Source organism: Quercus lobata, chromosome 8 (assembly GCF_001633185.2).
Source record: "Quercus lobata isolate SW786 chromosome 8, ValleyOak3.0 Primary Assembly, whole genome shotgun sequence".
In the NCBI taxonomy this organism is placed as follows: Eukaryota; Viridiplantae; Streptophyta; class Magnoliopsida; order Fagales; family Fagaceae; genus Quercus; species Quercus lobata.
The window spans coordinates 56,597,712-56,704,182 of record NC_044911.1 but is presented as its reverse complement, the minus strand read 5'-3'; the positions used below and the strand labels follow the sequence as shown (position 1 = coordinate 56,704,182).

General features: G+C 36.1%; 10 protein-coding genes and 1 non-coding gene across 15 annotated transcripts; 8 read left to right on the top strand and 3 right to left on the bottom strand.

Moving 5' to 3' along the window:
• Positions 1 to 2,711: 2,711 nt before the first annotated feature.
• LOC115958388 lies at positions 2,712 to 5,489 on the bottom strand. The gene is made up of 5 exons (XM_031076803.1): positions 5,262 to 5,489; positions 4,351 to 4,504; positions 4,081 to 4,262; positions 3,825 to 3,950; positions 2,712 to 3,714 (listed from the first exon to the last, which is right to left on the bottom strand). The coding sequence occupies exons 2-5, from the start codon at positions 4,448 to 4,450 to the stop codon at positions 2,746 to 2,748; spliced, it is 1,377 nt and encodes a 458-aa protein (XP_030932663.1). The 5' UTR covers positions 4,451 to 4,504; positions 5,262 to 5,489; the 3' UTR covers positions 2,712 to 2,745.
• Positions 5,490 to 13,738: 8,249 nt separating this feature from the next.
• LOC115955901 (nucleolar complex protein 2 homolog) lies at positions 13,739 to 21,817 on the top strand. 2 transcript variants are annotated; one of them, XM_031074294.1, is made up of 14 exons: positions 13,739 to 13,856; positions 13,945 to 14,072; positions 14,677 to 14,737; positions 14,964 to 15,072; positions 15,175 to 15,226; positions 15,340 to 15,434; positions 16,366 to 16,431; positions 17,081 to 17,587; positions 18,643 to 18,942; positions 19,111 to 19,434; positions 19,614 to 19,820; positions 20,175 to 20,264; positions 20,346 to 20,438; positions 21,266 to 21,817. In XM_031074294.1, exons 2-14 carry the CDS (start codon positions 13,964 to 13,966, stop codon positions 21,407 to 21,409), a joined length of 2,157 nt encoding a protein of 718 aa, XP_030930154.1. In that variant the 5' UTR covers positions 13,739 to 13,856; positions 13,945 to 13,963; the 3' UTR covers positions 21,410 to 21,817. The 2 variants fall into 2 exon arrangements, with proteins under 2 accessions (XP_030930154.1, XP_030930155.1); XM_031074295.1 differs by having other exon boundaries at positions 13,751 to 13,856; positions 13,940 to 14,072.
• A 2,155-nt stretch (positions 21,818 to 23,972) lies between these two features.
• LOC115955902 lies at positions 23,973 to 25,156 on the bottom strand. The gene has a single exon (XM_031074296.1). It carries the CDS (start codon positions 25,073 to 25,075, stop codon positions 24,203 to 24,205), a length of 873 nt encoding a protein of 290 aa, XP_030930156.1. The 5' UTR covers positions 25,076 to 25,156; the 3' UTR covers positions 23,973 to 24,202.
• A 14,208-nt stretch (positions 25,157 to 39,364) lies between these two features.
• LOC115958273 (elongation factor 1-alpha-like) lies at positions 39,365 to 42,339 on the top strand. The gene is made up of 3 exons (XM_031076681.1): positions 39,365 to 39,472; positions 40,519 to 40,990; positions 41,082 to 42,339. Exons 2-3 carry the CDS (start codon positions 40,529 to 40,531, stop codon positions 41,961 to 41,963), a joined length of 1,344 nt encoding a protein of 447 aa, XP_030932541.1. The 5' UTR covers positions 39,365 to 39,472; positions 40,519 to 40,528; the 3' UTR covers positions 41,964 to 42,339.
• Positions 42,340 to 43,089: 750 nt separating this feature from the next.
• On the bottom strand, positions 43,090 to 47,288 carry LOC115958276. The gene is made up of 2 exons (XM_031076685.1): positions 47,108 to 47,288; positions 43,090 to 43,924 (listed from the first exon to the last, which is right to left on the bottom strand). The coding sequence occupies exons 1-2, from the start codon at positions 47,184 to 47,186 to the stop codon at positions 43,290 to 43,292; spliced, it is 714 nt and encodes a 237-aa protein (XP_030932545.1). The 5' UTR covers positions 47,187 to 47,288; the 3' UTR covers positions 43,090 to 43,289.
• A 108-nt stretch (positions 47,289 to 47,396) lies between these two features.
• Positions 47,397 to 47,468, top strand: TRNAP-AGG. Its single transcript has one exon. It is a non-coding gene; the product is annotated as a tRNA-Pro (tRNA).
• A 1,057-nt stretch (positions 47,469 to 48,525) lies between these two features.
• Positions 48,526 to 49,528, top strand: LOC115958277. The gene has a single exon (XM_031076686.1). It carries the CDS (start codon positions 48,795 to 48,797, stop codon positions 49,446 to 49,448), a length of 654 nt encoding a protein of 217 aa, XP_030932546.1. The 5' UTR covers positions 48,526 to 48,794; the 3' UTR covers positions 49,449 to 49,528.
• Positions 49,529 to 51,278: 1,750 nt separating this feature from the next.
• LOC115958274 (transcription factor GTE6) lies at positions 51,279 to 57,725 on the top strand. Of its 2 annotated transcripts, none has more exons than XM_031076682.1 (9): positions 51,279 to 51,484; positions 51,826 to 51,945; positions 53,062 to 53,277; positions 54,248 to 54,325; positions 54,743 to 54,970; positions 55,083 to 55,181; positions 55,394 to 55,452; positions 56,927 to 57,077; positions 57,191 to 57,725. In XM_031076682.1, the coding sequence occupies exons 2-9, from the start codon at positions 51,826 to 51,828 to the stop codon at positions 57,398 to 57,400; spliced, it is 1,161 nt and encodes a 386-aa protein (XP_030932542.1). In that variant the 5' UTR covers positions 51,279 to 51,484; the 3' UTR covers positions 57,401 to 57,725. The 2 variants fall into 2 exon arrangements, with proteins under 2 accessions (XP_030932542.1, XP_030932543.1); XM_031076683.1 differs by having other exon boundaries at positions 51,284 to 51,484; positions 51,823 to 51,945.
• Positions 57,726 to 58,790: 1,065 nt separating this feature from the next.
• LOC115958275 (mediator of RNA polymerase II transcription subunit 6) lies at positions 58,791 to 62,947 on the top strand. The gene is made up of 5 exons (XM_031076684.1): positions 58,791 to 59,152; positions 59,965 to 60,139; positions 60,660 to 60,729; positions 62,264 to 62,370; positions 62,573 to 62,947. The coding sequence occupies exons 1-5, from the start codon at positions 58,908 to 58,910 to the stop codon at positions 62,732 to 62,734; spliced, it is 759 nt and encodes a 252-aa protein (XP_030932544.1). The 5' UTR covers positions 58,791 to 58,907; the 3' UTR covers positions 62,735 to 62,947.
• A 2,801-nt stretch (positions 62,948 to 65,748) lies between these two features.
• On the top strand, positions 65,749 to 68,726 carry LOC115958272 (elongation factor 1-alpha). Its single transcript, XM_031076680.1, has 3 exons — positions 65,749 to 65,853; positions 66,849 to 67,320; positions 67,408 to 68,726. Exons 2-3 carry the CDS (start codon positions 66,859 to 66,861, stop codon positions 68,287 to 68,289), a joined length of 1,344 nt encoding a protein of 447 aa, XP_030932540.1. The 5' UTR covers positions 65,749 to 65,853; positions 66,849 to 66,858; the 3' UTR covers positions 68,290 to 68,726.
• Positions 68,727 to 71,416: 2,690 nt separating this feature from the next.
• Positions 71,417 to 104,569, top strand: LOC115955814 (E3 SUMO-protein ligase SIZ1-like). Of its 3 annotated transcripts, XM_031074172.1 has the most exons (19): positions 71,417 to 71,853; positions 72,027 to 72,080; positions 72,335 to 72,415; positions 73,066 to 73,108; positions 73,372 to 73,450; positions 73,699 to 73,837; positions 76,689 to 76,816; positions 83,419 to 83,487; positions 92,817 to 92,895; positions 93,176 to 93,251; positions 94,547 to 94,620; positions 94,747 to 94,848; positions 96,030 to 96,191; positions 97,287 to 97,391; positions 97,480 to 97,560; positions 97,661 to 98,339; positions 98,436 to 98,792; positions 100,065 to 100,454; positions 103,860 to 104,569. In XM_031074172.1, the coding sequence occupies exons 2-18, from the start codon at positions 72,045 to 72,047 to the stop codon at positions 100,202 to 100,204; spliced, it is 2,430 nt and encodes an 809-aa protein (XP_030930032.1). In that variant the 5' UTR covers positions 71,417 to 71,853; positions 72,027 to 72,044; the 3' UTR covers positions 100,205 to 100,454; positions 103,860 to 104,569. The 3 variants fall into 3 exon arrangements, with proteins under 3 accessions (XP_030930032.1, XP_030930031.1, XP_030930033.1); XM_031074171.1 differs by having other exon boundaries at positions 97,661 to 98,792; XM_031074173.1 differs by lacking the exons at positions 71,417 to 71,853; positions 72,027 to 72,080; positions 72,335 to 72,415; positions 73,066 to 73,108; positions 73,372 to 73,450 and having other exon boundaries at positions 73,748 to 73,837; positions 76,689 to 76,827; positions 97,661 to 98,792.
• The last annotated feature ends 1,902 nt before the right edge of the window (positions 104,570 to 106,471 follow it).

The following is a 106,471-nucleotide window of genomic DNA, read 5'->3' as shown; positions in this document are numbered from 1 at the left end:
TTGACCATAGTTACGATGATCAGGTAGTCAATACAATTTTCCTTGCAAGTATTATTAAATTTAAAAACCTTATTATAATATTTCTTATGTAAAATTTGACCACCAGAGGCAATCATAATAACTTCAAGTCATTGAGTCAAAGTGATTCATAAAAAAAATAAAAAATAAAAGTCATGGGGTCAAAGTGTGATATCAGGGGCAGATCAAAGAGCAAAATATACCCCTATATCAATATACAAGCTGAACAGGACAAAGCACTTCATTTTGATCATATTTTTAAAATACTCATACAGTCATACTATTAAGGGTATGCTATACGTATGTATTATCTTTTTTAAAGAACTCTAATTTACTGTTTTAAATAAGAATACTCTGAAAAAAGACTTTTTTTATAATTAAAAGTATTTACATATTAAATGTTTCCCGTATTATACTAGTACAAGAATACTTCAATTTGACTAAGCTTTAACACTCTTATTGGCACATAAATAAAGTGAGTAAGATTGAGGGAGAAAAGAATAGGAAAGTTAAGAATCCCCAGTGTCTGAGAGTTTCTGTATTGAAGTACATCTATGACCGCTAGTTTGAAGTATCAGTGCTTCTTAGCAAACCTCAAATCAAAATCCAGGAAAAATACACAAATTCAAAACCCAATCTTAAAATATGAATATGAATACACTTAAAATAACAATGACAAGAGATAAATGTGATAAGTAAAACTATGGACTTCTAAATAAGCTGCCAATATGAAGTGACAACTGCAAAAGATAAAACAAGTACCTTTAACATCTCTACCTCCTTGACAGTCCATGGAACCTTTTTTGCCTTAGCTCAAGAGGACTTACTGGGTATGTACTACAAATTCGAGGGTCATTATCAATAAGGACAGTCAATGCAATGCAATGCTAAAATGCCACTCATAACCAGAGTGCATGGGGGGTAGTAGGCAAGAAAGAATGATTTTAAGACAAAATCTGGTTACGAGAAGAACATTACAGATTTTTAAGGCAGCTTCTGATCATGCAGGGTAGAAATACCTAATACCTAGAATGACATGAAGGGAATATGATAATTGTATAGAAAAGACTTGATATGAACAAATTACTGATGCCTCTCTCCCCTTTGGAATCTTATTGAATAATTAAAAATGATAGACTTATTAATTTCATCTCTAGAAGCTCCTTCTCCATCATATCAAGTGCCCAAACAGGTTCCTGTAGCGGATCAGCAATCTGTTCCCTGAAACTTCCTATTGAATTCCCTCTTCCACCTGTCTTTGATAGACAGGAATAATATCTGTGTTTTCACTGGAAAAATTATCACCACCCTCATCGTCAGCTGGTTCTTGGTTGTGTCCTTTGAGCGCTATTATAGTTAAGCACTCTTGGATCACCTTTTCTTCTGCTATTTTCCCTTTAGTCAATTCATTTACATTCTGTTTGTTTCAATGTAAAATATTTTTAGGAAAATATTTTCCAATTTTACGATGTTTGTTTTGCAGTAAAATATTTAGTCAAAAGTAAAATATTTTCAGTCAACCAAATCAACTTAGGCAAATTTATGTAAAATATTTTACACTTAAAATTTTGGTAAAACATTTTACATTTGCTTGCTCTCTCGTACCCTGACACATATCACTCCATTTACTCCCATAGTCACTTTACGTTCAAACACTCCCAACTCAGATTTCTCTCCAAAAAAAACCAGCCACCTCCGGTCTCCTCTCCCATCAATCCCAGGCTCCAGGTCTGTAGCACCACCGGCCAGCTCCAGCTTCCACCGGCACTGCCCATCGCCAACGATAACTCTCCCTTTCACTCTCAAGTTCTGTCTTCCCACAAACCAGAGCCACCAAGCCACCAAGGAGCTCATCACTCTCAGGTTCGTCGGGGCTCTTGCCATTCTCTCTTACCCATCTCGAACAGACAAAGAAAGTCACAAAGAGGCTTCTTGAGAGGTGTGATGCTAGTGGTGGTCAAGGTAGCCTTTCGGCATGATTTGGTAGCGATGGTCAAAGGAGGTGTTGCGGTGGAGATATGGGTCTTTGCAGGTTGGTTGGTTGGTTGGTTGGTTGGATTTTTTTTTTTTTTTTTTTTTCCTGAAATAGAGATCCGATGACTGAGTTTGGGTTTGTTTCGTCAGTCTTGGGTGTTTGGGTTGTTGATGACGGTGGCCGATTGGATGAGATAATAGTGGGTAGGTGGATGATGGTGGCCGATTAGATGAGATTATGGTGGGTAGGTGGATGACGGTGAGTGTGGTGGCTGGATTTGGGGTGGTTGGTGGCTGCTAGCTTCGCAATGGTTGGTGGATGAGGGTAACTGTGTTGGTTGGGCTAGTGGCGGCTGGGTTTGTGCTTTGCAATGGTTAGTGGTCGTTGGTTTATGTTTGCATTTTCAAATGTTTAGGATACATCAAACACTTCCAAACACTTGAAAATGAAAATATTTTACAATAAAATATTTACATGTAAAATATTTTACATTTGAAAATATATTACTTCAAAACAAACGGAACGTTAGTGTCCCAGTAGTTACAATTGCCTCTTCCTCTCTAAGAGGTGAATTGACATAATCACAAGATGCAGAAGGTTCTGCCTGTTACATATCATCCATGCTTTTCCGACAATGAAGGTTATTGACTTCATTTACATGTTCACTGACATGATCTGCTCGACCACCTTCTCTTTCCATATGCCCATTTTTGACAAGAAGATCCTCATTTCCTTTGTCCAGGAAGAAAATGCTATTCTCTATGCAACCTCTCGATGACTTCCTTTGGCTGATGCTTCAAACCCATTTGAAATAATTTAGCTAGTTCTTTCCTTGCATAGGACACCTTTTTCTTAGCTTCAAGGTACTCTGAAATAGCAAGGGAATATGCACAGTAGGGGCAGTAAAAGTTGCCATTGTTGTCAAATCTGGGTGAGAAACCCAAGCAGTTCTCATGAACCATCACCGGACAATTACTTGTGTTACAAACTAACAATTGACCCCCTTCATTACACCTCATGCACAACTTTTGGTCTGTAGAACCAGCTGATGCTAAGGAATCATGACTATACATGCATTGAGAGCGCATCATCGTGGCACTATCAGGAGGCTTTGACTGATTATGATGGAATTCATCCTCACTGTTATGCCCACATCTCACTAAGGCAGTATGCTCATCTTGACCATCCTCTAGAACCCTGCCTTCTTTCAGATTTCCTATCTGATCTTTTGCCAAGTCACAAACTTGTCTTTCAATAACTGGCATAACTCTTGCAGAAGAATCTTCTAATAGTTCTGTTGGATGTAGTGGTACTGGATTCTCTTCTATGGAATGAATTCCAGATGAGTCACATTGCTTCTGCTTTTTGGCAGTTAAGTGGAGATCGTCACAATCATTTAAAATATTTTGGTTTTCATGGAAGTCTCTAACTATATTTTCAGTAGCTGATTCATTCCTTCCCCTCTTGGAAAGTAATAAATTTCCATTACATGGATCTTTTTCCAATAGCTTATTCTCATTCTCAAGCATTCTAGGTATCAAGTTCCCTTTTACTCCCATTTGTTGTGCATTGAGGAAGCTCCCATCAACTCCATGTGTAAGTGCATTGTGACTGCCATTATTCACAGGAATTCCACCACCTGCACTTGTAAATTCCAGTCCACTCCTGTCCTTCAGGGAATCAGCATTTGGATGAATACCTTTGAGAATTAAATCTTTCAGCTGTTGATAAAGAAGCACACAAAACCAAATAATTAATAGTGAATGACAATAGATGAAACAAAGGAAAGTTCATAAGAGAGGAAGAGAGGGGGGAAAAACCCCCCCTTTACCTGTTGTAAGGCTAGTTTAGGCATACAAGCTCTTTTACGAATAATAAAGGGGCGAAGATCCCTTTTTACGCGAATATCCCTTTTTACGAGCTCCGGTTTGAGCATTTCAAGATCTGATAATGAATTCTGACAAAATAAATGTTTATGTTCAACATCAAAATGGAAATTCAAACTCCTAAAATTTGGAAGCAGATGATTAAATACACAAGCAATATTACATACAAAGCAAGAGTTGAAATTAGAGAAAAAAAATTACCTCGTGCATTATGTGTTGGAGAACATCTTCACAACTTTCTGAAAAATCAAACCCGACTTTTGAATGACCCTTATTGACTTCATTAGTGGGACCACATAAAGACTCCAAACATCTCAAAGCCAACATTTCCCTCATGTTTTTCCCTAAATCATCATCTAAGTCTGGAGCCAATTCAATCAAATCTGAAACAAAGAAACCAAGATTGATTAAAAAGATTATTAAAGATATATACTATAGGGAATTGTTTTTGTTTTATTAGATTCAAACTACCATGTAAAGCAGAAACGTCCACTTGCTTAAGGCTCGCAAGAACTTCAATGGCCCAAATCCATGGAAAGCTTGAAGCACGATTGGATGCGTCTCCATCCATGAGAGAGAAAAAATTTATCGACCACACCCCACGTGCGAGTGCAAGAGCTTTAAGCTTCGATGGATGAGGACGAAAGGAGGGATGAAATCAATGAGACCAAAATTGAGATCCTAAAGACGAAATGGTCGGCAATTATTATTTATAAAGACTGAAGCATATTTATAGGCTTCAATACATTCATTTTGCTATAGCATTCATTGGGTTTTCCATGTAAAAGTAAAACACAAACCAAGAAAGCATAGACACTTCATTTAGGGTGCCGTACCCGTGTCATTCCGGTATCATACCAGCTGTTTCATATTATAATTTTTTTAAAATTGCTCGAGTCACTGTGTCGTACCCATGTCCGTGCTACCTAGACACAAACTATAACCATGTTTGCATCGTGTATTGAATCCTATGGCACGTTTTACATGTTTGCCATATAGCATTAGTTGGGTTTTCAATTTGGGAATTGGATGGTATCAAAGGCTTTCTATTACCAAATTCAGATATCATTAAACCCCTAGTTTATTTGAGAAAGTATAAAGCTTAAAAAAGCACAAATTATATACATTTTATGAAACACATAGCGTATATATAAGAAACCCAGAATCAGACATTGATATCTTTACTCAATGCTACTAGAAAGAAACAACAACAACAACCCAAGAGAGAGAAAATTTATTAGTGTGAGAGTTACCCACAGGGTGTGAGGTTTTGGAATAATGACCTATACATACATACATACATATATATATATATATATATAAATATATATATATATGGGTCACAACAAACCCCCAAAATCCGCTAAAAGAGAAGAAACTACCTTTACCCACAACCGCAACGCAAGTTCATCCACTGCCACCGGAGTGCGAAGACTGATGAGACCGGAGAGGGCTTCCTTCGCCTTGGAGCAGCCGTTGAGAAAAAGAGAGAGAGAGAGAGAGGTGGAGGGATTAGCGTTTTGTTGTTTGCCTTTCCCATTAGTTTGAGAAGGAAAATATAAAGAGAAAAAGGCTAGAGACACATGTTTTGGCACCAGGTGAAACCTTGCCGATATTTTGAAAAAAAGTAATCAACATTTTGGTGTACCTACAAATAAAAAAATAAAAAAAGGTGTGGTATTTTTATAAAATGTCTTGTTAATTGGTTGGTGTGCTTAAGATATTTGTTAATTAACCATTTTATTGAAATTTTGATACCACTTTATGAAAAATATAATAATAATAATAATAATAAAAACTGTTAAAAAATCAGCTTTTTATTTTTTCTTTCCCATAAAAATTGTCTACAAGTATTTCCTTAACAAATGCTTGTAGTGCATCTATTAATAGAATCCGATTTTTTTTCCTTCTCCAAATACTGTTGATGCATCCATTAAGAAAATCTTTTTATAAAAGCGTAGAGGATAGTTTTTCAACCTATAGTTGTATGGTAACTGCTCTATGATGATTGTTTTTTTATCATCAAGCCAATATACTGATTGGTTTTTTTGTGTAGATGTAAATCACATGATTCAAAACCATATATTTCTTATTCAATGATAATACACTTTACCAATTAAACTAATTGAAATATACTAACTGAAATCTACTAAAAATCATATACAAAAGAGCGAGACGAGACTTAAGCTATGATGACAGTGAGTTGGTGACAATGACAATAGGGACAATTAGGATTTGAACTTTGAACACTATGGATTGGAGAGATAGAAAGGGGAGGGGGGGGGGGAGGGAACTTGGGAACCTAAAATTAAAAACTACGGAGTATTATTTATTTTATATTCGATAGGTTTCATTTCAAGGGGTTAAGAATCAATGGACCCAAGACTCAAACCGAAACCAAATTTTCATTTAATGTTCAATAGTTCAAGACCTAGTATTGATGGTCCATGCATTCAAAGCTAATTGTGGGTTGTTAGTCAGTTCAGATCAACCAATTGGGTTAGGTTTGGCAGGTTTGTGGACAATCAAAGCATAAATAAGGGCTTATTAAATGTACGTTTAGGAATAACTTATTTAACTTTTTGGTAACAACTTTTTGCTGAAAGTGTGTTAAAGTATACTTATACTTTTTGAAAAAGTGAGAAATTTTTTTTTTTTTAAAACTGCGTATAAAAACTGAAAGCTAGAAGGTGTGCAAAACAGACACTGATAAGTACAAATTATTCCAAGTTAGTTTACTTAACCAACATAAAAAAAACTTTTAAAGTAATGCAACACTTTTAAAAGATTATTCATTAAAAAAATAGTCTACAAAGATTAATTAATCATGAAATATAAAACTTTTAAAGTTAGAAATTTGATGCTCGCTAATAATCTTTATGTACTTACAAAGATTAACACTTACCATAAATTTCAATAGGTAAAGCTTAACATACCCTTAATATCTTTATTTCTCAAGGCATTGTACTTATAGTAGTCGGTTAAACTTAAAATAAATTTTTTTTTTTAATACTTAGGGCCTGTTTGGATAGGCTGTTTATAAAGATGCGTTTTAAAAACGAGCGTTTTTAAAATGTGCATTTTGAAAACATCATTTTTAAAACCACAGATAAGCGTTTAGTAAAAATGTAAAAATATGCATTTTTTATTTTTAAAGCTACATTAAGCGTTTGGATAAGCTGTTTTAAAAATGGTTGTTTAGAGTACAAATTCCAAAAAAGGACTTAACTATTTTGTCAAGGTTATTTTGTCATTTTTCCTTTAATCAGTGTTTTTTTTAAACTACTATTGAAAATATGTAATTAAGCCTGACAATTACATTAATAATAACAATAATGATGTTGTTGTTGTTGGAATCATGGAGAGAAATTTATATAATTTAAAATTGAAAAAAAAAAAAACCTTCAAGAGGAAGATATTAAAATGATTAGGAAAATAATTATATTAAAATAATGACAAAAAAAAAAAAAAAAAAAAAAACAGAGCTAATTGGTATAACTCAAGGGAATCAAACAAGTATTAAAGTAAATTTAAGATCATGAAATAAGTAGAGCTCATCAAAGTCATTGACAAAGTGTTGAAACTTGAAAGTGGAAGTAGATAATTTTGTCATTAAGTAATCCATTTTTTTTTAAGATAAACAAGTTTTGGCCCAAGGAAGAGGAACAGTAATGACCTCCACTTCATGAGGTAAAGGACCCTAACTAATTATGCTGCTCCCTTCAGGTTTATATTAAGTCATCCATATAATTTCAAAAAAATGAGTATTCAAGTTTGGCATTTTTTTATATCAACCTCATCAAAGAATCTATACTTCTACCAACAATGGTAAAGTTTTTTTCCCAAAATCTCTTTAGCAGCAATGAGCCAATCAGCCAATAATGATCATTGTTAACAAATATCTGATACTGTTTAACTAATGTATAGAAGTTTCTCAAAAAAACTAATGTATAGAATGTATAGTTTATTATAATTTTTTTTTTTTTTGATAACTAGTATATATATATATACTATTGTACTTTTTTCTTTGAGTTAAAGAGTAGTAGTACTATAACACAGTTAAAGGGAATAAAAAATACACCATCTATAGGCCACGTGAGTGACATGACCATTTGGATGGGTAAAGAGTGAACTTGAAGACTTGTCTTTCTCACTTCCCATCACTGACCACAAGTTTCAAAATTTTGCATTGAGATTCACAGCCGGATAAAACAAAGAAAAAGAAAAAGTGGGGGAGAAGGAACTTGCTAGAAGTAAAAGAAGAAGAAGAAGTTCATGAGGTAGCATCAAGGAAATGAGAAGAAGCAGCAGCTTGATTGATCTGCAACGACAGGTGAATTTTTTTTTTCAAAGATTCATAAAAGCCTCAACTGCTTCTTCGATTTTTATTCTTCTTCAAAGACCTTCAATTTCTTAGAAATCCGGTATCCAAAATTCGGTATTCGCTCCGGTGTTGCCGGAATGACTCCGGTACGGCCGTTATTTAAACCGAAACGAAATACTAGCATTCCTGTACCGGCCAAGGTTCCGGTACAGTGTACATAGGGGAAGGGATAAAGCTGGTATTTCCTATCGTATTGGCTCTATTTTTATTTTCTGAAGAAAAAAATAGCGGTTAGCCCATCTGCGTCTCTGAAGAAGCAAAGCTTTGCAGTGTTTTGTAAACGTGAAAAATCTGGATTTTGAAAACGCAAACGTGCTGATTTTGTGGAGCCAAACGATTTGGCAAATCACGTTTTGTCTAAAACGCGCGTTAAGGTTTTGTGAACAGCCTATCCAAATGGGCTCTTAATGTCTTATTTTCCCACAATACCAAACTCCTAATGCCTCAAGTTTGAAATTTTAACTTTTTCCCTTCAATATTTTGACTCTTTCTCAGTTTCAAATTATGGGTTTTTGCTATAAACTCAAATTTTAAATAATTAAAATAATATTGAAAAAAAGTTGAATTATACAGAATTTTTTTAAAAAAGCAATTAAAGAAGTGAGGTAATATGTAATATTCCAAGTATATTGCTATACCTTCAACACTTTAAAATTAATTAATTTTATTGCTTTATTTTAAGTAATCAAATCACATGTTTATAATTTTTTTATGTTGAATTGGGATCTTTACTTTACTGCTCCAAATTATGAGCTGCAAATTTCGCATCGTGTCTTTGTCTCCTTGATGGGTTTTAAGCTCCAATCTGGCTCCAGGGTCCAGTTGTAAAATCTCCTTTAACTTATGCGTACTAAGCACTTGAGCTTACACCTTTAACTTCTATTATTTACTTTTTTTATCGTCGGCTATTCGCAAGACACCTCTGAATTGGGCCAATGTTTGAGGGTCGGTCAGTATAACCACACTGGGCCCATAAATAAAGGGCCCATTGTAGCATGCTTCAAATTCAACCCATAAGATATTCTTCCAGTCCCACATAAGCATATTCTCATAACAGTATAACACTAATCCATCACTCCCGCGCGCTAAGGGTATAATAGTTAAAACGTAACCTACTATTTATTTTTTTTTATTTTTTTATATTTGTTCTCAATTATCGATTGCCGCCTCAATCAGGCTACTGAAGTATAACATGAGTTTGTTGGAAAACCCAATAAGCTCATGGGCCCATAAAATTACGAAGAGGCTCCAAACAGTGATTTTTCTACCCAATCTACGAAATCCCCATTGCCAATTAGGGTTTATTCATTTACGTAATAGAGTGTTTGAAACATTTTGGGACTAAGACTTTACTTTTCTTCCCACTTTTGTTGGTGTTTGTTTCTCACTCATTTAATTTCTGTGGGCTTGTTGCATTGATTCACTTGCTGTAGGAGATCGGCATAATGCTGCTGAAGATGAAGACAAGGTAGATATAGAGCTGTCTAATGGAAGGTAAAAAAGGTGAAATTGATGCATACCAGCCATAAAATGCTTTTAAAGAAACTAAAATTTAAAATTAGCATGACACTCGTGTTGTCCTCTAAGACATTATTTGGTGTGTATTTGTTTAAAATTTAAATGCTATGCCAATTAAATGCTAAGGAGAGTTATTATGAGGAATACCCATACCTGAATTCTGAGTCAGTTGTTGAAAATGTCCCTTTTTTTCCCCCTGCAGAAACCCTGAAGCTGGAGATATTGAAGACATTTCTCTTGATGCGGTATTTAGTGGAGACGATAGTGATGTGACAAGAGATGATTCTGAGAGTGACAATTTGCCTCTGTCTCTAATGCGTATATTATTGTTCCCATTATTCATTTTAAGTGTGTAATGTATGTTGTGTTTATATAGGAAATCATTGGTTTACATGTTTATGGTATAGGCCTTGTTGAAGTTGAACCCTTTTTTTTTTTAATAAGTAATAAGACTTTTATTGAAGAAAATTGAACATCATGTTCACGATGGTGAACACTTTGAACAATGAAATAAATACAAGAACATCAAGAGCTAAAGGAAATAGAAACTAAAAAATCAGCTACAGTAGCAGTTCGTACACCCCCAAATACGAGCCCAAAGAAACAGAGTACGAAAAAGTAAACATTTTAAATGTTCCAAAGTTCTCGCCTTGTCCTCAAAAACGCGGGCATTACGTTCCTACCAGACTAACCACATTAAACATGTCGGGACCATATTCCAAATGATGGAAAGATGGTTTCCAAACCAGTTTCTCCAATTAAAGAAAAAAGATTTCACTAACCTTAGCTTTAGCCATTGAATCTCAAACACTGTAAAAACTTCACACCATAAGGTATGAGAGAACTTACAATAAAGAAGAAGGTGGTCCACTGATTCCCCATCGCAACAAAACAAACGACACATATTAACCAAAAACTGACCTTTCTTAATAAGGTTATCAATGGTGAGTATCCCATCATTAGTTGCTATCCATAAGAAGAAAGACACCCGTCTAGGCACCTTAGTATGCCATATACCCTCCCAAGGAAATGCATCAGTGGTAGGACTAGCTAATAGCTTATAAAAAGAGCACACATCAAAAATACCAGATGTAGTAAATCTCCAGACCAACTGATCATCCCCCTCACCCCTCGGCATAGACGAATAAATAAACTCAAAGAATGAGTAGACAGTGGTTGCCTACCAATCCTGAGGACCATGACGAAACAATAAATTCCAGCTCCTACCTCCTTCTGAATTTGAAACAACCAAGTCAAAGACCCATGCTTCTTTAGAAACACAGCAATCATACATGGAAGGGAAAAGTTCCTTCAAAGGAGTAGGCTTACACCATGGATCATGCCAAAAACTAACATGGTTACCCTCCCCCACATTGTACAAAATTTGGCTAAAGAACTTCTCTTTTCCTTCTTTAATACTCCTCCACATCCCACACCCGTGAGCACCTCTTACCTCTCTAGTGCACCAGCCACCTCTTGCCTCTCTATATTTGTCTGCTATAACCTGATGCCATAATCTATGATTTTCTTTCCCAAACCGCCACAACCACTTCCCAAGCACAGCCTTGTTAAACAGCCTAACTCTTCGGATTCCCAAACCCCCACACTCAACTGGTAAGCATACCTTATCCCAAGCAACTAAGGGATATTTAAAAACATCCTCTGAGGTCCCCTAGAGGAAATTCCTCTGAATTGTTTCAATTCTTGCAGCCACAGCCCGAGGGATAGTAAACAACGATAAAAAGTAGGTGGGAAGACTCGATAGGGTACTTTTTAACAAAATAAGCCTACCTCCTTTCGATAAATACTGTCTTTTCCATCCAGCCAGCTGTTTCTCCATCTTTTCAATAATAGGATTCCAAATTGATGAATCCTTATAGTGTGCCCCAAGAGGCATGCCCAAATATCTCATAGGCAGAGTGCCCACCTTGCAACAAAGGATACGAGCCAAACCATTCAAATCCTCGACGTCACCAACAGGAACAATCTCACTCTTGCCTACATTAACTTTCAGGCTTGTAACTACTATTTTTGAGGATTTTGATTTTTGTTTTGTTTTCTTATGTTTATGTTATAATTTTTTTCGTTTAGCTGATTAGTGCTCTAGTTTGGCTTGGTAATTTTATCATTCATTTCAAGCCCATTTGTGTAACTGTGCTATTTAGTTTCAAGCTTGGTTGAATTTATTAACTAATTGGTTAATGTGTTATAAGCCTTTACTTTTAACTCCATTGTGCTCAGTGTCATATACTTTGTTCATGACTAGTCTGAACCTGAAAAAAAGCGTGGGTTGTGATAGGTCTCAGCGTAAAATTTAGTCACTTTATTATGAATTTATTCACTAGCCGACCCTAAGATTTTGGGACTAAGACTTCACTTTTCTTCCTGCTTTTTTTAGTGTTTGTTTCTCACTCATTTAATTTCTATGGGCTTGTTGCATTGATTCACTTGCTGTAGGAGAGAGAGAGAGACAGAGAGAGAGAGAGTGTGGTGGAGGGATTAACGTTTTGTTGTTTGCCTTTCCCATTAGTTTGAGAAGGAAAATATAAAGAGAAAAAAACTAGAGTCACAAATGTTTTGGCAACCGGTGAAACGTTGCCGATATTGTGAAAAAATTTTATCAAATTTTGGTGTACATAGCATTACTCGATATACAAATTTAAAAAGGAAAAAAAAAAGGAAAAAAGAAAAAAAATGTGTGGTCCTTTTATAAATTATATCGTTAACTAATGTGCTCTGGATATTTGTTAATTAAGTATTTATTGAAATTTTGATACCACTTTATGAAAAATATATTAATAATAAAAACTAATAAAAAATCAGTTTTTTTTTTCCCATAAAAATTGTCTACAAGTATTTCCTAAACGAATGCTTGTAGTGCATTTGTTAATAGAGTTCGGTTTTTTTTTTTTTTTCCTTTTCCAAATACTCTTGATGCTTCTATTAAGAAAATCTTTTTATAAGAGCGTAGAGGATAGTTTTTCAACCTATAGTTGTGTGTTAACTACTCTATGGTGTTTGTTTTTTTATCATCAAGCCAATACACCGATTGGTTTTTTGTGTAGACGTAAATCACTTGATTCAAAACCATATATCTCTTATTCAATGATAATACAGTTCAACAATTGAGCTAATTAAAATATACCAATTGAAACCTACTAAAAATCATATACAAAAGAGCGAGACAAAACTTAAGCCATGATGACAGTGAGTTGGTGACAATGACAATAGGAACAACTAGGGTTTGAACTTTGAACACTATGGATTGGAGAGAGAGAAAGGGGGGGGGGGGAACTTGGGATCCTAAATTTAAAAACTACATAGTATTATTTATTTTATATTCGATAGGTTTCATTTCAAGGGGTTAAGAATGAATTGACCCAAGACTCAAACCAAAACCAAATTTTCATTTAATGTTCAACAGTTCAAGACCCAGTATTGATAGTCCATACATTCGAAGCTAATTGTGGGTCGCCAGTCAGTTCAGATTGGCCAATTGGGTTAGGTTTGGCAAGTTTGTGGACAATCAAAGTATAAATAAGGGCTCATCAAATGTACGTTTGATAATAACTTATTTAGCTTTTTGGTGAAAACTTTTTCCTGAAAGTGTGCTAAAGCATACTTATACTTTTTGAAAAAATGAGAAAAAAGAAGAAAGGAAAAGTGAAGTTTTAAAAAACTACATATTAAAACTGAAAGCTAAAAGGTGTGCCAAACAGACGCTAATAAGTACAAATTATTCCAAGTTAGTTTACTTAACCATTTAATCAAGCTACTGTAGTGCAACATTACTGTGATGGAAAACCCGGCCCATAAAAATACAAATGACTGTGTTGGAAAACCCGGCCCATATAAATACAATGGGGGCTCAATGACAGTCATTTTTCTACCCAATTTTTCTACTGAAGTACAACATGACAGTGTTGGAAAACCCGGCCCATAATTCTTTTACCCAATTTAAAAAAACCCCCATTGCCAGTTAGGGTTTATTCATCTACGTAAGTGTGTGAAAACCGAAGCAACGGCTCCTTCTTCGACTCCTGCAAATCCGGAGAGCTCAATCACACACTCAAAGGTAATCTTCGAACCCATTGATACGAATATATATATATATATAAGGTTACTATTCTGCATATATGAATTTGAGTATTTGTTTAGAGCAGAGTTTGATATTTTCAAGGAATGGGGAAGCTGGGGAAGAAGGCAAGGAAGTTCTCAAAGAAGAATCTTCAGTCTGTGCTCAAAAGAAAGAGGCAGCTCAAGTCTCTGTTCAAAAGGAGAGCTTCTAAAAGTAAAGCTTTTTTCAGTTATACTATTTAAGCAATTTGCCATTGTCTGTGTATGTTATTGTTCCCATTATTCATTTTAAGTGTGTAATGTATGCTGTTTGTATATGTGAAATCATTGGTTTACATGTTTATGGTATAGGCCTTGTTGAAGTTGAACCCAGTGGAGTAAAAAAGAGTAACTACTATTTTTGAGGATTTTATTTTATTTTTTTATGTTCATGTTTTAATTTTTTCGTTTCGCGGATTAGTGATGTAGTTTGGCGTGGTAATTTTACCATTCATTTCAAGCCCATTTGTGTAACTGTGCTATTTAGTTTCAAGCTTGGTTGAATTTATTAATTAATTGATTAATGTGTTATAAGCCTTTACTTTTTACTCCATTGTGCTTAGTGTCATATATTTTGTTTGCAACTAGTTCAAAGCCCGAAATAAGGGAGTGTTGTGATAGGTGTCAGTGTAAAATTTAGTCACTCTATTATGAATTTATCCACTAGTCGACCGCAACATTTTGGGACTAAGACTTTACTTTTCTTCCCGCTTTTGTTAGTGTTTGTTTCTCACTCATTTAATTTCTGTGGGCTTGTTGCATTGATTCACTTGCTGTAGGAGATCGGCATAATGCTGCTGAAGATGAAGACGAGGTAGATATAGAGCTGTCTAATGGAAGGTAAAAAAGGTGAAATTGATGCATACCAGCCATAAAATGCTTTTAAAGAAACTAAAATTTGCAATTAACATAACACTCATGTTGTCCTCTAAGACATTATTTGGTGTGTATTTGTTTAAAATTTAAATGCTATGCCAATTAAATGCTAAGGAGAGTTATTATGAGGAATACCCATACCTGAATTCTGAGTCGGTTGTTGAAAATGTCTCTTTTTTTCCCCCTGCAGAAACCCTGAAGCTGGAGATATTGAAGACATTTCTCTTGATGCGGTATTTAGTGAAGACGATAGTGATGTGACAGGAGATGATTCTGAGAGTGATGGATATCTCTCAGAGGTTGTGGAATATACTATCATTGCTTAAAATGTTGTTTATAATTTTTTTTTTCTTGGTTCTTTACTCGGCTTCATGTGATTGACTATTGTTATGGGCCATCAGGACTCAAGTTGTGCACATGTTGCTGAAAGTGGAAGTGAGGATTATCTTAAAGGTAAGGACAGTATTACCTGATTTATATATATATATATATATATATATATATATCCTGTACCAATTTTGTCTCTCCCTTCCCCATCTTTATGTTCTGATGGAATACATATGCAGACAGCAGTGGAGGTAGTGCTTTATCAGTGCAAAACAACAAAATTCATTTAGATCTTGTACAGAAGAAAAAAAAATTGAACAGGTTGCAGGAAAAGGTAACTGTGTTGTTAAGATATTCATACTTTAATCATTTTTATAATTGTTGAATAATTTGTTTATGTTTTCAGTTAATTTTATATTTGTTGGATATTTTTGTCACAGTGAGAACTTTCTTGATTTTTGTGAATGTATAATAAGGAAGAATTTATAAACAATTGTAAAGAAGGAAGTACTAATTTTCTTAGGAACAATTTAAAGTTTCATTTTGCTGGTATGGGCTAATTTTTTTTTTTTCAATCCCTCCCCATCACTGTTCTGAAATTTGAGCAGTGATTTTGTTGGGCTTTAAGCATATGTGTGAACTTTATTTAATTGAATCAACACCCAACAGTATAGTATTCATATTATTGTTTCTGTGTCTATTGCTTATGCTGGTGTTGGCATGGATGATGGGCCTTACTCTTCATATGAGAGGAAATAATTACATAGCCACTGGTTTTTCTTTTTAGCTGTCCTGGTAAGTCAGTTTGTATGTGATATTTTAAGCAGAATAATGAGCATGATGAATTCAATTAAATGTTTTTCTGAATGATCAATTATAGCTGGGGTTTTGGAGCATGAAATTTGAGTTTAACAAATTCGTTGCATTAACTTTGAGCTTTCTGCATGTACCATGTTACACTATTAAGCATTAGGGTTCCGGCTTACATCTGATGGTATGTATTCTGCATGAATCCTGGTCAGGTTTCATGCCTAACTGGAAATGGGTAAACCAATGTTTTTAGCTTATTATGTACTGTATTTGTTTTTCTTATGTTTTCTGCATGTGATGTTTGTGAAACATGTGCTCTATGCCTTGGACAGTTCTGCTGTTCTCTTTTGTTATTACATTTCTCTCTCTACTCCATGACTGTTAATTTTTCTGTTTTCTAATTACTATTTGTTTATTCATCTACTTAATGAAGCATTAACTTGAAACTTTTCCAGGATCCAGAATTTGCTAAGTTTTTGGAAAGCTATGATAAAGGCCAACCTTTCAGAAACGAAGAAACTGTAAGTTGTTTAATACATATGGTATTAAGGAAATTAGTGTGCACATTTTGAGGGTGATTACAGGTTTATTTGGGATGTACTTTTGCAAAGAAATAACTCGTGTCAGAGGGAATGAAAAGAAGAATTGAAATCTCACATTCAACAAGCATCCTTAAGTTGATAAGATCATGATTTTTCCTTTTTCCAGGGTTGTATTAGATTAATTTCTTAAGTTCAATGTTTCAAGGAAATTTGCTCTTTCATAGTACCATAGTGTGGCTATTGTAATTTGCTTTTGTGTTATATATTTGCAGAAGCATAGAAATGTAGTTTTTTAATAATTTCCTGTAACACAATTTCTCTCCCCCCCCCCACCCCTTTTTTCCCCTTTTTTTCCACCTGAAATTGTTTGCCACAAACTGACACCTAATATATCTACCATGTTTAACATTTAATACAATATAGATTTTTTTAATTTGAATTACAGAGAAGAATCTACTTAGAGTACCTTGGTTGGTTAGGAATGAGTATTTATGTAGATGACTGATAAGTGAAAAATATCTGCTCAGAAATCAGCATTTGGAATCTCGCATTGATCATTACACTAATGTATGTTGTTATCTGGTTTTTCCATTTCAACGTCTCTTAAGTGTGTTTTTGCTTGTAACAGTATTCTGATGAGGATGAGATAAGTAATGAAGGCATGGCCTCAAATGAGGGCAAGTTCTTGACTAGCTCTGCTGTTAAAAGTTGGTGTCAGCTAGTGAAGGAGCAGCACAGTGTGCCTGCCTTAACTAGTCTCTTAAATGGATATCGGGCTGCATGCCACTATGGAACCAAGTCAAGTGGTGTCCTTGATGCTGAATCATGGAGTAGAATTCAGAACAGTGAAACTTTCTGTGAGATATTGATGTTCGTACTTCATGAGGCTGATAATATATTTCGAGGGCTACTGGAAATATCGAGTTCTAATTGCAAGAAGGAAGCAATTTTGGGGTTAAAGAATACTTCAAAATGGAAAACTCTGAGGCCACTAATTAAATCTTATTTGAGGAGTACCCTGTTTCTCCTGAGTCAAGTTACCGACTATGAGATATTGGCCTTTGCCCTAGCAAGACTCAGAAATTCAATTTTATATTTTGCTGCTTTTCCTTCTTTACTGCGCAGATTGATCAAGGTATTTACCAAAAGCTCATGATACAAATTTGTTTGTCATTGATGCAGTTGAAACATTGTTATCAATGTTTATATTATGATGGGTATTGAGAATTTTATCGTTTTATATTGTTAATAATACATCAATAATTTTTTTCATATTCAGTACAGTGTACTGGCGGATGCTTTAGAATCTAAAGGCTTCCAGTTAAATAGCATTAAAATAGAGTATATGGAATGTAGGTTTAGTAAAGGCAGAAACAAATATGAATGGGTTGTGAGACTTGATGGTTAAGAGATATGAAACAACTAGAGCTTTTGATATCTTGGATCATTAATTCATAAAGGTGGAGAAATTGAAAATGATGTGAGTTATAAAATAAGAGCAAGGTGAGTGAAGTGGAGAAGTGAATTGGGAATATTGTGTGATTATAGAATACCTATTAAGTTAAAATGAATTTTTTTTAAAGATTGCTATGGGAACAGCTATTCTCAATGGTATTGACTGTTAGGCTATTAAGAAGCAACATATTTATAAAATGAGAATGTGAAGATGGATAAATGGAAATACAAGGTAAGATATGATTCAAACAGTGAAATTTGGTTAAAGATAGGGGTGACTGCTATTGATGAAAAGATGGAGAGTCACTTGAGATGGTTTGGTCATTGTTTTGAGAAGAGCAATTATTGCACTAGTGAGAAAGAGTGAGTTGATTCAAGTTGAGGGAATGAAAAAAAGATAGATGAATACCTAAGGAAATAACATAAAGTACTGTTTAATATAGATTAGAGTGACAAAAAAAACCATATGGCTGATCCTGACTAGCCTATTGATGGTTCATAGTGTACCCCAGAATTTTGGGACTAGGGCTTGGTGGTGGCGTTGGTTGTAGTACAGGGGTGCAGACAAAGAAAAAGGTGCATTATACCTTGAACTAATGGACCCTGCAAATATGAAAAACCTTAAGAGTGCTAGTTATATCCATGCTATTATAATGTAAGTTAAAGGTTTTTTGTTGTATGTAAATCACATACTATGCGAGATTGTTTCTTATTATCTTTCAAATATTAATGCAGATTGCAGTTCATTTGTGGGCAACAGGTGGAGGAGCCCTATCATCACATTCCTTTCTCATCATAAAAGATGTGGCGTCTGTGTTTAGCTCCAATTGTTTTGACACCTGCTTTGTTAAAACTTACAAGGCCTTCATTGGTCACTGCCAGTTTTTGGAGTCAGCTGTATTTAAACATATGCAATTTCTGAGGAATTCCTTGGTTGAGCTTTGCTCTCTAGATATGCAGAAATCATCTAGGAAAGCAATGGTTTCTATCAAGCAACTTGCAAAGACACTGCAGCAGGGTCTACAAATGAAGAAGGTATGGAAAGAACATGCTCTTTCTTCGGTGCTTGTTTTATTGGACACAGACATATTTGCTTGTTGCTCTTCTGTATAGATGCTCATGAGTGTCTAGTTTATCATGAGCCATGATATAAAATGTGGTGGGACTTTTTCTGATGCTTTGCTTTTAATTGTTTATTTCCAGGAAGCGCTAAAGAAAATATGCAGTTGGCAATACGTTAATTGCATTGATATTTGGGTAACGTTTATAGCAGCAAATATACGTGATTATGATCTTCAACCACTGCTTTTTATGATCATTCAGATTATAAATGGAGTGGCTGTCCTGTTTAGTGGACCAAGATATTTACCCTTAAGACTTAAATGCATCCAATGGCTGAACCATCTCTCCAGTTCTAGTGGGATTTTCATCCCTGTTGCATCATTGGTGTTGGATGTTTTAGAATATAATATTAGTAAGGAGGGCAGGAGCAACGAAAAGGCTGTCAACCTTTCATCTGCTGTTAAGGTCAGAAAGTAGTAATGTGTACTGATGTAATTCTATCCATACATTCTCTCTTGCTTATATAGTTAAAAAATTTTCACCATTGAACTTGATGCACAGCAGTTGGTTGCTGAAATCCATATTTTTCTAGAATAATACCTACTGTATTTTCCTGTAATTGATATAAGATACCATTGTTACAGTTGCCAAAACACTGGTTAAAATCACGAAATTTCCAAGAAGAGTGTGTTTCATCTGTCATTGAACTGCTTGCAGAGCATTTTGCTCAATGGAGCTACCACATATCTTTTCCTGAACTGGCAACTATTCCTCTCGTCCGGCTCAAGAAGTTTATTGAGATAACTAGTATCGAGAGTTTTAGACGTGTGGTGAAGCGTTTTATTGATCAGGTACGAGCTCTGATTAAAGAATTACTTGAATCTCTTATTGACTAAGAAATTTAGCTACTAAGTAGCTGTCTACCAGCCAAATCCTGAACCCCATCCAATATGTGGTTGCATTTTCTCACCATTTATGATGGCCCTGGCAATCACCTTAAGATTGGATAATGGCTCAATCTGATTTATGATTGATTTGTTGGTTTTTGTAATTTCATGACCATAACATTAATTGATTGGACTGGACTGCTTTCATGACTAATAATATAACAGATGGGCAAGAGTTCTAAGTTTTGAAATTTGGTACACCAACTTCTGGTCATAAACAATTTTTTTTATTTATAACTCTTTTTTCTGGCACCATAGGTGGAGCACAACATAGAGTTTGTCCAGAAGAAAAGAGATGAGGTGGCTTTTTCACCCAAAGATCTGCAATCTGTTGAATCATTTCTCCAGGTTTGCTTTTGCAATGTCAATTATACTTTTGTATGGATTATATAAATCTTTTTCTTAGTTCGGACAATGGTTAATGTGCAGCTGGAGAAGCATAGTGGCAAGTTCCCATTTACACAGTATTACAGAAGCATCATGGAGAAGGCTGCTTCTAGAAATCTGGTTTTGAATGAAAAGGTGCCATAAACCTCCCTTTTTTTAATGTTCGCTTTGCTGGGTCTGGTATGTTTCCTTTTAATATGGATTTGAATGGTTGCATAGACCCATGTAGGCAAGCAAGAACAGAAGGTGAACTTTAGGCAAATAACAGGCATTTTCCTTCCGGTCATGAGGATAAATTGCTTAGCCCGTTAGGGGTGAAAAGCCCCTAGATTACCCGGCAACTGGTTATGGCGGGTGGGGTAAGATGCCTGTTGGAATTTGATTAACAATAAAAATTGTTGTACAGTATGCTTTGCAACATGCAACTAAATTGAGTGAAGTTCTCCTACGTCATAATTAAAAATAAAATAAAATAAAAAAGGGCATGATTTTTCTGCCACCCTCTGATTCCCCCCTTTTGTTCATGGTGTCTGGGTTTATCTAATTTTCCTAGCTAGCCATGGTTTGGATTTTAAAGGCTAACCATGATGTGGTTCTAGTTTTATGTTGATATGACATAACAACACCCTAGGTTATACTATATCAGGCAACAAGTCATTATACTCTTGTGCTTCTCTTAGTAATGTAGATTGCCCACCAGTGAACATGCCATCTATTTTTGCACATTTTTGTGTATTAGATTGATGCACATTCTATTGATCCATTATGCTGAGTCATGTCAAGAGCATTAGTTTCTTCCCTGGTAAAGCGTACAGGTGATTACCTACTGGATTACTTGACAATTTTAATGTCACCAACTGAATAGGAAGAAAATAGTTTTCATTAAAAAATAAAATAAAAGCTCATTACTACTCGCATATTCATTCTGACATTTCTGTGCTTGGCAACAATACTCACTGCAGTTTGCTGGAGCAGAGAAAATCATAAAGAATATACAACAGCATCCATCTGACATGGTAGATGTGGGTGGTAAAGGCAAAGGACATTCAGTGAAAAGAAAAACACTTTCTCGTGAGAGAAAGAATGGAAAGAAAATTAAAGTGTGAACATAAATGTTTTCTCATGAGTCATGACCAGGTTTTGATCCTATATCAAACTCAGAGGAGAGATATCATTCTATGATTTATGATATGTTACAATTATTTGATATACACCAAATTTAGACTTAAAAACTAAAAAAAGAAATGATTCAAACCTAACTTAGGCTTCTAGAAATTTTTATTGTAAGACCAAGATGCAAAGCTTAAGGTTGTTTAGATTTGCAGATAGGCTAGACTTGAGTAATGAGTTTTGTTTCTAATATTTGAAAGTGATGTTCAGTTTTGATTCTTTTGAACCATTTTTGGTGAATATGTTCCATACCATATACCATTCATATATTCAGGTATGGTAGTATGTAGTAATCAGCTGAATTACAAAACACAAAAAAACAAAAGAAGTGAGCAATTGCATTACGTTTAGCCTTCTGGCTTTTATTACTATAAAAATGTTAGCCGCACAATGTTGTGGTTTCAGCTCAAAATAAAAAGGGCTGGAGTTTGTCTTTTAATTTGAATTAGTATTGTGCCCATGACATGGAATCGCTAATTAATCTCATTGGCGAATTATCAAATTTAGTATAAATGGCTGTGTTTAGCGCAAGATCTATTTTAATATATAAAAGCTAGCACTAAGCACGATGATATATTCTAAGACAATTTCATCAAATAGGGCAGTATTTCACGATCTATATAATGTGCCATTAACTTAGGTACCAGAAAACTCATGCTTGAGATAATTCTGCTTAGTGGAATAGTGTTAGCATTGCCATAAGTTTTTTAAAACCTTACTTTTTTTTTTTTTTCTCACTTTTGTAAAGTACAAGTGCATACTTCCAACAAAAAATTTTAGCGAAAAGGTAGATAAATTATTCCCAAATGGATAAATTTCATAAAACCCAGCTCTCATCAAAAGTCGTGTAGCTCAAAGCCTTGTTATAAATATAATGAGAATTTTCTTTATTATTATTTTATATTCCTTGGCAGGCAGAGTCCACGCCGTCTCATGTGATTTATCAGGTCCTCATCGCCATGCTTTTGACCAGTTTTTCGACTGATTTTCTTCAAGTCTTGCTTATCAAGCCTATGCCGTAGACTAGAAGAAATATGTTTGATTTTATTTAACAAGCTGTACTATTTTATAGGAGTTGTTCAAACTTATGTAAGGTATAATATATAAATTTAAATTTTCTTTAAAAAATAATAATAAATAAATTCAAATACGCTACTTGGATTTGGGTTCAGTTGCAAAAACATCTCATGGAGTTCCAATTTTTTCTTATAACTTCCTAAAATTTATTTATCTGCCAAATTAACTCTTGAGACTAACTTTCATGAGCTTTTATGGATGGAAAAATTATGTGACCATCGTGTGATCAGTGACACAAATTGGTTGGTAGGTCTTTTTAATGCGATAATGTGATGGTCACTTCATTTATCCACCATAAAATCTAACGAAATTAATTACGTCTCATATACTTATGAAAATTGATATGGAATTGGTTCTGATCCTAGATTTTTTCAAAAAAACACCAGATCTCTTGGGTGGATTTTGGAACATAATTATATTAGAGCAAAGTTCAAAAATTTTTAATGCCTTATATGTATTTTTATTCGAAATAAAACTTTTTAGAAATTTCACCCCTAATAAGATTACAATTATGTTATACAAATCTTATAACAGTCATACTCTTTTTTTTTTCTTTTTTTTTGAGAAACCAATAACAGTCATACTGAATTCATTGTTTTGTGAAATTTAATAATGTAGAACAATTCTTTAATGCCATTTATGCAATTATGTTTAGGGTATGTTGTTAAATAAAATTCATCATAAAATACCTATTTCATAGACTTTTTCCTCAAATATTTTGTCAAGCCCCAAAATTAAATACCATTCCATTCGTTAGCATAAATAAGATCATTACTTTCTAAACTTCTTCCCTTTGAATTAACTCATGCTTGTGATAATTCTGCTTAGTAGAATAGTGCTAGGCTGCTAGCATTGTCATACTTGTAACAATGCTTAATCGAAATATCATAAAACTCAATTCTGGCCAAAAGTCTTGTAGTTCAATAACATTGCAAGCCTTGATTATAAAGAAAATTCTCTCCTCTCCACTAATTGTAATAATTATTAAAATAAAAAATAAAAAACAAAACAAGCTTTGTGGTACTTCTCATAATTGAGTTATTCTACATGGAACTTTTGAGTTGAGCCTTGATTACTAGTTGGATAGCTCTCCGAAGAATTTTCCTACCTAGCTTGAAAGCTATGACTGGGAAATGTAGGTGAGGAAGTAAGCTTGCAACTGGTAAAGGGTAAAAGGGCTTGTTTATCTATTAGACCATTACCGTTGCTCCATTTAATACCATTAAGAAGATGAGTTACTTTCATCACGGATTCTCGATCCAAATTTTCATATAAACTAACCGGTAGATTGTGAAATCATTAGTAATTACTAATTATTATCTAATAATTGCTTTTGACTGCTTCAATGCCAAACTACCACGTCGCAGAAATGTAAACTCAAACAATCAATAATAAACATAATCACCGATTACCAAACCCAATTTTATATGTTATTATAGCTATTGCCACAAAATATTTGACTTTCCCAGAATACAAAACATTGATGGCCCAGTCAAGAATGTCCCCTATCATACACTAACTAGTACCTACCAACTCTGTTCTTGGCTAGCTCTTGCCTCTCTCATTCAAAATTCAGACCCTTATTGCATGGCACATGAACAACACAGTCAATCTTGGCTTGTTGGGGCACACATACTAGCACTAGCACCACCCTATGTCACACGTGTGGATGGAATGCAACCAAAGGAAGCTTTTACGACAGCGTTTAGATGCTGGCTCCTGGACCCCAAAATCTTTAGTAGCCTCCACAACCCTTTCCTTCTACTTCTCTCATTGCTTTTAACCATGTTATCACATTCAACAGACCTAAACATCATTGATGGGCTCTTTTTACGACTCTGCCTCATCTTAATATCACGCAGCTCCATCTCTGTTGGAAATCTAGTCATCCCAAACATGAACAAATACCACCTTGATTTTGTTGGAGATGTTAACATTGTCACTTTTCCAACTGATAAATCACACTTGCTAGTTGCATAAACATGGCTTTTTGATGCAGGTAAGGCTGAGGCAATGGAACCCTTTGAGCTATTCTTGTCATTATAAACTTTTTTGCCTTTGGACCCTTTTGATGACGAGCTTCTTGTCTTGTTGAAAGAGAGTGACTTCCATCGAAAAAGCTTTGAACCTTTTGAAGAAGAGCTTCTTGTCTTGTTGAAAGAGAGTGATTTCCATCGGAAAACCCCTTTCTTGCGTGTGTGGTTTTGTTTTTCTTGGTTCTGATGAGGTTTCTCGGGGTGGTCAGGTAGTTCTTCTTTGTAGGGAATGAGTTTGCCACAAAAGATGATGCTTTTGTTTGCTGCTGTTGTTGAACAAGTAGAGGCAGTGAAGTCCTCGCTGAAGAACTCAAAGAAGTCATTACTGTCTGAGGACAAGCTTTGGTCTCCTTTGGAGTAGTCATCCCAGTTGGATGCATCACTGTAGCTAGGAAGATCACAAAGAGAGAGTGTTTCTTCTCCCTCATATGGATCTTCAAAGTCAGTGTTTTCCTCAACTGGGTCTACATATTGTTCTTGAGCTACCATACTTGAGCTCAAAGAATGATAGGATAAGCAAAATGAGTGAAATTGAAGAGGTAATAAGAGTAATGAAGAAACAGTTTTTGCTTATTGGGTATCTTCTGGTTTGTTGAATAAAGGGGATTGGCCTTGTATATATATATATATATAGAAAGAATGATTAACAGAAAGCTCCAAAAAAGGAAGTGAGAGAGAACCTCGGGGCGGTTGATGGGGATGGCTTCTAGAGGATAAGGAATAAAAGATTGTGAATTAAATTTAAATGGTAGTAGTAGTACTATATGGTTGGTCTTCTAGAAAAGCAGGCTTAGACTTTAAAAGGTGGACTAAAACAAAAACAAAAACAAAAACTGAAATAATTCAAATGGTACTTTACTTTCTCTTTGTGTGTCTTGCTAGTCTAAAAGCTGGTCATACATGGACAATGTGCTTTCTACTTCTTCTAGATGGACTCTTTTTCTTACTTTCTTTCTTTTTAATTTTTGGATGTTTCTTATTTTTTTGGGTTGCTTGTTTGTTAGGGATTGCACTGTTTATCTCCACGTGGTTGTCTTCTACTCTACTATGTGTCATTCTTGTAAGGGATGAGATTAAATAGTTTAATAAACTCTCAGAGTAATGTTCAGGACACATAAAAATTTATAATTTTGTGTTATAACTTGTCATGTGATGAGTTGAGATTTTCTTAAAAAATAACTATAAATCCGAAACTATATTATTAGTTAGGCAACGTTTCAAACTATTTTTGTTTCTAACAATTCGAATCTAGAGGACTCGATTTTGTCATTTGAAAATGCACTTGGAAATCGAGTGTGAGAAACTCGAGTTTGAAAATCGAGTGTCTTACACTCGATTTTCAAATGCATTTTCAAATGGCAAAATCGAGTCATTTGGACTCGAATTGTTAGAAACGAAAATAGTTTGAAACATTACCTTACTAATAAAATAGTTTGAGGGGTTTTGTTTTTTTTTTTAAATCTAATGAGTTGTGATTGGTGTAAGTGTGATGGTGGATTATATGATAACACACTTATACCAATAACAACTCACCATTTCATGGATTGTGGCACAAAACTGTACTTCTCTTTTCTTTCTTTCTTTCTTTTTTTTTTTTTTCCTAAGCATTACTCAAACTTTAAACATAGAGGTAGGTTTTGTCCTGTAGTTCTTGTTAGGGTCCCACCTTGACGACAATCAAATTTTGAGAAAATTGGCACTTAGTGTGGGACCCGAAATGCCGCGTTGGGTTTTTCCTTTTGTAGTTTTTCTTCGTCTTTACGGTGTATGATAAGTCCTATTACACAAAAAAATTTCACCCCCTTTTTTTTCGCAACGAATAGGGGAAATATGTTGTGATTTCATTGTTGCACCAATTATGATTTATTATCTCAACGAGATACACAATGAACTCTTAAAAAATGAAAAAAAAGTGTGCTTATTTGCCTCTAATTTCACAATTTGTCAATGTTGTAAGTTGAAATTGATGAGTTAAAAGTTTATGCTAATGGTAGATATGCATGAAAGTAAAGTAGGTGTAAGATGTGTGACTACATTTTTCATTGTGTTTAAAAGCATTTACATCAAATGTGCTAAAAATATATATATAATTTTTAGCACCTCAAAAAGTTATTTTATTTATTTTTACTCTTCACTTTATAATTCACTATATATAAAATTATTTATTTTTTATATATTAACCTTTAAAATAATATAAATAAACAACCCAACATATTAATTTCTTTGTAACCTCTCTCTCTTATTTCCTCTCCAATCCATGAAAATAAATGAATTAAACAATAATAACAACATGCTATAGTAGTTTGCTATTAGTAGCATATCACTGTATTTAGCATCTTTAATATAGCATATATCTTAGTGTTTGAAGTGCTAAAAATAGTTTTTTAATGGGTTTTTACTTTTTACCACCATCATTACTGTGAAGGCTCTAAGATAGGTTTGTGCCTATGACGAAGGTGTTTATTAATATAAAATTTATGCAGCGATAAGCACAGTTTACCTCCCTTTGTTTAGGAGACAGTAGTACTACTTGATCTTTTTAGTATCTTTCTTAAGAAAAAGCTGAAAAGTTTACTAGCTACTTTAATTAAAGTTAAGATAAAGTACCAAAATAATAAAGTGAATTCGGCTTCAACACTTCTGTTAAAAATAAAATAAAAATTGGGCAGCAGCATAGACTGTCTTTATTATTCTTTAGAAACTCACTTTTGTAATAGTCTAGTCTAGTCGGTGGCTATTGCTAATTTTTCTTTTTTTCTTTTTTTTTAGAATCGATTACTAACCAATATATGTGTCGAGGGAAATGAAATGTGTTGAGGCAGTACATAATCAAAGTTGGTTCTCTTTTTCTTTTTCTTTTTTGGAGAATCAGTTGGTTCTCTTTTTGGTTATTGAGGTCGACTATTTAAGATCGAGTTTCATAAACTTAATTTGTTTAGTATTAACGAGTTCAATTGAACATCTTAATGAATTAAACTCAGTAGCTCACAAGCAGCTTTGCTTAGTTTATAATCCTATTTTCTTTAATATGGGAACACAATCATTAAGGAAATAGTTTATTTCGTATAAATAACTAAAAACTAATGAGTTATGACTTAATTGACATAACTAACATTAAAGAAATAGTTTTTTTCGTATAAATAATTAATATATAAAGACTAATGAGTTATGACTTAATTGTCACTTATTTTTCTCGTGAAAATAAGATGAAGAGTGATGTCATGAACTCAAGACACATTCAACGAAAGTATGTAACTTACAACATAGAAATTAGAAGCAAACATAGCATTCAAACTTCAAACGCTTGTTTGATAAACCGTAGACTAGTAATAGTATATTAAACCGTGGAAGCTGAAGACCACCATTCATTTTTTGCACTTGAGAGTAGAGACCAAATTGAGGAGCAAAATTAACTACATATCAGATTCAACAGGTTAGGCTCATCAAAAAAAAAAAAAAAAAAAAAAAAAAAAAAAAAAAGATTCAACAGGTTAGGTAACAACTTCGAAATTTAGTCAAGCTCAGTACTGTAGCAGATACAAACTTTTAGATAAACTATTCAACAAGTCTTTAACTGTTTTCAAAGGAAGTTTCTTTGCTTGCTATTGTCTGTCGTAATTTTCTTTTTCTTTTTTTTTTTTTTTAACTTGTTTACTGGGTTCCAAGACTAAAGGCAATATTTGACAGCTAAGTCTTTAGCTGTTTTGAAAGGAACTTAATTTGCTTACTATTTTTCCTCGTCTCTTTTAACTTGTTTACTGGGTCACAACTTACGAGTACTAATGCAATATTTCAGAGCCATCTGTCTCCGATGTGTAAAGAATATCGGTCCTTGCTGACAAAGTTGCCACCACCATCTCAGAAAATGGGCTACAAATTTGAAATTCCCCATGTTTTGAAATTTGATAACCTCAATTTAAATTCTTCATCACTTCGCGTCAATTTGGATTAATTTTTTTCTTTGATTGTTTTTTTAAATTTTTTGTTAATGCATTGTTTTTTAAAAGCCTCATTTTTCAAAATACAATTGTATTTTTAACAAATAATAAAAAAATTTCATAAAATTGCTAATCAAAATACTCACAGACCCTTTTGATCGGGTCCCAAATTCCAGCTATAAGATAAATAGAAAGAACTATTCTGCATGTAAATTAATGCACTGCAATATTTTTATTCATAATTTTTTGTTCCCTTTTATTTATTTATTTATTTTTTTCTTGGATAGATATGGACCATACATTGAAATTGTATAATGTAATATTAGCTTCATAAGAATTGCTCTTTACAAAAAACACTTTACCTATTGAAGTGTTAGAGCTAATTGGAACCAGCTCGTTCCCTTTTAATTTAACAGTTTTAACCACTTCTTTTCCTTTCTGTTTTATTATAAATTTATAATGTTAGTTATGAAAGTCCAATTAGTTAAAGAGATTGTTTTGGTATATGGAAAAACACGACTCTCTGAATATGCAGCTTAAAATACCAAAATGTAACTCAGAAAAAGAATTAAGAACTTAAGTGCCTTTTTTCTAACCTTTTATTTATCCCCACACACACCAAAAACGAAAAAAAAAAAAAAACAAAAAAAAAACAAAACAAAAAAGCCTTCAGTGCCTTTACTTCCTGTCATAGGCTATGGCACAATTTTTGTTTTAATAATAAATTTTGGGTCCAATATACAGTACTTGTAATTTGTACTGCAGTTTTTCTCCAATAAAATTATTAAAAAAAAAAGTAATTTGTACTGCAGTGTAAGTATTACAAACTATACAACATTTTTTCCCCATATAACTTGTTGTAAGTACATTCAAATTAATAACAAATTAAAGTTACTGTTCAAAAAAATTATAAACGTAATTTATTTTAATTGGAATTCTATTATTACCAAATATTTAATGAAGTTGAAATACTATGTGGATTAAAGTTTAAAACTCAATTTTCAAAGGTTTCAAAAAATGTTTTTAAAAAAAGAGTTTCATTATTTATTTTAAAATAAGTAATGTTTCATAAAAATTTTCTCTTATATTTTATTTATTTTTAATATCTTTATTAATTAATTTTAAATACATTATTGAAATATTTTTCATTTATTTAACTTGATTAGGTATGGGTATTATACTATAGATGTATTTTAATTTTAGTCTTTAGACCCATGCAACAACTTCTAGAGTGAGTAGATATTCCTTGGCTGGCAAAGTCCACGCCGTCTCGAGTCATGTGTTTCATCGCCATGCCTATGACCAGTTTTTCGTCTGATTTTCTTCATTTCTTGCTTAGTAAGTCTATGCCGTAAACTAGTAGAAATATGTTTGATTTTTTTAACAAGCTGTACTATATTATAGGAGTTATTCAAACTTATGAAAGGTATACATGTAAATTTAAAATTTTGTTTAAAAAAAAAATCTAAATTAAAAAACACTACTTTTTTTTTTTGGTTTGGGTCAGTTGCAAAAACACATCATGAGCTTATTCAATTTTTTCTTAGAACTCTATAAGGTTTCTATATCTGCCAAATTTAATTCCTGGGACTAACTTTCATTAACTTTTATGGATGAAAAAATCATGTGATCATCACATGACTAGTTTCACATATCGGTTGGTGAGTTTTTTTTTTTTTTAACGTGATTAGTTGATGGTCACTTCATTTTTCTATTCTTAAAATCTAACGAAATTTAAGTTTCAAATAGTTGTGAAAATGAGTATGGAATTGGTTGTAATCCTATAATTTTTCATAAAACCACCAAATCTCTTTTGGGTGGGTTCTAGAACATAATTAATAATTAGAGCAAAGCTCAAAATTTTTTACGCCTTATATGTATTATTATTCGAAATAAAGTTTTTTAGTAACTTCACCCCTAATCAAATATGAATTTGCTCCCCCTAAAAGAAAAACAATCATTTAAGGAACTTAAAATAAGTTTTAAACAATATATTAGTATCTTGTTTAAATAAGAAGATTACAATCATGTTATACAAATCTTATCACAGTCATACTCAAATTCATTATTTTGTGAAATTTAATAATACATGAAAATTCATTAATGCATTTTATACAATTATGTTTAGGGTATGTTGTTAAATAAAATTCATCATAAAATACCTGTAAGGACACAGTTCTCTGGCGGCCCAATAAAGATTTTGGGCTCGCGCATGAACGATCCTTCACAATATGATTTGTAGAGAGTGGGCTTGAAAAGCTAGCCGTTGGTCACGGGGCGGCGCCCGGTTCTGGTTTTAGAGGAATTCGTGTAGAAAAAGGATTTGGGCTTGAACGTTTAAGCCCTACGGCATCGCATCCTATGGGATGGGCCTCCTCGGACTTGATCCGAGGATCATTAAAGTCTTACCCCGGTTACCCGACGATGGGTTTTTTCTGTAATCTCAGGTGTTGTTGAGATGTTCTCACCCAGGTCGTCTCCCTTTTTTGGAGGTGGAATGGGAGTCCCCCCCTTCGATTTACTTACTTTCTTCTTTTATACTCGTCTGCGTTAACTGTCCTTCGTCCACGTGTAGGGTCAATCTTTACAGGACTGATATTTGTCCCATCAGTCTAATCCCAGAATTGTTGGGGATGGTTGATAAGGCTGCAGAGTACGGCTCTGTCAGGTGCAAAGTCTTATCTGGAAGGGTAGTAAGGATAATTTCCTCCAAGATATTTTGGATCTCCTTACAAATTCGTTCCTATACCAGTTTTACCCCTTTATTCCGGTGGGATTCTGGATCTGCTGAGGACTGAACTGTCCTCGACTGCCTCCCAAAACTGTTTTGTGCTCTGTATTGTAGAGCTTGGGTCACAGCTCTCCTCGGCTTGGGCCTTCGGATTTTCCAAGAGCAACTGGGTCTGGCCCTTAAATTATTGGGCCCCACAATAGCCCCTCAAAACCCTGCTACCCGACTTCTTGGTTGGAAATGAGGGTTTTGGTAAACCCGGGCCTTCAGTATGGTTTTATTTAATTCAGCCCTGCATTTAATGTGGGCGGTTTTCCACCTGTCCAGGAAACTCGCCGGTTTATCAGGTATTCCCTTTAATCCGTTCGTAATCTACTCCTGCCGTTTGACTGTCCAAGATGCGTCTTTAATGACTTCCCTTTACGAGGCTAATTTGCGTTCGGCGACTCATCTGATAAGGTGGGGAAGTGGAACGGACACACCTTTATTCTTCAGATTCCTTTTGGAAACCTGAATGAATTTAATTCCCTTCGTTTTGCCCTTCCTATAAGTAGGCAAGCAGGAGGCCATCACTTTCGTGCAGACCCCTTTCCATCCTTCTGAGATCTGAAACCCATAGCCTCCTTTAGCATTTGCTTAACCCGATTGTTATACACCATATCATTATACGTCTACCATAACGAATGATGAAGGAACCATGCCCCTCCTCAAAACACCATGTTCTGATAAAGCTTGAAATGGCTCGGTCAGGGCAAGGATGGCGCAGACTTAAGATATGTCCCGCCTCTCTTTCAGCCAAAATTCGAAGCAGGGACTCATCACGTCCAACTTTCGGCGTGATTGAGTCGAGAACTCCCATCATCATAACCAACCGCTCTCTTATGAGCTCACCTAGTATGGCCCCAGCGTGTCAGGAGTCAGGACCGAGGCAGGGACCAAGTGTCTCTACTTCTTCCTTTCTTCGTTCACTGGTGGCCCTCTCCGCCTTCCTTCCCTAGTCTTCCCAGCACCAGATCCATTCTGGTACTTTCTCTTCTCCCTCTTTTGCTCCCTTTCTTTCTTTTCATCTCTTCTCTCTTCTTCTTCTCCTTCCTTACTCATGTCCTCCATCTTCTTCATTCATCTCCTCCATCTTCTTCATTGATTTCTTCCTTACTATTTCCTTCTTCATTTTTTCTCAAAGAAGGTTCTTATCGTAATATGAGCAGTATTGAGACAGAGATTGGAGAGACTCTGAAGACGAGTTTAAAAGACACCTGACTGTTTACATATCTGTACTACGGATGTTATTGTTGCTTAGGTAGTTCACATTTTGTATAGGCTTGTTTGAGCTCCTCTTTGTACGTTGTAATAATTTTTCGTATTAATAAAAATTTGTTGTTATTTCATTTCACATATTCTGTCTCTTTATTTTTATAAATTTGCAAGTGCTGCTCGGCTCAATAATATCGCATCTAAATCAATGATGACTAAGACCGAAATACTTGATAATAAAAAGATGTCGCCATAACTTTAATAGAATTGTTTGACATAGCAATTCGTACCTGTAAATAGCGATACTTGCCCGAAACAAAACTGAGATTAGAACTGGATGTTCTATGTGGTGTAGGAAGTAATTATTTGAAGGCATATCACCCGCAAAAGTGAACAGCCCCCTTAGGCTGCCGAAATAGTGGAGCGTCCCGCCATCATCCGAACACTCTTATTGGCCTTAACACTTTACAGTAGTTGAGCCGAGGACTTTCCCTATCCGAGCAGTTGGTTTCCCCATAGGCTTGAGTCCGAGGACCACGCAAGGCCTTGGTTCTGTCCAAAACTTGTGAGCTTTCTTTTTTGTACTTGGTTTCCCCATAGGCTTGAGTCCGAGGACCATGCAAGGCCTTGGTTCTGTCCAAAATTTGTAATATTGTACTTGGTTTCCCCATAGGCTTGAGTCCGAGGACCATGCAAGGCCTTGGTTCTGTCCAAAACCTCTTTTGTATAGGCTTGAGTCCGAGGACCATGCAAGGCCTTGGTTCTGTCCAAAACTTATAATATTTCTCTTTTGTACTTGGTTTCCCCGTAGGCTTGAGTCCGAGGACCATGCAAGGCCTTGGTTCTGTCCATGGGCCCCCGTGCTGAACGGGCCTGGGCCGCAAATTTACTGGGCCCATAAATTGGGGGGTATTTCCGTAGTCTTAGGTCACGCGGTGCTTTTTGGGCATCCCAGTGTTCGAGGTGTGCCTTCACGAGGCTCCTTTAATCTCAGGGTTGCAGACGGCATTGGAAATCGAGCCGGAGACATTTTGTCTGTAGCATTCCTTGGGACGCTGCGTGAATTAAATGCCATCACCTCATCTTTTAAATAAATAGGAGAGAAAGTTGCTTTACCTTCGCACAAATCCTTCAGTCTCCTCTCCTAGTACATCATGTTTGAGGCGAGGGTTGGGGCAAAGGAGCTCTCTCCGCCACAAAGGCGCCGTGTCTTCCTGAGACTCCAGATAGTGAGGTACAAGCAAAGGAGGCATAGACTCAAGAGAATATTCCAGTTCGAGAAAGGGGAAAGGATGTTTCTCCCTCTTTTAGTCAAAATCCGAAGCAGGTTCTGGTCATGCCAGATTTTTGGTATGTCCGAAGAAGGAATGTCCGCCATCAGCGCCGTCTGCCTTATAGCAGGCAAATTTTTGCGGGGGCTTCCCAACTTCCGGCTCCCTGCACCTTTTCTGTAGATGGTGTTAGCCTGAGGTCAGGTTCTTTGGCTGCCTGAGTTATGGGCATGTAGAAGCGTCGAGGAATAGTTTCCTTAGACGACATCTTGGAACAGTAGCCAATCTCTCCTCTGAGCTATCTCCTCGGCATCATCTTCACTCTTTTGTACTTTTCTTTTGCTTACGCAGTTAACTCTAATGTAAGCTTGTTTCAGCTTTTATTGTACACTGTACTGTTCTTTTGTCTTAATAAAAGATATGTTTATTTCTTTATACATACTTTTTTTTTTGCAACAACCACTTTGGGCCTGAATATTAAGTCTAAGCCTGCCTTTAACAATATTCTGGGCAGAAGAATACTTTAACACAAATCCTTATTAGTTTAAACTCGCAAATATTATCAAGTATAACAATGGTAATCCTCAATAGATTAAATTCATGGAACTAACCGAGATAGCTGTTGAGTGCTGCGCGATGCACGCTAGACCAATTCCCGAGAACGATAAACTCTAAACAATTCGTCCGAGATGATAGTTGAGTAGCGAAGGACTTTGTGCTTTCGGGTAATATGCTGTACCGTAGCGCATCATTCCCTTTGGCACGGGGGATCCGAGGGTAGACCGGGGAACCCGTGCAATTAAGGGATTGACCCAACTGTTAACGAGGAGTTCTCTTCGGATGGATCTTGAGGTTTATGTGCCATAGTACTTGGTTTCTCCATAGGCTTGAGTCCGAGGACCATGCAAGGCCTTGGTTCTATCCAAAACTTGTAAAATTTCTTTTATGTACTTGGTTTCCCCATAGGCTTGAGTCCGAGGACCATGCAAGGCCTTGGTTCTGTCCAAAACTTGTAAAATTTCTTTTTTGTACTTGGTTTCCCCATAGGCTTGAGTCCGAGGACCATGCAAGGCCTTGGTTCTGTCCAAAACTTGTAAAATTTCTTTTATTCGGTTTACTTTTCGACCATAAGCCCCTATACCAGGGCGGAGAAAGTTGGCTTGAGGCCGGAAGCCCCTAGAGATGCCTGCGCCCTTGGCACTGTAAGGCGTAGCCCCTAGCAGAAGCTTATGCCGGAGCAACAACTGTATATCGCCGGAGTCGGCGGAAGCCCCAGGAATTTCTGCTTGCTAGAGGGCTGACTCCACCGCCACCTGCGCCAACGCGCAAGCTTTCCCACAGACGGCGCCAATTGTAAGGACACAGTTCTCTGGCGGCCCAATAAGGATGTTGGGCTCGCGCATGAACGATCCCTCACAATATGATTTGTAGAGAGTGGGCTTGAAAAGCTAGCCGTTGGTCACGGGGCGGCTCCCGGTTCTGGTTTTAGAGGAATTCGTGTAGAAAAAGGATTTGGGCTTGAATGTTTAAGCCCTACGGCGTCGCATCCTATGGGATGGGCCTCCTCGGACTTGATCCGAGGATCATTAGAGTCTTACCCCGGTTACCCGACGATGGGTTTTTTCTGTAATCTCAGGTGTTGTTGAGATGTTCTCACCCAGGTCGTCTCCCTTTTTTGGAGGTGGAATGGGAGTCCCCCCCCTTCGATTTACTTACTTTCTTCTTTTATACTCGTCTGCGTTAACTGTCCTTCGTCCACGTGTAGGGTCAATCTTTACAGGACTGATATTTGTCCCATCAGTCTAATCCCAGAATTGTTGGGGATGGTTGATAAGGCTGCAGAGTACGGCTCTGTCAGGTGCAGAGTCTTATCTGGAAGGGTAGTAAGGATAATTTCCCCCAAGATATTTTGGATCTCCTTACAAATTCGTTCCTATACCAGTTTTACCCCTTTATTCCGATGGGATTCTGGATTTGCCGAGGACTGAACTGTCCTCGGCTGCCTCCCAAAACTGTTTTGTGCTCTGTATTGTAGAGCTTGGGCCACAGCTCTCCTCGGCTTGGGCCTTCGGATTTTCCAAGAGCAACTGGGCCTGGCCCTTAAATTATTGGGCCCCACAATACCTATTTCATAGACTTTTTCCTCAAATATTTTGTCAAGCCCCAAAATTAAGTACCATTCCATTCGTTAGCATAAATAAAATCGTAACTTTCTAAATTGATGATCTACTTCTTCCTTTAAAATTTATTTGTAACCAAATAAAATAACCTGAGTCTAATAAAAGTTAGAAATTTCAAGTTTTTATGAATCTGTACCACTGAACAAATCCTATTAATCGAGTCTGCTTCCAAACAAATTTGAATTTCACATAAACCAATTGGATTTAGGTTATCTCCACTTCAATTTATGAAGCGCATTATTCTTCTATATTTTCCTCTAACTAGAAAGGTATCATTATCTAGTATATCTTTTTTCTTTTCTTTTTTTCCTTGGATTGATGAAAATGTTTGCACATGACTAACATTTAAATTAGCCTCAACTTGTTTTGTCTTCGTATGCACAAAACGGGCTAAGGTTCTTTTTTGATTATTAAGCCGAAAGGCCCAACAAACCATATGCAACATTAATATAACCTCTGGGCTCTATTGGGTTTGAGTTGTTGAGGTTTATGATTATCTTTTAGCTTTCTTAAGCCCAAACACAAATCTCTCTCCCTCCCAAAGTCCTTTTAGTACCGTGTATGTTTTTTTAACGAAACCCCATGTGTGTATTAAACTTTTCTTGGTAGTTAAGATAGAATTTGCAACAGTATTGGGATTGTGTTGTTGAGGTTTATGATTATCTTTTAGCTTTCTTAAGCCCAAATACAAATCTCTCTCCCTCCCAAAGTCCTACTAGTGCCGTGTGTGTGTGTGTATTAAACTTTTCTTGATAGTTAAGAACTTGGGGTAGAATTTGCATCCGATATTCCCATCAGAACTAGAAGTCATCTTGCTAAGGATTCATGTGATTTAATCATTCCTTCCTCCTAGAGTCTTAGTTGACCTTATGAAGATTCCGCAATAGTATAAATCTCATGGGAATATAGCCATATAGGGCATTTCTACATTGTTTGCGTGTGCCGATCAAAGTCCTCTTCCAAAGGCATTAATAATGTTTTCCATTCCAAAGAAAACAAAAGTAAAATAGTATAGATAATATAATGACTATATTGAACAAAATTATTGTGAATATTACATTACATAACATAAAAACCAAACTCAAATAATTATTTTGTTCGATATAAAAATAAATAAATAAACAAACTTGGGGCAAGGTTGGGATGAAAAACCAAGAATCACTAATGTTTGATAAACCCATAAAAATATATATATATATATATATATATTAGACCAATCCATAAAAACCTACAAATATTTAGCTTAAAAAACCCGAATCAAAGAGGCTTGAAACAAAGAAATCACATGTTAGATCAACTTACTTGAGAGAAATTGTTGGACCAAAAGAGTTGTGGGGCCAAGAAAGCTTGAGTGAGGTCGAGAGAGCTGCGAGAGCTTGAGTGACGCTGAGGGTTCCAGAGAGAACCAAAGCAAGTGTGTGTCCAAGTGTAGTTGAGAGAAAGAGTGTAGTAAATGTGAGTTCAAGAAGAAAGAAAGAGCCATTTAACTCGAGTGAGACAACACTAACTTGTTGGTCCTAGCAAAATGTGTTTTATTACAACTATGACATTTAACTCAATTTTCTATAGTTTGAAAACTCCCCATTTTTGTTATTCCTATTCATTCTCACATTTTTGAATGATGAGTTTTAAAAATTGAGAACAAAAATCAAACCAAACAAGAGAAGAGATGGTGGTGCTGACATATTTTGAGTGATAGAAAATTAGAAATTGAGTAAACCAAACATTGCCTAAGACATTGACCTAGAGATTGAGTTTGATTCGACTAGCCCAAACCTAGTCCACAATGGCAAGTTGATTAGTAGGTCTTGGATCCACAAATATGGGTAGATCCACACCATGACCCATTGATGTGGTGGCCTAGACAAAAACCACCACAAATATGGGCATTTTTATGTTTTTTTTTTTTTTTTTAAATATAATAAAGAATTTCTTTATTTTGACTTGTTGTTGGGTTTTCTTTGTTGGATTGCTGTGAAATTCGAGTGGGTATGATTGATTTGTTGTTGGAGTTGTGGTAGATTTATTGTTGGTTGGTTGTTTTGTGGAAATGTGTCTAAGAAAAACAGTTTTGCTTGTTTGGAAAACAAATTTTAAGAATAAATTCTCAAACATATATATATATTTGGGTTAGTTTTAAAAACACAGAACCAATAACTGTTTCCACTATCCCACACATTCTAGTGCAAGATAGATTTAAATACCCATAATCCTTTTATATAGCTGACATAAATTGTTTGTCGACTATCTTTAATGTGGTAAAGTTTCAAAGCCAGCAAAGATAAACAATATTATTAAAGTTAAAGCTTTTATTATCAGTGCTAACTGCTAACCATCCTCATTTATATTCGCTGCAAATAAGTCAGTTTGTAGTTACCAAATTTGATTCTTCACAACCCTTCGTACTTGATATTGATGGTCGAGTAAATACACAAAACTTTTTTTTATAACATTTTTATAAAGTATAAATAGATAAATTTTTACTGATTCTTATCTAGGTCTAATATTAACATCACTTTCTTACTTATCAATAACAACTCACCATAGTTGGTAAAAAGAAAAGGGTTATATTAGGAAAATTTTGACATAATTTTTATAGGAAATATAAAAACTGTTAACAAAATTAATTATTTTATCATTTTCCCATAAAATGTTTATAAAAATAGTTGCTAAACCAATGCTCTTAGAGTATTCGTTAACATTTTCCAAAAGAGAAAGTCTAGGAACACAACATCTTTCACAACTGTGACATGACAAAATGTGATTAGTGAAGGAAAAATAGTGGATCTATGCGTAAATAATGGTTAATCGCTCACAATCTGCCATGTCAGAATTGTGGAATAATTTGTGATTTTAGAACACTCTCATAAAAACTATTGTATACAAATTTTATAATTCTAGCATTTTCCTTAATTGTAACGCAATGGTATGTCATATATGGAAACAAACCAAAATAAAATTAGAATGTTTTGAAGTCTGTCATCCGTATCAAAAATCATAATAAAAATTGTAGTTCTTGAACACATTAACAATTGGGCTTCTTAGAAGTCCAGTGGGCTTTTCCATTCATCCAAAGCCCATGGGCTTTCAGTTTTATCGTCGTCTTTTAAAAAAAACCAGCATCCCCAAGTAACGGGGAACCACAATTTTACACGCGAATTCGTAGAGCGTGTAAGACAAACTCCAGTACAGTTCACACTTCACAACCAACCAAGTAGTCAACTCCTGTGTAATAATAAAGAAAAAAACACGCGCGCGTTTAATAAAATCACGGTCCCGAACTTGAGCAACAAGGAAAGAAGGATACGCCGGTCATTCTAGGTCTCTTCCAAGGGTATTTTCGTAAACTCGACACAACCAGATGTGGTATAATTAGCACACAAACCCTACCTCATGTTTCTCACAACTCTGTATTCCTCTCTCTCTCTCTCTCTCTCTCTCTCAGAGTCTTTCACACTCCGATTCTCTCTCCCTCTCTCGCGGCTAGGGTTTTAGCGCAGCTCTTTCTTCAGGTTCGATCTCTCTCTCTCTCTCTCTCTACCTGATTTTCAATTATATGATATCTGATTCTTCGTTTATTTGATTCACTTTGTGTTTCTTTGAATCTGCTAAAATCATGTATATATGTTTTCGTTTTTAACGTTGATAGTTGATGTTTTATTATTTGGTTGATTTAGATTGTTAATATTGTTGTTGTAGATCTATGAAGTATCTATGAAAACCTTTGGTTTGACTTTCTGAAGCTGTAGCTACCATGTTTTTTTTTTTTTTTTGTTAGATTGATTTTAGATCGGATTGTAAAAACTGATTGAAATATTTTGGTTTTGGTCTCTTGTTATGTTACCTGGGATTTTAGTGCTTTAAGGATTTTGTGTGATGAGCTTGGTTATGTTCTTTGTATCTTAGTTAAGAGAATTAAATATTGGTTTATCGGTGACTTATAAGTATGTTTGATTGTTTTGCTTATTAATGTATAAAGATTTTGTGATGAACTTGGTTAGGTTTTTGTTATTTTAGTTTAGAGAATTAAATCGTAGTTAATCTGTGACTTATAAGTATGTTGGATTGCCTTGTTTTGGGTTCTGATTGTTTATACATGATGATTTTTTTTTTTGGCTTCAAATCTTGTAAATTTGTGAACATAATTTTGTACTCTAAATCGGTTCGTATGTTGTAATTTGTACTATGAGCTATTATCTGATATATTGAGGATTGAAAGGCTATTAATGTTGAATGGTCCTGTAATTTCTGGGGCTCTGAGTTTTAATGGAATTGAAAGTTGATTCTGACATGCTAAAAGTATTTATCATGATTACCCTAAGCAGAATTATCTTGTTGTCTCTTCATGCCATAGCTTCTTGTGATGTTGATTTATTACTTTGGCTTTATAATTAAATTGGTATTTATTTCTGATATTAGGTGTTAATAAATTGTTGTTTTGCAATGGCTTTTAGCTATTATTGAATAGTGTTGTTGCATTTACACTTTTTAATTCACATTGAAGTAGCAATCTATATAAGCTTTCTGATGGTTATTTATTTATTGTATTTATTGACAGTTCATTAAGAATGGGTAAGGAAAAGGTTCACATCAACATTGTGGTCATTGGCCATGTCGACTCTGGAAAGTCGACCACAACTGGTCACTTGATATACAAGCTTGGAGGTATTGACAAGCGTGTTATTGAGAGGTTCGAGAAGGAAGCTGCTGAGATGAACAAGAGGTCATTCAAGTATGCCTGGGTGCTTGACAAACTCAAGGCTGAGCGTGAGCGTGGTATCACCATTGATATTGCCTTGTGGAAGTTTGAAACCACCAAGTACTACTGCACAGTCATTGATGCTCCTGGACATCGTGATTTCATCAAGAACATGATTACTGGAACCTCCCAGGCTGATTGTGCTGTCCTTATTATCGACTCCACCACTGGTGGTTTTGAAGCTGGTATTTCCAAGGATGGACAGACCCGTGAGCATGCTCTCCTTGCTTTCACCCTTGGTGTCAGGCAAATGATTTGCTGCTGCAACAAGGTATGATGATACCATCTTATACCTAAGTATGTCTGTTCTTTATATTGAGTGATATTATTGATATTAATGTATTTTATGCTTTGGTTTACAGATGGATGCCACTACCCCCAAGTACTCAAAGGCCAGGTACGATGAAATTGTGAAGGAAGTCTCTTCCTACTTGAAGAAGGTTGGGTACAACCCTGACAAGATTCCTTTTGTCCCCATCTCCGGATTTGAGGGTGACAATATGATTGAGAGGTCCACCAACCTTGACTGGTACAAGGGTCCAACCCTTCTTGAGGCACTTGACCAGATCAATGAGCCAAAGAGGCCCTCAGACAAGCCCCTCCGTCTCCCACTTCAGGATGTTTACAAGATTGGAGGCATTGGAACTGTCCCTGTGGGTCGTGTTGAGACCGGTCTCATCAAGCCTGGTATGGTTGTGACTTTTGGCCCCACTGGACTGACCACTGAAGTTAAGTCTGTTGAAATGCATCATGAGGCTCTCCTAGAGGCTCTTCCTGGTGACAATGTTGGCTTCAACGTTAAGAATGTTGCTGTGAAGGATCTCAAGCGTGGATATGTTGCCTCCAACTCCAAGGATGATCCTGCCAAGGAGGCAGCCAACTTCAGCTCCCAAGTTATCATCATGAACCACCCTGGCCAGATTGGAAATGGTTATGCCCCTGTCCTCGACTGTCACACCTCCCACATTGCTGTCAAATTTGCTGAGCTCTTGACCAAGATTGACCGGCGATCTGGTAAGGAGCTTGAGAAGGAGCCCAAATTCTTGAAGAATGGTGATTCTGGAATGGTTAAGATGATTCCCACCAAGCCCATGGTTGTTGAAACTTTCTCCGAGTATCCCCCACTTGGTCGTTTTGCTGTCAGGGACATGCGTCAAACTGTGGCTGTCGGAGTCATCAAGAGCGTGGAGAAGAAGGATCCATCTGGAGCCAAGGTTACCAAGTCTGCTGCCAAGAAGAAGTGAATCGTGCTGCACCGGGTTTCTGCAAGTGATGGCTATCCTAGGTGTTATAATAAGGAATGGGTTCTTGCTAGTAAGCTATCAATAGTGTGTTTATGGTTTTGTTTAGTTGGTTATTGCTTCAAGTCTCCACCTTCATCACGCAGGTGCTGTTCTCAGAACTGGGTGCTTGACCGGCGGTGGCGAGGCAGCTGTGTTTTTGAGTCCTAAGTGTTTATTCTGCTTTTTTTTTTTCTTTTTTTTTTTTTTTAAATGTTGTCCTGTGAGACTTATATTTATTTTCATAAGCAGCTATGGAGTTTTAGGTCTGTTCCTAAGCTGCCGGGATGATTACTATTTACATTTATAATTAAGTAGTTATCTTGTGTTTTTATTTAAATCTCTCTCGTCGAATGAGTTTGGAACAGGATTATCTCCATTTCGTCCAATGGAATAAATTTAAAATGGAGATGAACTTGCTGCAACAGGTAATAGCTATATCTGGATTTTATAACAACGTCGTTGTTAACTGGTTGAATTTGTTTACTTCAAAAACATCCCTCGTTTTTGAAGTAAACTTACAGTATATATAATTTCGGCAATCTTACGTGAGAGAAAAACCTTGTTTGTGATTTGTTTCAATATGTTGCAATCTTACCGTGTTAATTGTTTTGTTTGTGATATAAATGTTAATTTTTGTCACCGTCGAGACACTAGCCTTGTTGAACAAGTGCGAAGTTAGGTGACAATTAACAAAGTGGCAAAATTCTATTTCCGTGCTCGCAGTGGCTGTTAGTGCTTGTGTTTCTTGTCAATTCAGGAAATCAGCGGCTAGGAGACGGCTTCTTGTTTAGCTAAACCCGCATCACAAATATAACGGAAGAACGATACAAAGAACTCATTTGGAGGATAGAGTTATACATAGAATGAGTGGAAAACGCATGAGAGGATTCTGGCTAGGATGAGCCGTACAATGTTTTTGGTTCATCATCACTGGCTCATTTCAAATTATCAATGCCACAACAGAGGGATGATAATCAGGCACCCGAGCAGTACCTGAGCGAGGAAGAAATTCCAGAAGAGAGGCGTTCATCTCGTTAAATGTTGAAACACGGGGATTGTCATTACTTATTTTTCTATGGAAACCTCATTTGATCAAAGTAGCGTCCGGTAAAGCCTCGGATATAAACTAAATTTATGTCAAAACAACTAAAAATTTGTCTCACAAATAAAGACGGGAAAACTGCCCAAAGGCTCAACCAAGCCAGGGCTTATCACAACCACAATACATAACATAGTTCAGTCGTTCTAAAAGCAAACCTTTCAAGAGATCTCATCATTTGTTTTCAGTTACAAATTCTTAAAAGCGGACTCATATTTCTGAGGAGTCAGTCTTGCCAACAGAGCCTTGTTATGACAGTGATCTGAGTCGACAAAGTAAAAGCTCCCATTGGCCTTAAATGTGACAAAAGGCCTATTGGTCTCTGGATGCCGAATATCAGCGAACTTAATAGTCCTAGGAATAGATGTGGCCAGCCAAGACAACATCTCCACATCGAAGCTATCTGAACCAGGCTGCCACCTGAGCTTGTGAACATAAGGACTTACAAACCAGTGGAGGGCACCAGTGGTGGTAGCACTGAGAAATATAACAGATGCCGCTACTGCACCCTTGAGAACCACATTCATATCAGGAGATGTCATGAAGGTTATTACTGGGCCCAGTGATACAGAGAGGCAGCAGGTTGAAAGAGAAAGAAGCTTTACTTTCTTAATGGTGGTAGAGATTGGGCCATGATAAGCAATCGCAGTGTCTTTTTCAGCTGCCCCTCTTTGTGGTCCGATACTAATCTTGTTGTCATCTTCTTTATTGGTGGCTTGAGATGCCCATCTTTTCTGGGCAGCAGTAGCCTGAATGGTAGAGGCGAAGTTGTGTTTGGCACTTGGGCTAAGTGGCCATGTTCCAGACCTACAAGGATAATAACCTGAAGCAGGACAGAAAAGTTATAAATGATAATGATTATAACAAAAACAGATGCCAATAGCATGCATTTCTGAACACCCAGCAATTAAAGCAGAAACCAGGACAGAAGGGTAGTAGAAGTTCGGGGCAGAATCAGGGGGGAGTTAAGGTTTTGCATGCAAGTACAAGTCTAATACAATACAACTGAAAAAAAAAATGCTCTTGTTGTTATAGATCCACAAAAAAAGTAGAAAAGGAGTTATGGGGCTTAATATCAGCCATGTATGGATCTTAAAAGTCCCACCCTACCCCCCCCCCCCCCCTTTTTTTTTCTCCTAATCAAAATTTACAATTGAATGAGTTGGTACAACTGACAAGCATTTGAAATATTTCCAAAAAGATATCTAAATGGAGAAGCTTTTAGAAAAGAACATATTGTGGTTAAAAAATTTTCTAGTCTGAAACATAGAAACAAATAAGAGAGGTCAGCATTTAACCTGATGGGAAGAAAGAAAGCTTTGTATATTACTCTAAGCAAACTATTTGACTCAAGGATTTTAGAGAAGAAATGATGGGTTAATAAGGCTTTGACACATAACACTTCAATTGATATTTCAAGTGTTCACTTTGACGTGGCATTCGCTGACTAAAAAGTGCCAGTTGAGCTAGAGCTCCATTGGCATTTTCTGACCGAAAACATTACAACATGTATGCATGTTATATATATATATATATATATAGAGAGAGAGAGAGAGAGAGGGGTAGAAAGAGAAAGAGAGCACCTGTAACCTGTTTCCTCTATCCCCCCGCCCCACCCCCTCAAAAAATAAACTCTTTTTTTTTGTGTGTGTGTATATGTGTAAGGTGTGTGCACATGTCCATAACTTTGCAGAGTGATAGAGAGAATATTGGGAATTTTCTTTTTTGTTAATTGGTAATTTACACATGCACTGCAATAAGTGTGACTTGAATTGACAACCTTCCCCTACATTGCTCTTATAAGGGAAGAAGGTGTCATTTGAGTTAGAGCTCATTAAAACATATAGAAAGTACATTATTAAGAGCACAGGAACACATTCCACTCTTCGATTGTGCAAATAACATGTGTTGGGGTCCCAATGGCATAGGAGCTTGCTTTAGGAAGTAACAATCATAGTATGTGTCAAGAAAGAGTTAGGTGAGATGAGCTGATAACATTGTGTAGATTTAGGTGAGGCCTAAATGAAGGCCTCAAGAAAGAGTTAGTTCTCTGTGAAGTCACCACCTTTGTTTAGAATTACAAAATGGTCATCAAGCTACAGATTTTTAAGCAACCTGACACCTGACACGTAAGTAACCATCCGTCATTGAGTGGTAAACAACCAGTAGTTCCACCTCAGTCCATGTCCAACCCCCATAATGTGTCAGTAAATATGAAAAGGGGAAAATGGACAGTTAGTGCGCCCCTCACTCTGAACTCTCAAGTCAAATGCTTTAAATGTGAAGGCTTTGGTCATGTTGCTGCCAAGTGCCCCAGTGAGGGCTTCCCTCATTTATGGACAAGTAAGAGAGTTATGTGGAAGATCTAGAAAAGCCAATCTATGAGCCTAACATTGATGAAATCAAAGACATAGATGAATAGTGTGAGGGATACATTAACCTAGGTTGCATTCAAGCCATACCACCTCAAGTCGAACTCCCTGAGAATAATCTTGATACACCTACGGTGAGAGAGGTTGAGTTTAGGTTAGTACAAACTAAAGAGGCTATTGAGAAAAATGGCCCAAGGATTTTTAGGCTAAAAGAGCTTAAGAAGGCAATGAGTGAAGATTTCATTTCCTCTGCAACCTAACTTGCATATGACAGTCTCATCACTAAATTTATAGACATAGTTCCTTTTTTTTTTTTTTTTTTGACAGGTCTAAATCTATAGACATAATGCCATTTGAATTCAAACCTAGGACACCTTTATATCCTCTCCACGTTCACCACATATTAAAGTACATGGGTCAATTGGAAACATATAACCATCATAAATTGCATCAAGTTCATAATATCAGTAAACAATCTCAAGCAAGTGACGGACCATATAAAATTCATGCTAATTCACGTTATATGGAATTTCTACTGGCAAAACTCAAAAGTGCTGAAATGGGCTGGACCAAATACATATATTAATGATTTTCTCTTTGATTATAAAAGAAGCTCCACTTATAAAGGTCCAACAGTTACCCCATATGATACTTTCCATGAGCTACCCCATGGTCCTGTTTCAAACCACAACACCACCAAACCTTTTGCCAACATGAAAAGAACATATCGATACTACTTTGGATGAGCAAGTTGTTTCTACTAGGGGTGAAAGAGTTTAGCACCATCTAATTCGATGGAAGGGACAACCAAATTCAGATTAAACCTAAATTACCAAAGAAGAGCTGACAACACCTAGACCTTAATCTACTACAATACTATCAATCCAAAGCTATTCCTGGCAACAACCTAGGTGCTGATTCCTTGGTTTTCCTTACTGACGGTTATTCCTAAGGACTATCCTTTATTTTATGTTCAATTGTTTTCCCCATATTTTCCATTGAATCTTGTCATGCATCACAATGTAACGATGTAATTTTTTTTTCCCGACGGGGGAGGGAGGATTTGAACCCTAAACGTCTCGTTTGGAAACACCAGGAATGACCTAGTTGAGCTACAAGGCTCTTGGCCACAATATAATGATGCATTAACAGTAACTGTATATCCTCTTGTTGAATTAGCATCTAAATCTGGAGAGTACTGAGTAGTGAGTACATGTGAATTATTTGGGTTGGCCAATCAACTTTCAGAGCAATTAGGTTTAGTAAATTCATAACCTATTGTCTCAGCCTCAACCATTCCCAAATGGAAAAAATCTAGTGACCCATTTCCTTAAACTACAACATCATTTACATAAATTAACTTTCAGACAATAAGGCTTGTCTAAATGATAATAACTACGACATCAATTCGAACTCTACCATGAACGTTGGTGTCTCGGACACTCCAGCTATAATCTTTCGATTACATAAATAAGCAAACCGATAAAACTTGCTAGATTGAAAGCGTTTCAAAAGAAAACGCAATCTGAAAAATATGTGTTTATTAGATGGTTAATGAAATGCGACCCTGTTTACGATTTTGAAAAAAAAAATTAGAGAGAGGAAATGGAAGGAGAAGGAGAAGGAGAAGGAACCTGAAGCGAAGGTTCTGGAAGATGATGATAGCTGCTTGGATTGCGATCGGAGCAAGTGAAAGAGAGCAGCTCTGGCCATTGCTATGGAGTTGAAGAGTTTTTTTCAGTTTGTGTGTTGCTCTGATCCAGAGCCAAACCCCTAAATGAAAAACAGAGAAGGGTTTTGCTTTGCTTTGCTTTGCATTGCAAACTTTAAATATTGATAGTACAACTAGGATATTTTTTGGAAAGATATTGTTTAATGATTTATAGTCTAAGATATTGATGGTACTTGTACACAACAAAAAATGGGCATTTGGTCTAGTGGTATGATTCTCGCTTAGGGTGCGAGAGGTCCCGAGTTCAATTCTCGGAATGCCCCACTTTCTTTGGTTAATTTTTTAGCTGGAGAATCCATGGGCCTATTGAGCTACCCTCTCTCCTTAAGAGTGGACCATGGGCCCATTATTGGGCTCACATTAAAATTGTCTAATTTTATTGTTTTGCATTGCCAAGTTGCAACCCATCAATTAGTAATTCTAACCCTTTTCAGAAGATGCTATGGCCTATGGGAAAGAATAAGGTCAATATGATTGAAACATTTCAAGGCAGATTTGGGAATGTTTGAATACTATTTATTGTTAAAAACTAAAAATATCCTAGTAAAATAATTTTTAAATATGTGAATAGTATTGTAAGATCCAGTTTTAAAATTTCTTCTATATCTATACTATTATTTAAGGGGTTTCCTCTGTTTGGATTCCTCATTTTTTTTAGTTCAAAAATGCCCTTACACCCCTATGTTTAAGTAGAGACAAAATTAGAGGACAATCCGGTAAAAATGTAACTCTAACTCCCACTAAAACATCGCCTAAAAAATAGGACTACTCTCCTATTAATTTTCAAAATGATTTATTCACTTATAAATTAAATTTTCAAAATAAAAATTATATATATAAAATATAAAAACACATTTTTTTTTCTACAAAATAGAACCACTAACCAAAAATAAAAAAGATTCATAGCACGCACGAAGCGCGTGTGATAAACCTAGTTTTTAATAAAGTATTTACAGGTACTGTAAATAGTATATGAGACCAACTAAAAAAACATAATTCTATGTATGTGAAAATGCTCTTCTCAAAAAATAAATAAACAAATAAAAAGAAAATAAAAGAAAAGAAAAGAAGAGAAGAAAACGTGAAACGCATAAGCAAGTGTTTTTCAGCATTACTTGATTAGTCGAATAATTGCGTAGCAGTAGGGCATACGATCCAATTAATTAATTAATATACTTTATCATACTAGCTTATCTAGAACTAAAAGACTTGGTTGAATTGAATGCACTTTCCTGCCTTGCTCCTTACAGTTATACCGTCAATCTGTCCCTTCCTACTTTCCTTTCTCTTCTTCTAGTAACCCTTGCTTCTTCTCCTTCTAATCAAATTTTCTCTCACTTTTACCCACTCTCTCCAAAGTCCAACAACCCCTTTTCCACTCCTAAATAAATAAATAATATTTCCTCTTCTAGAAGCCCTTAACCCCAACCTGACACACACTCTCTCTCTCTCTCATATCTAGAAGTCTAGAAAAATCACTATATATATAAAAATTGGTCTCGGTCCACTTTCACAATCACCCCCAACCAACAACAACAACAACAACAAGTTCTCCTTCAAAAAAAAAACCATTCTCAAAATCTTTAACCATGGAGGACAAAACATATCTCCAAAGCCCCGAAGATCTTGAGGAAGACGCGCTCTCACTCTGTGACCTTTCCATTCACGATGTAAACGCAGAGCTCGAAGAACCCAACTCTTTTTCTTCCTATTCTGACTCTCCTTCACGACCAGACTTGTTCGAGTTCTCCACCGCCAACCCAACAATCAAAAACGACGCCGTAATCTTCTGCGGCAGAGTCATACACCAGAAACACCACCAAGAAGAAGAGCATCCCAGGCGAAGAGTTCTATGGGGATCAGAGTCTTTCAACAAGTCCCAGAAATTCCACTCCGCTAGGATCACCGGCCACACCCGGTCAAGCTCGCTAAGTGTACCGGCGACCGGGAGTTTCCGGTACCAGAAGTGCGAGTCGAAGAAGCACAAGGTGATAATTGGGCTGGCGAAGATTCAGCCCCAGATGGAGCTGAGTGAGATAAGGAAGAGACAGGCTCGGCGGGGCCCGGTACCGATGATTCCGGTTGTTGTTGACGGAAGGGAACCGGTGATTGTCGGTGGTGATGGTGGTAAGAAGAGCGGAGGGACTGGGCCTGCGAAGAGTCCTTGGGCGTTGCTGAGATGTAGGGCCCACTTCGCTAGCGTGTTGGCTCGAGCGTCTTCTGCTTGCTTTCCGCTTTTGTGACCATTTCCACTCATTGCAAATTTATTTATTTTTTTGGTATTGTTAAATGTTACTTGCTAATAATACATTTATTTATTTTAGCCCCTTGTTTTGTTTACTATTATGTTTATTTATAGTATATTATTTTCTTTGTTGAATGTTGAACGGAATGATTCCAAATGCAAGCCCACAATAAAAGTGCGTGGATAACATTTTTTATTTAAAATTTAAATAAATATACATTATAATATATCAACAATCTTTTCCCCATATTATCAATGGTGCAAAAACTTTTTTCTCTAAGTCAATAATTTTGTAAGTTTAATTGATATTTTTAGAGCTTCCAGTTAAGATGTTTAAGAATAAGATCCTCCCTTATCCATTGTAACTGTCTAACAAAAGTCACCAAACAACAAAATTGTTGGCATGTATACAATGATGTTGGTTTAATCCTTTCAACCTATTTGGATATGGCTAAGAGAATTACTTTCATTCCTTTGTCCCCATTTAATTTTGATGAGGATAAACTTTATCTCCTACAAAACAGCTGAGGATAACTCCTCACTCCTTGTGGATCATCTACGGAATAGTTCCCAACTCCTACACATTAGCTAGGGGATAACCCCATATCCCTACAATTCAACTAATGTGATTATCCAAAAGCTCCTGTATAAACACTAAGGTGCTCGAATCCCAAGGTACACAAAAAATACATCTTAGAAACTCCTTTTCAAAAAAGTTCATTATCAGTTTTTGATTTGACCTTGAGAGAGTCTTAAACCGACACCGCACCAGTGCACTTCACAAAGGTGTTTGTCTTTATTTTTTGCAAGTTCACTACTCTTCACCCCTCACAAAAGATAGCGAGTTTGGGCAATAGATCTACTGAAGATTTAGAGCATCGTCAAATTTTGTATACATTTTATTTATGTCCATTGTTTGAATCCTTGTTCTTGTTTTGTATAGCCTATGAAAGTATTCATTACGAAAGGGATACGTCACTTAATTATGACGTGTACGAGATATTACCTCAAAACCTAACATGCACCAAAGCTAACCAATGGCAGTCGCATTTTGTATATGATTAAAGTGAATTTGGACATAGCTTTTCATTGAAAGTTTATTTGCTTATTTGTTGAAAATTAGTTAAAGAAAGATGTACTTAGGAAAAAAATCCAGACTTTAAAAGTGTCTACATAAGTAAATAAGATATAGAGTTAAAAAGAGTTAGACAATATATTTGTGAGTGGAGGCAATTGTTGTAAATCCAGTCGGAAAAGAAAAAAGAAAAGAAAAAAGGAAATCATGTACAAAATGCTCAAAGTTTATATCAAATTTTAGATTAGGTCCATATCTATAAATATATTTTATATAATTAAATTTGGCAATTGAAGTTTGAAATTATGAAATTGTTTCGATATTAGTCTTTTGTCCATCTCACTAATTTATTTCCATTATTCATGATTACAAAGATGGCAATGGACGTAAGACAGGGTAAATTCTGTGCAAGATGGTGTGTTTTTGCCATCGCTACCCATGATAATAAGTGCATATAAAAGTAGAAAACTATTGATTAAACCCACGCTTTTCTTATGACGAGGTCATAAATTATTTTAACAAGCAATTGAACATAAAAGGGTAAAGTCTAAACAAACAAAGTTTTTCGTATATCGAGAAAGTGAATCAAAATTGGTTACTTACATAAAACATAAAATTTTATCAACAATTTCACGCTCTATCACTGCCCAAAATAAAGAAAAAAAACATGGTATAAATTCTTTGCTTTTTGTGTAATATTCCAAAAAAAGAAGGTAAAGTAGTAGTAAGCAGGAATAAAACGACAACGTTTCACTAATTAAAAAAGTACTCACCATGAAAAAGCCAGACGCCGCCTGCGTCGGCTTCAATTAGTACTTTCGCCAGCAGCAGCACAATCAATCTCTAGACAGACACTCACTCACTTCCCAAAACCAAAGCGTCGCTCCTGCCTCGTCTTCTTCTCCTTCTCCGCCGCAACAACACTTCGTCTTTCTTCTCGCCGCTACAAATCTCTTCCTGTATGTATATTTCTACACGTAGTATTTCACTGTATAATAACACAAAATTCATGTATGTATACGTGTATGTGTAACTGTAAGCTTGCAAAACATGCGTACACGTATCAATGTGTATATATCTAAGCTCCAATCTGATTTGATTTACAGCAAGAACGTTCTAATTGATCTATAGAGTTCTTTTGATTTACCATGTACTTGTTTGTAGCAGTAAAAGTGTGAAAATCTCTGTTTGGTTGCTCCAGGAAAAAAACAATTAATTTTTTAGAGCTTAAATTTAAACTAGATGGACATGGAAGTTATGCTCTAGGCTTGGACAATGATAATGTGTGTAATTGTAGCAGATGGATCAAATAGATGCTCCAATTTCAGACGTTGGTGTAGGAATTATTGCTAATGCTCCTGCTCCGGAAATTGAGGGTTTCAAGTACCGCGTTGATGATATTTTTGGGAAGGTTGATAAGGTAAGAACATGTGTAACAAGCCAGTAACTAGTTGTCTTTATATGTGTGTGTGTGTGTGCGTTTTTTTTTTTTTTAAGTGACTGAAGTATGTCATATATGTTTCATAGTGTATAAGTTATTTTTAAGATGGGTAATGTTTCATGCTGTCGTTTTGGGAGCTGGTCCATATGTAATCAGTATATCATGTGCCACCGTTTCATTCAGAAACAAGATTTTTTAATGCAATTGACATATTGGACAGAAAACGGAGGGTCAATGTTGTTATGGCTCAGCAGATGGATGCCTAAGAACGCTACTGAATTTATTTATGGGGATATACATGATTTAGTTTCTAGAGGCATAAATTTAATGCTGCCCAATTTGTTAAAATGAACACTAAACCTCTTGTGTTGCGATTGGCTACTGATTTTAGTTACCAAATGGCTGTTCAAAATTATATTTGTTTGAGTCTGTCCAACCTTGTTTTGGCCCTTTTATGTGGGATTAGAGTTTGAGGGAAGGACATAATGAGTAGGCTGCACCTTATCTAGACTGGCATTTGGAGGTGAAGAATTAGTATTTGTTTTTCCTCTTCTTTATTTTCTTCTTGGTGGTCTCCCATGTATGTTATTTGCACCTTTAGTGGGTTTTAATAAAAGTGTTAATCTATCAAGAAAGAATAAAAAGTCGTCATCATTCCTTGTTTGATTAAATACTAAGTTTGAATTTTTTTTTTTTGGTGTGGTTGGTCAATTTAATTCTGTATATTATGTTGTACACAACTTATCTTCATTCAGGCTCAGGGGCTTGCTTGCTCATGTCTTTCCCATTTAATAAGATTATTGTATGTTATAGGGCTTTCTATAATAAAGTTTTACCAGGTAGTTGGAAAAATAATTATATAGCTGCAGATGTGCTCATCCAAAATAATAAAACTGTAGATATGGGATCAATGTATTATATAGCATGGGCCTTTTTCATGGTTATAGAATACTGCTATAATTTTGTCTATTGAGTTTACCTTAAAATGATACTAAATGCGGCAGTTGTTCTTATATAATCTTGTTGGGTCACTTTAAATCCATTAATGTCTGGATGTTTATAAGTTGATTGTTAGTATTACATTTTTCCTTGCAGCTTGAGCAGAGAGTGAATGAGATAGAACAATTCTATTCGACTAAAAGTAAAAAGCAACTTAGCACATCCAAAGCTAGCTCAATAGTGAAGGATAAAGATAAGGAGAAACATATTCCAAGTATTAAAAGGCAGCAGCAAGATGCATCACGTCGGGAAGCAGCTGCTGCAAAGAGAATGCAAGAACTCATGCGCCAATTTGGCACAATATTGCGTCAGGTAAAGAGCTCATACCCGTTCTATCATATGTTATTGCTAAGACATTTTTATGTGTTGTCTTTGTGGTGTGTGTGTAAGTTTATTTATCTTTCCATTTTGGGATCTCAAGGGGATTTGAATTTTTTTCTCTTTTAACTTAGTTTTATATATTGTTTTGACACTTGTACACTATCATAATTATTTGCCTCCTTACTAATTAATATATATATATATATATATTGCCTCCTTTATGAAGTTTCTCCCTTATATATTCCATGTCATCTCACAAAAGAAAATGCTAAACGAAAGGCCCTTTATTCTCCAGAAATTATAGTTCTAATCGTTAGATTGTAATTAAATAGTTGTTTGGTATGTTAGGAGTATTTGATATTATATATCCTTTGGTTCAAAGTTCATGGTAATTACCAAACCTCCATTTTTTTTTCCCTTTTTAAAGCAGATTCTCCCAAATGTTTTTGTTGTTAGGAAATGGTGAATTTATCATTTAATCAATATTCTGATACTCCCCATCGTGTGTGGACCCCAACTCTCCCTTAATAAGTAGAGCCAACATGTGGGATTTTTAAATTTTACTCCGCCTTAATAAGTGGAGCCAACGCATGGAATTTTTAACTTTTTAAATGGGAGGTAGAGCAGGAACAAAGTTTGAACCCCGAACTATCTACTTTGATACCATGATAAATTACCTATTCTCTCAATATCTCAGATTAAGCTATTAGAAAATGATGAATCTACTCATTTATTCATTTAACCAATATTCTAATAATTTGCTTATTAAATTATCTCTTTTTCTGCTAGGGATTTTTGTCACACCTTTAATTATGGTGGACTCTATGTTGGGACACCCTTCCAAAAATATATGTCTGGTCTTGGCTATAAATTGCACCTATACCAAGGCACCATCAAGTGGATGCTGTAAAATCAAAATCATGTGCATGTCATTTTATTTTTTTCTGATGTGTGCTTTCAGATCATGCAACACAAGTGGGCATGGCCCTTTATGGAACCTGTAGATGTAGAAGGCCTAAAGTTACATGACTACTATGAGGTAAGGTTTACCGTTTTCCTTTTTATTGATATGTCAATCAGCATTATATTAATCATGCAATATTGCATTCCTAAAGAAACTGTTCATGATGAATGATTGTTCTACTGATGGATTTATTTTAATCAAGTTAAATGAAAGTTTGTATCTATAATTGTAATTATGTGTATATCTGCTTTTGATCTCTGGGCATACCAAGTAGTGCCATCTCGAATATATATATATATATATATATATAGGAGATAGTTAAAATCATAATTGTTTGGAGGGGCGTCCTGTATATTCTGGCTTTGTTATTGAATAGTCCATTGGTTCACTTCATCACTTGTGGTAGTCTGTCCTTAATTGCCTTCCCAACTTTGGTCTTGGATTTCTTCTGTATGTGCATTTGATTAATTTGTTCTAGATGATGAATACTAGGTTATTGACAAGCCCATGGATTTCAGTACTGTAAAAAATCAAATGGAAGCCAAGGATGGTACTGGATATAAGAATGTCCGGGAAATATGTGCTGATGTGAGGTTGATTTTCAAGAATGCAATGAAATATAATAATGACGACAGAAGTGATGTTCACGTTATGGCCAAAACTTTGTTGGAAAAATTTGAGGAGAAGTGGTTGCTACTTCTGCCTAAAGTTACTGAAGAGGTAACTTGCTTTGCCAGCATGCATGGCTCTTTCTTGGTCTAAAAGCGATTGTAAAGAATCCGTGGTTCATTATTCTTGATGATTTGTAATGTTAGTAGCAATGTACTTGCAGGAAAAAAGACGAGAAGACGAGGAAGCACAGGCACAGTTGGATATGCAGCTTGCTCAGGACGCAGCATATGCCAAAATGGCAAGAGATTTAAATAACGAGGTATGTTAAATGTTTATGAGCTTTTTATATGGATATGTTTATAAAAAAAGGAGTTTTTTGAGATAATTTATAGACTTCTTAAGTTTTTCAAGAATCTTTCAACTATGTTTGGATGTTTTTCCAACTGTCTTATTCTAGTCTGATTAAATTCTCATCTTTTACTGAAAGTATTATAGGACCTTGTTTGAATGCACTATAATGAATTTTTTCAGCTGTACGAGCTTGATGTGCATTTGGAAGATCTCCGAGAAATGGTTGTTCAGAAGTGCAGGTTTGTTCCATAACATCATTATCTAATTTCCTCAAATTACAGCTTCATATTTTTGCTTTTATTTGTAATTTTTTCCATAAATTTACCCATTGGGACCAATAAAAGCCAGGTTAATTATAGATATGCATGTTGATTACGAATTTTACATGTGCATCTAGATGTGAATGTGTCTTTTCCCTTTGAGTTAAAGTCTATGAGTGCTTTTTCTTAGTTGAAGTCTTCACCACAACTAGAAGTTATGTCATCAAAAGTAGGTAATAGAATAAAATGGGATCATATTGTCGTATGTTTCATCTACTGGGCCAATGGCTATTTAGATTGATGTGTTCTAGATCAGATTGCTTGGTCTTTGTGGTCTGATATGCTTTGTATCTGCTTGTACAATTTCCAAACGCCACTGTTATACTTTGACTATAGTTTTTATAGATACCGAATGCAATTGCTGTTCATTGAATGGGAGGGGATTGTACTAGTGAATCCTCCAATTCTCTCCCATTTTTAGTTGGATGTACCACAAGTGGGCAGTCATTTGATTCTTAAATGCCATGTCTTACATCATGGCATTTTTTATAAAACATGTCTTGCATCTAAATAAAAATTGGAGGGAATTGCAAGATTCAATGGGAGAGGATCTTATCATGTTTCTATTTTGCTTGGATGAGGAACCCTTGTAACTTAACATTAAACACACTTCTGAATTCATCCCTAAACCTGTAGTAATAGATTTTGGGTCATAAACAAATTGCAAAAAAAACTAGTTCTAGGATCCATGGCATGTTGATTGAGCACGTGGTTAAAACTCCTTAAAATTTCTAAACCATGGGGGCAGATTTATAGATTAAATTTTGTTGTGATTTATTCTGTTGATCACTTTGTGAATAGCATGAGGAACTATATTTTTGTTAAATATTTAATGTATACAATGGGTACATCGTGGGTGGGATGTGAGGCTTTGCTAGCATTAATAAGTATCTTAAAAGTGTAATCTATGCATATTGTGTCATCAAAATTATTAGAAATTTTCAGATTTGGAGGCCTTATGGTGGATTTAAGTTTGGTAGTGTCTTATGTATTGGGAAGAAAATTGGCAAAGTTTGTGATTTGAGAATGGTTATCTTTGGAGCTAGAGAAATGCTTTACGAACAAATCTATGAACATACTTTTTATTTAAACTGAGGGTGAATTGTCATGTTGCATATTAATGCATATCAAGTGGGCACACCTAGTGTATTTGGCTTGTGGAACTTGTATCCAATGCACTAGACAAAAAATTATAAATTGGTTCTTAGCAACCTTTTGTCAGCATTACTCTTGGAATTAGCTAGAAAGAAAAAGGATTACTCTACTTAACTATTACAAATTCAGTTTTCCAACGTGGTTTTTCTGCCTCTGATAACCTGATCAAATTACTAGTATGGATGCCTCGTTACTTTTGCATCACTGCACAAGCAATTGTTAAGAACATTTTTTCCAGAAAAATTTCAACCGAGGAGAAGAGAAATCTTGGGGCAGCACTCACCAAATTGTCTCCTGAAGATCTAACCAAGGCATTGGAGATTGTTGCTCAAAATAATCCAAGCTTCCAAGCAACTGCTGAAGAGGTGGACCTTGACATTGATGCTCAGGTTATCATATACATTTTTTTTATAAGTATTGTACAGTATTTTCGTCTTCTAGATTCTCGAAAGATTGCTTGGTTATAGAATGAGTCATTGAGTTTATTGTGTTTCTTATCCAGAGTGAATCTACCTTATGGAGGTTGAAGTTTTTTGTGAAGGATTCTCTGGAAGTTCAAAGCAGGAGTTCGCTAAACACAGGTGGCCTGAGCAACAACAACAATAATGACAATCACAATAACAACAACAATAACATAAACAATAACAAGCGGAAAAGGGAGATTTGTGATGCTATTGCCAAAACTGCCAAGAAAAAAAGTAAAAAGCCCTAATAACGTCTTTCTGTGGGATGGTGCAGTTAGGCTGTGTATTTGCCGACATTTCTTGTTATCTGTTACTGACAATTCTCAATAGTCTGAAAATGGGTTGGATGTGTTCTAATAAGGAAAAGGCAAAAGCATCACTAATGATATTTCGTAGATGCTAGCAACCGATTCATTTTCAGGTGCTGGCTATTTACTAGAAATTTAATGGTCTAATTTAGAAGTTAGGAGCTGCCTTATGATTCTCCTTCTGATGGTGCTCTGCCAATGTAACATAAACAATGATCCGTATCAACAATGTCTTTTGTTTCAAATTTCAGCCAGTTTAGTTGTTGTTGTTGTTGTGTATGAAATGCCCAAAAACTCTATGCAACACAGGATGTGAGTTTAACTCTAGGCTCTGCTGGGTTTGTGTCGTTTTGTTTTATCACAAATCAGTATCAAATTGATTAGTTTATTTTCAGTTTATTGAAAATGAATTGTTTTCAAAAAGTTGTATCTAGGAAATGGTGGAAAGTTGATGCTCAGGAAAAAAAAAAGTTATACTTTATAAAAAATATATATGTTTTCAAACTATTAAAATAAAAGAAAAAAGGCTTTAAATACCGGAGACACAATGGTTTCACCTCATTCACGTTTTGAGCTTTCATAATCACAAACACAAGAAGATAAAAGGCCCTCAAGTTATGTTTGAACAAAATGAGATAGAGGAAAAGGTAGAGAGAAGAAAGGAGAGTAGGCATTCACTCCTAATGATAATTCTTTATTATCAGTTAAGACACCAATCGATTTTTGGTATATGCGGGAATTGAACCCTAGATCTCTTATTCAATCATAATAGACTTTATCAGTTAAACTAACTGTAACTCACAACATTTAGTACATTTTGATCACCTTCCTTTGTCCTCTCCTCTCCCTTCATCCAAAACAGGATCAAGGCCTAGTTTAGGTATGGCTCATATGTAATAATGTTGAATTAAGAACTAAGCATGTGGAAGCTAGACTAAAATGTCATACTCATATGTGGACTAAAATGTCATACTAATTTTTCACAACAAATTTTACAAATGTTGAAATGATCGACTGTAAGTGATAGACATATCTTATAAACCCATTACCTTTTTACTATTGCTCAAAATCAAAATCAACCAATTCTACAATTATTAAATTGTGAAAAAAATGATGTTAGTAGCTCTGCGCAAAAATAAAATGTGGAAATCGTGGTTTCAATCAAACTTATTTGAAATAATCTACCATTTTTCTCATCCTTAGTCCAAAAAAAAAAAAAAGAAGTAAATTTGTTCTAATAGGTCCGTTTATGGCCATAGATATCTTGGGCTTTTAAGCCCACATGAATTCAAGCACCGTTTATTGGACTCTCTCTCTTTCTCAGTTTCCATTTACAAAATTACATCTATTGTAAAGTGCTTGCTTGCTTCTTCGAAGTTCAAACTCAGAACCAAAGCTCAAACCTCTGAGAGAGAGAGAGAGAGAGTGTGGGACTAATAATATTATCATGGCAACGCCACCGGTGGCGGGTGGTCCGGCAATGAACCCGGAGGGTCCAACGGCGGTGGCTCCTACTCCGGGAACAGACATGACTGGGATATGCTTCAAGGACCAGTTATGGCTCAACACTTACCCTTTGGACCGAAACTTGGTGTTCGATTACTTTGCTCTCTCACCATTCTACGACTGGACTTGCAACAATGAGCAACTCCGCATGCGCTCCATTCATCCACTCGACCTCTCTCACCTCTCGTAAGTTACCAACTTTTCTAGTTTTCTATGTACTTTTTATCCAATTTGTAATTGTGGGTATGTGCTTGAATCTTGATTTGATTGGATTTGTAGTTTTAGAAGCTTTTTTTGGGTTATTTTTGCACATGGGTTTGCTTTGTTTTTTTGTTTTTAGAAGTTTTGAGTGTGTGCAGAATGAAGGGGTTAAGAAATGTGATGAATTGGGATACTTTGATTGGATGGGTTTGTAGGTTTAGAAACTTGTTGGGATTTTTATTTTTGGGTCTGTGAGGTTATGTAAGGTTTTTGGAGTGGTGCCCATATGGTTGTTGAAATTGAATAAAGGGCTGAATGAAATGTTTTATATTTGAATTGTTTCCTTGTTCTTGTTAGGGTGTTTGATTAGGTTTTTAGGATGGAATCATGGAATTATGGAAAAGGGATGAAATGCAAGGGGCAATCTTTTTTGGGATTTTTAAGGAAATGAACCAATTTTTGAGAATATTTTTTTAAAATTTGGTTCATTGACTTGGGTCTTTTTTAAATATTTGGAAATAGGATGATGAACTTTGAAAGTGATGGCAAAGGTGTGAACTGCTTGTGAACTCGATTGAGTAAAAAACATTTTGATCCATTTCATAGCTAATGGTTAACAAGATTAGCCAAAAACTTCTGCTGTTTTTGTGTTAATTTTGAATGTGAGGTGATAGTAGCTCTTTGAACTTCTAGAGATCCAGTTTTAAAGGCAATGTTAAAGATTTTGGTTCATGTGGCCGGCTCCAACTGTTTGAGGTATGGCACAGTTAAAGATTGTTATTGTTTTTATTGAATAGAAAAATGACAGGCACAGAATACATGCTATATGAAGTTTTGGAGCCCCATTTATTTGTTATCCGCAAGCAAAAGAGGGATGGTCCTGAGAAAGTTACACCAATGCTGACTTACTATATTTTGGATGGTTCAATTTACCAAGCACCGCAGCTTTGCAATGTTTTTGCTGCTCGAATTGTAAGTGCCTTTTTTTTTTCACATCTCTTTTCTCACTATGATATTCTTGAAACTCTAGACAATATTAGTATGTCAGCACTCATTGGAATAAAATATACATCCGTAACTTTTGGGATATGATGAAAATCTCAGTTTCCTAAGACCACAAAATTTCAAATTCATACTTAGGGTATGCTCTGGACATATGGAAGAGAAAGTTAGTCACTCTTCTGCCAATGAGCTATAGGTCAACTGACACTTCCTTCATCTTTAATAAAGGATGGAGGGTGAGGTCATGGGTTCAAGACCCATTAGGTGCATAACTTACCAATTAAAAAAATTGTCACCATTCGTTATTGTAGAATATGGAGTAGTAAATGTCATTGCAGATGCCAGATAGAAAGACTGCATTGAAATTATTGGATGTCTACATCCTGCTTATATTAATAGAAAGACTGCATTGAAATTATTCTTCATAGTTTTTTATTTTTATTTTAGAAAGATAACCTTCATATGTTATTGATTGTGCACTCTGTTGCAGAGCCGGTCTCTTTATCATATATCCAAAGCTTTTACGATTGCTGCTTCAAAATTGGAGAAGATTGGATATGGTAACTGCTTGCTACATACTTTGCTCCTTTTCATTATGCTCCTTGCGTCCAAAATGGACATTTCTTTGTTTTTGCCAAAATTATTGTCAATCATCAAAGGTCTAAGGACACTACTGTAAAAGCTAATGTTTACCTCATTGACCTATTGTTTATCTATAGTGTCTTTTCAAAAAAGAAATTCATCTTGGGATGGTGTATGTGCTTCTGACCTTTTGTATTGTTAGTATAAGATCTTGTTTTCTGGAGGTGCATTTCTTAAACTGTTAAGGATTTTTTTTTTTTTTTTTGGGGGGGGGGGGGGGGGGGTTGTTGTTGGGAACATAGGCTTGATCAATGAAATATAAATTACCTGATATCATTATTGAGAAAATATAGGGTTTTTTTTTTCCTAGGCACGGTACTGGAAATGGCACTAATGCATTTGTGAGAATATATGAAGTTTCTAAGCAGGTCTTATCACCTTTCATATGGCTCTAAAAGTCATTAATTTTTATTATGTCTAATACCCCCTTAATCTTCCCAGTATGTTGGGGCACTAGGGAGAAGAAGAGTAAGACTGATTGAAAACATTTGAAACAAAGAGTTCTCTAATACTTACTTTTATGTAAAACTTGGGCTAGGGTGGGCCTGAATTTTGAGAATTGAACATCTGATTGTGCAATTAATGTTATCTTTATAGATCACTTTGATAGTTTTAAGTATCACTTAATTATGATAATCATAACAGCTTCACCTTCCTGTTTCATTATTGAGATTTGTTGTAATGAATATGAGAATCTTGGTTTTGTTATTGCAAGTTCCTTATGGATCGAGAGATTTATAGAAGAATAGTCACTAATGAACGAACTCAACAAGGCCTTTCAATTTAGGGCCATCATGTTGTTTAGTTATGGGTCGATTGGTCTTACCCCCTCCTGATTGCACATCTAACTTTAATATCTTGATGGTGTAATCATTGATTTTTACCTGTACTGGCGCAAACATGCGTCCAACATTCTCTTCTCTGTCTGATTGGTGCAATATCTGATGTCTACGTTGATTCATTTCTTATTTCACCTTCTATTGTTTTGTCTTCTAATATTCTTTTTAGATAAGTAATAAAATTTTATTGAAAAGTGCAAAGAAAGGGGCCGAAAGTAAACAGCCTTGGTTTTAATTTTGGCAATCTTGTCTCTAAAGCATTGGTGGCTGGCTTGGTTGTATTATGATATCAAAGATAACAGATATCCAGTCCTGATAATCTATAAATAAGGATTTTTTTTTTTTCAAAACTTCAAATGTTAGAAGGGTTTTGTTTGAACTCCAGTGTACTACGGCAGCGCACCCCTTTTATTCTTTTTTACTACATTTTTATTACATCAAAAAGAAGATGAGGAAGTCTTTTGCCATCAATCTCTCTCTGTCTCTCTATGTGCACAGGCACGTTTGCAATTATGGAATTACCATATATTTTGATTGTGGTCTTTTCTCCTTTAAATTTGTGTCATTGTTATCTTGTTCTTATCGTGTTTATTTGTTGTCATTTCTGATGCAGTTGATGCTGATGAGGGTGCAGCCGTGGAATCAAAGGTTGCTAAAGAGACAATTGATTTTAAGGAAGTTAAGCGAGTAGATCATATTCTTGCATCCTTGCAACGAAAGGTAACTTCTTTATATCTCTGGAAAATTTCCCCCATGTTATTCATCGAAGTTTTTGTTTTCCTTTTTGGGCCATTGCCATAGATGCGAATTGATTAATATAGCTGAGGTACTTGTGACTATTTCAAATCTATGCTTGGAATCAATTGATTGCTTGTCAAACATTTAGTAATAAGATCTTTGTTCCTCCGCTCTGTTTGGTCAGCTACCACCAGCTCCTCCACCACCACCATTTCCAGAAGGCTATGTTCCTCCTGCCAGTGCAGACACAGAGAAAGCACCCGAAGTGCAGCAATCCGGAGAAGTACAACCTCCTCCAGTTGATCCCATTATTGATCAAGGTCCAGCTAAAAGAATGAAAATTTGAAGAACATCCGTTTCCCTAACTTAAATGTCAACTAACACTCTTAACAACATTTTCTTTGTATGTTTATTAATCTTTTACACCTTAATACTGAAAGATCCCTCTATGATATTTAGTTATTTACTTTCATAAAATGTGTAAATCATTCTAATCAGGTTTGTCCAATGTAGTCGTTTGACATGAACATGAATGTTAATTAACATATCTCCATTTGAAGACTGGGTGTAAACATACAGCTGGTCAAATAAGGTTGAAAAGGACAAGGATGCGTAACATGTGCAATTTGTTCTATCAGTTTCATGCGACTCCAAGCAAATGCTGGGTTTTTTTTTTCTTTGTAAGTGTCCCCCACACCCCCCATAAAAAAAAAAAAAAAAGAAGAAGAGATAAGAAGGTATTAAATTGGTGTGAGATGTTTAGGATTAAAATTAATTTTATTGTTTTAGGTGATGAGATGGTTCTTTCTTTTCTTTTCGTTTTTGATTGATAATGATAGTTCATATATGGACACCAAAGTTAATGTATATACGTAAGGTATTCATGTCCTCTCCTCTCCCTCCATCCAAAATAGGGTCAAGGCAAGGCCTAGTTTAGGTATTGCACAAATGTGATAATGTTGAATTAAGAACTAAGCATGTGGAAACTAGACTAAAAATGCCATACTCATTATACAAAACTTTCACTTTTGCAAGGTTTGGGAGAGGTGACTAGTAAGTTTGGAGAGATTATTTTTCCAAATCAAACCCACAGCATACCACTGGAAGACACCTGCCATCACACTCTAACATTCCAACGAGGATGTCCAAAGTTTGATCCACGGTTAAGTTTTAGCCTAAATAAACAGAAAAAGGAAAAAGATAAAAAAAAAAAAAATTAAAAAAAAAAAAAAAAAGATGAGAAAAAGGAAAAAGATTAAAAAAAAAAGATGAGACGATTTTATAAGCAACAATGCACACCTTCACTAATAGTAAATTAGTAGGGTCTGATTAATGCTAATGAATCATTTTAGAAAAATTTTAATACCATTTTTATAGGAAATAGAAAAAAAAATCAATTTTTTTTTCCTCTTTTTCTATAAAAAGTTTCTAAAAATATACTAACACACCGTTATGGATACTTGCATTTCTAACTTTGCCAATTTAGCATATGAACAATAAGACACGCACTCAAACATGACACACCTCAATAGTCATTACTAATGGTAGCATGCATGCATTCATTTACATTTCTTGATCTGCAATTACACACACGAAATATAAAAAATAAATAAATAGTAAAGCTTGACTGGTACACCTTACAATGGTTCAAGTCCAACCCTTTCTTGAATCTTGAGTAATTGATATAAGTTAGGTATCCTTAATATGGTAAAGCTTTACACACCAAACAAATACCCTATCGTTCTTTATATAGGAATATAATTTAGATATCCTTAAGATGGATTTGAATTCCACACAATAATTGCAAGGTGCAATTACCATGGTATTGTGAGATGTAGAATTTTAAAAGTATCGCACTAGATTCAGATTCCCTTAAGATTACGAAGTTTTTAAAATAGGTAAATATAAATTAACTAATTATCCTCAAAAGATAAATTGATTTATTGAAACTTTTAATGTTTACCATAAATTTTTTTTTTCCTTTTCCTTTTGAGGAAAAATAAGGTTCTATAAATTATTACTAAGAGTCCGTTTGAGAACAGCTTATTTAGCTGAAACTGCTTGAATCTTGAGTAATTGATATAAGTTAGGTATCCTTAATATGGTAAAGCTTTACACACCAAACAAATACCCTATTATTCTTTATATAGAAATATAAGTTAGATATCCTTAAGATGGATTTGAATTCCACGCAATAATTGCAAGGTGCAATTACCATGGTATCATGAGATGTAGAATTTTAAAAGTATCGCACTAGATTCAAATTCCCTTAGGATGACGAAGTTTTAAAATAGGTAAATATAAATTAACTAATTATCCTCAAAAGATAAATTGATTTATTGAAACTTTTAATGTTTATCATAATTTTTTTTTTCCTTTTTCTTTTGAGGAAAAATAAGGTTCTATAAGTTATAACTAATGGTCTGTTTGAGAACAGCTTATTTAACTGAAACTGAAAACTTTTTGTTAAAAGTACTGTATAAAAAAAATAAAAGCTAGAAGTGAGACCTATAAATAGGACAAAAAGTGCAATAAGACCCATAAATAATAGAAAAAATAAGCTAAAAACTCTAAACAAGCTTTAGTTTCATCAAATCTCAAACACACTCTAAATAGGTTAAAAAAAAAAAAAAATAGAAGAAGAATTTTCCAACTTTTGAACACTTAGTGCATGTTTGGATCCAACTTTTCACAGCTGTGTTTTCTTCTCCTACGTTTTCTCCTTTTTTTTTTTTTTTTTTTTCTCTTTAGCAGCTTATGTTGACTTTTTTTTCATGAACAGTATACGGATGTACTGTTTATGGACCCACAAATTTCACTTTTCATCAACTTTTTTATTAAAAATGGGTCTCACGGCACTATTTACACATTTAAAAATTATTTTGCTACAGTATTTTCAGTTTTCAATTTTCAGTTTCAGCAAAATAAGTTCTATCCAAACACACCCTTACAATTTGGCCTCCAAACGAGTTCAATGGGCTTTCTATTCTACCAAGCCCACTGGCAACCAAAACAAATAAATAAATTATTTGACTCACCGCTCATGCGAAGTCGTTCCCGTCCAGACTTCGTGTTCCATTATAACACTGTATTACATTCCAAAGAGGAAAAAAGAAAGAGCAAAGAAACCACGCACCTTCATAGCGCGTGTAATACAATCTCTAATAAAAACCACAGGCAAGGCCGAGTCGTCAACAAACTCCCTTTAATAATAGTAACAATATTTCAAAAAAAACCGCGCGTCCAGATCATCACGTCCCAGAAATGACGCACTTTCTAATTCACACGCAAGGGTATTTTCGTAAACTCATCACAACAAGCTGTGGTATAAATACCCTCCAAACCCTACTCCTCTCATTCCTCGTTACCTCACTAGTCTCTCTCTCTCTCACACTCGCTCTCATATTCTCTCTCTCGCGGCTAGGGTTTTAGCGCAGCTCTCTCTTGTTCTCTCTCTCTCCTCAGGTTCGATCTCTCGCTCTTAATCTTTGCCTCTCTTCCTGATTCTATATTGCCTTTGATTTCATCACTGTGTTTTTTGTTTGAATCTGTGTAATCGATTACTTTGAATCTTAATCTGTGCTGGTTCTTGATTTATCTCTATACGTAATCTAGATGATAATTGTTGTTGCTGTTGTTTTTTCAGATCTGTGACTTGTAAAACTAAATCTGCCTTGTATTTTTTCAAGTTTGTTTATAGATCTGATTTTCTATGAATATATTCTTGGTTAGCTTTTGGTTTTATCGATTTGCATCTATGGTATACGAAGTTGTTAGATCTGATATACTTGAATATATATATATATATATGTATATGTTTTTATTTAGGTTTTGTTTGAATGTTTAGTTTATGGTTTTATTCGTTTTGCTTGTTCGTAATTAAGCGACTCTGAATTTTACGATTTGAATCAACCGTTCTTCTTTGGCAATAAAGTTTTCAAAATTAGTTTGTTTCTCATATCAGATATTCATACTATTAGTTATTTTCTTATCGTCCAATATGGTTTTACATGCATTAGCTTTTTTATGCTATAGTTTATGTGCACCCAAACTTATGATTGTTGCTTGCTTTATTTTATTGAGAAAATATCATTTAAACCCTATATATTAGGGGTGCAAAAAATCAAAGAATTATACCAAAAACGTAACAAAATAAATCCTACATTTTTAAAAGTAACAAATTAAAGGTTTTAGAGGAAAAAAAAGTAAACACTTATATTAAACTTTAAACACAATGCCTATTGCGCTTTAATTGGTTGAGCTGTAATTTGTTGCTTTTGGAATTACAATGTATTATCTGTTGCACCCTCTAAATCATTGGGTTTGTGTGATTCCCTCATCCCCTCTTTATCAATGCTCATATTTATCTCGAATAAATTTGTCTATTGTTGAATGCTGTTATTGGGTTTTCATTGTGCTTGAAGTAAATTGTATTCTGACTGTTATTTGTTCATTAACAGTTGATTCAGAATGGGTAAGGAAAAGGTTCACATTAACATTGTGGTCATTGGTCATGTCGACTCTGGGAAGTCGACCACCACTGGTCACTTGATCTACAAGCTTGGAGGTATTGACAAGCGTGTTATTGAGAGGTTCGAGAAGGAAGCTGCTGAGATGAACAAGAGGTCATTCAAGTACGCCTGGGTGCTTGACAAGCTCAAGGCTGAGCGTGAGCGTGGTATCACCATTGATATTGCCTTGTGGAAGTTCGAGACCACCAGGTACTACTGCACGGTCATCGATGCCCCTGGACATCGTGATTTCATCAAGAACATGATTACTGGAACCTCCCAGGCTGATTGTGCCGTCCTCATTATTGACTCCACCACTGGTGGTTTTGAAGCTGGTATTTCCAAGGATGGACAGACCCGTGAGCATGCTCTCCTTGCTTTCACCCTCGGTGTCAAGCAAATGATTTGCTGCTGCAACAAGGTATGATGAATACCATCATATTCCAGAGTATATTTGTTCTTAATATTGAGTGATATGGTTGTGATTGATGTCTTTTATGTTTAACAGATGGATGCCACTACCCCCAAGTACTCAAAGGCTAGGTACGATGAAATCGTGAAGGAAGTCTCTTCCTACTTGAAGAAGGTTGGGTACAACCCTGACAAGATTCCTTTTGTCCCCATCTCTGGATTTGAGGGTGACAATATGATTGAGAGGTCTACCAACCTTGACTGGTACAAGGGTCCAACCCTTCTTGATGCACTTGACCAGATCAATGAGCCAAAGAGGCCCTCAGACAAGCCCCTCCGTCTCCCACTTCAGGATGTTTACAAGATTGGAGGCATTGGAACTGTCCCTGTGGGTCGTGTTGAGACCGGTATCATCAAGCCTGGTATGGTTGTGACTTTCGGCCCCACTGGACTGACCACTGAAGTAAAGTCTGTTGAAATGCATCATGAGGCTCTCCTAGAGGCTCTTCCTGGTGACAATGTTGGCTTCAACGTTAAGAATGTTGCTGTGAAGGATCTCAAGCGTGGGTATGTTGCCTCCAACTCCAAGGATGATCCTGCCAAGGAGGCAGCCAACTTCACCTCCCAAGTTATCATCATGAACCACCCTGGCCAGATTGGAAATGGTTACGCCCCTGTCCTCGATTGCCACACCTCCCACATTGCTGTCAAATTTGCTGAGCTCTTGACCAAGATTGACAGGCGGTCTGGTAAGGAGCTTGAGAAGGAGCCAAAATTCCTGAAGAATGGTGATGCTGGAATGGTTAAGATGCTTCCCACCAAGCCCATGGTTGTGGAAACCTTTTCCGAGTATCCCCCACTTGGTCGTTTTGCCGTCAGGGACATGCGTCAAACTGTGGCTGTTGGTGTCATCAAGAGTGTGGAGAAGAAGGATCCATCTGGAGCCAAGGTGACCAAGTCTGCTGCCAAGAAGAAGTGAATTGTGCTGCACCCAGTTTCTGCAAGTGCTGGGTATCGTAGTCCTTACAGTAAGGACTGGGTTCTTGCTATTAATCTATCCATAGAAGGTCTAAGTGTTTGTTTTGTTGGTAATAGCTTCAAGTCTCTGCCATCGTCATGTAGCTTCAATTCCCAGAATTGGGTGCTTGACCGACGGTGGCGGGGCCATGGAGTAACCTAGTGTTTTTTGATTTGCTTAAGGTGTCATGTGAGACTTATTTATTTTCATAAGCAGCTATGGAGTTTTAGGTCTGTTTTCATGCTGCCCGGATTTTTGCTATTTACATTTATAGTTATCTAGTCTGTGTGTTTTCAATTGAACAATTTTTACTTGCTGCATCTCTACTGATATGTTTTTTAAGGTTCGCTACTTTTATTCTTTATTATAGATCTTTACTGGTTGAATTGTTTTCGGAAGAATGGACCTTATTACTGGTTGAAATGAATTGTGACAAATTATATTATGTTCAACTCATCTACTGATGTTGAATTATATTATGTTCATTATGGTGAAGTTCTATTTTTAACTGTAATTTGTCTCATGATTGTGGTTTGGTTATTGTAGATATTTAGTGGGTCTTTCTATCATTTTAGAGTTTTACCTTTCTTGGGTGTATGTTCTACCTTTATGGATCTTCAATATCCCCATAACATTCATAGAAGCTTAGTGTTTGGGTATTCATGACCCATTATGTAATTGGATATGATCCAAATGTTGGAAGGTATATGTTAAATTATAATGAAACTGGCTTCGAACTAAACTCTTGCTTTAATATTTCTAATTCTGGAATTTTGGGTATCCTTTCCAATTCATATTGAGGATTTCTCTTGATTTAGAATATCTAAATCTGCCTTAAGAACGATACCGAATAGGTTAGTGTGGGCATCAATGCTAGGTTTTGAATGCAGCTGCAAAACAAATTGCTTTACCCCCTAAATGTAGAACCTCCACGGGGCATAACCACACGAAATACCTTTATATCACAGTTGAGTTCCAGTTTGCATGGTCTTCCAGTGTAGGTACTAAAATCTTGCATGAGTTAAGTAAGCCATATTGATGGGTACAAGTTTCAACTTTCAAGTCTTAGGCTACGTTTGGTTGGAATGAAAATAGGAGGGATGAAAAAGAAAAAGAGGAAAACAGGGAATGAAAATAGGAGGGATGAAAAAGAATAAGAGGAAAACAGGGGGGAAAAGGATGCTTTCCCTTCTTTGGTTCAGGGTAGAAAATATTGGAGAAAAAAATCCATCAGGCCCACAAATTTTTATCCTCGATTTGGGAGGAAAATTGGGAAGAAAAGAGAGAAAAGGGCAGCTTAGCACTTAAATTACATATTTACCTACCTTCAAGTTGACGTTATATGTAAGTTTTTCCCTTTTTTTAAAATTTTATTTTATTTGTTTATTTTATTATGGGAACTTGTGACTTGTGAGTCAGGTCCTTGTCTTTTCTTCATTTATTTTCTCCTTTTTTTTTTTTTTTAATTCTTTTCTTTTGTGTTCGTACAACACCTTTTCTTTTTTCAAATTTTTTTTTGAAAAAAAAGTTTTGGGTTCCTCAACTACTTACGCACTTTTTCTTTTATTTTTTTAACGAAGAAATCATTCATACGTATTTTTTTAATAAAAATATAATGTATTATTTTTGTTTTACCTAAATTAGATATAATGGTAACTTTATACAAATTTTATTTTCTATTTTCTTACTTTTCTTCTCAACTAAATAAAAAAGTTTTTTATCCCTCCACTTTTTTACTTTCCCAACCAAACACATACGAGAGAAAGTTAATTCTTTTCTATCCTTCTACTTTTCTATCATCTCTTTATTTTTTATCTTCTCACTTTTCTACTCCAACCAAACGGACCTTATGGAGGCATCAATTTTCCATTTTCTTGATCCAAATTAAAGTTAATGCATAATCTCAACATTTTGATCGGAGAAAATCCTCCATATAATCAATTAAACAATGAAAAATGGACCTCGTGCGGTGTTTTCATAAATTGGTGCGTCCAAATTCCATGATGATTGTGATATATCTTGCCTAATAAATCCCCATTTCCTCATGCAAAATATGCATATTTATTTATTTGTTTTTTAACTCACTTATCTATTACTAGTACAAAAATGAATTTTTAAGAGGTGAGTGCTTATGGGCACTGAAAGCCACTTGAGGCGATTGATGGGGCAGGAGAATAATCTTTTTTTTTTTTTTTTTTTGACAGAAAAAGGTAGAGGAGAATAATCTTAAATGTTAAGTAATTGGCAGTCATTCAAAATTGTTTCAGTGATGCTTCTAATTCCTCGATGAAAATAATTTGGAGTCTATAACTCCTTAAAAGTTAGAGGATAAGACCTTCAAAAGACATACCAATATCCTCTAAGGTAAAGCTCCATACATGAGAGACAATATTATTAATCCAATGAAGCTTTGTGCCAACATAGAGCTGCAAGTGAGTACAATAATGAGAATCTACTGTTGGTAAGTCTTTAATTGTACAATCAGCTTGACATGGCACTGAGGGAAATGGAAATGACATCCTTCATCATCCCATGAGAATTTATTGCTACAGTTTAATACCCTTCGGGTTTAATGATGCGGCAACCACCTATCAACTCACCAGTTGTCACTGCAATAGAGATAACACATGTTCTTATGGTGGTCATCGCCTGTATTTCCATTTGCGGTCATTGTGTGGCGATCCTAATCCTTGATTACATAAAGAAAATCTTACAAAATGTCGCTTGTGATATAAAGATAATATGTGTTCTTACGTTATGAATCAATTATTGTCACTTGGTTGTTATAACGGTACTTTAATGAGTGCCGTCTTTGAATTTCTTAGATCTTTGTCTATAAATTTGAAGTCAAACCAAATCTTAACGACTTAACATATACAGAAAAATCATCTAGTCATTCAAATTAGGTAATGACAATCTAACTCTTGACCATTTTTAGGTAGTGGATTGAAGGACACTACCCTGGAACTCAAAAATTCAAATCTACTTGAAGAAAAAAAAAGAGAAAAAAAATCACACGTCTCTTTTCATAATCAGCCAATGAAAAGTCACATTTATAACGTTGTAACACCCGCACACACGTTGTACGCTCTCTCTCTCTCTCTCTCTCTCTCTGTGTCTCGCGCGCCTTCAAAGAAACTACCTGCCCTTCCCTACCCATAGATTCTAACCCTCACAGACACACAGTCACCGCCCAATCAGAAACTAGACTCAAAATACTCCTAAGAACCACGCTAGCAAAACCCGGACGTGAAAAGCAAATTCCAAACTCCGAAAAAAAAAAAAAAAAAAAAAAAAAACCCAATTAGATAACCACAAAAACTTCACGTCCGGATCATTTCGTCCCCAAAGGTAATAACGTCACTGATGATGGCTCCAGGTCAGTACTAGGTCTAGGACTAGGAGTAACTAATAAAAACCCAAGTCAATCAGAAACAGCAGCGAACCCTAACTCGTTCGTGAACTCAACGATTCTCTTCCTTACTCGTCCTCCTTGACTCAGCGTGTGCAAGTGCGTGTCTGTGTGTGAGTACTCAACTCGTTCTCTACAATTCTTTTGTTACGATTTTAATATTTTAGTAAATTATTGTGTTTTTCTGTTTCTCGGTTCAAGAATTTGAGTATTCCATGCTTTAGGTTCAGTTTGGATTTTGATTTTTTTTTTGAAATTATTGATGTTCTTTGGTGTTGATGATCAGGAACTTGTTTAATTGTTTATGCGCGAAGAAATGGATTTGGAATCCGATTGTAAGGTATTGAATGCGATCAAATTTGATGGATTGGTTGTTGATTATTCATAGTGGGTTTTTTTTTGGATTGAATTTTTAAGGTAAAGAAAGTAAAAGCAAAAAATTAATGTTGAGGGAGAATTAAAATGGGCAATATGGTGTTTTGGTTTTAGAAGCAAACTATATGGGTTTGTTTGGTTGTAATTTTGCTTGGTGTACATAAGATATCTAATTTTCTTTCTCTAAGTGTGGTACTTAATTATACACTTGACTTTTAGGAAAAGTTGGCATCTTTTCGAATTAAAGAGCTTAAGGATGTTCTCACCCGGCTGGGTATTTCTAAGCAAGGGAGGAAGCAGGTATTTTTGTTTTTTGTTTTATTTTTTTTGAATTACATGCACGATTTTTATACTTCGTAAGGACTTTAAATGTTGTGTTATAATGAACTTGAACAATTTCTAACCGGTGGGTAGTTCAGGCCTTTTGGTATATGGTCACTCTTAAGTGTCGGTAAGTTATCAGGATGATGGTTAATTGGGCTCACAGTTAGTTTTGAGTACAGATACTATCTAAACAAGTGTACGACAAGGTGAAGGTTTTTCAAATACATGTCTGCTTGGCGGTGCTTTGCGTTAGAGGATGCTTGCATCACCTTGTGATGCGCATTGGGTTTTCTTCAACTTGTTCAGACAATACGTGGTTAATTAGTTTGTGGCATAATATAGCAGTTCTGTTCTCAATATATTATAAATTCTATATTTCTTCATTACCTGTTTGCCCGCAACCCTTCTATTAGAATTCTGGAGCAACTCTTGTTTATTGTTACAATAGCATGGTCTCATGCTTTTAGATAGGCTTGTTCATCCAGAACATCATAAGACTAATATATACAATTTTAGTACCACACTGTGTGCATAAGTGTTTTTTTGTTTCAATGGGCTTTTCCTGGAGGATGGTTGTTTGTTATTTGAGGTGAACTTACTAGTGTACACCTCTATGTTCTGTACAGGATCTTGTGGACAAAATCTTATCCTCACTTTCAGAAGAGGAAGGTAATTTGTTTAATTACATCATTATCTCTTCCATTGTGTATGTTGTTATCTTTTTTTGGCAGCTAGAATGTATGTTATTATCTTGTCGTGCTCTTTGTTATTTATTATTATTTTTGTTCAATCATTCTCTTGCTTAAGTTGACTGGATTGTTTCCATTACAAGTCTAGGTGTTGGTCTTGCTTTTTGTCTTTGTGCATTTTGGATTTAAATATTTTGCCTTGGATCAAGCATCTCATGCACGATTGTTTAACATTATGTGCAGTTTCCACTGCTCGTGGTTCAGCAAAGAAAAACGGTACTGGAAGGAATGGAGTAGCCAAAATAATTGATGAGGTGTACAGGTGCAAATTTTAATGCTTTGTATACACGCCCTGATGGGTTTCTGGGATATGCCATTTTCTTTTTGGTCTTCTTTTTTTTTTTTAAACTTGATTTTTGTTGATATATGTCGTGATTGGATATGTTATTTTTGTATGATTGATACCTTAATTTCTTCTAATTGTTCATTGTCTGCTTCTTCATTTGCTTGGCAATCATGTCCATCATCTCATGATCTTTTTTTTATGCAATATCCTCTGAAATGCTCCAGAAAAATGACGCATGCGGAATCTGCTGATTTGGAAAGGAGCAGTCTGAAGCCTGAAGAAGCCATTGAAAATACCATCAATACATACATGAACATTTGCTGCCCCTGTGGAAATTCTGTGCCTACTGAGTCCATGATTCAGGTTTATCATTGTTAATTTTGCTTTATTTCTAGAAATTGTTTGAATCATCTTGGGTTTTCTTTGTGTGTGTGTGTGTGTGTGTGTGTGTATATGTTGTTCTTAAATATATTTTTGGATAGGTAAGAAAATTTTGTATTAAAAAGAAACTACTCCATTAAATAGATGAAGTAAAAGAATGAAATATATACAAGTAACAAAGGAAAACAAATCAACTTATGTACAAGAAGAAAGTGAATCTAAAAACAACGGATGGATTTCGTAGAAGTAAAACCCCACACACAAGACCAATCAAACAAAGTGGTCACAAACAACTCTAGGAGCTTATCCTTAGAAAGCACCGAATCTTCAAATATGCGATTATTTCTCTCCCTCCAAATAATCCACATCACACAATGTGGTACCAAATTCTAAACATTTGAAGAATGCTTCCCCAACCAATTCTGCCAACCGGCCAGCAAGTCAATAATCCTTTCAAGTAGAACCCAAGGAACACGAAAAGATCTAAGGGCAAAGCTCCATAACCGAAATGCCTCACCACAATGTAGGAGCAGATGATTCACACTCCCTCCATTACTTTTACAAAGGCAACACCAATCCATAATAGTACAACCCCTTTTCTTCAAATTGTCCTTTGTGAGAACCCTCCCCCATGCAGCTGTCCAAAAAAAAAAAAAGGAGATGGTGTGGAGCCCTTACACCCCAAATACTCTTCAAAGGAAAGGTAATAGAGCTAGATCCCCTCAATGCACCATAAAAGGATTTTATATCAAAATCCCCCTTCGACCCCAAACACCATCTCATCTTACTGTAGTGATCCATGGCATATACACCCCATTTTTTTTTTTTTTTTTAAATTCTTGTTTATTAGTTTTGCAAACTGTTCACAAACACAAGAAGAGTAGTAGCTTGGACTTGGTGCATTCTCAAGCAAGCTCTTCAATGTTATGACCCTTGATGTGTATAAAAGGGAATGTTTGATCATTGTGGTATAGAATGTGTTGAAGAATTTTTGGTGGTGATTAATATGATAAAATGTGTTTGAAAGATTTTAGTCATTTAGCTGGGTGTCCTTGGAGTTGTTTGATGGTAACATTCGACACAAGTTGTTGAACTAGTTGCTTGTGGAAAACTTAAGCCTTGCTCATTAAAAAGTCTCATTCAGTTATTTGCCAAACAAGCTACTGAAGAACAAACTGATTAGCTCATTCTGGATTTTCTAGCCAAATAAGCTAGCTAAAGTCAAATTTAAGTGCTCAAGGGCTTTACATGCAGAGCTTAGAAAACACATGCCTGGGCTCAATGAGGTATGTAAAGACTAAAGAAACAAATTGGTAATCAATCAGGGTATATCAAATCAAAGAAGTCAGCAAATAGTAGTAAAAAGATCCTAGGACTTTCTCCTTTAATTTAAAGCAAAAGTATCACCTCAAAGTTGCCCCCCCCCCCTCCATATTTTGTCCTTTAATTGGTTGATGCCACGTGAAGTGTTGAATTTACTGATTGGTTGGTGGAATTGGTTCGGTAAGCGTTCTTCTGCTGTGTGGAATTTAGGTCCTTTGTGTCTGATGTGGCTTTTATGGAGGGAGTGGAACTGCTTTACCTTTGAAGATGTGTAATTTTCAAAAGTGCAATTAAGGCCTTCTTTTATTAGATCACTATGTGAATGGTATGGGTATTGTTGACAATGGCACTATCACAGAGTGCACTAATTTGCTTTCTTTTGTTAAGTAACAAGCTTTTTTTTTATAAGTAAAAATTTTATTGAAGAAGGAAAAGAGTCTTAACACAAAGGATGTCTACTGTCCCATTTCAAAGAATACAAAATCGCAAAGAGAGAGGAGCTAAAAAAAATTAACAAAATACTTTGAAGGAGAATGCCACCTTGGGTACTCATCCAATTGTACAAGGGACGTGTACGCAAAGTTCTCTGAAAAATTGCAATATGAAAGAAAGAGAATCAATAAAATCTACCAAAGAAATCAATGACAGTGATGCCAAGTGCATCTGGCTACTTAATCAACAGTCTCAAGAACACTGATTTTAACTTACCAAAAGGCAAATCCAATATTAAGAAAATATGAGGCAACATTCCAAATGATAAAACTCTTCTGCTTAATGTTTCCAACCAAAGAGCACATCAATCACCTTCCTAGGTATCACCCACTAGACTCCAAGACAAAAGACCATTGCTTGCTTGCCATTACACAAGGAATCTACAAATAATGTACAATCTCATCATTATGCTTGTGCATTTTTTTGATAGGTACTAAGATTTTTATTGAATAAAATGAACATTGTGTTCATGAATCATTATGCCTGTGCATACAACACCAATTCACTAAAATAATTTTTTTTAATGAGTTATCTAGTCCAAAAAATTTGAGACTAAGGTGTAATTAATGTTGTAGTTATCTACTAATAAAATTTCCAAAGGTTGTTGTCCAAAAAAAAAAATTCTTGGAAATATTGTGTCAAACACCCTTCTGAGAAAATCGCACTTTAGTAGAACCTCCTAAAACACTCATAATAAGATTGAACATCTTTTCTGTCACTATGGTTTAACATTCACCTTTTGTTACATTCTTGACTTTTTAATTTCTTTTTTGACTACTTTTCATTCAACCTCCTACACCCACAAATCAAAGAGTGATTCTATTTCTATTTGACAGTTGTGGAGATTATTTATACATTTTTAATCTTTCATTTTTTTTCACACCTTGTTTTCATTGCAAAAACCATTGAATATATCGGGTAATTACAGAGTTTTTATGTCTTGCATAGGTCATAGATCTCCTTTCAATCATTTTGATGATATCGAATTATGTCTAACGAAAAGACATGCTTCATGCAGTGTGTGGATCCAACATGTCGAGTGCAGCAACATATTGGCTGTGTTATTATTTCGGAGAAGCCTATGGAAATTCCACCAATTCCATCTTTATTCTATTGTGCAACTTGCCGAATAAAACGGGCAGATCCGTATGTACCATGTATTTCCCTTTTTTAATTCAGCTAAGTACGTATAGTCCATTGATTTAACTATGCCTATGTTATGTGGACTTGTGTGCTATTTTTTGACTTTTTACACAGATCAGTTTTTGGATATGCCAATTTCCTAATACCTAGATGTGATGTCTGATGACACAATTTTGTATTAGTGTATTGTTTATCCATTATGTGTATGTGTGTTTGTGTATTAATTTTATGTGTGTATCAAAATTTCCAAATTCAGTGATACTACTGATATATTTAAACCCCATTTAGACCACCATCGTTCAGAGATTAGTGATAAAAAAAGGAGAATCTCTAGAGTTTTATAAGTCGTTCCCTTTTTTTAGGGGGATCTTGATTGAAGGGTCAAGTTCTTTTGGTTTTCAACTTGGTGGGTTTGGCACTTCATCCCGTCAACTTGAATTTGTTGTGTAACGTGAAGACACAACCACCAAGGCTACAAGGAAGGTCTGTAACTAGATGGCGTTGCAGAATGAGGTGTTCTTGTAGTCGTTTGAGCCACAAAATGGTTGTGTTGTGTAATTTAAGTCTCTGTGTGTGTGTGTGTACATTTCAATATTCCATTATTTGACCGCAAAATAAGTGAAACCTGAGGAACTTTAAAGTGGGGAATGTTGGGTTTTTAAAGTTACCGTTATAACTACTTGTTTCAAGGAGATTTTTTGTGGTTAATAATTAGGAAAAATATGTAGACTTTTAGGTTTTTGATCAGGAAAGGAAAAGGGTTTGATTTTGGGGTTGCAAAGAGAAGAAAAGAGAGAGAATTCCTTTTTGCTGTTCACAGGTTGTGTGAATGGCCTTTACAGCTTTTTGAGTGCTTTGGGTAATGCCTGGTCAGGTCACTAATTTGTTGACTATTGGAGAGGGTTGTTGGGAAGTCATTGTAATTGGGTCGTGTGGCAAGCTACATCGCATTGCAGGATATGGACAATATGAAAAGAGAGGAATTGCCAGATTTTTGAGAAGCAATCTATGTAAGATATTAAGAATAGTTTTCTGAGATCTTTGATTGAATATTGTACTTTGATTTTTTTTTTTTTGGGGGGGGGGGGGGTTGTCTTGTAGTTCTATTGTTGACTTTTGGACCTCATGAATGTCTGTTTGTAATTCTTTAAGGTTTGAGTGTTCTTTCTTTTTACTAAATTATTCTCTTACTTTAAAAAAAAAATTCCTTTAATTATTTGAGTACAATGACTCCTATTTAACTTTGTAAAACGAACTTCTAGTGAAATTGATGTAGGACAAAACCAAAATGTATAATAATAAGATTGAAGAATCTAAAAATAAAAGATAGATAGTCTAGGAGTCTACATGTAGGCTTGTTTGGAGTCAACACAGAGTAAGAGAGAATAAAGCTCTAGGATTTAGCACTATACCATTGGAAAATTGTGAGAGACTATAATTCAATCAACTATAATCTATCTCCATAGTAGCGTGTACAAGCTGCTACCTAAGGTGTTGGCTAATAGGTTGAGGGTGGTTTTGGACAAGCTCATATCTGAGACTCAAAATGCGTTTGTTGGCGGAAGGCAGATTCTGGATTCAGTGCTTATTGCAAATGAATGCCTGGATAGTAGGTTGAAGAGTAGAAGTCCGGGGGTGGTATGCAAGCTTGATATTGAAAAAGCTTATAACCATGTGAACTGGGAGGCCTTGTTTTATTTGTTGGACCGGATGGGTTTTGGGATGAAATGGAGGGGGTGGATTAAGGCTTGTGTTACGTCTATCCGTTTTTCTGTCCTGGTAAATGGATCCCCTAAAGGTTTTTTTGGATGCTCACGTGGATTGAGACAAGGGGATCCACTATCCCCGCTATTGTTTCTCTTGATAATGGAGGTTCTAAGTAGACTCTTGAAGAAGACAAAGGAGTGTAATCTTATTCGGGGATTCCATTTGGGAGATGCGAACGCTGTTGGTGTGCATATCTCCCATCTGTAATTTGCTGATGACACTATCTTATTTTGTGATGCCTCTAGGGGTCAGTTGCTGTCCATAAGGTTGGTGTTGCCTTGTTTTCAGGCTTTTACGGGGTTGAAGGTCAATATCGGGAAAAGTGAGATTGTTCCTATTGGGGAGGTGAATAATATAGTTGCTCTGGCTAATATTCTTCAATGTAGAGTGGGCAGGTTGCCTATGAAATATTTGGGGATGCCGTTGGGAACTTCTTTTAAGTCAATTGCGATTTGGAATCCTATTTTGGAAAAAATGGAGAAGAAGCTCTCTGGGTGGAAGCGTCTCTATTTATCTAAAGGCGGTAGGCTCATGCTAATAAAGAGTACTCTCTCAAGTCTCCCTACGTACTTTTTATCTCTTTACTATTCCTAAAGCTGTGGCAGCTAGATTGGAAAGTATTTAGAGAAATTTTCTGTGGGGGTCTTCTGAGGGGAGTTTCAAGTATCCGTTGGTGGCTTGGGATAAGGTGTGTTCTCCCGTTGAGAGGGGCGGTTTGGGGATAAGAAGTGTGGTGTCATTTAATCAAGCGCTTTTAGGGAATTGGCTGTGGAGATTTGGTCATGAAGCTACCCATCTCTGGCGGAGAGTTATCTCCACAAAATATGGTGAGGGTCATGGGGGGTGGCGCGCTAAAGTCTGCAAGAGGGCTCATGGGTGTGGTCTTTGGAGAAGCATTAATGAAGGGTGGGAGAGCTTTTCTAAGCATCTATCCTTTGCAGTGGGAGATGGAACTTGTATCCGCTTTTGGCATGATAGGTGGATTGGTGAGAATTCTTTAAAAGATCGCTATCCTGAGCTTTATGCATTTTCAGCGGTCAAGGATGCTTGCATCTCTAAGGTTTTGTGGGCTCCAGAAGGGGGTACTGTTAGAGTGTGGAATTTAAGGTTTTATAGAGTGTTTGAAGATTGGGAGTTGGATGCTTCTTATTCTCTATTTTAGCTTATCCAACCTTGTATTCCTCGGGGTGTTAGGAGAGATACTCTTTGCTGGAGGCTAAAAGGGGATGGAAAGTTCGACACCCGCTCTTACTACCATGAGATTCGGGGTGCCTCGAATTCTTTATTTTCTTAGAAGGGTGTTTGGAAACCAAAGATTCCTAAGCATATGGCGTTCTTTCTGTGGACTGCTGCACATGGTTGGATCCTCACTTTGGATAATCTAATGCTTAAGGGTCACCCTTTGGCTAATTGGTGTTGTATGTGTTGCTGTGATGGGGAGTCGGTAGACCACCTTCTTCTTCATTGTCTTGTTACTCATTCCCTATGGGCTTTCATGCTTCAGGCTTTTGGTATTCATTGGGTTATGCTAGGTTCGGTGGTGGGTTTGTTATCTAGTTGGCATCAATGGCTTGGGAAGCATAATTCAGAGATTTGGGATTTGGTTTCAGGATGCTTAATGTGGATTGTGTGGTTGGAGTGAAATCGTCAATCTTTTGAAGATTAAGAGAAAATGTTGGAGGAGTTAAAGATTTTATGCTAACGCAGTCTAATGGAGTGGTCTCATTGTTGGGGTTTTACTGAGTGTTCTTCTCTCTCTGAGTTTATGCCTTCCCTTAGCTTAGTTTCCCGACATCTCTCTTGCTGTTGTGTTGTGTTGTGCTGTGTTGCTGTTGTGTTGCTGTTTTGTTGTGTTGTGTTGTTGTTCATCATCGTGAACATCTTGTAATTCTCATTAATTTTTTTCCCTTTTAATATAATTTTTGGGATTACCTATTAAAAAAAAAAAAAGAAACCCGAATACTAATGTACTCAGGAAATCCCTTATTGAATTACAAAAATACATTAAATCTTGAAAATTAAATAATAATAATAATTTACCTAATCAACTATTAAATACCTAAGATAAAATACTATTGGTTTCCAAAATTAATAAAACTTAATTAAATAAATTGATTTCCGTACTTTTGGCGAGAGTGTAACAGTCGTACTTTTGAGGATTCGGAGAGTTCGAGCAACCTACTCCTAGCTTCATTTGTAGGCACCTTGTTTGATTGGTCTCTAGCCTGGGGCCTTGCGTCTAGAGAGTTCATTCCTAGCTTCATTTGTAGGCACCTCTTTTAATTGGTCTCTAGCTTGGGGCCTTACGTCTAGAGAGTTCATTCCAATGTTTATAAAGTCTTTCTCTTCTTGTACATATATCTTTTGTTTTTTGTAATCCTTTTGGCTTCTTTGTGCATATTTTTTTGTTTGGCATGAAGTAGTCTGTTTTCAATAAAACTATTCTTATCAAAAAAAAAAAAAAAAATTGCTTTGCACTTCTTGCATTAAAAATCCAATGAAAGACTGCAATACTGTTAGAAAGTTTAGAATAACATTGACCAACAATAGCTAAAGAAATTAACCCCAAAAATAAAACTTTACGCTGGAATTATATGAAAATAATGCTATTTTAACCCTAAAGTAATGAATTGAACTTCAAAACCATATAAAACTTGTGCGTGTGTGTGTATAAACCTCTAATATATCTTGTCAACCTGTTCCAGTAGTTTTGGGTTTTGGCCATCTGGTGAAAGTAGGAGTCCTTAAGTAGGATGTTGAAAAAAGTTGAAGGTGCTGGCTTGATCAGGGGTTTTAAGGCTGTTGGGAGACGGGGTGAAGGGGAATGTGTCTCGCATCTTCTATTTGCGGATGATACTATCCTGTTCTGTGATGCAGAAATAGAGCAGATCCTTCATGTGCGGATGCTTCTCCTTTGTTTTTAGGCTGTGACAGGTTTGAAGGTTAATGCCTTGAAGAGTAAGATGGTTCCAATAGGGGAGGTTAATAATGTTCACACCTTGGCAGAGATTCTTGGTTGTCGGATTGGGTCTTTGCCTATGACCTACCTTGGTATGCCGTTGGGGGCTTCCCATAAGTCCCCTTCTATTTGGAATCCTATCTTGGAGAAAATTAATAGGAAGTTGGCTGGGTGGAAGAAGTTGTATTTGTCAAAAGGAGCTAGACTAACGCTTCTTAAGAGTACGCTCTCTAGTCTTCCTACTTACTATTTATCTCTTTTTACTATCCCCTCGCATGTGGCTAATAAGATTGAGAAGATCCAGAGGGACTTCTTGTGGGGGGATTCGAAGGTTCATTTGGTGGGGTGGGATAAGGTGTGTGCTCCTAAGGCGAATGGAGGTTTGGGGATAAGGAAGTTAACTACTTTTAATAGAGCCTTATTAGGAAAATGGTTATGGCGGTATGGGGTTGAGGAGACTCGTCTTTGGAGGAGGGTCGTAGCTTCGAAGTTTGGGGAAGAGTGGGGGGGATGGTCTTCTAAGCTAGGTAGGGGTGTTCATGGATGTGGTTTATGGAGAAGTATCCAAAAAGGTTGGGAGGTTTTTAGCAAATATATCCGGTTTGAGGTAGGGGAGGGGAATAGAGTGAAGTTTTGGACAGATCAGTGGTGTGGGGACTTACCTCTCCACCTATCCTTCCCGGTAGTGTATGGGATTGCCACTAATAGAGAGGCTTCTGTGGCATCGTCTCTCGAACGGTTGGGGACCGAGGCACGAAGAAGCTGGAAGGTTCTTTTACTTAGGGATCCTAATGATTGGGAGATGGGAGATGTGGATGATTTCCTTCACACCTTGGCTTCTAGCTTACCTCAATCTGAACAAGGTGACCGTATGATATGGAAATTGTCGAAGAAAGGAGATTTTAACATACGCTTGTTCTACGATAGGCTTCGAAGCCCCTTGCCTATTATCTTTCCTTGGAAAGGTATTTGGAAGGTTATGGCTCCTACGCGCGTCTCTTTCTTTGTTTGGACTGCAACTTGGGAGAAGATTCTTACAGGAGACATTCTGCGAAGTAGAGGCTTTGATTTTGTTGACTGGTGCGTTATGTGTCGTTGTAATGGGGAGACGGTGAATCATTTGCTTCTCCACTGTGAAAAAGCTTATCAGTTGTGGAGCTTGGTGTTTAGATCCTTTGGGATTTCTTGGGTCTTGCCTAGATCGGTTGCAGATATGCTTTTCAGTTGGTGGAATTGGTTTGGAAAGCACTCCTCTAGCATTTGGAATTTAGCTCCGATGTGCCTAATGTGGTGTATTTGGAGGGAGCGAAATTGGCGGACTTTTGAGGACATGGACAAATCTGATGACCAATTGCTTGCTTATTTTTGTGGTTCTCTCTTTGATTGGTCTAGGGCTTGGGGACTCACCTCTAGTGACTCTCTCCCTTTGTTCCTTAGTTCTCTTCTTTGTAATTAGCTCTTTGTTGTTTTCCGTTTGTTTTCTAGTCTTTTTCTTCTTCTTTTTGTTTCTTTCTCTGTACTCTTTGCCCTACCTTATGTTTTCATGGGGTAGTTTCTTGAATATACATCTCTCTTATTTATCAAAAAAGAAAAAGAAATTAGGAGTCCTTACCTTAAGTGTATGTAGTAGTTTGTTTGTTTTATTTTATTTTTAATTTATTTATTTATTAAGTGTGCGTTTGGCATCAACTTATATAGCTTTTTGCTGAATGTATGCTTAAATATGCTTGTACTTTGAAAAAGTGAGGTTTTAAAAAGCTATAAGCTTAGCCAAAAAGGCTGGACTGAAACAGATGCTAAATTTGTATCTCTATAATAGAGTTTGCTATTTCATGGTTAAGCAAGGTTTTTTACTCTTACAAAATATGTCCATCTGCAGTTTCTGGGTGACTGTCAAACATTTACTACCTCCTAAGAAGTTATTTGCTTCGAGTATTCCAACTGATGGGTGAGCTCAAGTTCCTTAATTTACTTCTCTGTCACTTATTTGAATTTTGTCTAACATTTGAATTTTATTTTCGGATCTTTGCATTAGTAGTTGCATGAAAGATGTGCCCATAACCTCAAAAATTTAGCGGGTTTTAGATTCTATGAGTTATACTTTGTTGCATGTCATGTCCAGAAAATGAGTGTGTTAAGATGTATAAATGGAAATATAAGGAAAGATAAGACAAGAAATGAGGAAATATGTTTAAAGATTCAAGAAGCTCCTAATTATAAAACTCAATTTATTATTATTATTATTATTATTATTATTATTATTATTATTATTATTATTATTATTATTTTGGATGGATAATGAAAAAACTTTTATTAAAAAGGAAAAAGGCCAACCCAAGTACACTGGAAATGTACTATAGGGGAAAGAATCAAGAACCCATATTACAATAATCAATTAAAACAGGAAGGGAAAAACACGAATATGTCAGCAACACTAAACTCCATTTAAGGAGAGTAAAAAAGAAAACAACCTTAAGCTGGAGAATAGACTGTTCACAGCCTTCAAAGCATCTAGCATTTTGTTCCCTCCAAATACACCACATCAAACAGTGCGGTACAAGCCTCCAAATAGCTATAATTCGATGTTGACTGAACTTTCCTTGCCATGAATCTAACAACTCAATAACCTTGCGCAGCATAGTCCAATAAATACCAAACAAATAAAAGACCAGAGTCCACAATTCATAAGCTATAGGGTAGTGAAGAAGAAGATGAATAACCGATTTCCCACAGCTCTTACACACATAGCACCAATCAAGAACTAGAATATGCCTATTTCGAAGATTATTTGTAGTAAGAATCTTACCTAAGGAGGTAGACGAAGAAATGAAAGCTACCCTAGGATGTACCTTCGATTGCCACACCATTTCCCAAAGAAAAGATATGACAGTAGTAGGGTAAAGAGAGATAATAACCTCGCACCTCAAAGCCTCTACTCATAGCTGGCTTCCAACAAACTTTGTTAGATCCAATACCCCGCACATTTGTGGAATAGACCAAATCCATAAATAAAGTCAAGGATTCTAATTCCCAATCGTGCACTGGTCAGCAAAACTGTATATCCCATTGTAGCCTCCCCTCGGAGATGGAAGAATCTCATGCCTGACTAATGCAATAAAATTTGGAAGAGCCTCCTTAAGATAACAATCCTTACACCACACATCCTCCCAAAACTTCACACAAGTACCATCTCCCACATCATATTGAAGGAATTTAGAAAATTTCAACTAATTGCTTCTAATAAATTTCCACAGACTAACACCATACATCCCTGTTACAGGTTTCATGCACCAATTACCCATTCATTCCCGTATTTTGCCTCTATAACCCTCCTCCAAAGGGCACCCCTCTCCGTTCCATATCTTTTTTTTTTTTGATAAGTAAAAGTTTATTGATCTCAAAAAATGGAACACCCTAGTACACAGGGAGTGTACAAGGGTTCAAACAATCAAGAACAAAAATTACAAGAATCTAAGAAATCAAGAAAGGATGGAAAGGATTGGTTCCGCAACGCAGCCAACCAATCCATTAATGTTCTAAAGAAAAATAGCTTCAAATCTGATATGGATCTCTCCTTATCTTCAAAGCACCGACTATTTCTCTCCCTCCAAAGGCACCACAATAAGCAATGAGGAACCATAAGCCATATATACCCATTTCGATGACGGCCAAAACTGCCTTGCCAACATGCTAGAAGCCCCACTACATATTGTGGCATAACCCAACTCACTCCAAACAACCCGAACACCATAGCCCACATATCCATTGCAACCGGGCAATGAAGAAAAAGATGATCAACCGATTCCCCATTACACTTGCACATGTAGCACCAATCTAATATCCAAACCTTCCTTCTTCGTAAATTGTCAATCGTTAAGCATTTCCCTAAAGCAACAGTCCAAACAAAGAAAGCTACTCGAGAAGGAACCTTCTGCTTCCAAATGCTTTTCCAAGGAAAACAATAGTCAGTAGGGCCCACTAAGAGATTGTAATAATCCCTAACTGTGAATCCCTTCTCTCTAACGGACTTCCAGCACATTTTATCCTCACCAAGCCCTCTAACCGAGACACCATATATGGTATCCATGAAACTGGCCAGTGCCTCTAGTTCCCGAGCATGCACACCTCTAAAGAAACTTACATCCCAAAACAGGATTCCGTTATCAAACTTCATAACCTCAGCCACACTAACCTCTTGATCTCGGCAAAATCTAAACAATTCAGGATAGCTGACTGCAAGAGAAGTTTCACCACACCAATGGTCTTGCCAAAATTTCACCCTAGACCCATCCCCAATCTCATATAGAATGTGTCGAGAGAAAGTAGACCATCCCCGACTAATATTTTTCCACAAGCCAACACCATATGGACCGTTAGTAGGTCTAGTACACCAACTTCCCCATTCACAGCCATATTTCACAGCTATCACTTGCCTCCAAAGAGCAGCCCTCTCCATCCCAAATCTCCATAGCCACTTCCCAAGTAGAGCTTCATTAAAAGGTCTTACCTTTCTTATCCCCAAACCACCCGAAGCAATGGGTGTGCAAACAGTAGCCCATTTGACCAAATGGAATTTTGGTTCATCACCAATGCCACCCCATAAAAAATCCCTCTGAAGTTTCTCAATTCTGTTAGCCACAGAAGCAGGAATAGGAAATAAAGATAGAAAATATGTGGGTAAGTTAGATAGAGTGCTTTTAATTAAAGTGACTCTACCTCCCTTGGATAAGTACAAACGTTTCCATCCTGCTAATCTCCGTTCTATCTTCTCCAGAATTGGGTTCCAAATTGATTTATCCTTACATTTAGCTCCCAAAGGAAGGCCTAAATATTTCATTGGAAGGGTACCTTGTTTACAACCAAGGACATTCAACAATAAGTCAAGATTATGCACCATACCAATAGGAACCAGCTCTGACTTGCCCAAGTTTATCTTCAGACCAGAAACCGCCTCAAACCAAATGAGAATCATACGGAGAAACAAAACTTGGTCCAAATCAGCATCACAAAAAATTAAAGTGTCGTCTGCAAAGAGCAAATGGGACACCTCCAAAGTTCTTCCCTCTAAACGACCCACAGCAAAACCTGACATGTGACCATCATGGACAGCCTTATCCAACATTCTCCCAAGGGCTTCCATCACCAAGACAAACAACAAAGGGGACAAAGGGTCTCCTTGTCTCAACCCCCTGGAGCTCTCAAAAAACCCACAAGGAGTGCCATTTATCAATATAGAGAATCGAACGGTAGATATACAAAAGAAAATCCACTGCCTCCATTTAGCAGAGAACCCACTCCGTTCTAGTAACTGCATAAGAAAACCCCAGTTGACATGATCAAAAGCCTTCTCAACATCTAATTTGCAAAGTATCCCTGGCAAACCAGTTTTCACTCTACTATCGAGGCATTCATTAGCAATAAGCACAGGGTCAAGAATCTGCCTGTTCCTCACAAATGCATTTTGAGAAGGAGAAATTATATCTTCCATGACCGTGCGAAGTCTGGTGGCTAAGACCTTGGCAATGATTTTATAAACCCCCCCAACAAGACTGATGGGGCGAAAATCCTTGACTTCAATTGCTGGATTTTTTTTAGGGATGAGAGTGATGAATGTTGCATTTAAGCTTTTCTCAAACTGACCTTTAGCAAAAAAATGGTGAAATACAGCCATAAGATCAGTTTTGAGAATACCCCAACATGCTTGGAAGAAGGCCATTGGAAACCCATCAGGTCCAGGAGCTTTGTCACCATTAAAATTCTGTATGACATCCAAAATTTCTGCCTCCTCAAAGGGTCTATCTAACCAATCAGCATTATCACCGGATATCCTAGGAAATACCAAGACTTCTGGAAAAGGTCGAACAACTTGCTGCTCCGAGTATAAATTCATAAAGAATTGAGTAATACAATCAGCAATCATACCTTGATCAGAAGACAAGGTTCCATCAACCATAAGGCTCTCAATACCATTATTTCTTCGATTGGAATTAGCCATTCTATGAAAAAATTTTGTACTTGCGTCCCCCTCCCTCAAGTGTAGCATTCTAGACTTCTGCCTCCAACTAATTTCTTCCAAAAGAATAAGCTTTTCAATCTCGGTACGGAGATTAACTTGTTCTAACTTCTCCTCAGCTATTAAAGGTTGAGTCTCCTCTTTAACATCCAAGTCATTCAATTTCTTCCATAACAACTGTTTCTTTAAAGTGACATTGCCAAACTCCGTTTCATTCCATTTTTTTAGGTCCAACTTCAAGGCTGCCAACTTCTTAGCTAGCATAAAACTCGGGTTGCCTTGAAACAAATAGGATGCCCACCAAGTTTTCACTTTATCCACAAAATTTTCCGCCTTCAACCACATATTTTCAAAACGAAAAGGAGTTCTACCTCTCCGATGACTCCCCCCTTCCAACAGAATTGGGTAGTGGTCTGAAAGTATCTTAGACAACCTTCTCTGTGCCAATAGAGTGAAATGATCCGCCAAAAGTGGAGAGAAAAGAAACCGGTCAATTCTAGAGGCAGAGAAATTGTTGGACCAAGTATAAAGGCCTCCTTCCATAGGTATATCCATCAGCCCATGAGAAGAGATAAAATCCGAAAATTCATACATAGCCCGAGTACTAGTTGTAGCCCCTAATCTCTCCGATGGAAAATGAATTATATTAAAGTCACCTCCTAGGCACCATGGCACATCCCACCAACTAATCAGCTCTGTCAATTCCTCCCACATCTTCCTACGCCTCTTGTTCGAATTTGGCCCATATACACCTGTAAAAGCCCACTCAAATTGATCGCCTATGTTTTTAAATCTGCATGAAACAGAAAAGCGCCCTACTGCTTCTTCCACCTTTTCCACTGCCCTCCGATCCCACATCAATACAATACCTCCAGAAACACCTTCTGAACCCAAGTACAACCAATCTACATATGGACAACTCCATATACTTCTGACTACTCCTCTAGTAATCCATTCAAGCTTAGTCTCCTGCAAACAGACAATATCAGGTCTACATGCACGCAATAAATTACGAATCTGAAGTCTCTTCCCAGCCTCATTCAATCCTCTGACATTCCAGGAAATCATCTTCAGATTCATTTAGGAACAGAGAGAGCCCGCTCCCTATTAATACCACTGCGCCTAGTTGAAGTAGAACCATAATTAATCGAGCTGAATAGACCCTTCAGCTCTCTAATACCTTTCACTCCAGAACTCTTCAACTCACGTGCTTTTTTTTCCAAAGCATCCCTACGGTGTAATTCAACCTCAACAGCCAATAAAAAGGTGGTTGCTTGATTTTCCAAACCTTTTAGGGACGTGCCTAGGAAGTTATCAAACCCTTTAAATCTGCTTTGGACCCACTCAGAGTAAGCTTCTCCCCTCACTGGATTCTCCACACCCAACACTTCCTGCCCTTCCATTGCCAAAGGTAGAGAAAAGGCCAGTGGTTCCACACTTAGAGGCGACAAACCCTCTACATTAGGTAGCTCAGAAGACTCTGAAGTGTCTGAGACCCAATCCTCCACAAGTACTTCATTCTCATCAACTTGGGCTGAGGACACCTCCACAACATTTGAACACTTCAAGGGGACCAAGGCCAATTGGGTTTGCTCTTCCAATACCTCTGTGACTTCACCTGGAGGCAGAGAAATTTGAATCGGAACCGCCACTCTTCTTCCATCTCGAAGTTCAAGCACCCACTGATCTGAATTCCCCCATTTCTTGCTAACATTGCCGGAATTCTCCTGAAGTATCAAACGGATGTCTTGGTGCAATTTCTCTTCACCGTCGGAGGTGTTTGCTGACTCATCGGACTCATCGGAGCTGAAAGAAGCTGTATCGGATCCATTGGAGCCGAGAATCTCATTATCGGGCTCATCGGCGCCGATAAAGTCAATACCGGCACCGTCCGAGGCTTTAATCGACTGGGCTAGCCTCAACAAGCTTTGGGAGTCAGCTTGTGGAAGTTCGCCTCTGCGTGTGTCGCTGACTGAGCTCTTCGAAGCAGAAAACAAGTTACGTTGGTGAGTCTCGCTGCTTTGAAGAGTTTGTTTTGACTTGGGCCTCCAGACTTTGATGGGCTTGGGATTAAATTTGGGCTTTGCATTGAAGGGAGCTGTGGGTTTAAAATGGCTAACGGGCTTAAGGTTTTTGTCTTTGGGTTTTTCTATGCAGCCCACTTCCTTGACTTTGGACCACACTACCTGCCACTCACCATCTGGCCCACGCTCCAATCTCAGGCCAACATCCAACGTTAAAGGTGAGTCATTGATACAGCTGTTACTCTCTGTAATCTCAACCGACAATTCAGCCTTAGATATAGCTTGTTTCATCCCAGCATTCAAATCGCGTATATCGTGGCTCTTATTGCTCAAGATTGATTCGGTTGAAATTTGAAACTCCGGCATTAATTGCTTTCCTTTTCTGCTACCACTACCCTCTCTCCGATCACCCTCCGCCGCTGCCAGCAGAAAAGTTTTGTGATTCTCCACTCTCGGATTCAGGACAGAGGTAAAAGACTGTTTGGTTGCAAGTGTCCCAGGTGCGATTGCTTTCCTTAGATGAAATCCAAAACCTCGCCACCCACTACTAGCTTTCCCTTCTGGGACCACGAGAAGTCCTTTCCGACGGCCATGGATGAGTTCCGAGATCATTAAAAAACTGCCATGTGAATTGGCGCCCAATTGCAAAATAAAAACTTTCTCATTATCCCTAAAGGTACGAGCAAAGTTACCGGATGTTTTAGTAGACATTAGATCCTCCACAATAGCTAGCAAACGCTTGGTGCTTTCTCTGCCCATGAAAACTGATCGGAGAGAATCCCGACTTCGCTCAAAAATGCGTAACATGAAATACGTACCTCCCTCCTCGATTGAGAATTCGAAAGTCTTAGATTCAACGAAAAAGAAAATTGAACCCCCCATAACAACAGAGGACAAAACACAAGTATTGTGACTAATTCGAGGTAGCCAGGCCTCTCAGATAGATCTACTAATCAACCAAATTCCCAAGTGCATCACTTAATCATAATCTGTTAATGCCAAAGTTCCTAGTAAAAAAAAAGAACTTCTAATTTAGACTGTAGTGTCACAGTATTGTATATAGAAGTTTGGTATTCACCATGCTGTTTAAATCCCACAGCTTATCTCCGTTCCATATCTTGACAGCCATTTTCCTAACAAAGCAGAATTAAACCTTCTCAAACACCGAATACCTAACCTGCCATACTTCTCCGGCTTACAAAGTATGAGGTTGTGGTAGTTTGATGGTCACTGTAAAATTTAGTCATTTTTCATGAGTGGATCCTGTTTAGATACAGGATGGGAGATTCCTCGCTAGTGATGCTCTGCATCAGGTGGATGCAATGAAAGTGGGCAAGAGTTAGCCCAGGTGTTCTTTGTAAGCTGTGCTACATTTTTGCCTAGTAGGTAAGGTTTCCTGCATTTCGATGGGCAGCTGTGGGTAAAGAAGTTAGTCTAGGAAAATAGTATTCGTATAAGCATTCAGAAGATGGGGTCTCTAACAAGTAAGTTCATAGACAGCAGATACAATGATTAGGGGGATAATAAACATAATATGGTTTATGGAAACTAAGAGATTAAGTGAGAAATCTAGGAAAATTGAATATATAGAATATACATTATGGTATACAGAAAGAGATAAAATTAGAAATGGTGTATGAATAATCATAGATAAAAGTCTCAAAGAAGAAATTGAGATTAGGAGGATAGTAGATACAATTTTGTTAATAAAAATTGTTTTAGGAAGAGACAATTAACATAGTTAGTATGCATGCTACTCAAATAGGGTTTGAAGAATCCATTGAGCAAAAATCTTGGGAGGACATGGAGAATTGTTTCAAGTTTACCAAAAGAGAAGATTAATATTGGGGGAGACCTGAATGGTCACGTTGGAAAAGACAGGGATTTGAAAGAATTTGTGGAGGTTCGGGGTATGGAGTAACAAATGAGTCAGGAGATGCTATTTTAGACTTCACAAAAACATATGATTTGATACTGATTAATACTTGATTCAAGAAGAGGGATTCACACTTGATTAGTTTCAAAAGTGGGACAAGCATTAGTCAGATAGACTTCATCCTTACTTGAAAAGTTGATAGGAGATGTTGTAAAGATTATACAGCAATACCAGGAGAAAGCATAACCACTCAGCATTGGCTGGTGGTACCAGGTATTTATATTAGAAGATGGAAATAGAAGAAATATTAGACAGAAGCCTTTTGAAGGGATAGAAGCAAGTTGTATTTAAAGATATGTCAACCAAAGAAGTACTTGGAGTTTTTGATAAGACAGGAATTTAATGGTCATGTTCTGTAGAAATTTCAATGATTGAGAATTGGAGTTGGTAGATTCAGTGTTTGATGTGTGTTAATATTTGGCATTGAGCAGGTCGAGAGATGTACATTTCTCTTGGAAAAGCATTTGGTGTGTTAAGGCTCCGAAAATGGTTGCATTCTTATGTAGACAGAAGCTTATAGAAAGATTGTGATGTATGATAATCTCATGAAGAGACAAATCACTCTAGTTGATTGGTGTTGCTTGTGTAGGAGTGTTGGTGAGACTGGATTCTTTTGCTGTTGCACTGTGACATTGCATGTGCATTATGGACCTTTGTTTTCTTGGTGTCTGGGGGTTCAATGGGCAATATCAAGGACGGTTGTTTGTCTTCTATTTGGATGGATGAATTGGTTTGGCAAACAATCTTCTTTTGTTTGGAAACTAGTCTCCTTATGCCTGCTGTGGATATTGTCCAGAAAGGAATCATATACTTATGAAGATTTGGGCGCTTCAACTGAAGTCACTTTTCTACTTTATCATTGCTTGAAAGGATATCGTGCTTTGGTTCCTATTTATGTACTCATTCTATTGTAGTTTTTTCTGATTCTCTCATAATAATTGTAATCCTGATTTATTATATTCTTTAGGCTATCTTATGTACACATGCTAATTCATCTTCTTCAATAAAATTTTATTACTTATCAAAAAATAGAAAAAGAAAATTGTTAGCTTGATTGTGAAGAAGGTGAGGCAGAAAACTAAGGGCACTCACACAAATCCTGAAAAGCTGTTACACAACACTAAGATAGATTTGGAGTATAGTCAAACCCCAAGACCAAGAAAACAATGAGTAATCCATGCATATCTTATGTCAACTTTGTTTTTAGTTTCTTAACTAGGCCTAGTCTTTAATTGTTCTTTTGTTTAAAGTCATCTGCTCTTCCGATGTGTTCTATCCTAACCTTATTTTCAATAAATTTTCAGTGCAAATCCACTGCGACTGCATGTTGATGAAAATTTTCAACTGACAACAGCTGATAGAGATCCTGAATATAATGTTCAGGTTTGTTTCAATTCGATAGTCCATGGAGGAGTAATGCTAGTACCACAACAAAACCCACAACTTTGCCACAACTTGCCCGTGTGGCGAGTTGTGGACACACATGGACCCACCATTTTTACTTCACCACTCACAACTCACCACGTGGGCAATTTGTGGGTTTTGTTGTGGTACTAGCATTATTCTCCATAGAGTGGTAGTTTATGTGTATCAAGTAATTGTGGTCTTTTGTCATTTATATATAATAACTTTTTTTTAATAACTAAAACATTCTTGTGCACAGGTTTGGTGTTTACTTCTCAATGATCATGTTTCATTTAGGATGCAGTGGCCACAGCATGCAGAATTACAGGTTAATGGTATGCAACTTGATGTTTTTCCTACTCATTGGATGATGCATGGCTGGCATTTACAATGTAATGGTGTGTCTCATTGTCAGCTTTCTTTTCTGCTTTCTCCCTTTTTTTCTTTGGTGTGGGAGGGGGCACATCTGTTGTTCTGGGAATTACAGTCTGTGACTATTACTTTGAAAAGCTTCACAATATGCTAGTGATTTTAAGAGAAAAGGGAAGGAGAAGGGGTGGGGAGTGGTGGGTGGGGGCGAAGTGGAGTAAGCTTTAAGACGGTCCTTGAGGCCAGGCCTTGAAATGAACTACAAGGGTACAACCTCTGCCATGGCTTGCTTATGAGATTTTAGTAAGTTATATTCCACAAGTACTTCACTTGAGGCATATGCCTTAAGATCTGAGCCAACGATGGTTGAGAGCTTTGGAATTGGAGTTAAGTTTGTAACTAACCCCTTTGTTTTTAGTCATTTTCTTAACCATGTATGTTGATTAGTTAGCGTTTATTTCTTTTAAAGTGTGCTTTCTGTAATGGTATTAATCCTGGAGTTCTCCAGCTGTTTGAATTGGTGGACTGGCCACTCAGATGGTCAGTTTATTTTATTGGACCTTTCAGTGTGCTAACTCACCAAAACTCATTGAATTTGGTTAATTTTGTATACCTCTGCAAAGATCACTCATGTGACTTGTCAATTCCGTTAATTGGACCTTTCAGTGGGTTGAACACAGGCCATGACACTAGGTTCAGCCTGACTTTTGGGTTACTTGGTCCTAAACTGGAATTAATTTGATTGTTATAACATGCTAGTTTGGCCCATACGCACATGTTGGTTTTGGTTTAAATGTAGTAAAAGGACAAAGTTTGGCTCCAAACATGGTTCCAACTCCACTCAATATCTTTTTATCAGATATAAATTTTGACAAATCCATTTTTACATTACATTTTCTTCTCATATCCTTCATGCTCGCAAAATTTCAAGAAAATCAAAGGTCAATAGCTATATTTTTATATAAGTAAAAAATCAATAGCTATGTTTTCAACAAATGTTCAAATATCAAGTTTTTTTGTAATATAAGATTATGCATAAAAAATTAGTTTATGGATTGAATAGTAAATAACATCTTATTGGCATGAAATTTGACATGAGTGCTAAGAATATAAAAACGTGCAATCCAATGGTTAGATTTTCAAAATATGTTATGATATTAATTTTTTTAGTGGGTGTTGGAGCCAAACTTTGTCCGTAGTAAAATAATTCTTGTCATTGACTTAATGTTTTCATGGTTTTGTTCTTGTTATAATTTTACAGGTATTACTGTTAGGACAGTTAATAGACCTGGATCACAGCTGTTAGGTGCTAATGGTCGTGATGATGGCGCATTAGTGAGTAATCTTCCTTTTTCATATGCTGATGTATTTGATGATGTTATAGTTGATACTCCTCTTCATTTTCGGTTCCCCCCCCCCCCCCTCTGAAGTTAAGTTTAATATCTTGTTTTTTCCTTTCAGATCACAGTATACGAAGGAATTAATAATATTTCGTTATCAGGATGCGATGCTCGTGGTTTTTGCTTTGGCATCAGACTTGTGCAGCGGCTTAGTGTTCAACAGGTACCCTGACCCATCTTTCATGAGCTGATACCTGAAAAAAATCATATTGTCATGGAATTCTGATGATGATGGAAGTTGATTAGCACGGTCAACGAATCATGTGGATTGTGCATTTGTGGAAAACACTTAAATCTGTAACTAATGATAGCTTTCATTATGTTGACACTTAACTCTGTAACTAACATTTGCTTTAATCATGTTGACATTCTTAATTGTCCAGCTGTTAGAAGTTTACTAACGAATGATCTTTTCTCATTATTTTTTTTTAATCATCATTGTCAGTGCCATTGAGCTCACACTTTCTTCTCCCATGTGAATGGGTGGAGGGTTTGTTGTGGCTCTTAAACCCACCAGCCACGTATATAGCTTACTAATATAAAAAATCATCATCATTACCTATCCAAAAAAAAAAAAAAAAATCTTCATCATCATACTGTATTGTTATTATAAAATTTCATGGAAGATTTACTGCCTGATTTTCAGATTTTAAATCAGTATGCCTTGGCATAATCTCAAAAGAGTGTCCTTTGTTTGGACAGGAGCTTGGGGTAAGATTATTACTTATGATAATCTTATCAAGATGAGCTTCTCTTTAGTTGGCTGGTGTTGTATGTGTTAGTACATTGGGGATACAGTGGATCAATTGTTGCTCCATTGTGATGTTGCATATGTTTTCTGGAGCGAATTTATTAAGCTATATGGGGCTCATTGGGTGTTGCCGTCAATGGTAGTGGACCTATCTTGTGGGTGGAGGAATTGGTTTGGGAAAAACTCCTCGGAAGTTTGGAACCTTACTTTGTTATGTTTGATGTATAGTATGGGAGGAATATAATAGCAAACTTTTGAGGGTATTGAGAGATTGCTTGATCAGCTGCAATCCTTGTTGATTTGAAACTTGTTTGATTGGTCTCATGTGTGGGTTTTTACACATTGTAAGTAGTCATATTCATTATGTAAGTTATTAGGAGTTATTCTTGCATATCTTCGTGTAAACTGTAACTTTTCACTAAATATATTTGTAAGTAGTGAACTTGTGTTATCTAATCTCAGTCCTTGGTACAATGCTTCTTGAAGTTCATTTCCTAATTCCATGTTTGTTTATCTTTCTTCTTCTTTGTGCTATTTAGGTTTCAGTGCCATCTCACTAATTAGTTTTTTTTTTTTCCTCAATCAATGCCTAGGTTCTCAACTTGATTCCCAGAGAAGAAGATGGTGAGCTTATTGAGGATGCACTTGCCCGTGTTCGTCGTTGTACTGGTGGTGGGGTTGCTGCAGCAAATAACGATAGTGATAGTGATGTAGAAGTCATTGCTGATTCAATTACAGTTAATCTTCGCTGCCCTGTAAGTGATAATTTTTATTACTTCATCTAACCCATTTGCTTTTGTTGTGCTCCATTCCTCTTTAATTTTCATTTTGTAGTGATTTTATGTTCATGCACAATTAGTATATTCATGTTATGAAGCTCTTTGCTGTGTGTGCTGTGTTTAATGATGCTTTTTACTAATTTTGATTATTCTGAGGAAAATTTGAATATTTTGAACATTTAATAAACTTGGGAATGTAAGTTCATGACCTGGAAAAGCTCCTACATCTTTTAATGCTTGTTAAATAGCATAGGTTCTGATTTGAATGGTAGTTGGTGTTAAATTACCTATTCTCCAAAAAACTTAAGCTATTAGGAGATAGTAAATTTAATTATTTAACCACATAATTCTAACACTCCTCTCATGTGTGTGCTCAAACTACCTTTTAATAGATGAGGCCCAACACATGAGATTTTAAATGGAAGGTAAAGTGGAGGAGACAAAGATCGAACTTAGGACCTTTTGCTCTGATACTAAGTTAAATTACCGATTCTCCCAAAACTTAAGCTATTAGGAGATGGTAAATTTAATTATTTAACCACATAATTCTAACAGTTGGACTCAACAAGTATGACATATGTTTTGCTGTGGCCTATTAAGGCCATGAAAGGGTAGGATCATATAAGTGTGCTAAGGTATACTATCAGGTAATTGCTGACCTCAGTTATCACCTCAGCCTCAGAGTGGAAGTGGACCATTCTCTGGCATCTTATGTGCTCATCAGCCAAAAAGATATCAAAATCTTTCTACATACTCAAACTGATGTCTGTTTACCTGCTGTGCCTTTAGTCATCAGCTGTGAACTGCGTATCCTTACACATAAGGAGGCCATCATTGTTGCAGAATCATATGGGACGTTATTCTAAATGTAATACCAGCTTGATTCTGATTCTATTAAGAAACCATTATCATGCTGGTGTGATTGTGTTTCATGAAAGTGGTATAATGAGGACTGTTTGTGTTCTAGTTGGTTTATGAGAAAATCCATGAAGTGTTTAATGTAGATATATGTGCAATTTAGAGCTCGTTAGTTATTTTGCCTCCTGAATTGTCTTCATTTCATTTTCACAGATGAGTGGCTCTAGAATGAAGGTAGCTGGTAGATTTAAACCTTGTGTCCACATGGGTTGTTTTGATCTTGAAACTTTGGTGGAGCTAAACGAACGCTCTAGGAAGGTGAGTGGTTTGCAATTTTCAATGATCATTTGTAATTGTTTTATGTAAAACTTCATAAATATGAACTATTAATTTACTGTGGTTGCAGTGGCAATGTCCTATTTGCCTCAAGAACTACTCCTTGGAGGACGTCATCATTGACCCTTATTTCAATCGCATTACGACTATGGTAGTCCTTGTAGTTGACATCCTGAAATTCTTGAGTTTTATAGTTTTTGTGACAACTAATAGAATAAGAAACATTATTTACTGTTTATTTGGTGGGACAGATGAGAAACTGTGGAGAAGACATGACGGAGATCAATGTGAAGCCTGATGGTTCTTGGAGTGCAAAGACTAGAGGTGAATATAGTGATCTTGCTCAATGGCATTTCCCTGATGGTTCTCTCTACATTGCTAAAGATGAAGCTACTTCCAATTTGAAATCCTTAAGGCAGATCAAGCAGGAAGATGTTATAGAAGAACATAGAAATCTTAAAATAGGTATGGAGAAGAATCACAATGGGGTTACAATTAGCAAGCATCAGCATATCGTCCTCTCCTCCAGGAATCAAGAAGAAAATTGTGAGAATAGTGACCTGAATGTGATAATGATGTCCAGCAGTTCCACTGGAAGTGACAGAGATGATGAAAACCCAAGTATTAGTCAGGACCGTGGTGGGAATATTGATATCTGTGCTATTGATGGAAATGAGATCAATTCCATTCCTCATAATTCTGACCCTGCTTTTGGAATTTTAAATGGTAGACCTGCACTAAGAGAGGATGCAGCCATCATAGTTCTCAGTGATTCAGAAGAAGAGGATGACCGTTTGTGCTCATTTGTGGAAGATTCAGCTCTTAATGCAGACGAGACTTCTTGTTTGGGTCTCTTTAATGGCAATGCCAGTGGCAACAGCAACGGCAATGGCAATGAAATTGGATTCTCACACTGGCCATATGCTTCAGGTACTCAAGCAGGTCCTGGTCTCCAACTTTTTGGCACTGATTCAGATGTCTCAGATGCTTTTATTGATTTGGAGCATACTTCAATTTCTTCTTCAGCACCAATGAACTGTATTGGGGGAGCTTCAAGGTTAACTGTAAATTCTGGCGGACAGGTCCTAAATTCTTCCGTTTGCCATAACAATAATGAAATAGATAATGGTTTGGTTGAGAATCCCTTGGCATTTGTTAATGAGGACCCCTCACTTCAAAATTTCCTTCCAAATCAACCAGCTGATATGTTGGAGCAAGCTAATAGGGACCACCAACATTCTGCATCAAATGGTTTTGAGGATTGGATTTCTCTTAGGGTTGGAAGAAAAGGCGAAGAAGGTGTTGACAGTGATGTTGAGGTTCCTGCAGTGTCTCTAGCTGCAAATGGACTAGATTTGAGAAACCAGAGTGGTTCAAATGAAGGTAGAAGGCTTTGTCTAATAAATGTTACATTTCTGAAAGCAATATTTTATACCATAATGGACCTATAAAAAAGTTTTATGCCATAATGGAATTCAAGTTTTATACTTTTCTTTAGGAGACTCAAATCTTTTGAGTTAGTAAAATTTTTATTACTTATATAAAAAAAGGTATTCAGGTTTCATATGATTTGAATCTTTCAAAATTACGTCTTCATTATATTTTAACCATTATCACCTCTTGGCAATAAGAAATTTTTAGTATTTTTAGAATTTCAGTCAAAAACTTTATTTTGTGTTCCTCAGGGGCCTGAACTGAAATGAAACTGAATTGCTAATTATGTTAACTTGTGCTATAGCTGTCTTTCTTTTTAATAATTATATCATAGAGATTTAAGGGTTGTAAAAAATATCTGTACATATCACTTTCATGTCAGTAAGTTAATAAGAAAATGTTATTCCATCTCAGACTTTATTAATGGATGCGTTTCAGTGTTTCTGGGGCGGATCAGTTTGAAATAGGATGCTTGTAATATTATACTTTTTGGTAGAGGAGATTGGATGAAATGTTACCTTAAATTAGGTTTTCTGCTCCCTGCATGAGTAGCATGACAGGTGTACAACTTTTCTTTGATAGGTCATAGAATTTTATTCAAAAAGAAGATTACTTCATGTTCACGATGATGAGCGCTAATAATCTTAAAAATTTACAAAGAATCAGACAGAAAAATTATCTAGTTCTCCCTTGAAGCTATAGTTACCTGGTCTATTTATAGGATAAAGCCTTTTTGTTTAGTTCAGGGATAAGGAATGTTCTCTACGCTTTTAGCAACCCCATCTAGATGGGATTTTGTCCTAGTTCAGAGTCTCTCAAATGCTAAAGTTTTCAAATATCCATGGAATAATGAGGCTAACCTTATTTATGTTATAAAATTATCAAAATCTAGGAATGATGGGTTTTCTATGTGCCTTGGTTGACAATTCTTACATTCTTGTTCCTTTTTTGAGTGATGCTAAGGATAGTACAAATTTTACTACATAAGCTTACAAGTTAATTTATCATCAATTACAAAAAAGTAATTTAGACATTAATTTATTATGTTGTTGAATTGGCATAATCACATTCATTGCCATGTCAGTTGGTAAGCCTTTTGTTGTAAAATTGATTGCAGTGTTAGCATTTTCCGTCTACTTTTATCTTTGATTATTTTTTTTTTTTTTGATAGGTATAAATTTATATCTTTGATTATCATTTAGTTAATTCTGTCCTTTGCAGCTGCTATAAATGCACATGGGAATGATGAAACTGGGTCTAATAGAACAAGTAGTAGGAAATTTTCAGATGGCCCTTTCTCCTTCCCTCGCCAGCCACGGTCTGTGAGACAACGAGTTTGTCTCTCAATAGATTCAGACTGAGTAGATAAACTGGACCTTGCTTGAAGTTACATAGAGGAAGCCACTGGCAATCTTATTTATTTTCAGTATTTTCTTGGAGAGATGGCAGTTATCCTGCTCTTTGTTTCATGCCTTGCTTTAATTCCAATGGGGAAGCAAATATTTTATTGGTAGATATGATGCACGCAAACGTTGGTGATCATGATGTCAATTGTATTCTCTCTTGTGCATTATAGTAGTACTGGCAGTTCAGGAACTTCTTTATCTACAGGTGAGCCCTACTTATGATCTTGGTTTAAAGTTTTAGCTTTGGCTGATATGTCAAGATCCCAATGATAGATTTTGGTAGATATGATTCATTGGATATTGTGGTGAAATATAAAAGAATGAAGTTAGTAAACATGTACACTAAATATTTTATTGGTTAATGTTATGAGATATGTTAATCTAAAAGCATTGACCAACAATATTATACAAGCTTTAAATCACAAGTTTTTTTTTTTTAAATTGTTGTTGTTGTTGTTGTTGTTGTTATTATTGGTCTGTTCTTATGTACTGTCTCTCTTTTTCAATAGAATAAATTTCATGTCAAAATTCTTGTAATAGTTAATATTAGAAAATTCTTTCCAAATTGTATGTAGCTCCGGGTTTTCTACACACTGGCCATTAATTATATTATAGTACTGCTGGAACATATTTTGCTATATATACATATTATTCATAACTTCTTCTTCTGTTTTGGTGTGTGGATTTAATGAGAGTACCATGGTTGCATATGAATGATGGTACTTTGACTAATTTGTTGAGAATCCGTAGTTGACTTCAAAAAATTTGAGATTAGGACTTTGTTCTTGTTGTTGTACAATTGTTGCATATGCATATATTCATTCTTTACATGCTCTTTTACAAATATGATTGGCAACACATGACAGAAAGATAGAAATTTTCCTTATTGGAATCACCCGTGCATAATCAGTTACTATAAAAATAAAGGCGAAAACACTATTTTGGTTTCTACATTTTGGAGTTACAGTCAATTTGGTCCCTACCGTTAACTCACTAACTAAAAATATCTATGGCTAATGGTGTGTACTGCTGGCATGCTTATTGCTGATGTGGCTACTAAAATAATAAGAAGAAATTCAAATCAACATTAAACAATACCACATCAGCTTATAAAGAAAAAATTAAATTAAAAACTAATTCCTTGTATGGGAATAATAAAACCGTAGCCATAATACTAACACTCATTAACTCAGAAAAAGTATTGTAACATTCATCAAATACATTTGTAATATTGTTCAGACTATCTTTTTGAAAACAAACACCGAATGAGCAACAAGCCAACAATTCTCTGGCTCACAATGGACATTCAAAGTCATTTATTTTTGTCCTGTCCATCTACTCGCACCTCCATTGTTGATGAAGCCCAGAAGGACCAAGTTGGTCAGTCAATATCCTTCCTCGCCGTTCATCGCCATGAGCTACCATTGAGATGGTCACCTTTCTCTCTCCTTTTGTCTCTACTTTTCTTGGACTCACCTAATTGGTCTCTCCTTCGATCTGTGATGGTGTGGGAGTATGGGTTGTTTGATGGTTCAAAATATGTCTGAGTTGTGGTTGAAATTTGATTTTAGGGTTTGGTTAGGTGGTGATGTTGGGTGGTGGTGGATTTGGGTTTGGTAGTGGTGCTAGACTGTTGAGGTGGTGGTAATTTGGGTTTGGTAGGGGTGGATTGGGGTAGTGGTAGTGCTGAACTGATGAGGTGGTGGTAATCTGGGATCGGTGGTGGTAGATCTGGGTTTGAGGTGGTGAACCTAATTGCATATAATACTGTTTGGTTACTAAGAAATTGCAAGAAAGTAAAAATGAAAATGAAAATCTGTTTAGTTACCAAGAAAATTGCAAGAATTTTTTTTAAAAACAAATAAAGAAAAGAATAAAATTTGAAAAAAGAAGAAGAAGAAGAAGAAGAAATTATTTTATGAACGTTGATGTGGCTGTATTTTTTGCCATCTAAGTGCTGATATGGACGCTAAAATTTAAACACGTCAGCATTAGACATGCCAACAGTGCAAAGATAAAGGAGGAAAGTGTGGCTGAGCTTATGAAGTTCACCAATAGGGTCCTTTTTTGGGATGTAAGCTTCTTTAGGGGTTTTCATGTTCGGGAAATGGAGGCTGAGTCGAGCTTCATAGTTACAATATATGGCTTCTCAGTAAGGGGGCTTGGGGAGGATAAGATGTGTTGGAAACCAGATAGAAATAAGGGGTTTATGGTTAAAGATTATTATAGTCTTCTAGCGGGCTCTATTGATTTTTGTTTTCCTTGGAAAAGCATTTGGAAGCAAAAGATCCTTACTCGAGTAGTTTTCTTTGTTTAGACTGCTGCTTTGGGAAAATGCTTGACAATTGACAATTTGAGAAAAAGGAATATTTGGATATTGGATTGGTGTTATATGTGCAAGTGTAATGGTGAATCGGTTAACCATCTTTTTCTTCATTGTCTGGTTGCTATGGATTTGTGGTCTATGGTTTTGGGTTTATTTGGAGTAATTTGCCACAATCAGTTGTGGGGATTGTAGCTTGCTGGCTAGGCCGGTTTGGTAGTCATTGAAATGGGAATATATTGATAATTATTCCCCATTGCTTAATGTGATATCTTTGGAAGGAAAGAAATAGTAGGTGTTTTGAAGATAATGAGAAATCCATACCCGACCTCAAGCTATTTTTCTTTAGAACTTTATTGGATTGGTGTTTGCTTTGTGAAACCAATCGTTCCCTTCTCTTCTTGTTTTTCTTGATTCTTGTGATATCAATAAACCAAGCTAGGGTGTCCCTTTTTGATGTCAATAAAACTTATCACTTATAAAAAAAATGTGCACACTATTAGTCATTTAAGCATTTTTTGTTAGTTGTTGACTGTAAGGACTAAATTGATCATAAATTGAAAATACTCTTACCAAAATGAAGGGACCAAATTAACTGTGACCCCAAAAATAAAAGCTTCACGTGGTGGTGTATGATGATGAAACATAAGGCAAAGTGGGTGATCAGTGATTGGGACTTGGTCATTTTAGGGTTTCCAAGACGCAGTGGGGCTGTGGCATTGTGATGATCGATTTTCAGAACAAAGGGAGGGTCTAGATTTGTGTGATATATTATCATTGTCTAAGTGTTTTTGGGGGGAAAATTTTGTTTGAACACCAGCATTTTGAGGTTAAAAAAGATGTCCAAACCCGCAACACCCATGGACAGTTTTACCCATGGACAGTTTTGTAGGTTGATGGTTTCAACTCTGGATCAAGTGGGTTTTTTCATCTATTTTGGTAGAACGGTTTTGAGGGTGTAACTAATCCCTCCTAGGGACCTGCGGTACAGGTCTCAGATGGACTGGTCTGATTTCCCAGTTCTAAGCAAGCATGTAATTAACAAACCGTGCTTGCCTAGGACCTTTAGAAACCACGAATTGCTATATATAATACTAATGTTTATTCAAAAAATTATTGTAGTCTAATATTTCATGCATCAACTGTTATATTATAAAAAAAAATCTCTAGTATTTAAATAGGCTGACATTCTACCAAGCAGAGGACCTATTTATTACCTATACAAATTTTGACCATGTTGGTTTAATCACTTTGACTCTAACGTCAGTTTTCTTTTCCTCCTGTCAGGTACAGTACATTCTTCTTCTGTTTCTTGTGCAGTAGTGGTATTGAAGATTTGCAGGTGACTTTTCCTACTTGCAAATATACCCTTTTATTTCAAGGAAAGGGGACCAATTTATTGCAAAACCTTCAGACATTGTGGGAAACCTCAACTTTGTAACCTGTCCCCTTTGACCTACTAAAGTAAATAACCTATAAATGTTTTAGCATGAGACTGTATGACAAGATTCTTCTGTAAATAGAAAGTGTTGATTCGCAGAGTTGATAATTATTATGCACTTGCTCTTATCAAAGTGCGAATTTTGACTTTTACAAAAGAACATGCGAGTTTCTTGTGTTCACCAATTTTTTGGGCGCCAGGGAAAGTTAGGGTGTTGAAGGATCCTTGAAAGCATGTGATGTATTTCTGTATTCTTGACAAGATAATTTTCGAAAGAGACGGGCAACAAACAGGAAGCATTGCAATTTTCATTGTTTAGTGGTGAGGGTTTAGCTTTAGCAACGAGAAAATGCTGCTATGGTATCTGTATGTTGTAGAATTTTATGATGTATATATATGGCTGATTTCATACATTAAGCTGTCATTTCTATCTTATTTGTACGGATATCTGCTCTAATTCAGTCTTGGGCTCTGATTGAATTGGTGCTGGTAGTAATCCCTTGTATCAAAGTCTTTCTTCTTCTTTCTTTTTAAATATGTTTGTTTTTTTACAAGATGCGTATGTGTTTTGTTCTGCTGAGTTTTTGTGGTTGTCGAAATCAGGGAGACAAGAAATTTACCTGTTGGAATGGTTGGACATAACAATAATAGACTAATAATAGGCCTTTCAAGTGATGTCCCTTCAGTATGGTTATGTTCTGCATTTTGTCATTTCTATGCATGATATAAGAGAGCTATCCTTTTTCAGGCTTACTCATGAATGAGCGCTGTTTTTCGTGGCAGCCTAATCTTTCTTTGCTGGTCATGTGTCCTTGTGGAAGGATTAAGATCCTATAGAATTCTTAGCGTTCCTTCACCATGGAGGTCCTAAAATTTTATTCATAATTTTGAATTGAGTTGATTGGATTTTGCCACATCATCAATAGTTTAATTAGATATCTAAATGATGATAGTTAATATTTGTTCAAATGTTGATGATGTAGTAGAATTTAATCCACTCATTTCAAAATGGGTGGATAGAATTTTAACCTCATGGTGGAGTTATCATAAGAACTCTAGAAGATCTTACAACCTCGTGCACTCGGCTTTGCAAAGTTCCTTCCATTTCACATTGGGCCAAAAATAAAAAATTGGCATATCTGCCTAGGTTGTATTCCTGCGTGGGAAGTTCTAGTCTTTTGGGTCTAAATGTTACTAGTGACTGCCTAGGCTCTCTCTCTCTCTCCAGCCTAGGGTCAGTAGTGCATGTTATTCAAGATTACGGTATTGGCATTGCCAATCCCTCTTGGAACCGTTTTAAGGTACTACAGCAGTATGAATCACTTACTTTTCTTTGCCCTTTGCAAGAATGCCCAACATAAAATCACCTATCCCTTTCTTTTCCCTTGCAAGAATGCCTAACATATCATCAACTTTCACAGGCAGTCCATTATAACTATGATCTACCATGGAAGCTGGTTACAATATTGTGGAACTTATGCTGTAGGAGGAACAACAGACTAGTGTTTGAATTCAAACATCTCGATCTACGGCACCTTAACATCAGAAGTGTGTGTTCTAAGGCTGTGGAGCGGAATAAATTAATTATATTAGCAATTTATCTTTATTCATGCACATAAAAAAAAAAAATAGTGTGGGTACTAGTTAACTAAACTGGTGAATTCTCGTGTGGTCAAAAAAGATGATAAAAAGTAATTATCAAGCATGGACGGTATATGTTGAAATTAAAAAAAAAATATATATATATATATATATATAATAAAAAAAAGTTGTGCTTAAAACAGAATATGACATAATTACTTGTTAATCCATTTAACAAAATGACAATTATTATTATTATTTTGATGAAAAGACATGTAACTTTATTCAAATGAAGATAATTCAATACATCGTGAGTCAAAGCCGACTCAATGATAATTAGATTTTCCTCTACCCAAATTATATAAGAATTTAAATCCCTAGCATATTGAGCTAACAAATGAGTTGGTTTATTTCCTACTCGCCTAACATGCACAGCGCAAAAATCTTTTATTCTAAGACACATGCCAGAACAATTTTACTGATGACAACCGGTGGACAACATAGTTCTTGCACAGTATTAGAAACAATTAATAAATCGCATTCAAAATGAGCATCATGTGTACCCACATCCCATGCGAATTCTATAGCCTCTTCCAAAGCCTTAGCTTCGACCTCCAGGGGTCCCAAAGGATACCACAATTTCTTACTTAACGTTGCTACAACCTGACCTTCATGATCCTGAATCACAGCACCCACCTCGGTAGCTTGTTGCTGCTCAAAAACTGCTGCTTTAGTGTTAATTTTGTACCAAGGAGGTTTCAGGCAAATCCACTGACCACTGTCCTTCACCATAGGCAGAGATAGTTGAAAATTGGCCACTTGGAACTCATCAAGCAAAGCTCTCGCCTTCTGGATAATCATACTAGCATTTTGGCTG

Bases quoted from the DNA above. Each gene is read 5' to 3' on its own strand.
- LOC115958275 (XM_031076684.1), top strand. From the start codon at position 58,908: ATGGCAACGCCACCGGTGGCGGGTGGTCCGGCAATGAACCCGGAGGGT. The intron at 60,730-62,263 runs GTAACTGCTTGC...TTTCTGATGCAG, and splicing joins ATTGGAGAAGATTGGATATG to TTGATGCTGATGAGGGTGCA. The intron at 62,371-62,572 runs GTAACTTCTTTA...CTGTTTGGTCAG, and splicing joins TTGCATCCTTGCAACGAAAG to CTACCACCAGCTCCTCCACC.
- LOC115958276 (XM_031076685.1), bottom strand. From the start codon at position 47,186: ATGGCCAGAGCTGCTCTCTTTCACTTGCTCCGATCGCAATCCAAGCAG. The intron at 43,925-47,107 runs GTTCCTTCTCCT...GTCCTGCTTCAG, and splicing joins TTCCAGAACCTTCGCTTCAG to GTTATTATCCTTGTAGGTCT.
- LOC115958272 (XM_031076680.1), top strand. From the start codon at position 66,859: ATGGGTAAGGAAAAGGTTCACATTAACATTGTGGTCATTGGTCATGTC. The intron at 67,321-67,407 runs GTATGATGAATA...TATGTTTAACAG, and splicing joins TGATTTGCTGCTGCAACAAG to ATGGATGCCACTACCCCCAA.
- LOC115955814 (XM_031074171.1), top strand. From the start codon at position 72,045: ATGCGCGAAGAAATGGATTTGGAATCCGATTGTAAG. The intron at 72,416-73,065 runs GTATTTTTGTTT...TGTTCTGTACAG, and splicing joins CTAAGCAAGGGAGGAAGCAG to GATCTTGTGGACAAAATCTT. The intron at 94,849-96,029 runs GTACCCTGACCC...ATCAATGCCTAG, and splicing joins AGCGGCTTAGTGTTCAACAG to GTTCTCAACTTGATTCCCAG.
- LOC115958273 (XM_031076681.1), top strand. From the start codon at position 40,529: ATGGGTAAGGAAAAGGTTCACATCAACATTGTGGTCATTGGCCATGTC. The intron at 40,991-41,081 runs GTATGATGATAC...TTTGGTTTACAG, and splicing joins TGATTTGCTGCTGCAACAAG to ATGGATGCCACTACCCCCAA.
- LOC115955901 (XM_031074294.1), top strand. From the start codon at position 13,964: ATGGGGAAGCTGGGGAAGAAGGCAAGGAAGTTCTCAAAGAAGAATCTT. The intron at 14,738-14,963 runs GTAAAAAAGGTG...TTCCCCCTGCAG, and splicing joins ATAGAGCTGTCTAATGGAAG to AAACCCTGAAGCTGGAGATA. The intron at 16,432-17,080 runs GTAAGTTGTTTA...TGCTTGTAACAG, and splicing joins CTTTCAGAAACGAAGAAACT to TATTCTGATGAGGATGAGAT.
- LOC115955902 (XM_031074296.1), bottom strand. From the start codon at position 25,075: ATGGTAGCTCAAGAACAATATGTAGACCCAGTTGAGGAAAACACTGAC.
- LOC115958277 (XM_031076686.1), top strand. From the start codon at position 48,795: ATGGAGGACAAAACATATCTCCAAAGCCCCGAAGATCTTGAGGAAGAC.
- LOC115958388 (XM_031076803.1), bottom strand. From the start codon at position 4,450: ATGGATGGAGACGCATCCAATCGTGCTTCAAGCTTTCCATGGATTTGG. The intron at 4,263-4,350 runs GTAGTTTGAATC...TCTTTGTTTCAG, and splicing joins GGACGTTTCTGCTTTACATG to ATTTGATTGAATTGGCTCCA. The intron at 3,715-3,824 runs GTAAAGGGGGGG...CTTTATCAACAG, and splicing joins CTAAACTAGCCTTACAACAG to CTGAAAGATTTAATTCTCAA.
- LOC115958274 (XM_031076682.1), top strand. From the start codon at position 51,826: ATGGATCAAATAGATGCTCCAATTTCAGACGTTGGTGTAGGAATTATT. The intron at 55,182-55,393 runs GTATGTTAAATG...GAATTTTTTCAG, and splicing joins CAAGAGATTTAAATAACGAG to CTGTACGAGCTTGATGTGCA. The intron at 57,078-57,190 runs GTTATCATATAC...TTTCTTATCCAG, and splicing joins ACCTTGACATTGATGCTCAG to AGTGAATCTACCTTATGGAG.